Source organism: Lontra canadensis, unplaced genomic scaffold (genome assembly GCF_010015895.1).
Source record: "Lontra canadensis isolate GAN:19392208 unplaced genomic scaffold, GSC_riverotter_1.0 scaffold75, whole genome shotgun sequence".
Classification (NCBI taxonomy): Eukaryota; Metazoa; Chordata; class Mammalia; order Carnivora; family Mustelidae; genus Lontra; species Lontra canadensis.
This window is the reverse complement of record NW_022631069.1, coordinates 4179084-4323262: the sequence shown is the minus strand read 5'-3', so window position 1 is coordinate 4323262 and position 144179 is coordinate 4179084. Positions and strand designations below refer to the sequence as shown.

Genomic DNA, 144179 nt, shown 5'->3' with positions numbered 1-144179 from the left:
CATTGTGGTGGCTACTAGCCATAGGTGGCTATTTCGATTAAAATTAATTAAAAATAAAATTAAGACTTTAGTTCCACATTTCAGGGGCTCCATAGCCACAAGTGGCTAGCAGCTAACTGTATCAGAGACTGAGATCTACAGAACATTTTTGTCACTGCAGAAAGTTCTGTGAAGCAGAGCAGTTCTAAAGTGAAAGCTCAGAATTCACACGGACTACAGAGATCCATCCCATATCCAATCAATAAAGTTTCAGCCACAGTGACTTGCGGGACCAGGCTGCTGGAGCGTGGGCATCCAGGAGGGGGTGGCCAGCAGCCTTCTTTCCGAGTGTAAACTGGCCCTCTGTGTCATGGGAGAGGATGAGCCAAATCTCTGGAGAAAGGGCAGGTGCGGATGAGCCATTTCCATTTTCCACTCCTGCACTCCCAGAACCTCGAGTCCAGACCTGCCGCCAAGTCACGCTTGCACAGAAGCCCAAACCAAAGTGCGTTTTGGACTAATTTTCTGGCGGATATTTCTTTGCAAAATCTATCTTGGGCCTTTGATTAAAGACTTTGCTTTTTTTTTTTTTTTTTTGCCATGAATTTCAATGAATCTGAACCTAACAGTGTTTTCCACCAACCATGACTTTTAGCATAAGAAATAAGTCTTCGGACAAGCCAGAATTTTAACAGAGACTGAACTAAACAACCCAGAGCTCCTGGACTGACCATCTTTAGGCGACTGACATTCACTGGCTCATCATCATTGCCAGTCAGTGAGTAAACAGATCTATGGGCGGAAGAAAGGTCTCTTCCTAAGGTGGGGAAAGTGAGAACAATCTCTAGTGTTCACTGCATTAGCCACTTTAAACTTAAAACTACTAAATCACCAGTTGTATATCCTTGTCTCCCATGTATCTCACTATCTCTGTGATCTATATTCAGAAATTGAGTCATGGTGTTTCTATAAGATTGTTCAGTCATTTGCAGCAAGCACATGAGAAGTACAACGTTATTTTATCACATCATTCATCTGATTTGGGCTTACTAGGAACACGTTTTGTTTTCTTCAGACTATAAACCCCTTGAGGCTGCTGATCATACATATTTACATCCCACAAGCCCCTGATATGGTGGGAGGTGCTCAGCACCTAGGATCAACCCCATCAAGAAGTAAGTGTTGAACAAATTAATGAATGAAAGATTACTGATAACAAATGTGTCCAGCCCGTGACAGGGTAACCTTCAGCTGACAGTTACAGAAAAGGGGGCAGGGGTGCCTGGGTGGCTCAGTCAGTTAAGCGTCTGACTCTTGATATCAGCTCAGGGTCCTGAGTTCAAGCCCCATGTTGGGCTCCACCCTGGGTATGCAGCCTACTTAAGAAGGGTGGTGGGGTGAGCCTGGGTGGCTCAGTGGGTTAAGCCTCTGCCTTCGGCTCAGGTCATGATCTCAGGGTCCTGGGATGGAGCTCTGCATTGGGCTCTCTGCTCAGCGGGAAGCCTGCTTCCCTCTGGCTCTCTGGCTGCCTCTCTGCCTACCTGTGATTTCTCTCTCTGTCAAATAAATAAATAAAATCTTAAAAAAAAAAAAAAAAGGGAGGGTGGAGCAGGAAGCAGAGATGCAAAATTTGAGAAGAAACCCAGACTGAGCTGATTGAAAGTGGATCACTTCAAAGCTTCCTTTGAATCTCCGTAGAGATGCAGTGGGACAGAAAACATCTTTTTAAGGGCAACTGTGTGTTTCAGTTGTGCATTCGGTCTATCGTCTCCTTTATGGAATTTTTTTTCTGACATTCTGCCTGAAAGAAGGGAACTTAAAGGTATCCTGTTAACTTGTATGGAATTGTTTTGTATTAATGGCTGGATGGCACAATAATGGAGCTAGCAGATACTGAAAACATTGAAAACACAGTTGAGCCCAAACCCCTGCATTTCCAGATAAAACCAAAGGAAAATGAATCCTAAAACAAAAGTGACCATAGGAACATCTGGTAATCTACCCCATATTTCAAATCATCCCTGAAAACCAAGGTCCAACCCAATCTTCAACATTTCCAAGAAAAGAGAATCAGAGTAGTATGTGTAAGGCCATAAAGAGGAGTTTTATAAAAATGTGTGTTCAACCTCTTTTGGGTTTTAACAATGTTGGTCACTAACAAATTTTGCGATGTAGCTTTTTAGGTCATGCATCTTTAAATCACCACGACTCCTATTTGTCTCTCATTCCAACTGTTTTCTGGTGTCTCTCTTGCCGAAATGGTTTCAATTAGAGCCTGGAAAGGCTTGATATCGAACTCTTGCACAGTGCTTGCCAACATGGGAATTGGTTTTAAACATTGCTGTTTTTCATCCAAAAAAAAAAATCCCCCCTTCCTGCTTTTGAGTTAGAAGAGATTATTCTCAGACAGGCGTTTAGCTGATTTTTAATGTCAAAGAAACTTAATTTGCAAACTCGTTAGAAACTCTTTAGTAAAAGCTGCCTAGTAAAACAGATGATTAATATTGGTAAGCTCTTCATTTGCATATTAATTAGTCTCCATACTCAACTAATTAAAACTGCACTGCCTGTTGGAGGACTTTTCTCTAGACTGGTGGTCTTGTTTCAATGTATAAGCATGTCTCTTAACTAAAATAAGGGTACTAATTATGTCTGTCCTTTTCTAATCTACTCATTTACCCCTGTGTGACACTTAGGACTCCTTGAGAGGTCAGAACCTTCCAAAGCAGCCATTTCATTGGCCCGATCACTTTTGGGCTAGAATTTGTGTGTTCCTTCCGGTTTTGGTGAGAGGAAAACAGTTAGATTATCCGTGACTGGTAATAATTGAAGATAAGTTTAAAAGGCACCAAATTATGTTTCAATATTAGTTTTCTTAAATCCTGCTCTATAAAAGTAGCTTTCCAGTGTAACATTTTTTTTTTTGCCATTTAATCTTAGCTACTTAATAATTTATTCTACTTTTTAATTTTTAATAAAGAATTATTGGGCTGGGGGCCCCTGGGTGGCTCAGTGGGTCAAGGGTCTGCCTTCAGCTCAGGTCATGATCTCAGGGTCCTGGGATGGAGCCCTGCATTGGTTGGGCTCCCAGTTCAGAGGGGAGTTTGTTTGTCCCTCTTCTTCTGCTCCTCCCCTACTCGTGCTCTCTGTTTCCCTCTTTCCCTCTTTCTCTCTCTAAATAAATACATAGTCAAAAAAAAAAAAAAAAAGGAATTGTTGGGTGGGAAAGTAGGCTAATCTTAGAAAATTATGCCCGCAGAAAGCTCAGTTATTGGAACCACAAGACTCTCGTTCTTATTGGTGAGAATATACTTCCATTGTAGGCAACACAAAACCAACAAAACAAAACAAAACAAAAATACCTATGTAAATAAGCAACCTTTAAGTAGAGTGCCCTCAAATGAGAGTCAGGAGAAATTACATTAGTCCCAATAATCAAGTGACATTAGTCAAATAGCTGAACTTCTCTGTGATCTATAACAACCAAAAAATAAATATGCACAGAGTGTCTATATCAGGCATTTTCCTACGATGCCTTTTCCCCGGACTGATTTATGTGTCACTGCTAGGATCTTCCACAGCACCCAGAGTTTACCCTTCAGATAGTCCATAAGTCGTAGTACTATAATCACATCTTTATTTTTCCGTATCCCTTACTGAATGCTTCTCTGTGGCAGGCCTTTTGTCTTGTTCATTTATATCTCCCCGTGCTATCACAGAGTCTGTGCTGTATAGCATATGCTAATTAAATCATTGCTGGATTAATGAGTAAATAAGTAATACATAGATACAATAATAAATGAGTTATGTTTCAATATCTATTACAACACACAAACAGCCCCAAGGCTTAGAGACTAAAAACAATAATTTATTATTTCTTATGACTCTCTGAGCTGACTAGACAGTTCTTCTGCTCTTTGTGTGGGCCCATTCATGGTACGGCACTCAGTTGGGGGTCTGTACATGTTGGGCTCAGCTGGGATGGCAGAGGGTCTGGAATTCTCTCTCCCCCTCAAGATGGCACCTTAGACTTCCTAACATGGTTGTTCCAGTGTTCCCATGCACAAAGCCTTACTGAGCTTACATCAAGTATGCTGACATCTCATTGGCCAAAGAAAATAATGTGATCAAGCCCAGAGTTGGTGTGGGAAGGGATTGAACAAGGGCATGAATATTTGGGAGGCCCTGAATGTAATAATCAATCACAACATGTCTCTACCTTAAGGGAGCTCTGAACCAAGGGAAGTGAGTGAGTATATAACTTACCCAATGTGGTAAAAGATGTACCAGAGATACCAACATACTGCTAAGGATATAAGCACAGACAGCATTAGAGCCAGAAGGTATTAATTTGAATATCTTGCCTTTTATGAACTGGTACGCAACCTTCCTTGGGTAAGCTCTCAAAATATTGGCTTTACAAAAATGAGTATCAGCCTGCTTGACATTTGTTGCAACTCCCTTCCAATATGGCTTCCTGATTTGCAAAACCTTTTTTATAAGCTAAAAACTATATTCATTAGACTCCTTGCAGCTAAAGATCTTGATGTGACTTGGCTGCAACCAGTCCGATGTACAACCTTCAAGCCAACTTTGGGAATCATGGACAAACAGGCTTGAAGGGCTCCAACTCTTACTGCTGGGATCTAGCAGCTACAGCACAGCCCTGGAGCCAACTGTCCTTGGAGTCCTGTCCCAGATGCCTGGCGTGGATGGAAGGCTCTGAGAGTCTGCAGTAGAGGGGCAGCTTCCAGACTACTACTGCGGTCGAGAGAACAGTTCCCATGGCAAGTTAGTTCAATGGTGGTGTTGGGGAGCCATTATTCCTGGTGGTCTTGTCTGATGCTTGCTCACTGAGGCCTTCCAGTACTTTTGTAGGTACTACAGATTCCCTTTCTATTTAAAATAGCCAAAGAAGTTTCTGTTCTCTGCACTGAACCCTGATGGGTATATCTTCTTCAAGGATTATTATGGAGTTCATGTGATATGTTTTTATATAAAAGTGACTGGCACTTAGTGGGTACTTAGTAAATACTAATTTTCCTTCTCTTATAATCTGTATACTAAAAAGTGCAGATGAAACATCTGGATGCTTCAAAGATTCTGATAATTCTTCCTCTCTCAGTTTTCAGTTGATGGGTCAGTGCAATCTTTAATCAAGTCTAAAGTCAGGGCACCTGTGTGGCTCAGTTGGTTGGGCATCTGACTCTTGATTTCTGCTCAGGTGATGATCTTGGGGTGGGATGGAGCCCTGAGCATCAGAGTCTTCTGAGATTCTCTCTCCCTCTCTCCTTCTCCTTCCCCCTAACTCGTGCCTCCCTCAAATAAATACTAAAAAAAAAAAAAAACCACCTAGAGTTGTGCCAATATGGAGATAAAGAGGCAAACTAGATCCCTCTCTTACATATTCTTCTAACCAAGTCTGATTGACTATGTACTAAAATTAAGTACCTGATCTTAACCTTGGCCAAATCATTTTATCTCCCTTGGCCTCAGTTTCCTCACTTAAAAAATTAAAGATTTGGACTACATAATTTCTAATGTTTCTTCTTTCCTTTCTTCAGTATCAAGTGTTCTTTATATCATTAAGCAATCAACTCCCATTTCTGAGCTATACATAGGCATGTTTGGAATTGTGTGAGAAGAGTTGTTACATCTTTATATACTCATTATGTCTCAAACCAGTTAAGATAGCCATGCCCTTATCAATAATAATACGTTTTCTTAATCAAATGGATTGTGGATCTGACTTTCCTAAACACAGTTCCTCTCTCCCTTCCACTTTAAAGAAAGCACTACCATTATCATCACTGATAACATCTATTGAACAATTACTATTCATCACTTTATATTTTCTTATACCCGTGATTTATTGCTCATGTAACATCCACAGTGCTCCATGTACTTTTTTGATATCATGAAACCGAGGCTAATAGCAGTTAAGCAAGTTACCTGGAGTTGCAGAACTAGTAAGTGGCAGACCTGGATCTTGACCAGGTTTATTTGAACTGAAACATTCTTTCTTAATGACTGCATTAAATGGTCTGTCAATAATAATAATAATAGTAATAATTAACAGTAGTAGTAGTTTTGAAAATAGTGTTATTTTAGCTCCACTTTATTGAATATTTACTATATGTTCTTTTTATATTTACTATCTACTCTTTTAATCATGTTCTGAATTAATTCTCATAATTTACAGCTGAAATTTTTTATGATCTAAATAATTTACAATCCTATTATGACCCCCATTTTATAGATGAAGAATGGAGGCTTATTAATTTCAATTGTCTTGACTAGAGTTGTTCAGCTTGTCTTTGGTGTAACTTGGCTGAGAGCTTAGGGAGTATAGAACCAGAGTATTCTTACGTGTCGTGCCTTACTGCTTCCTGTTTCCTCCAGCGATGGCATTGCAAAATACCTCAAGCTACCTTAATTTATGGAAAGAGAAAATTATCTACATACTTGAGAGCCATATAAATAACAAGTACACTTGATGCTCCCCACAGCCGACTCTGCCCAAGAGTGTGCCATGACTGACGCCATAACACCACAGCTGGGAAGCACCAGCGGGGAGACTTGTGAGCACAGATGGAGGGAATGAATCAGTGATCTGTGTACTTGAGAAGGGCTGTGGTCTGGATACATTCTCCTTTTTCTCACATTGGTAGGGAAGAACCATAACAACCCTTTTCATTAACCTCCCAGAGCTGGAGTTTCTAACCCTGTTTCTATCAGGGTGGTGGTGACTATGGGACACCACTTTATATTTCTTTTTTTTTTCTTTTTTCTTTTTTTTGTAAACCAGATTTTTTTTTAATTTTATTTTTTATAAACATATAATATATTTTTTCCCCAGGGGTACAGGTCTGTGAATCGCCAGGTTTACACACTTCACCGCACTCACCATAGCACATACCCTACCCAATGTCCATAACCCCACCCCCCCTCCCAACCCCCCTCCCCCCAGCAACCCTCAGTTTGTTTTGTGAGATTAAGAGTCACTTATGGTTTATCTCTCTCCCAATCCCATCTTCCTTCATTTACTCTTCTCCTACCCCCTTAACCCCCCATGTTGCATCTCCTCTCCCTCATATCAGGGAGATCATATGATAGTTGTCTTTCTCTGATTGACTTATTTCACTAAGCATGATACCCTCTAGTTCCATCCACGTCGTCGCAAATGGCAAGATTTCATTTCTTTTGATGGCTGCATAGTATTCCATTGTGTATATATACCACATCTTCTTTATCCATTCGTCTGTTGATGGACATCTAGGTTCTTTCCATAGTTTGGCTATTGTAGACATTGCTGCTATAAACATTCGGGTGCACGTGCCCCTTCGGATCACTACGTTTGTATCTTTAGGGTAAATACCCAGCAGTGCAATTGCTGGGTCATAGGGTAGTTCTATTTTCAACATTTTGAGGAACCTCCATGCTGTTTTCCAGAGTGGTTGCACCAGCTTGCATTCCCACCAACAGTGTAGGAGGGTTCCCCTTTCTCCGCATCCTCGCCAGCATCTGTCATTTCCGGACTTGTTAATTTTAGCCATTCTGACTGGTGTGAGGTGGTATCTCATTGTGGTTTTGATTTGTATTTCCCTGATGCCGAGTGATATGGAGCACTTTTTCATGTGTCTGTTGGCCATCTGGATGTCTTCTTTGCAGAAATGTCTGTTCATGTCTTCTGCCCATTTCTTGATTGGATTATTTGTTCTTTGGGTGTTGAGTTTGCTAAGTTCTTTATAGATTCTGGACACTGGCCCTTTATCTGATATGTCGTTTGCAAATATCTTCTCCCATTCTGTCAGTTGTCTTTTGGTTTTGTTAACTGTTTCCTTTGCTGTGCAAAAGCTTTTGATCTTGATAAAATCCCAATAGTTCATTTTTGCCCTTGCTTCCCTTGCCTTTGGCGATGTTCCTAGGAAGATGTTGCTGTGGCTGAGGTCAAAGAGGTTGCTGCCTGTGTTCTCCTCAAGGATTTCGATGGATTCCTTTCTCACATTGAGGTCCTTCATCCATTTTGAGTCTATTTTCGTGTGTGGTGTAAGGAAATGATCCAATTTCATTTTTCTGCATGTGGCTATCCAATTTTCCCAACACCATTTATTGAAGAGGCTGTCTTTTTTTCCATTGGACATTCTTTCCTGCTTTGTCGAAGATTAGTTGACCAAGGAGTTGAGGGTCTATTTCTGGGCTCTCTATTCTGTTCCATTGATCTATGTCTGTTTTTGTGCCAGTACCATGCTGTCTTGATGATGACAGCTTTGTAATAGAGCTTGAAGTCCGGAATTGTGATGCCACCAACTTTGGCTTTCTTTTCAATATTCCTTTGGCTATTTGAGTTCTTTTCTGGTTCCATATAAATTTTAGGATTATTTGTTCCATTTCTTTGAAAAAAATGGATGGTACTTTGATAGGAATTGCATTAAATGTGTAGATTGCTTTAGGTAGCATAGACATTTTCACAATATTTATTCTTCCAATCCAGGAGCATGGAACATTTTTCCATTTCTTTGTGTCTTCCTCAATTTCTTTCATGAGTACTTTATAGTTTTCTGTGTATAGATTCTTAGTCTCTTTGGTTAGGTTTATTCCTAGGTATCTTACAGTTTTGGGTGCAATTGTAAATGGGATGGACTCCTTAATTTCTCTTTCTTCTGTCTTGTTGTTGGTGTAGAGAAATGCGACTGATTTCTGTGCATTGATTTTATATCCTGACACTTTACTGAATTCCTGTACCAGTTCTAGCAGTTTTGGGGTGGAGTCTTTTGGGTTTTCCACATAGAGTATCATATCATCTGTGAAGAGTGATAATTTGACTTCTTCTTTGCCGATTTGGATGCCTTTAATTTCCTTTTGTTGTCTGATTGCTGAGGCTAGGACTTCTAGTACTATGTTGAATAGCAGTGGTGATAACAGACATCCCTGCCGTGTTCCTGACCTTAGCGGAAAAGCTTTCAGTTTTTCTCCATTGAGAATGATATTTGCGATGGGTTTTTCATAGATGGCTTTGATAATATTGAGGTATGTGCCCTCTATCCCTACACTTTGAAGAGTTTTGATCAGGAAGGGATGCTGTACTTTGTCAAATGCTTTTTCAGCATCTATGGAGAGTATCATATGGTTCCTGTTCTTTCTTTTATTAATGTGTTTTATCACATTGATTGATTTGCGGATGTTGAACCAACCTTGCAGCCCTGGAATAAATCCCACTTGGTCATGGTGAATAATCCTTTTAATGTACTATTGAATCCTATTGGCTAGTATTTTGGTGAGAATTTTCGCATCTGTGTTCATCAAGGATATTGGTCTGTAGTTCTCTTTTTTGATGGGATCCTTGTCTGGTTTTGGGATCAAGGTGATGCTGGCCTCATAAAATGAGTTTGGAAGTTTTCCTTCCATTTCTATTTTTTGGAACAGTCTCAGGAGAATAGGAATTAGTTCTTCTTTAAATGTTTGGTAGAATTCCCCCGGGAAGCCGTCTGGCCCTGGGCTTTTGTTTGTTTGGAGATTTTTGATGACTGTTTCAATCTCCTTACTGGTTATGGGTCTGTTCAGGCTTTCTATTTCTTCCTGGTTCAGTTGTGGTAGTTTATATGTCTCTAGGAATGCATCCATTTCTTCCAGATTGTCAAATTTGTTGGCATAGAGTTGCTCATAATATGTTCTTATAATTGTCTGTATTTCTTTGGTGTTGTGATCTCTCCTCTTTCATTCATGATTTTATTTATTTGGGTCCTTTCTCTTTTCTTTTTGATAAGTCTGGCCAGGGGTTTATCGATATTATTAATTCTTTCAAAGAACCAGCTCCTAGTTTCGTTGATTTGTTCTATTGTTTTTTTGGTTTCTATTTCATTGATTTCTGCTCTGATCTTTATGATTTCTCTTCTCCTGCTGGGTTTAGGGTTTCTTTCTTGTTCTTTCTCCAGCTCCTTTAGGTGTAGGGTTAGGTTTTGTACCTGAGACCTTTCTTGTTTCTTGAGAAAGGCTTGTACCGCTATATATTTTCCTCTCAGGACTGCCTTTGTTGTGTCCCACAGATTTTGAACCATTGTATTTTCATTATCATTTGTTTCCATGAATTTTTTCAATTCTTCTTTAATTTCCTGGTTGACCCATTCATTCTTTAGAAGGATGCTGTTTAGTCTCCATGTATTTGGGTTCTTTCCAAATTTCCTCTTGTGATTGAGTTCTAGCTTCAGAGCATTGTGGTCTGAAAATACGCAGGGAATGATCCCAATTTTTTGATACCGGTTGAGACCTGATTTAGGACCAAGGATGTGATCTATTCTGGAGAATGTTCCATGTGCACTAGAGAAGAATGTGTATTCTCTTGCTTTGGGATGAAATGTTCTGAATATATCTGTGATATCCATCTGGTCCAGTGTGTCATTTAAGGTCTTTATTTCCTTGTTGATCTTTTGCTTGGATGATCTGTCCATTTCAGTGAGGGGAGTGTTAAAGTCCCCTACTATTATTGTATTATTGTCCACGTGTTTCTTTGATTTTGTTATTAATTGGTTTATATAGTTGGCTGCTCCCACGTTAGGGGCATAGATATTTACAATTGTTAGATCTTCTTGTTGGACAGATCCTTTGAGTATGATATAGTGTCCTTCCTCATCTCTTATTATAGTCTTTGGCTTAAAATCGAATTGATCTGATATAAGGATTGCCACTCCTGCTTTCTTCTGATGTCCATTAGCATGGTAAATTCTTTTCCACCCCCTCACTTTAAATCTGAAGGTGTCTTCGGGTTTAAAATGAGTTTCTTGTAGGCAACATATAGATGGGGTTTTTTTTTTTTTTATCCATTCTGATACCCTGTGTCTTTTGATTGGGGCATTTAGCCCATTAACATTCAGGGTAACTATTGAGAGATATGAATTTAGTGCCATACCACTTTATATTTCTGTTTTAAACATAATTTCTAATGTAATATAGATTGTGTATTTAAAATTTATGTTGTTTGGGGAAAGAATATGGGTATTTTAAAATCTGAATCAATCCTTTTAAGTGCCTATGAGATTTAATAAGGAGAAAAATTGTAAATCCAAGTAATTAATTATTAAACCCCTAACAGCCAAATATAGTACCCATGGGCAGACAGGCCCTCTCCTTTGAGGAGGTAAAAACTAATTGCAAAAACAGAGTTGCTGAGAAGTCACACTGGGAAGCATGGGGTGCCCATAACAGTTGTTGCTTTCTGTGTGTTGAGCCACATTAGAAGAAAGGTAGAGATCTAAGACAAAATATTTAAAACCTCTTGGAGAACTTATTCAATAACTACACATGAAAAAGAATAGGCGATAATGAGAACCGATGAGAAAGGCAGTAAAAGGCTGTCTCCTCGGGTTGCAGTGAGCTCTGTGAGTCCTAAAGATTTCAATTCCTGAAAAATGGAAGACCTGGCACTTAGTTGGTGCACAAAAATAAAATTAAAATAACCACCTAATCAATGAATGGATGGATGACTCTTTCCCCCGAAGTTTGAGAGAAAAGGAACAATGTTTATATTCTTAAACTTTATTGAAAGTGGTGTCTGTTATGTTTATGTCCCTGTCCCCAGATTTATATGTTGAAGCCCTAAGCCCTATTGTGATGGTATTTGAAGATGTGGCCTTTGGGAGGTCATCAGGGTTAGAGGTCATGAGCATGGGGCCCTGGTGTTATGGGATTAGTGCCCTTGTAAGAAGAGACACCGAAGCACTCGGGTTCTCTCCCCATGAGGACACAGCCAGGAGCAGGTCATCTGCAAGCCAGGACAAGAGCTCTCACCAGGAGCCAGAAAGTCTACCCCCTTGACTTTGGATTTCTCAGCCTCCAGTACTGTTAGAAAGTGATATTTAAACATTCAGTCTGTGGTATTTTGTTATGGCAACCTTAACACCCAAGTCCTTATGCATTTAAATATTGCTCTACTTGGGGACACATATAATTATACCATACATAGACATACACACACACACACACACACACACACACACACATACGTGCATGCACACACACACACATACACACACAGTATATATACACTATATATTGTAGACTCTGTTTTTTGTATTAATGTTTTGGTTTTTTTTAATAAGTTGTTAACTTTGAATGTAAAATAATTTCTTAATTGAATGAAAATCACACTTTTCTCTGACTTGGAGGCCCACATCTGAGGAGAAATTGGTATTTTAATCATGGGCCCCAACATGTAGGCAGCATATCAAGTAAAAAATTCAGATTTCTATAGTGTGGGTGATACCCAAACCCACATGATGCAGTTCACCTTCTCTTGTTTTCTCTCTTTTCTTTTCTCTTTGTATTGGGGCTTTGGGATACATAATAGATAGAAAAAAGCAAAAAACACTGACCAGGTGGTCCCAAGATGGCATGTGCTGGGTGCACTATGGGGCTTTCAGAGGAGGTAACAAGAGCTTTCAGAGGAGGTTCAAAGCCCTTGGGGCCCTCTTCCTGAGGTCAAGTTTCTGGAGCTAGAGAGCAGCAGAAGATATATTTCTCTCTCTCTCTCTTTCTCTTTCACTCTCTCTCTGACCTTGCAGTGAATACAAACCACTTCTGAACGTCACATAGACAGAGTACTAACAAAGCCTCAGTTAGGAGAGCTCTCCCTGCACCCATGGGAGCAGCCCCTTCCTTGGGTGTACATCGCCAGGAGCTGATAGCTTTTCCAAAATTTGTTGTAAAGGTGAGTATCTATCTGGGAGTATGGAAAATAAAAGAGTAGCAGATTCTGGAGACTAAGGTCAGATCTAATCTGATTAACTGTGTTCCATAATACATTGCTTGGTCCTTCTGAGACTTTCTCCTTCTCTGCAAAATGGGGCAAATAATTTCTTCTCTACCTGCTTCAGTGGGTTGGTCTCAGAAACAAGTGAGATATGTTTGGGTATATGAAATCCTTTTGTGAAATCTAATATCCTACACCAGTGGGTGGCAACGTTTGGCCCACAGGACAAATCCCTCCCGCTGTATGTTTTGGTAGGACCTGCAAACTAAGAGTGGATTTTTTACATTTAAAAGGCTGAGAAAGAGAATAACATTTTATGATGTGAAAATTATATATGATTCAAATTTCAGTGTCCATACAAATGAGCGTAAGTGCATATTATCTACGGCAACTTTAACACTATCATGTCAAAGAGGAGTTTAGCCTACAAAGCCCAAAATCATTACTCTCTGGCTGTTTACAGAAGAAGTTTGCCAGCCTCTGCTGTATAATTCAAGGGATTATTATCTTTTTCTGAAATGTACGCACCTTCATTTACACGGTTTTCCCAGCAACCTGGCCTGCCCGTCTTTGATCAATGAGAGCTGACCCTCTCCTAGCCATAAACTGGACATGCCCAGCAGCTCCATATATCAGGAGAAGTAGTATCATGTAGAGGGCAGGCTGAAAGACCCTACAGATATGAGAGTCACAGGAGCAGAACCTTCTTCACAACAGGTCTTTTTCAATCCACTCCCATGGTCTTGGATGAGGAGGGGAGGGGGAAAGTCTTTTTGAGAGATGGCTCTGCATGTTACAGTGACATCAGTGGAAGTGGATGGCACTGCATAACAGCCCTATTTGGGGTGGTCCTAAAGGACAACTGGGAAAGAAAATCCGTAGATTTTCCAGAAGGCAGAATTTCAAGAGGGACACCAGTGCATTTTTTCTTAGAAGGAGATGTGGCCTGAGGTCAGGATCAGAATGGCCAGTGATATTATAAACTGTAAGTCAGTGATATAATTGGATGGTCAGGGACTAAGAAAGCACAAGATTGGAGGATTGATCACAAGAAGGTTTGGAGAAGTGGATGGTAGATCCCTGAGAAGTGTCCAGAAATGTGAGGCTATCAGTGTGCCATGTAAATATTTACCCAAAAGTCCCTTCCAAAGAGGAAAATTTTAATTAGGTGGCTGAAATTACTTGCTCTGTAAGTTAGTCACCTTCCTCCCCTCGGTACCCTAGGGCTTGTCCAACAGGCGCCTGAACAACCATCACTGGCTATGATGGTAGAACCAGAAATATTCCTAGGCTTAACATCATGAGCTCCCCTTCTCTCCTGCTGTTGACTTTAGCTATTTCTGAGGGCCCAGCTTGCTCACAGTATGCACCAACTTGGAATCCTAATATGGTACCATATCCTCAGGAGCCCAAATGACATGTCCCTCTTCCCTCTCTGGTAACACTGGACTCCAGCCTTCAAATGCAGAATCAGAAATCTGTCCTCCCTGGAGTAGATCTATGCTCTGAGTTCAGAATTATTTTCCCTGTCCACCAGACTCTGCCCTCCTTGTTAGATACAAAGGTGCCTGACATACTTCCATGGCATCCCACGGAGCGTTGGTTCTGACCAAAGACTTTGCTGTTCTCTGAAAGAAGTAAAGCAATGATACTCACAGGATTTATTTCCCATTACCCAGAAGCAGCTGGCCTTATAGAATAGTAATGACAACTAACATTTACAGATCTTCCTTGACTTACGATGGGGTTATGTACCAATAAACCCATCGTAAGTCGAAAATATCTTAAGTCAGAAGTGCATTTAATACACCTAACCTTGAAAACATCACAGCTTAGCCTTGCCTACCTTAAGCCTGCTCAGAACACTTGTATTAGTCTACGCTTGGGCGAAATCAGCTAACACACAGCCTATTTTATAATAAAGTCTTCCATATCTCATGTAATTGATTGACTACTCTACTGAAAATGCGAAATGGAAGTGCTGTGAGGGACAGGGTGGTCAGTGTATTGGCTGTTCACCCTCGTGATCACGTGGATGACTGCAACCGGCTGTTGCCCAGCATCACGAGAGGATAGTACCGCATGCCCTTAGCCCAGAAAAAGGTCAAAATTCAAATTTCAAAGTATGGTTTCTGCTGAATGTGTATCGCTTTTGTACCATTGTAAAGTTCGAAAAATTGTTAAGTCGATCCATCATAAATCAGGGACCATCTGTATATTCCAGGCACAGTTCTTAGAACCTCGCATGTGCCAACTCATTTAACCCTTATAACTAAGCCCTCCAAAGTAATTACATCATTACACCAATTTCTAAAGATGGTTACTAAATTGCTTCTGGTCACCTGGTTAGTAAAGGGGGACTGAGCTTTGAGTCCAGGCAGGGTAGCTGCAGAGCCTGTGCTCATAACCACTACCATATACAGTCAACAAGAGAGGAGTGGAACAGTATGGCAAAGGCTTGGTTATGGAGGGCAGTGGAAACTAAAACAGGTGAGATTAGAGTGTCCCCTTGCAGGGCAAAGTTTATTCTCTAAACCAGCTGCCAATATATGGTGCCATTTCAGCCATGGCGAGAATAAACCTATCTGGGAATCAGGAAGGTAGGAGCAGGAATTATGCCTCCCTACCACTTGTAAAATTCTGCTTATGCTCCCCATAACTTAGGGCCCCACTGATGTAGAGAATTGTAAATCCAAAGAAGGAACAGCCCTGGGGGAGAAAGCAGTAGTCCCACTGAATCAGAAGCTGAGACTGTCACCTGGCCATTTTAAGCTCCTCATGCCAATGGTGAACAGGCAAAAAAGGGAGCTCTGCTGTAGGTCAGTGTGCTTGAGCCCAACTATTTAAGGGGAATATATCAGGGTTCATCTGGTTCTAAATAGCAACGACAGTAGTACACTTAAAAATGATTTAAATCACGACAACCTAAATCATGGGAAGGTTGGTGGGAGGCCTCAAAGGATGGATTCAGCCACTCAGCCATGTCATCTGAGAGCCAGGCTCTCTCCAGCCTGCCACTCCTCCAACCTCAGCTGCTTGGCAGCGTCCCCGCGCATGACATCAAGATGGCTGCCACCCAGCCTGGAGGGAGGAAGTGAGGGAAGCAAAGCACCAGACACCAGGAGGCAGAACACAGGGGATTTTCAGGGCAGTGAAAATACTCTGTACGATTCTGTAATGGTGGATACATCTCATCCTATGTTTGTCCAAACCCATGGAATGTGCAACCCCAGGAGTGAGCCTTAGGGTAAACGAGGGACTCTGGGTGATAATGGTGTGTCCAGTGCAACAAATGCACCCCTCTGGTGGGGGTTGTTGATAACGGGGAGGCTGTGCAGGTGTGCAGGTACAGGGTTGATGGGAAATCCTTGTACCTTCCTCTCAATTTTTCTGTAAACTTGTAACTGTTCTAAAAAAGACAAAGTCTTGAAAAACAGCAACAACCCCAAACCACGGAATAGAGAATGTATTTTGCAGCTGGCCCTCGCAGTTTCCAGCCCAGCAGGACTTTGTGGCTGCATCAAGGTCCAGTGCTGGCGGAGTGCTGGCCCAGCCACCCCCACTGAGCTGTGTAGGTGGTCCCTCGGGTGGTGGCTTTCCCTTCCCACCTCCATTCATCCCCAGTCATGACCTGATTCTCCAGCTTTCCCAGTGAGTCAGTGAGCTCCCAGTACCTCTGCGGGGTACCTTCTTTCTGCTTCTACCTGCAAGAACTGCTTTCTGTTGTTTGTAGCTAAGATGTCTGACTGATAAGCTGGCTATTTAATCAGTAGGTTGAAAATGAAGAAAGGTTTTCTCTTTTGGTTGTCGTTCTTTTTGGTGTTCTCAAGGGTTTTAAAAGATGGCCAGAGAATAAATATGCTTTACCGAAGTATAGACCCTTCAGACTTTACCAAGTCTCTGTTGTCATGACCCCTCCGCAGTCAAGTTTAGGCCAAAAAGTTGTCCTCAGGAAAGGGGTATAGCTGCTGACAAACACCATTTACTGAGTATTGAATATGAGCCAGGTACTACAAAAAGTACGTTAGTACATAAAAGTACTTGTTGGGCACCTGGGTAACTCAGTCATTAAGCCTCTGCCTTCGGCTCAGGTCATGATCCCAGGGTCCTGGGATCGAGCCCCGCATGGGGCTCCCTGCTCAGTGGGGAACCTGCTTCTCTGCCTGTCCCCTGGCCTATGTGCATTCTCTCTCTCTAACTCACTCTCTTTATCTCTCAAATAAATAAAATCTTTTTTAAAGTACTTGTAAAAGGGGTGCCTGGGTGGGTCAGTGGGTTAAAGCCTCTGCCTTAGGCTCAGGTCATAATCCCAGGGTCCTGGGATTGAGCACCGCATCGGGCCCTCTGCTCAGAGGGGAGCCTGCTTCCCCATCTCTCTCTGCCTGCCTCTCTGCCTACTTGTGATCTCTGTCTGTCAAATAAAAAATAAAAAATAAAAAGATCTTTAAAAAAAAATCAAATCAGACTTTAAAAGAAAAAAAAAGTACTTGTAAAAAAGTACTTCTTAAGAAAATAACTCTTAACAGCCCCATGAAGAAGACTGTACTGTGCTACCTATGTTTGCAGATAAGAAAGCTTGTTTGGACACTGGTCACACTTGGTACACAAGGCAAATGACCCAGGTCTGCCTTAGGGAAAAGGCCCTGGGCTCTCTTCTGTGTACCAGACCATTATTTTCATCTCTTTATGCTCTCAGAGGGTAAAACAACAGATTTCCCCCTACCCATCTTCATAAGACTGCTCAGCCATAATACCAAAAGCATCTGTCTTGGAGTCCATCTAAAGGATTTTGTTCTGAAAGGACCATAAAGACACTGATCACCATTTAATGCAGAAGGAGGTCAGCGACATGGACACTGAAGTTACCATGAAAGTATGGCTGCAGGCAGTGTGCTCATTTTAACTCACTTCCCCTGCCTGTCCTGTACAGCTTTATGGGGCATGTCCACCCACACACTCTTTAAGAGAAACTTCCCACCACCATCCATCCCTGCAGCCCAGGCAGACACATTTAATACTAATTGCCACTGCTGATGGGTGATGGACAACTGGCCTATAGGCCACCAATTTTGAGACAGACTAGCCTGTGGCTTATACAGCCTGTCCTGAAAGGACGGGCGTCTCAGAGAGCTCTCCTAGGAATTAGGAATGGGAAGCGAGAAGAGGGAGTGAGTTAGCAGTGGAGCTGAAGTGAAGGGTGCTGGATGCCAAACAGATTAGAAAATTCACACAAAAGCTGATGTTATGAGGAGGTAAAGTCTATGCCCTGGGAAATAAAGGGCAGGGAAGTTGGTTGGCAGAGAGATGACTGAGCAGATAGGCAGAGCCATGCACAGAAGCTCTGAGAGAGGACAGGGAAGGGGAGAGAAGGTGGAAAGCAGAGATAACCAAAGAGAGACCTGGCCCCAGGCTTCTGGAATCTTCTGCATTTCCCAGGAAACTCTGGTGGAGATCTGTTGCTCACAATCACATGATCCTGTTCAAAACTTTCATTCTATCTACTTTTAAAAAGGAAGCATACAAACTAATTTGTCTTTCCTCATTTTGGTTTTACTCCATTCTTCCTGTGACTTGCCTCATGGTTCCAAAGGCCAGAACCTGGAGAGAAGCAAAATGGAAGCAAGCCGTGGGGATTCTCGACAGACCTCAAAGCAGACTCTGAAGGGAAGAGCCTGATTATGTGGGCTGAGACCGGGGCTTTGATAACTCCTCTGCTCCCCTCTGGGGATTAAGGTAGAACTGAGAGCATTTTTCATTCTATATATTCTAAAAGCAGAAGCAAAATGGAATTCTTTCTTTCTCTTTCCATTTCACGACTATCAACTCAACACACAGGTCATTTCCTTATAAAAGGTGTTTTTCTGATTCAGTATTACCTGCTGTACTCAGACTAAGGTGGTCCAGACACGCATCCCAGATCATACCTCTGCAAAACCAGGCAGGCGGTGGGTGAGGAAAGGCATAGCGGCCATTTGCTCTATTTGTTACCTGAAAGACTAACATGTTCCTCTTTCACATGAACTTGCTTCAGACCAGAGGCATCAGCTAACAAAGACTGGAAGCCTCTCTTGCTCTCTGAGCCCGCGATACTGATCCTCTCCCTGGAACAGCTCAGGAGTTGATGGAGACAGGGAGGGTGGTGCCATCTCGGGCTGTGGGGCTTCCAAAGCTTCTTCGCCGGTCCACAGAGACAGGTCTCCTGGCTCCTCTCTGTTTCTATTCCCTCTTATAGGCTGTTGTCTTCCTTTGCCTGTGAGAACACAGAATATGAGTTAGCAAAGAGGGAAATTGGTGCAGCACTTAAATCCCCAGACTCTGGACACAGACTTCTCACATTAAAGTCTTGCCTATGCCACTTAGAAATAGATCTCTCTGAACCTCAGTCACTTCATCTGGAAGATGTGGGCGATATTATTAGTTTCTGCTGTAAGAGAGAGTTCATATTTGTAAAGGGTCTGAATGGTGCCTAGTACATAGTACACCATACATTCTATGGTGTACATAGTACACCACAGAAGCGCTTGTTAAGTCAATCAACAAACCTGCTCCAAGGAAAGGAGACTCCTCCCCAAGCAGAATAGCCAGGCTGGTAGAAACAGAGCTTGGCTTCAGAAGAACTGAATTGTATCACTTCTCGGCCTTTTGGCTAAGATCAAGTGAAAAGAACTGAATTCTGTTTCTTATTATCAAGTGATTTTTTTTTTTTTCTGTGCAGGAAATTTCCATTTGCTAATTAATCTTTACTAGGCCAGTGAATATTCTAAAGTAAGACAGTGTTTCAAATGATAGGTAACTTGTTTTTAGAAAAAAGGAAATTAAATACAGAAACGCACCATTTAGGTTGAGGTTAATTAATTGGCTATTTAGAGCATGGAATTCAGCGATGCCACCAAAGAATGGAGGACTTGAGGGAGTTGTGCCAGAAGACCTGGGCTGAATCCCAGCTCTGCAACCTTTCAGGGGACCCTTGGCAAGCCTTTTCCCTCTCCGAGCTTCAGCGTCTACAAATTGGGACAATTTGACCCAACTCACAGGGTGGTCCCGAGGATGAACTAAGAAACGCAGAACAGGGCAGGCCACAGTGTATGGCACTTACCGACTTCCGTGTTTGGCTCAGGACCTGCGACTTCTTTAGACGCTCTCCTACCAAGCTGGGCCATCTCATTCCCTAGCCACAACCAACTCATGAAGGGGGCAGCTCATGAAGACCTCGGGGGAGGAAACACACTGACAAGTGATAAAGGAGACAAGGCCAAAACATACAGTCAATACACAAAGAAGGAGAAGAAGGAACATTTTATAAAAATAAGAAAACAATTCCAAAGGGGAGTAGTCAGTCTGGTTTTTAGTGTAGACAAAAATAGCTTTCCAGACTGAAGTCACCTCTGAGGAACTCAATGACACACAGCCCACTGGGATGATTGACAGTCACATTGTCTCAAGCCTGCCGGTGTGCACAAAGATACATAAAGGGTATCTCTGGAAGATCCTGCGAGAGCTGAATGTGACTTGCACCGCAGGGCAGAGGGAGCTGGAGGAGGCAATTGCCATATTGTCTTGGGTTATTTGAAAATGAACCTCGAGAAGACTAGGAAAGAGGCTGCTTGGAGTCCCAGCACCTCACCACAGGACCATAAGAATTTGAAAGGCCTAGGAGGATATGCTTTCCCTAATTAGGTAGGAGAAGAATCACTCGGAGCCTAGTTAAGTTGTGCTCCTATCTGCTAGACAGAAAACTGTTTCCCCTTGAAGAAGAAATGAAGTCCCACAGAAAAGATGAGCTGGAAAGCGGGGGGAATGATCAGACCACAAGGCAGGGCTCTGGGAGAGAGACACAGTCCAGAAGGCAGGCAGCCCCTTGTCATCAGCTACTGGAGCCAGATGCCTGAGTTGAAACCCAGCCCTGACTCTTACTGCTTGCATGACCTCTGGCTTGATCCCACTCAACCTCTTTTGTGTACTATAAACACTTATAACATTGTTGTAAAGATAATTGTTTTAAGACACATGAGGTACTTAAAAGACTGCCTGGGACACTGCCACCATTTGGCCAGTGTTAGCTGTTGTCAAATACATCCCTCCCCTACTGTTTACTTTCCTGTGCTTCTAGAAAGAGGTGATTGGGTTGTCTTGACTCCACTTAACCAAAAACCATGTTGTGATGAACATGGTTTCAAACTTTCACTCAATATGCATTTACTGCTGAGCAGTATTTCCTCTCGGTCATGGGCAAGAGTTTCCCAGAGGCGTATACCCAGGAATTGGTTGCTTACCTGAATGTTGACCCCTGCACACACGAGGGCTTTTGTTTCCTCACAGTTATGTCAGCAGACCTTGCTGTACCTTTTCACCTCTGCATAAAGTAAGATTAAGCGTGTCTTCATCTATTTGTTAGCTATCCCAATGTCCTCTTCTGAGAATTGTCTAGACCTACATTTTGCCCATTTTTCTGTTGGGTTTCCTGTTTTTGTTGTTGTTGTTGACTGGAAGTTGTTTCTGATCTTTTTTTAGGTACAGTGGACATTGGAAATATCTTCTCCCAATTTATCACCTTTTAATTAACTTTGCTTAGATTTTCTTTATCGAACAGAAATCCTGTGATGTACTGAAGGCAACAAACTCAGCTCAACTCCTGGCTATACTGACTTAGGCCTCCATCTCTAGGGACAGTCAGAAAAAAAGCAGCATACCTATTTCTGGACATAAATACTATTTATCTCAGTCTTGACTGTGTTTTTACATATAATGACCAGCATTCAACCAAAAATTATAAGACATATAAATATCAAAGGGTAATAACATTTTCAGGACAAAGCAATCAAAGATCCTGACTCAGAGATGACGCAGATGGTCCAATGATCAGGCAAGGAGCCTAAAGAACTACAATTATTACCCTTAAGGATCTAATGGGAAGGGAGGACAAGAAGCAGGAGGGAATTTCAGCAGCGATAGAAACTATGATAAAGCGTCAAAAGTCACACACATTCTATTTTTATTCTTATGTTTATTCCCCCCCTTCCATATTTTTATTTGTTTTGTTTCTATCTTAATGTTTTGACAGTGTGGCCAAAACATCTCTCTCCCTTCTTTGGCTTCCATAGGGCTGAGGCTGAGAGATGAAACAAGGTTTACCCTCTCGTCAGGGATCAGAATCCTTCTCCCATGCCTCCGCTGTGATCTTTAAGCTCTGAGAAAAGTGGTTTCAGTGAAAATATCAAGAAATCAACCCAGAGCTTAAATGGAGGACCTATATGATTTTATGAAAAGTGTTAATTTTTTCTGTTGTTCCAGTGGAATATCTTATTCTCTGATAAGGCCACAAAAAGGAACATTGCCTACATTTAGTATACTATTACTAATAGTATAGAAGAACAAAAATAGTATACTAGTATACTAATAGTATTCTAGTATACTAGAAATAGTATAGAAGAACAAAACAATATAAAAGCAGCTTATCAGCCAATGATTATTTGTCCTATAATTAGGTCCATTTTTTTCTCTTAGTAATATCAAGGTCAGACACTTTTATGTCCACAGCCATGTAGACATACTATGTGAACATAAATATAAAACATAAAAACATAAATGTGAAATATTCAGGTTTGGATCAGATATTTTAATGTTTACTGAGATTTCATTCTATTGCAATTTTTATATAGCTCATATTTCCATTCATTCATTTGCTGGTGGTTTATATCCTAGATTAACTCTTTTTATATTCTAACTACAAGGTAGGAATTCTTTGAGGCTAAAGAAAGGTTGCCAGAGGAAATGGAAGGTTGGACACATTGGCCAGTTCTGCTCCATCTTGTTTCATCACCAGAAATCAAGAAAATTGGATCCTTGGAGACAGGACACTTAGACACCTCCCCCTAGGCCATTTATCCATCAGGCACTGAAGGCACGGTGCCATTAGCCTCTGAGTTTTTAAGGACTTTCAGAAATGTTTGAGATCTGAAAAAATATGTATATCTCCAATACCAAGAGAAACTTACATGTTTGATATGCTGTAGGATGGGGGTAATGGGACTCCATAGGAAAAGTGCTTAGACCTTTTGTGAGTCCCAAGGCAGCTTTGAACCTGCATAGGAATGATCTTCCATCTACCTTGTTGTTGTCTGCTTTGTTCTTTTTCTTGTTGGTTGAGAGCATTGGCGGATAGAGTACAGTGGAGGATAATAGAGGATTCAAATGTTAATGCTGAAAGCTACAGTGAAGACCTTGTAGCCAGAGTTTCAAACTGTGCTTCAGGTGCAAAGGGATGGTTGAGGCAGGGGGCTTTGGTCCACCCTGCTCCTTTTGTACCCCCATCTCCTTCCATTCCCTGTTCTTCCTGCCATCAGAGTAGCTTCCCTTAGATATATTTAATGTATTGACATTCTCTGTAGAGTTTCCAAAACTCTGTTTTGGAAACAGAGCTCATGGGTGCCTAAGTGGCTCGGTTGGTTAAGCATCTGACCGTTGATTTCAGCTCAGGTCTTGACCTCAGGATTGTGATCAAACCCCATGTTGGGCCCCACCCAGGGTGTGGAACCTACTAAAAAAAAGAAAAAAAAAAAGATTTCTGGAAACAGAATTCACTGCTTAGTATGAAAATACCACTGACCTATATGACTTCATTATTTTACTGATGAGTGCCCTGAGGCTCAGAGAATTACCCAAGATCTCCCAACCAGCTCTTAACGCCAGGTTTCCTGATTCCCAATTCAAGACTATTTCTTTAGGCAGAGAAAGTTTGTTCCAGAGCCTGACCTGTTTCAAAAAGGTGTGACTGCTGCCTTGGGAGGAATGTTGGTTTTGCTAGAGTCATGGTGAGGTAGTTCTGTCACCCTCCCAGCACCCATGTGCTGTCTTTCAGGGCCTAGATCACATTCTGGACATCTTGTCTCTTTTTTAGTGCATGGCTTATTCTCCAGCTTCTATCCCTTAGGGGAAAATTCCCATTTCCCCATTGAAGAAAATAAAAACCAAGATTTACAGCTAACAAGAAATCCAATAAGCAAAAATACAGCAAAACCAGAAAGTATAAAAAAGAGTCAAGAAGTGCATCTAGGGGCGCCTGGGTGGCTCAGTGGGTTAAAGCCTCTGCTTTCGGCTCAGGTCATGATCTTAGGGTCCTGGGATCAAGCCCCGCATCGGGCTCTCTGCTCAGCGGGGAGCCTGCTTCCTCCTCTCTCTCTGCCTTTCTGCCTACTTGTGATCTCTCTGTCTGTCAAATAAATAAGAAAGATCTTAAAAAAAAAGTGCATCTAACTGTGAAGTGTCACTACTGACCAAGTAGTTTTCTTAGTCACCCCAAAAGGCCAACATTGTAGCCGCTAGCTACATGTGGCTTACCAAACCCTCAACATGTCGCTGGGTCAAACTGACATGCACTGGAGGTAAAAATAACACACCAGAATCACGATTTACTGTGAAAACATTTTTAAAGATTGTACAAATCCCTCAATAATTATTTTATTGATTCATGTTGAAATAATGTCTTGGATATATTTGATTGAACTATCGTTATATTTAATTTTGTTTGTTCTTTTTTGCCCCTTTTTAAAAAAAGATTTTATTTATTTATCAGAGAGAGAGCACAAGCACCAGCAGGGAGGAGAAGCAGGCTCTCTGTCAAGCAGGAGCCTAATGCGGGGCTCGATCTCAGGACCCTGGGATCATGACCTGAGCTGAAGGCAGATGCTTAACTGATGGAGCCACCCAGGCATCCCTGTTTTTGCTTTTTTTAAATGTGGTTACAGGAGAAATTTAAATTCCGTATTTGAATACACCGCTTAGGTCGTATTCCTGTCGCAGGTCACTGCACTGAATGTCAGAAACACCTGTCTGTTGCAACCAGGCCGAGAAGATTGGGGTTCCTTCTAGAAGCAGCTTCCTCGATGCTGGCCTGAGACTAGGGTCTCCTTCAAAGAGCAGCTGCAGGCTTCCTAACTCAGGCTGTCTCAAATTATGTGCCCTTGGGGAGTGATCATTTAAGTTAAGGATGATTTGCCTTTTACCTGGGGATATGTAGTTTAGCAGGTTTTCAGGAGTTGGAGATAATGGCCTGGAGCGACAACTCATTTCAGTTGATTTTCAAGCACCAGTTCAGTCAAGTCAACAAGAAAAGCGCAAGATCCTCAGCAGTGAATTTTTCCCTCACCTAGGAGGAAGGGGGGTACGGGGCCTGCTAAGATCAGAAACATGAAAACGTGTTGCTCAGCACTTTGCTGACCAGAAATCTCTGGGTATATTTTTTTCTGACATCTCTAAAACAGATCTTTAATCAGACAAATATTTTTTAAGTTTACTTTCACTCGCCTTTCCAAAGAGATGCCTGATGCAAAACAAGACTGTTGTTGGTTTATGAAATATTTGCTCTTGCTTATAAAAATAAAGTTTTGGTCAATAAGAAATGAGAGGAACTACCACTTAGAACCAAAGTTTGTTCAGCATTGAAAATCGCTGGAGCTCTGAAGAATAAAACAAGTATAAAGAACCTGTTGAGTTCTAAAAATAAACCCTGGGGTGCCTGGGTGGCTCAGTGGGTTAAGCCTTTGTCTTCGGCTCAGGTCATGATCTCAGGGTCCTGAGATCGAGCCCCACATCAGGCTCTCTGCTCAGCCGGGAGCCTGCTTCTCAGCGGGGAGCCTGCTCTGCCCCCCACCTGCCTGCCTCTCTGCCTACTTGTGATCTCTCTCTGTCAAATAAATAAATAAAATCTTTGACCAAAAAATCTAAAAATAAACCCCACACCAAGTGAATAGAGCACCTGCTTTTTAACCCAATGAGCCACCCAAGTGCCCCTAGAGCACCTGCTTTTTAATAGATGCCGTAGGCTAGAAATTCAAATTTGAGATGGACCCGCGGTAGGCTAAATTAAGGATCTTGAGAGAGAAAGATTATCCGTGGTGTAGGAAGAGGATCCCGGGTTATCCAGGTAGACCCTAAATAGAACCACACATATCCTTGCAAGAGGGAGGCTGATGGAGACTTGGCCACAGAAGGGAAGGCCGTATGAACAGGAAGCGGAGACTGGAGGGGTGTATCACAAGCCAAGTCTGTGGCAGCCCCTGGGAGCCTGAAGGGGCTGGGAACAGATTCTCCCCTGGAGCCTCCAAGAAGGAGGCTGCTGACACCTGGAGTTTAGCCCCATTAGACTCTCCCAGACTTTCCAGCCTCTAGGACTGTAAGAGAATAAATTGCTGTGGTTATTCAGGCACTACCTGGGTAGCAGTTTGTTATTTGTTACATGCAGCAATAGGAAAGTAAAATAGGACTCCAGTGACTTCACAAAATTAACCAGGGCTGAATAATTTTTCCCTTCATTCACATTCATTTTTGCAGGCTTAAAGCATGGAAAATAGAAATCTCGAAGGGAAAGGTCTTGGGAGAATACAAATCTAAGGCTAAATGCTCCAAACGGCATTTGCTCCCTCAGCTTTCCTGTCATCCCCATTCTCCAGCTCTGGGTTCTCCAGCCCCTGCCCTCCGCCTCCCAGTACCTTCCACCCCTAGTTCCAGGGAACCACCGAGGTACAACTTCGGGGTGACTTTTACGTCTGACTTGCCAAACCTCCGCAGTTTAACAAAAACATCCTGATTCTCCTTGTGAAGCTCTGTATGGTATGAGAGTTAAGAGCCGTCTAACTGTCAGCTTGTGGTTTATTACACATATCAGTTTTTTCATTCAACAAGTACTTACTGAGTATTTGCCCAAATACTATGCCGGAGGACCTGGGCTAGATCCTGGCAGAACATAGGGAGCAAGGTCCACGCCTTCACTCACAGCGTAGTAAAGAACACGGGTCGAGGGGCGCCTGGGTGGCTCAGTGGGTTAAAGCCTCTGCCTTCGGCTCAGGTCATGATCCCAGGGTCCTGGGATCGAGCCCCACATCGGGCTCTCTGCTCAGCAGGGAGCCTGCTTCCCTTCCTCTCTCTCTGGCTGCCTCTCTACCTACCTGTGATCTCTGTCTGTCAAATAAATAAATAAAATCTTTAAAAAAAAAAAAAAGAACACGGGTCGAAGGAATTAAATATACAAATGCGTAAAATCACCACCTGGAGTCAAATGCCCCTGCGGAGACAGAGCGCTGAGGAGACTACGCACAGCGACAGGCACCGGCAGAGACGTCTCTCTTAGGAAACCGCACTGGTGCTGTCAAGGAGCTCACTTCCTGATGACCAAGGTGGGGGAGAAGGGAGCATCCCGCAGAGAGCACTCGAGGTCCTGGGTGTGGCGAGAGCTTAGTGGGTTTCAGGAACAGAAACAAAACCCCTGTGGGCTGAGCACCGTGGGAGGGGAGGCAGGTTAGAGAAGCAGGTGGCCAAGGACCTAGGGATTGATGAGGTAATAGCAGAAGGTCGGCTGCCTTTCCCCCTAGTGAACAGCAGCCTGGAAGTGTCAGGGGCTCAGAAATGTCTCCCTAAGCAATATGCCAAGAGTCCAAGCTTTTCCAGGACAGACAGGCTCCTTTAAATTTATCAGAATATGCTCTAGGCCAGCACCTGAACACTTTGTTAATGCCTTGGTGCGAATTAGCTTTCTGGACTCCTTTCCTTCACCCAACATTTCTTGGAATCCTTTTTGTGCCAGACTGCCCCATTTGGGGCATAGCAAGTGCCCTGGGTATGGAGGGTAAAAGAACCTGGCCCTGCCCTTGTGGAGAACAGTGAGGGTCAAGCACAATGAGGTAAAGGGACAGGGAGCAAATGTGAGAGGCTCAAGGAGCCCCCGGACTGACTGGGGCGAAGGAAGAAGGGGGGAGGAGTGGCCTTGGAGCCAGGAACTGAAGGATAGAGTATGTGTGCAGGGGACCCGGGAGGCACATTCCAGGCAGAGGGAGGCCTGTAAATTAGCACCCCAGAGGAGCCGGGAGAGGTCCAGTGCAGGAGAATGAAGCCGAGGTGCCCCAGGGGTAACTGGCAAGACAGTGCAGGGCCTCAAAGACCCCGGTAAATGGATAAGGACTTCATTCTAAAAATGAAGAGAAGCTATTAGGGTTCTAAGCAGAAGAGTGATAGGATCAGGTTTGCATACCAAAAAGATCACTCCTATTTGGGTGTGGAAAGTGAGATTGGAGGAAAGCAAGAATTTAGGTGAGAGAATACTAAGGAGGTGATTATTGGTGTTCAGGCAAGGGATGACCGTGGCTTTGTTGAGGATGGTGGCAATGAAAATTGCCTGACTGCAGAGCCTACTTCCTCTTTGCATTTACACTTGTTCACAATGTAGGGCAAACTGAAAGTCTTTATCAGTGATGTTGTTCATGTACTGGGTATGATTTTTATTCCTTTGCAAAGAAGGAGAATATTATTTGGCATATACGTGAAGTTCATTTCGTCATCAAGATCTCATTCTTCTTGAAGTTAGAAATCTGATTTCAGTCAATTTAAGGGTCTTCCCACCTCCTTGGTATTGATCTGAATTTGGGGAGGAATGTATGCTGTGATCTTGCATAAGGCGAGTGTAGGGTGTAGGGGGAACAATCTGGTCTCCTTGATCCTGTCATACTGGGAAGCCCTTGGTCCCATTTGACCTATGGTCAGAGGTTCATCTGGCCTTCTGCTGCACCCTCTTTGTCCCATCTTGAAAACTCCTAGGGTCCCCTCTTCCCTATACCATGTCTAATCTGTTCTCCACGGATATAGAAAATGTTCTGCTTCTTCCCAAACAATCTGGCTGTGGACAACACTCTGAGATTGTTTCAACCCTGCCATATTAACACTCCTGTGTCTCCCTTCTGCTCTAGAACCACTCTTGGTGAGCAGGCCAACAGATTCTTGTGGGGTCTTGGAGACAGATTCAACAGATATCTAGAAGGAAAAAAAAATGATTGTATTTAGTATTCATATACATCAAGGGCAAGGCTATAAGGATGACTCAGGTGGTTTTTTGTTTGTTTGTGTTTTTTTGCATGAGAAACTAGGTAATGCTTTTTCACAAGTGAGAATGTTGGAAGAGAAGCAGGTGTGGGGCAGTGGGCTGGAATCATGAGGTCACTATAGTACGTGATGTGTTTGAAATGTCCCAAAAGAGATACTGAAGGGGAGGTTGGTAATGGGGAGTCTGAAGGGTGGAAGAAGTCAAGGATTGAGAACACACACCTACACACACACGCATGCACACAATTTTTTCCCCTGTAAGCTAGATGGAAGTGGAGGCCATGGGGCAGCATGAGATCCTCCAGAGAAAGAGAGAATGTAGAGTGAAATGGGAGGGGGGCTTCAGGGAAACACTGAGGAATATTGAAAGATTAGGTAGAAAGAGCGCCAGCAAAACTGTTGCTGGTAAGAGCAGAACAAGTAAGGTATGGAAACAAAGTCTCAAGAAAAGAGAGTTTTAAGACGGTGGGAGTGGCTAAGAGCGTTCAGGGCCACTACCAAGAGATCAAGTAAGACAGAAACAGAAAAGTCTCCTTTGGATGTCAGAGTTATTGGCGTTCCCATAAAGTGCAATTCCAGGATATAGAAAAGGCAAAAGCCCAACTGGTGTGAAGCGACTACAATGAACACCTGGGATAGGACCAGACACTTCAGAGGAGTCATGATTTTGTTGGAGGACTAAATTAGCCCTTCGGTAAAGGCTACTCCAAACCCGCTCCAACAAAGCTTAAGAAAAAGCTTCAAAAGGTCAAGCTGATGCACAAATAGATTAACTGCCTGCTAGAATAAAACCTAATATGCTTTAACTAAGACAAACTCCAGGGCTCAATGACCAAAATTCACAATTTCCAGCATTCAATAGAAAAAAATATCTACGAGAAGCAGGAAATCAGGACCTACAATCTGGAGAAGAACCAGTCAATACAAACACCCCACAGAGGAAGAGATAACAGAATTGGCAGATTGGCAAAAAAGGACTTCAAAAGTTATTACAAATACGCCCTTGTATTTAAAGAAAAGCATACATATAATGAGAAGTGGAAGCTATAAAAAATGAAAATATAAGCAATCACATCAAGATTTGTTTTTCAGTTAACCTCTGTCTCCCGCACCGTCCTCCCAACAGCTATAACTAGTCGGGCAGCTTCTTTGGAGGAAAGATATTATTTCATGTAAGTTTCTCCTTTTGTTTCCCTGTATGGAAGAATTTTCAAGTGGTCTTGGGGAACGTATCATATATAATCCTGAAGGAATAAAGTGACCTTGCAGGTGCTGGAAAGCCGGGAGGTGGTATAACTGCCATAGAGTTCCAGTGCACTCTGGCCCAGAAAGGACATTGTTTGCAGCAAATACAGGACATCCCGGTCTCTGAGCACAGAGCAGCTGGCTAGGGCAGAGGGGCCCAGCAGGTTGCTTGCGTCTCAGGTGCACCTGCCTTGTGGTTCATATGAACCTGAGGTCTAACAGTCCTGAGCCTATTACAGCAGATCTCTCTCTCTCGTTTTCTTAAAGATTTATTTATTTATTTGAGAGAGAGAGGGGAGGGGCCAAGGAACAGAGAGAAGAAGAGAAACAGACTGCTGAACATGGAGCCTGACCCAGGGCTCAGGACCCTGAGAACATGACCTGAGTTGAAATCAGGAGTCCTTTTCTTCTTCTTTCTTTCTTTTTTTTAAGATTTTATTTATTTATTTGACAGATATCACAATTAGGTGGAGAGATAGAGAGAGAGAGTAGGTAGCAGGCTCCCTGCTGAGCAGAGAGCCCGATGTGGGACTCAATCCCAGGGCCCTGGGATCATGACCTGAGCTGAAGGCAGAGGCTTTAACCCACTGAGCCACCCAGGCGCCTCCAGAGTTCTCTTTAATTGCTGGCTATATTATCTTCTTTTCCTTTTTTGTTTTCCCTCCTTTTAACCACTCTTTGAGAGCTTTAAGGGTATTTTACCCTTAAAATTAAAAAGGAACTATTAATGAAAAGGAAAGCATTAACATTGAAGAGCTCATTTGAAATATTTGTGAGTCTTCAGCATGGCTGTGCTGATTCTAGGTCAAATCAGGCAATTTAGGGTCAATGGAGAAGGGCTGAATCTTCTCGCTTAGCTCTGTATCCCCATCAAGATGGTGTAGGTCTCCCAGAAAGATATTCATCCAATAAACACTGCGCTCAAGGCTGAATTTTCAAATGTGAAATCTCTCGTATCATCAGCCTTTTTAAGTATGTTCCTAGGGTGGAGAATGCATGGGCCCCACAAGACTTTGGTTCATAGATCACTCAGTTCTTAAAACACTACTACCAAGTGTCAGCTTGAAAATTCTGTTTGGACATATTTTTGTTTAGAATCTTTAACTCAAAGCTCATTTATTTCTGCACTGCCCCATGCCAGTAAGGGAATTAGAGATCATGTTTTTAGCTATTCCCTGGATGAAGGAAAATAGAAACGTGGGTCTCAGTTGAGTGCACCAAGCTGTCATGCTTGTCTCTGGTGCCAGCTGGTCACCTCTTGGCAGGGCCAGAAGAGAGCCCCAGCACGACATCCATCCTTGCCTTCTGCATCCAGCTTCCAATAGGACATCTCCATCAGAATGCCTACTCCCTGTGCAAGCCACGCCACAGAAGAGGAAACCTCTCTCCTTAAGTGATGTCTGGTTATCAGCTTGTATTTTAATATCCCACAAAGTAAAAACTAAATGAACTCTGGAAATATCTTTCTATTGTATGTTGTTCGAAGGGACACCCATCTCCTTGCAACCGAGCACATTTTAATCTCACAGATACACAGTTGGGAAAAAGCAGGGATAAAAATAAAGACATAGTCTTCAAAGGACTCAGGGATCTTTATTCAAGTATCTCTCTTATCGCTTGGGTTGGTTTATTTTATGACATAGCCATTGCACTCCTAAAATCCCGCCTTCTTTCACCTATCTTAGTTCTTCCTTTGACCCTCCATGTACGGGCGTGGGAGGAAGATGGAGAGGAAAGGAAAGCTGGTCACCAGGATACTGTCATGACAAGGACACATCATTAGCAACACAGCCATTTAACAGACAGACTGAGAAGGCATCACTGACCACTGGGACGGAAGATCATCATCTCCTGGCAACATCCAAAAGAACCAGTTGCTGTTTTGTCTGCAAAAGGTGCTTGGACAGTGCACCAAAGAGACAAAACAGCCTTTCGTGGATTGGTAGAGGACTTACGGAGGTGTGAATTGGAATCAGCTAAATGCTAGACATTCACAGCCCAACAGGAAATATGCCTGATGGTGCAGGATCTCTGTGGCCCAGTGTTCCCAGGTTAAAAGCAGAATGGCTGTTGAGTGAGGAGTAATGCAAAAAGGAAAGCTGTAACACGATGCCATTCTTCGGCTGCAAACACAACAGACGAGAACTCGTTCTGCCTGTGTTTGTGATTGCAGTCACGTTGCTGAGTTATTACACATGCCCAACTCGAGTCTCCGGCTTGGGAGACAGGCAGGGAGGGTCCTGTTCAGTCCCCAACCTCAACATCACTGTGGATCCGGGGGCATATTTACTGTTTACAAAGGAATCAGAGCTCAGATGTGTTACAAAGATAACATTGTGCTATATTCATATTTCCACGTGAGAAAAAAACTGCTCAGAGATGGGGCCTGTAACCTGAGAGCAGCCTCCGGTAGTTTTAAAAAGCAAAAAAGCCCAAACTTTTGAGAATTGGGGTTTTCATGTACCTTTCTACCAAGCATGTGACTTTCTCGACCTTCCTTAATCATTCTGAACATATTATCTAACATCCAATAGCCTTAAATTCATGATTTCTATCATGTTGGGGTTGGACTCGGTGATTTTTTTAAAAAATCGTATTCAAAATACGTGTGTGAGTGTGCCCTCTCCTGCATCCTCCTTTTCCTAAGAAAAACCATTCACTTTTGCATTAGATTTGCGGGAGACCACGTGACTAAAAAAAAAGGTGACAGAAGCGTCTCAGCCCTGGTAAGAGCAGAAAATGAAGCCGCGAATATTCAAAATCTTGCGCTGGAAAAGACAACTGACAGAAGGATTTGATTGGTTCTGGTCGACTGTCCGGAAGACACTCTTCTCACACAAATGAGGACGATCAAGAGGAGTTTATATTGTTGAAAATGCATTATGATCTTTTGGCTCAAATAGCTGTATGCCAGTAAACGAGGGATTCAGGGATTCCTTTGGTTCTGAAGATCAGGCAGATTCTTTTGTGAATTTGTGCATTATTGTAATTTTCTACTGAGTGACTTTCATTACTGGGGATGACGTTGGGCTCCATTCTTCCTAAGGCAGATAAATACAGGACTGAAGAAGACTGACTAGATTGCAAAGTGCTTTCTGATTTAGTTTGTCCACATTGTAACGCTTGGATTTGGGGTTGGTTTCATGATCAGATAGTAGAGCAAGCATGCAATTTACAGAGTCTCCAGCTCCTCCTCCTCCACCCCGGCCATCCAGAATTGCAGCCAAGAAGGAAGTCTTCCCTGGAATGCAAGTGTCCAGGCAGAAGAAGAGGGAGAGGCGCTGCTGGCTTAATGCCGTATTCCTCACACCCAGAACGTCCCCCAGGACAGAGGAGTTGCTCAGCAAGTGTTTGTCGAATGAATCTAATACTTACATTTTTGGAATGCTTTAGGATTGGCGACCTCTCCTATCTGAGATTGAGTAGATCACACTTGATTCTCTGAAATCTACTTTGGTTGCCTATTTTCTGAAAGCAATGTCAGTTGTTGGTTTTAACTGAGAGAACCAGTTGTGGTTAAAACTCTCCATGTGCAGGTTATCATCAGCTTTGAGCAACACTCAACAACTGAGGTGGTGAACACAGTTCCAAGAACATCCAGATTTTAGTCTGGGGCAACATGGAAACACTTGTCCTTGTACAGGGTAAATGTTCACCCGTCCTACTGCATTGTAGTCCCAGTTAATCGACCCCATGAGTAAAGGAAACTCATCATTTCGGGCTGTATTCCCTTGTTGGGTGACTCCCATGTAAGAAATAGTAGCAGCAGCCCCAGGAACAACAACATGAACATTTTCATTCAAGCTGAGAACTCAGGAATGAGTTTGTTGAATTAAATGAATGTCCTATTATCTTAGCTCAGTGCCTCTTGGGACAGCATGTAAAATTGGACTCAGCAAGCAAAACACCCTACTATCTAACTTCACACACAATTAATGGCTGATTTCCCTCATACTCCATGTCCCTTTACCATAACCTCTTGAATTTTAGACCTAACTCTACTTATCCTCATTTGCTTTTGTTTTTAATTTAAATTCAATTAGCCAACATATAGTACCTCATTAATTTCAGATGTGGAGTTCAATAATTCGTCAGTTGCATAGAACTTCAAGTGCTCATCACATCATATGCTCTCTTTAATGCCCGTCCTCTTTTCCTGTATTGCTAAGGTTTAAGACATGGGAATGGCCAATTTCTCTCCACTAATTTATTTTAGTATATACTTGTCACCCACTAGAGAATGGTTCTGAATTATAGTTGTTGGTTTGGGGAGCTGGTTGATGGAGACACGTTCGTCTCCCTGCCAATTCCATCTGCTTTTTGCTTCTCCTCCCTCAGTCTTCTTGCTCCTTCCTCCCAGGAGGGAGGCTTCCTTGTGATCTGGTTATTCCCATCATATTTGTGGTGTTTATATCAACTTAATGTTGATAGAGGTATTTGTACTTCGGTTACCTTTATGAAGGTATGTTGCCGTGAAGTACTAACAATGAAGGGTTATCACAGTATGAAGGTTTATGCAGAAGGGAAAATATTCTTTGGATTTTTAAGGAAGAAAGTAATTCTCGGTATATTTAGGCGGATCTACGACACTGATTTCCCAGGACTTGAAACAACACTTGACATGCATGAAGTCCTATCTTGCACACCAAATTACCAATAGAGCAGAAGACATGATACAGTGGGTAGGTGTGCAGCTTTTAGAATAATTTAGAAAGATTATAAAGATTGAGTCTTTTTGCTCAAAGCGTTATATAATTTACCAGATAAAGTTTACCGCGTTTCTCCTCAAATCCCCCAAAGTGTGTATTGACAGACACCCTATTCTAAACATTATTTTAATTTTTTATTATTAAAAAAAAACCCACAATGCTCATCACTCCTGATAAAGGAAAAATTCAGGTACTATAAAATTATGGTAGGAAAGGGCTTAAGAAAAATAAGAAAAGAATAGTCAGATGGGGAAAATACACTCTCAAAATGGAACTCTTTGCTGAGAGCCACAGATGCAATACCTTGAGCCTCAGGAGAGCTTTAATTAGTCCAGCTCTTTCTTCAGCGCATGCTCAGAAGCTTTGGTGCTGACTGTAAATTAGGGCAAGGAAATCCGGCAGGGGCCTGGGTGGGCTAAGGGGGAAGGGCAGGATCTTAAAGGGGCAACGACCATTTAAAAGAGCAACGTCAGTCGGGGCCACCATTCCTGTCCTAGGCTCTGCAACCCACCACTACCAATCTACTCCAACCTCTGTGTTCCTTACCTCAGTTAAGAGTACCTCCATCTTCCGAGTCATCAAGGTCAGAAACACAGGAGTCGCTTCTGATTTCTCTCTCTTTTGCCTGTGCAAAATGCAGTCACTATCAATTTTTGAAATTTTACTTTAAATTTGACCTCACTTCTCCATCTTTATTATTATTGTTCTGGTTTAAGCCCTCAGGTCCTCATTTGGTTCTTGCTTGGGTCATTACAGCAGTGTTTCAACTGGTGTTACATGCTTTTAACACTGCTGTCAAGTCATCTTTAAAAATCATACCACTCTAGCTTCAAACACTTCGGTGGCTCCCTATAACCTGTAAGAGAAAGTTCAAGCTCCTTAGCAGTGCATACTTGGCCTCCATCAAGCCATCAGATCTTATTTCTGACAATCCACAGGTTATACTTTCTGTTCTCATGCTTCCCAACTGCTTTTAGCATATATGTCCATATACATCTAATATAAGATGAATTAATATATAAACTTTTAAGAAGATAAACTAAACTAACCCAATTTCTACTTAACAATTTAAGTTAGCTATATATCATATGAGTATTAATTTATAATTTTTCATTCCCCGTACATCATAATGTCAAAGAAAAATTTTCAAAAGTTAAACTGTGACTCCCTTACCAATAGAGAATGAACCCATGTCAAAGATTTTATTTTAACTAATGAAAGAACCAGTACTCTGGAAAAGCTGGTGCTAAGAACACCTTTGAGGCACAGGTAATTTGAGGCACTGGTAATTTCTAGAAAAAAATAAGTATGTTAAAATGGGATTTCTAGATTTGTACAAAACAAGTGAATGTTTTATAGGGTAATGAAATAATAGGTTGTCTTTTCTATTGAACATAATCTTTACATCTCTACCAAACAAAAATTTACATGGAACTGCAGAGTATCTGGACTCTAATTTGTAGTAAACACAAAGTTAACCACAGGTAAATTCTCTTAGAGTATTAAATAACTGTGGGGTTGGCCGTTAAATAATGCTTCATTACTACATTAGAAGCACACATAGTCTTCTTCTTACTTTCTTATTATTTCCAAGTGCAGGCTAATTTTTCTTAACAATAGAAGTTTTTAAATAAAACACTTCAAATTTTCTCCATCAACGGTTTAACACCACAACAGTAACTTCTTGAGTCACCTAACAAAGTTTTCCAGAATATAACATCTTTATGTCCTCTTATGTTTTCTCAGATAAAGCTTTCTTGGAATTTTTGGGGAGAAAACATTTTCCTTTAACCATTCTAAGTTCTTTGGCTTGTCTAATAACATAAGGTAGATTAACAGGAGAAAAACATTTAATTTTTTTCATACAGGGAATATGAACATGATATCCAAGGACAAGCTGAGCATTTGGAGCTTATATGCTATCCTGAACTGAAGAATGGGATAGGGGCCTGGGATTTCAAAGGGGTAAAGGGTAATTCATAGGACAGTAAGAAGAGCAAATGTTTGGTAATTAGGTGTTTATCCTGCCATACAGATAAGTCTTTCAGATTAAAAAGTTATCTTTAGTAATCATTCTCTTTCTGGGATAGGCCTCCAATCTAGATTCTTTTAGGTAGTTTAAAGGAGAGGAATCTTGAGTCTGCTGTGCCTCTACTGCCTTCTGCTAAAAAGAGTGAACATGCGGAAGGGACATATTTTGGGGAGACTTGTTCTGCATCCCTTCAGAATCTTTTGTAGTTTCCTATGAGTTTGAAAAGAGAATAGAGGTAATTTTAAATAACAATGAACGTTGTAGAAGAGTGTACGGTCATGTAGATGTTAAAAATATAGGTGTAACTACCGAAATAATAATGATGATGATGATGATGATGGTACAATCATCATCATGATGATGGTGTAGGTCCCCAAAATAGCAAAACGAGAAAAGGGCAGGATGAAAATGGCTTTCGGACTCCAACAGATTGCCAAGAAGGGGGAAAAAAAGATGATGGAAAACAGAAAACAGAAAATGAAATGGTAGAAATAATTCCACATATATCACTCACAATAAGTATAAATGGATTTAACTCACATGTTAAAAGACAAAGACTATCAAATTGGATGGACAAAGAGACCCTCCTTCCATAAACATGCCTAGACCATAATGAACAAAAAAGGATGAAAATAAAAATTACAAGAAAAATAATACCAAAAAACCTTGGATGCAGCAATATTAACATTAGACAAAATAAAAATCAAGACAAAAAGCATTAAAAAAAGAGCTATTTTATCATGATAAAAGGAACGATTCAACTGGTACTTTTATGAACCCACAGAAATAAAAAGACCTTGATAAAAACTCAAAAATGATAAACACTTCAGAAGATTTTGACACATTTATTAAAAATTGATATATCCAGTGGTAATACACATTATTTGAATACTACCAACGAGCTTGATCTAATTTATAGAGAACCTTACACCCAAACACATGGAGAATATTTTCAATACTCAGTCCATTTTTCTAAAATGACTGCATACTTGGTCACAAGAAACCTCAAACAATTTGCAAGATTTAATATCATCTCTGTTCAAAAAGCATTTAAATACTTAAATTAGTAATCAGCAATAAAAGGATTGTTAAAAAATAGCAATAACATTTACTTGGAAACAAAAGAAAGAGAAAGAAAGGGAGGGGGGAAGGGAGGGAGGGAAAGAGAGAGAAACAGAAAAACTTAACAAATAGTTCATTGGTTTAAAGAGGACAGTGCATGGAATGGAATATTCCAAACTAAAAGCAACAAAACCACATGACAACACTTGTAGATCAGAACAAAGAGAAATGCATAACCTGAAATACAATTATTCTTTTAAAAAAGTAAAAATAAAAGCAAATAAGCTAAACTTTCAAGTAATGTAGCTAATAAAGGAATTATACAGTAACAAAAGTAAGGAGAAAAAGAATTCACATAATCCACAAAATAGAAAACAAATACAAGAAGAAAAACCGCAAAATAAAAATTGGGTCTTTTTTTTTTTTTTTTTAAAGATAAATCTGTAGCATGACTGATAAGAGTGAAAAATAAACAATAAACGATGTTAACAATGAAAAATAGGGCATAAATAGAGCCAGAGCATGATTTTATAAAACCTTAAGAGAACAAGCTGAACAAGTTTATTACAGAACAGGAGTAACAGTCGATAGAGTAGAAACATTTTTAGAAAAAAAAAACTGATTTAAAGAAAGAAAGAAAGCCATAAAAATTTAGGTAGTATCTCCTTCTACCTCTGTAAAAAAAGGGATCACCGTGCAAAACTAGCCAATCCAGATGGCTTCAAGGAGAGGTTTATCAGACACTTCCACCCGGTTTCGGGAAACCACTGTGAGCTTCCTGCCAAATATAGACGAGGACAGTAGGAAGAAAAGAAAACCGCAGGCCTATCTCACTCTCTGAGATGTGAAAGCCTAAATAAAACATTAGTTGGTCACCTCTTCAGTCCACAGTGTGTTGGGGGTCATGGCTCCGACTAGGGAATAGTAAGCAGCTGTTAAAACCAAGCTCAGGAGGTGCGGGAATGAGGGGACTTAAGGCAGGCGACCGGTCACTCTGCCCTGCCTCGCCAATGCTGCTCATCCTTCAAACACCTTGGCATCCATCGCCTCCTGTCCGACACCTTCACCTTCGCTCTTTTGTACTTCCTTTTTCCCTCCTGCCTATTTCTGTTTGCAAATGAATCTCGCGGCTTTGCAAGAATTTGTTTACCGGTGACCTCTACAAAGCTAGCACAGAGTAGGACTGCAAACAAAGCCTGACCAGCACTCTTCCCTGAAGGCTCCAGAACGCCCCCAAACCCCCCGATGTGGGCAACAGGACAAACAATGCAGGGCCGCCCCCAGGTCGCCCAGTTATCGCGCCCCCGCCCCAAGAGGGCTTGGGTGCCAACTGGCGCTGTTTCCGTGTTTCTCCATCCACGAGGATGCCTCACCCCGAGCCCACTTCCTCTTCCCTCGCCCCGAGAGCGGCGCGCCCAGCCAGCCCACTCGGACCCGGATCCCCACCAGAGAGCCCCGCGGCCCTGTACAGCTAGGGCCGCGCCCCGCCCGCGCAGACGCGCTGCCCCGCCCCGCCCCGCCCGCCCGAACGCTCCCGCCCCCGCCCCCGCCCCTTTCCGGCTCTGACCCCTCTCCCGCTCGCGCTCGGCTCGGCCGGGCCGAGCCGGGGCCGCCGGGCTAGGCCCGCTATGGAGGTGGAAGAGGCGTTCCAGGCGGTGGGGGAGATGGGCATCTACCAGATGTACTTGTGCTTCCTGCTGGCAGTGCTGCTGCAGGTGAGTCCCCCGCCGCTCCCCACCTCCAGCGCCCCGCTTCCCCGCCTCCCGCAGACCATCCTCCCCGCCCCCCCGCCGCGTCCCCGCAAACCCCGAGGGGCCGCGAGTCCCATCCGCCCCGCTCGAGGGCTGGCCTGGGCCGCCGCCCGCCAAGGTCGCGGGCGGGCCTGGCCTGCGGTGCCCGCCCAAGCCTCAGAGCCTGCCCCCTTGGGCGGTTCCGCCAGGCCCACCCATCCCGCCGCCTCGAGTGGGAGAAGAAGAGGGAGAAGGATGAGGGGGTGTACTTCAGCACTTGAGCTGGGGAAGAGATGATGCCCAGTTCCGCCGTCATCTGGACTGCACCGTGAATGCGCGAGGGAGTTGTTTCTCACCTGTGGCTACGTCACCTTGGAATCTGGAGCACAGAGAGAGCTCTGATCACAGGCTCGCGAAGGTCTGGTCTGGAGCGGCCTCCTTCAGGTCTGGGTATCTGGATTCGAGGGGGGCTTCATGGCCGGATGCTTTCCGTGCAGAGCCTTGCTTCCTCTCCGCTTTAAGTTCTGATGGGTCATTCTGCCCAGAGGCCAACCTCGGGCGGAGACTTTTCTAAGTTGAATAATGCCATTTTACACCGTTCTTCATTGTACAGAAGTCTTGGACTGCTTTCCCACCCAGCCTAAAAATGCGGGTTTCGTATGCTCAAGGTCACTATAGATACACTTTGCCAGGCAAGAGTTACTCCTTCTTTGCCCATCTAAATGGCCCATTTAACATCAATTACTGCTCCCAATATTCTAAAAGCAGTTCATTCACAAATTCTTTATTACAGTCTGCTGGGAGTCAGTCATTGTACTACTCCTTTAGTCAACACATATTTAGTGAGTGCCTACCTACTATGTGCTTAGCAGGGACTACAGTGATGGACGAATGGAAGCCCCTTTCCGGTGAAGCTTGCCTTCTAGGCGCTGAGGGAGGTGGACAGGTAAATAAGTACAATGACCCTGTGATGATAATTATTCTAGGGAAAGTACCAGGAAGTCCTGAGTCTAACCACCACTCCGCCAGCCAGTTGCTTAAACCTGGCATAAGGCAACGCTCAACAGGCAGATAGGGGTGTGGGGGAAGGTACAGATTGTCTTACTGATTCTGTTTCCTGTTAAAATGTTTACAAGTTTAGTTGGTTCTATCACCAGCCAGAAGAGCTGTTCCAATGATGGACAGATAGATGGTATGTGTCCTTTTTCTAGCAAAGCAAGTTCTCAGTTCACAAATATGCAATATTCTGAAGTTCCTTTAAGTTCATTCTTTCAGCTTTAAAAGTAATTTTCCTGCAGGAGAAAAACTATTTTCCTGAATCACAAAAGAATATTCAATACCTAGAAAATAGAATTGTATCAGAGATGCCTGTTGTTCATTTATAATACTTTTTCTTTGAGAAAATTCTTTTTCTTTCCTCTTCTAAGCAAGAATTCCCAGCACAGGACTCCTTTTCCGAACAGTGCCATCCCTGCCCCTATCCCTACACTCTGACTGCTGTCATTAATAGGCCTACAGAAAATAAGTTTACCTTGAGGGTGTGCAGCACTAAAAAGGCTACTGATCTGGGCTCAGGACCCGTTGTTTCCCTCACTTTGTTTCTTTATGGCTGACCCAGTTGGTTAGTGTTGTACCAAAGAACTCGAAACCTGGAAACATGACTGTTCACTGATGCCTGTCTGACATGTGGTCAGTATTTGCCATCAAAGAACCAGGTCTTAAGAGTGTTGGGAATGAGTGGCTTTATCTTTACGTGTGAGCTGGAAGGTGCCCTGTCGTTGTCTGTCCCAACAGAATAGGTGCGTCTCTCTCGGCAGAAGTGAGTCCTTCCCAGCGGTACCTGTTTCTGAGGACTTAACCACCCTTTAAGATATGTAATCCACATGGTCCTGGGGTCACCTAGAGCTATCCTGGATGTGAGAGTGAATGGTCACCAAAGATCTCTCTACCAAGTCTGTTGTTGGAGATGGTTTTGGTGAGGGTTGGCCTGTGGAGTAGGAGTCTGGGAGCCCCATTACACAGTTGTAACATGATGCTTTCACCATCTTGTGGAGGTTGCTTCTTCCAACAGAGAAAAAAGTTAAGAAGCCCTTTTCAGAGTAGGCTTAGATGGGAGGTTGATGTTTGCTTCAAAACCCAAAAACCCTGGGATGCCTGATTGGTTCAGTTGGTGGAACGTTGATCTTGGTGTTGTGCGTTCGAGCCCCATGTTGGGTGTCAAGGACTTTAAAAAATAAAGTCTTAAAAAAATAAAAAATAAAACCCAAAACCCTGGTCTCCTGTTGCCCAAGGAACGTAGAGACCACCTGTGCAGCAGCCCTGCCAGGGAGAGGGAGCCCTGCCTGAGAGCGCTGCACGTTGTGGATCAGACTGCCAGACAGAGAGTTTCTGCTACGGCAGGAGCCTTTCCTGCATCTGTGGTTTGGTAATGACCATCCCCAGCTGAGAAACACAGAACCAGAGGAACAGAGATAGCAAGTTTATATCCTCTTGAGTTTTCTTCCTTCTGGGGCCATTAGTATTATTTTTAATGGTTTAACTCCCTTTCCTTCGAACATATCCAAGTGCAAACTAAAAGGACAAAACCACGTTACAAACTCTTTAAGGTCTTTAGGTTAGCTCTTAAAGGTCTTTAGGTTAGCTTTTTTCTTGAATTATTGATAGCATCATGTGGCCCATCAAAAGTTATGTCAATATCCAGTTTCCTTTAGCTAGGAGACTCATCTTCACACTCCTTGCAAACCACAATCTTTGGAATCTCTGTAATGGTCAGCTTTCAGATATGAAAAGAACAGAGGCAGATTTTGTAGATTTCTCTTCGTATGATAAGATGCAAATGCCCCTCATAATAGTGCTGTGCAGTTTAAAAATACAGGAGTTAAAAGCTTAAAGGAAAAAATAATTGCCTTATGTAAAAACAGTTGTCTTATGAACAAGCAGTAATAGTTTGTTTTGCAGTTAGAGAAATTCTTACTCTCCAGATATATGTGCCTTCCCTTGGGTAAGAGCTATTTGTGGTACATAAATATGAATAATTCTATGTACTTTATTTCTGTTTCTATTTTCTGATAGTGATTCAGACTTGACGCCATCATCATTATTTGGTGTTTGCATCTGTGTATATTCCTTTGCCAGGCTGTCTGGAGGAGGAGTGTTGGAATACAATTTTTTGTTTTTGGATCCTTTTAGACACAAAGTGAAAAGGGATCCTACTTCTTTGTTCTTAGCCATAGACTCAGCTCATTCATCTTCCTAGGGATCACGAATCACAGATTGTAGTTTGATTTGCACAGAATTTAAAACATCCATTAGCCAACATGTAACCTGTAACAAGCATTAGTTTCACCAGCAAAATTATGATGACACTGTGGACCTGAGCTTGAGGTACAGGCATCTGGTATTCTGGAACGCATTATTTTAATGTAAGTGCTTAATAACCCCAACCTTATTTATTAGATCCTGGAGCTATCAGCGCATTTAAATCATTCATGCAATAAATGTCTTTTTCCGTGGTGTCTTAGAAAGCGGACTGATTGACCAGGTAGTGTTGCCGAAGAGGAAAGTACGTCAGTCAACACGTGAAAAGATGTTTACCTTCACTGGCCATTTGAAACAGGCATATTCAAATGACTATGAAATATCATTTCGCACTTACTAGATTAGCAAACATTAAATAGTCTTACAGTCCAGGTGTGATGAAAATGAGACATGGGAACTACCGGTTTAGAGAACTAGTTGGCATTGCCTAGTACGAATAAAACCGAGCGTTGGACTCCTAGGTGTGTGTCCTCCCAGTGTCTCTTGAACCTGGCACAAGGAGATCTGTCTAGGATGTTTATTGCAGCACCGTTTGTAATAACAAAAATGAGTAACCACCTAAATGACTCTCGCAAGGGGACCAGATATTTAAAGTGTGGTATAAATTTGTTAGAATGTGAGAGTTAAAGTGAATGAACCAGATCTATAAATAGCTACAGGAATGGATTTCTAAAACCCAATGTTAAAGGAAAAAAATAGCCATCAGGATGTATACAATGTGACACATAACTTCATAAAACTTTGTAAAAACATAGGAGACAATACCATATTTGGTTTATGAATGTATATGGACAATGAAGGAGTATAACCTATAGAGTAGAAGGCTCTACACCCAATTCTGAGATTGGTTACCTCCAGGGAGGAAGGGATGGGTGGGAACGGGTGGGCTGCAAAGGAGATTTTCTCTGTGTTCATAATAATTGTATTTTAAAAATCTGAAGCATATATAATAAAGTGAAACTAGTTAGTTGTGATGGCGGGTTCATGAATTTTATTTTGTTTTGCTTCTCTGTGTTAAATTTTGGAAAAAATGGTATAGAAAAGAAGATGTGCTTACTTAGAAGAAAATGCTACGTTCACGGTATGAGATTAACCGTCCACTCTCCTTTTGCTATTCCTTTAACCAGTTAGCGCTGGGAATTGTGGTCTGTGAGTTTAACATTTAGGAGCGTGAGGTAGAGGGAGTTTTGTTCAGGGTGCTTTATTAAACTCTGTGTAGAACTGCTGTCACAATAAATGTGTCCCACCTGCTTGCCTTTGCCCCTCCGTGTCTGAGTGTCCCCGGGAGATTCATGGAAAGGCTTCTCTCCGTGAGGGGTCTCTGAGGTGGTTTCAGACTCTCAACCACAAGCAGGTAATGAAGTTCCTACCCTCCATATTAGTGAAGACCTCACCGGGTTAGTCATTAGGGCCAGCCCTTGTGCTTCAGGGGCTTCTCACCAGCACCAGGGGGTCAGCCGTGATGAGAACGTAGGCCATTAGTAGGAGCTGCTGTGTCATGACTCCAGAACAAGGGAACCTCTACCAGGGTTCTCTGCTAGTCTGAGCAAGTGTTACGCTGCCCTCACCCTCAGATTTAGTTCTGTCTGCCCTCAGAGAGTGGCCGTGAGTTTGGGTGATAATCTGGGGAACCTTTGCTGGTGTTCTTCCATCCCTTTAGATGAGTGGGGTACCATAGTTCAGAGAGACCAGAGCTATGCTTGCCCCCCAAGTCTGGCCTCAGGAAAGCTGTTGTCTATAGACAGACACTGCCCCCTGGCGTAAAGCAGATGAAGTTGCAAACTGATCAGACCAGATTTCCATCCAGGGAGTTGTTGGACATACGGGGAGCCCCAGAGAGGTTTGGCAAGCTCCTCTGAGTCTCGGGCATCTCAAGAATTGGGATGTGCCTTGGAAAGCAACCAGCTCGACACCTCTCCAGCACCCAGATCCCCAGCAGCGTGCCTGCCATGGCCTCCCACAGCACAGCTGCTTAGCCTGGGCCCTGACAGAGAAGATATTCCCTTAATAAGACAGTACACACACACACACACACACACACGTCATTGGAAGTGTGAAAACAGGCAGTGTGTGACAGAAAGAACACTAGGCTGCAATGCTGTGACCCTGTGCTGTGAGATGGCCAAGTGAGTTCGTGTAGGTGAGCCCTCACTAGCCCATAGCGCAACTGTGCTCGGGGAAATGGCTGGATCATGAAGGTTTAATTCATTTGTTCTACAAGTTCAGGATTTCTTAAAGTTGCCCAGTGCCTGGCATTTGGTTGGCGTTGTGTCCATGTCACCTTGAGGTCTGCAGAATAGGAGCTTGGCTCATTGCCACGGTCAGAGGCTGCCTTAGGAGGGGGAGCCAGCAAACCCCAAGACACATGCAGCTCAGGAGTCTCCTCTCTGGTTTCCTTAACCAAATGCTCAGACTTCTGACATCTGCACTCAGGAATCTTATGATGCTCATCAAGTAGTATATGGTGATTGTACCGAAAGGAAAATATAGAAAAGAGAAAAGAAGAAAAATAAAACACACCAGAACTTCGCCCATCCAGACACGAAACGTGCTCACATTTCGGTAGATTTCCTTCCAGACTTTTCATTATACAAATGCATACGTTTGCCTTTGGGGCATAAATTTGGATCTTAACCTGATATTTGTCTCTCAACAGTATTATGAATGCCTTGCTCTGCTCATAAATGAGCAATCACATATTTTCTAAAGGCTAGGGCGCAGTGTTCCAACATAGGGCTGTACTGGAATTTGCTTATTTCATTCTCTCTTGTTGCAAACATAGGCCGGTTGGTTCCTCTTTTCCACAGTCCTGAAACCCATGCTTTTAGGCCACTGTTTGGCTGTTGTATGCACTTTTCCTACTTGGCTGTTGACCATGCTTCCCAAGCTCAAGTTTCTCCTGACTGCTTTGCTCACTTTCTCCCCAGATGTTCTTTGTTCCAACTTCATGGGTGGAATAGAAGTGTAAACTTCCTAAACATACCTTCCTTTTACTTCAAAATTAATTTTGATCCTCACTTATCATTATATTTCTCCTCAGTGTCCAAGAGGAAGACTTCTCTTCCCTCCTTCCAGGGATATCCTCTCACCTTTGTTCTGGAGTCTCTATTACCCCATCAGTCATTTTTAATCTTTCCTTTTTAATTTAATTTTTTTTTAATTTAAATTTTGTTAGTGAGCATACAGCGCAGTATTGGTTTCTGGAGTAGAATTCAGCGATTCATCACTTATATTTAGTATCCGGTGCTTGTCATTACAAGTGTCCTCTCGTCATTGTTAACCTTCTGTCTTTCTGCATTCTCTGGTGTCCCAAAGAATGGCTGGCATGGTGGATTTAGGTGGTATATGAATGTAGGATTAACTATAGCATTAGCTTATAAAGTGAGAGGGTTATTCCTTCCCTTCTTATTTAATCTGTTTTTTTTCTAAGAAGAAAGTCTCATTTGGTGCTAACACCTCCCAAAACATTTGCCAGTATTTCTGTTTTAACAAAGGGAATGAACTACAAGTAAGAACTATAGAAGGGGTCAGTCCTTGGCAGAAGACATTGCCTGGTTGGAATGTAATAACGTTTTTCTGTTTTCATTTTATTTATTACTCATTTTCTTTTAAAACTTCTTTTTAAATTATGAAACATTTCCAATGAAATATAGGAAATAATGTCACAAACACACATGTACCTACTTCCAGATTTGGTAAGTGCTAATATTGGGCCATATTTGTTCAAGATGGTGTCAGTCACAGTTCAACCAGAGAGGCAGGAAGCAGAACTCCTGGGATGGGGACCCACGTCTGTGTGTGTATGTGTGTGTGTAGCATATATATTTATAGGTATAGGATTATACATGAAGTCAGTGAATAATTTATTCTAGAAATTTGACAATATGCAACTGTGGGAGCTGGCTAAGTAGTCCCTGTAAGGCTGCTGTCTTTGTGTCTGCTGTTGGAGCTTGAAGTCTGCAGGGAAGGCAGTCTGGAAGGGAAACTGATCTGGAATCTACTGGAAATGACCAGAATCTGTGTCATTCTCACTGCCTCCAGCCTTGAAGAAGCAACTGCCTTCCATCATGGAACTAAACAGACACCTGGCCCAGGAGTCAGAGATGCTGAGGGGACGTTCAGGGGAGCGTGGCTCAGTCGCAGGCCCAGCTGCCCTGCTGCACCAACAAAGTGAGCCAACAAAGAAGTAGCAATGTATGTGAGGCGCAGAAGCACCTGCCCCAGGCTTCTGAACAAGAAAACAAGATGGCTGCTCCTTTGCTTCCCCCGCCACCTGCCAAATCTTGCTTGAAAATCTCTCTTGTGGCCCACCTTAAATAAAAACACACTAGCCAACACTTGGCATTATGACATGGTGTTTATTTTTATAGTTCTATCTAGCTGATCATATCTCTATTGATATAAAATTATATTTCTCTGCAAATTTACTTAAGTTAAAAATTTTGAATCGTATTTGTAAATGACATATCTGATAAAGGGCTAATATCCAAACTATAGAAAGAACTTATAAAACTCAACACCCCAAAAATGAATAATCCAATTAAAAAATGGGCAGAAGACATGAACAGATATTTTTCCAAAGAAAACATCCAGGTGGCCAACAGACACATCAAAAGATGCATCACTCATCATCAGGGAAATGCAAATCAAAACCACAATGAGATACCACCTCACACCTGTGAGAATGGCTAAAATCAACAACACAGGTGTTGGCCAGGGTATGGAGAAAGGGGAACCCTCTTGCATTGTTGGTGGGAATGCAGACTGGTGCAGCCACTCTGGAAAACTGTATGAAGCTTCCTCAAAAAGTTAAAAATAGAGCTACCCTATAACCCACCAATTGTACTAATAGGTATTTACCTGAAGAATACAAAAATGCTAATTCAAAGAGATACATGCATCTTAATGTTTATAGTAGCATTATCTATATTAGTCAAAACGGCCCAAGTGTCCATTGGTTGATGAATGGATAAAGAAGATGTAATGTAATACACACACACACACACACACACACACACGCACACACACACACTATGGAATATTGCTCAGCTGTAAAAAGGATGAAATCTTGCCATTTGCAATGACATGGATGAAGCTAGAGAGTATTAACTTAAAATAAATCAGAGAAAGACAGATACCATATAATTTAACTCATATGTGAAATTTAAGAAACAAAACCAATGAGCAAAGGGAAAAAAATGAGGCAAACCAAGAAACAGACTTTTAACTCTGAGGAACACACTGATGGTCACCAGAGGAGAGGAGGGTGGGGAATGGGTGAGATAGGAGTTGGGGATTAAGAAAGGCACTTGTCATGATGAGCACTGGGTGATGTACAGAAGTGTTGAATCACTCTATTGTAGACCTGAAACTAATATTACCCTGTTAACTGGAATTTAAGTAAAAACTTGAAAAAAATTGAATCGATTTATAAGGCTATCACCTAAATAATAGAAAATGAACACATAAAACCCTTTTGGGAAAAGGTGAGCTAATCCTGTAATACTTCTTCAGAGAACATTAAACATAGGTTCTTTGCTTTCCTGACTCTGATTGGCTTTTTTTTTTTTTTTTTCCTAAAAATTCCTTCCCCTGAGTTTGGTTTCGATTAACCCACTACCAGCCTTTTACTACTGCACTCAGGTGTCACATTTGAAACCTTTTCTTTATTCTCCCATTTGGAATTCCCATCCACTTTCTTTATGTTCTCATTAACCTCATTTCTACTATGGCTAATACCGCATTTGTCAAAAATCGGCCTTATGTTTGTAGCTTTGTGTGTATTTGTTGTCCTGACGTCAATGTATTTGCCTAGAAGGAAGTAATTATTTCTTATCCATCCTTGTTATTGCCTGAGGCTCATAATATAGTGTGTTGCAAAGTGTTGTTACTTGCTCAAATTTTTTAAGAATGAAGCTGAAGTAACAGAAGGACGTGGTCAGGTGGTGGTATTCCCATTTTGTTTGGGGTAAAGATTGAGAGAGAGAGGGAAAGAGATGCAGGTTAAATCACTGTTTACCCAAATGCTTAATTTGTCCAAAGTCTTAATTAATGGTTGGAACCAGGATTAGATCCTGAAATTACTGGGTTGTCATCCATCATCATTTTTTTTTCTCCCACACCATTCTGCAAGGAATTGGTTAACAAAATACATCATAGGTATTATATATATGCAGCGATGTGTTGGGTTTACTTGGAAGGATATAGAAATGTAAATTAGGGTTTCTTTCCTTCAGGAGAACATCATTAACAAATTAGAATTTCACTATATCTACCCTGTTAGATAATTTTATATAATAACATTTCCCCAGTAACAGTGTGGCCACTAAATGGATGCTTTGGAAATGAAGAAGGGAGCCATCAGTGTGGTCTGGAGTGGTTTGTTGAAGACTTCAGAAAGACTGAGCTTGAGCTGAACTTGGGAGCTTGGGTTTAAAGAGAAGTGGGAAAGTCATTTCAGATGGCAAACCATAAAATTAGGAAAAAATGTGTAAAAGAGAGAATGCCTGTATCCTTGCTGCAGAAATTGTGACCCAGACCTGCAGCCTTGTGCTCATGAGAGCTTGCAAGAGATGTGGAACCAGGTCTCCCTCAGGCTATAGGATCAGACCCCACCCAGTAATGTTTAGGGTACGCCGATAGATACCATTTGTATGGGGCTGTACAGTTTATGGTTGGCTAAAGAAGCATCCCATTTGAACCTCAGAACAGGTTGATTAGATATGAATGAATGAGATAAAGAGATGGACTACTAGTGTTCAATTTCAATGAAAGAAAAGTTGAAGTTTGGAGAGCTTTCGATTTGCTCAAAGTTTACTACAGAGTCTATGCGTTTCACACTATGTGATGAGAAGTCACATTTGCGGGGATGCCTGGGCGGCTCAGTCTGTTGGCTGTCTGCCTTCAGCTCAGGTCATGATCTCAGGGTTCTGGGTCCCGAGTCCAGCTCCCTGCTCAGCGGGGAGTCTACTTCTCCCTCTGCCTGCTGTTCCCTCTGCTTGTGCTCTCTCTCTCTCTCTCTCTGACATATAAATAAAAAAAAAGAAATCTTTAAAAAAAAAAAGTCACTTTTGGGAATTTAAGTAGGCTAGTACAGAAAGCTGGGATATGGATTAGGTAGCAGCTCGGCCATACAGTGGAGATCTGGAATGCCAGGACATTTATCACTAGGATAGTTATGCGAGGACGTATCCATCAGTGTGTTTTGACAGAGGAGCCTCATGAGGAGTGTCTTAGGGAGCCCTATCTGATGGCACTGCACGAATGGATTAGAGTTGGGAAGAAATAGGACTCGAGATACCAGTGATTCAGGGCATAGGAACTAAATATTTTAAATTAAAAAAAAAAAAGTGGTATCAGTAGTCACCCCACAGATAATTATTGAATACCCAATTGGTGCTGGGCACTGGGCATTTGGTCCTGTTGTCCATGATATACTTGCTCAGGTCATGCTACTGGCTTAGTCAATTACATAACTGAGTCTAAGTGCAGAAAAGACTAACAGTAATGACAACAATAAAGTCATCTTTGATTTTTCCTGGTTTGTTTGTTTTTTCATCTGAGGAGCTCTGGCCTCAAAGTTAGATGACTCTCAGTCTCATCCTGGTTTTGCTATTAGTGTCATACGTGACCTCGAATGATTCACTTAATTGCTCTGTTGTCCATTTTTCCTGCTTAAAACATCAACGTCATACTTACCATGACTTCACAGCACAAGATGTTGTGATGAGATCATTGATGGGGGATGTTTTTGGTTTCCGGAGTATTATAAAAGCTTATAACACTGTCAATATAAAATCATTTTTAAAACCTTCACTTTTTTTGCGACTTCAAAAATTTCAGTCCCCTGGTGCATGTTAGTCACTTTTCTAAGTATGATGACGTTGAAAGGGGGGAAAAGTGCAGCCATCTGGGCACTCATTCTTCCCTGGAGGTAGCGTTGGAGAAGATAATGGTCTATTTGTGATGGGGTGGGCTCCACTCTGAAGGCATGTGGGTGGTGGTTTCTGATTGTGGCTTTCAGGCCCATCTGCCGATGGGTGCCATCATTAGGTAGGAATATGTGGATGAACGTGTGCACCGTTGTCGTAGAGTAACATAAGAGACACGACCAAGAGACTATCTGGACTTGGGGAGGGGAGAAGCAGGTAGCTCCATGGTGGAGTTTCGAGCTGCATATGCCTGACTCTTCTGGTGCCAGAAGGCCATGGCCCTCCGTGTGCGGTGGAGGTCACGTGTGCGTGCAGGGGAGGGGCGGGCACTGGCAACGTTGTGAGGGGTGGGAGGAGGGCAGAGAAGATGAGAAGGTGAAAGTGCTTATTGAGGCAACAGGTTGCTGGGGAGGATACTGATGAACTAAGTATCACTGCTCCCTTCTGTGAATCGGGCTACATATCAGCACCACCTCTTTGTATCTGAACTGCTTTCTTTTTTTAATTTTTAAATTTGAAATTTTAATTCCACTATAGTTCACATAAAGTGTAATGTTAGTTTCAGGAGTGACTCAGCACTTCCATACATCACCTGGTGCTCCTCACAAGGGCCCGCCTGAATCCCCATCCCCTGTTTCACCCATCCCCCATCCACTGGCCCTCTGGTGACCATCAGTGTGTTCTCTATAGTTAAGAATCTGTTTCTTGGTTTGTCTCCCCTTTTTTTTTTCCCCTTTACTTGTTTGCTTTCTTTTTTAAATTCCACGTATGAGCCACGTATGGTATTTGTCTTTTTCTGACTTATTTTGCTTAGCATTATACTCTCTAGTTCCACCCATATTGTTGCAACTGGCCAGATTTCATTCTTTTTTATGGCTGAGTAGTAGTCCTATGTGTGTGTGTGTGTGTGTGTGTGTGTGCGCGCGCACGCGCACATATCACATCTTCTTCATTCATTCATCTGCAGTGGACACTTGAGCTGCTTCCACCATCTGGCCAATGTGGATAATGCTGCTATGAACATCAGGGTGCATGTAGTTTCTGAACTACTTTCTACACACTGTAGCTATTACTGAGAGTGATGGTTTCCATGAGAAAACACACCTCAGGTTATAGGATCCTTTGAGCATTTCCTCTCTTACCTAGACTGTGGCTCATCTTAGAACAATCTGGATAAAAATATGATGTGTGAACAGTTCCTGGCACGTAGTTAGCATCAGAGAAGTGTTAGCTGTTGTTCCTAGTGTTCTATCCTGCTCATTTGTTCATTCAGTCAGTCACTTGAGTGTGCGCTACCACATATCAAGGCCCTGAAGTGTTTGCTTTGGAAGCTCAGGGCTGGATCATACAAAGATCCTGTCCTCAGGGACGGAATGTTCTGGTAGGAAAAATAAGATGAGCAGACACATCAATATCATGGAGTGAAGAAAGGGTTACGTCTCTAACAAAGATCGAGCATGGAGCTTTTGTGGGGGGGTGGGGAGGGGGGTAGGCAGAAGCTGGAGAGGGCTTCCGGAGAGTTGGAGAGGAAGGCAAGATGGGAAGAGCTGGTACGTGAGGTGCCTCTGGGAGGATGGGGAAGGTTTAAAGACTCTGCTGAACCTCGTGAAGTGCTTTCCAGGTTAAGCAAATGGTAAGACCAAAAGCAGAAAATAGCACATTTAGAGAGAAAATATAACTAGTTTGCTTTGCCCGACTGAAGGCTGTGTTCTGAACATGGGTTTTGCCTCATCTCCAGAGTTCCCTTGCCCCATATTTTTTCATTTCTTTACCCACCAATTAAGTCCAGCAGATTGTAATAAGGAGGGGCAGTTACTAAAACGATGCAACCACTCTGTACTTAGAGTGGCTGCTAAATGTGTAATCTCTCTGTTCTTGTAATTATTCAGGTTTTTATTTTTACAAACTGATGGCTGCTTCTCCCGAAACTTCCTTAATAGTATGCAGATAGGGGCCAGGAAGCAATAGAAATCCAGAAACGTGATTTCCTTTGCATTCCACAATAAATCACCCATGCAGACTGACCCGTGGTGGCTTGGTACATCTCGGGAGGCCCACTGTCACTCGCCTCCAAAATAGATTGGGGCTGCCTTCCGTCCTTGCAGGCTTTCCCAGAGTGCAAAAATCACACCTTGGGTTTTACATTAGCTTTCCACTATGACACGCCATGTCATGACTTCTTTTCTCTTTCCTTGACAGTAATTCCATCATCTGCTTATGATAATTCATTCCGCCTTTAGCATTTTGGCTTATCCACTTAGCAGCTGAATATGCCTCTCCAGAGTGGTGTGGAAGAAGCTCGGGGTTCCCTGGTGGGTGGAGCTGAAGCTGTTGGCAAGTCTTCTCTTTGTGCCTCAGTCAACACATCCATCCAGTGGGGCTGTTACTGTAGGCTGTGGAGAAATCACAGCCTTGTATTTCATAAACACTTGTTCTGCTTAAAGGTATTTTAAGATGCAAGGTTCTAAGTTAATAGGGGTAGTTTCTTAAAATAAGAGTGCCTCACTTAGGGAGATAGTTCTCACTGCAACAGACGAATTCTGTGTTTTCCTAATTCATTTGAAGCTTGAAATAATCATCCAACAACGAGAACTAATATAAATGGAAATTCGTAGCATAAAAAGGCTGCATAGGGCTCAACAGCTTATAAACCCGAGTGTGAATAGCTATAAGGCCCAGAACAATCAAAGACAAATGGCATATGTGCTCTATAAAGATTTCTTGAATGAATTTTTTCCCCCTTGGGAGAACAACTATGTTTAGATTAAACAATGATTAAGTAGGGCTAAGGGTTATAAAGTGAGTATCTCTTTCTGGAATTTGGATTTCTTTACATCTTACAAGTTGTGTACTGTGTTTTAAAGTAGTACCTACTCAAGTACATACTATGATTACCTGCTCTAATAAAGTGTTTTCGTTGGTGTTTACCCTCTGTATTATCTAGATATATATATTCTGTCTATATACTTTTTCTCTGTAGAGATACTCTCTGTACTGTATGTTCTCTCCATATATACACATTGTATGTACTCTATATGATAATGTATATACTCTTTGGATATACTGTGTATATTCTTTTACTATGTATATAACTATATTCTCTCTCTATATGCTGTTTTCTGAGACATTTGACTACGCTACAAAAGACATAGTTTAGATTGTGAATCCAAGGCCATGATACTCAGGGCCCTGGTGCCTGCTTATCTGAACAGAGGGTGTAGTGTTGCGGGGAAGTAGCTGGAATGTCAGTGTTATAAATCACAGCTAGTAATATCCACCCCCCCAGCCCTGCCACCTTTGCCAATGACATTGAACCATCAGTGTGCCGTTTCTTGAGCATTGGAAGTACCTCAAATGCAGGAGATCCCCCTGGAAAAAACCTTGGGTGCTTTACAAGGGGGATCGCTGATGACTCTGTCAGTGGTAGATCAGGAGGAAGCTTCCTTCTCACGTTTCTCTCCTTTGCTTTGATGTGCCCCATTGTCTGTAGCTCAGAGAAACCCAAAAAGCAGGACATAGATCTCATGAGGCTTGTAAGCCTGCTGATCGCGATTCCAACACAGCTGGGTTTGTGTGTTTGCTCCTTCAGCTCTATGTGGCCACCGAGGCCATCCTGATCGCCCTGGTGGGGGCCACGCCCTCGTACCACTGGGACCTGGCGGAGCTCCTGCCCAATCAGAGCCACAGCAACCGGTCAGCAGGGGACGACCGTGCGCTGGGGGACTGGCTGCTCACGGCCAACGGCAGCGAGGTCCGGAAGCACGTGCACTTCAGCGGCAGCTTCACCTCCATCGCCTCTGAGGTAAGTGAGGAGGGGCCACAGGGGAAACAGAGGCAGGCCCATTCCCGTGTGAGATGCACCTTTCTCCTGGGCCATGTGGAACCACTCATCTGTCTGGTTGATTTCATGTCAGCCCCATCTTCAAGTAGCTGCCTGGTAAATTTGAGAGTTAAAGGAGACTATCCTAGGAAAACACATTCTTTTTCCTTCTTGCTGCTAATGGGAAAAGCATGAGCCTTACCAAACTGGTTAGGTGAAATAAGACATGAACTCCAGAACAGAGAGTGTCCTCTGAAAAAGTGAATTAAAACTTTCGTTTTTTTTTTTTCTTACCTACCCCCACGTTAACAAAGTCAAGAGAGAGAAGTGTGATGGCCATCCACAACACCCACAGTTCATGTGGTATAGACCCCACAGGGCCCCTTCCTCGTACAACACAGAAGCCAGCGGGTACCACTGCATGGGGGCAGGAAGTTTACTTTGAAGGGGGCTCTGTGGTCAAGATGGTTCTGGTAGGGACAGTGCCTTCTAAGCCATCCTGAGGGAAATAAGCTGAGGCTGGATAGTCAGTGAAGGGAAACCCTGGGGTCAGAGGGGCAGGGCTCATCCTCAGGAGGCTAGCATGTGTATTGGGTGTTAAGAAGTGGGAATACTCGGTCCTTTGTGCTCCCCACAAGCTATCCATTTGCCACTGCAACCCTGGCCCAGCCCTTGGACCCAGTGATCCAGTAACTATAGGATTAAAGCCTGGTGTGCACAGGGTCTCCAGAACCCTTTCCAGCTCTCAGTGCTGACTGCCATGCTGGGTAGCTCTCCCACATCCATTTGGCTGCTCCCCTGCACTGCTCCCGGGTTGCTTGCCAGAAGGCCTGCCTGCATCCCATGTCCACCCTCCTTTCTGCGTGTCTGCACATAGGTCTCCCGTGTGTGCATGTGTGTGTGTGCATGTGTCTGTGTGTCGTGTGTGTGTGTGTGTGTGTGTGTGTCTGCACCATGGTATCAGCTAGTCTTACCCACTGTTGACTGTTTTAATTACCACCATTTGAATGGGACATGTTAAAAAACAGAAGAGCCACAAAGGCATTATTTGCCTGGCCTTTCCTTCAGAGTTTCCATTTGAAGGAATAATTACTGGATTAATTTTTCAAACTACCACCTCGGCAGTCTTTTTCTATGACAACAGTCCAGTCCTGTCACCCCTGACTCAGGACCTCCAGTGATTCTCCCAGAGCACGCAGGAAGCAGTGAGACTCATTCCATTGCAGTGGCAGGTTCAAGGCCCCCCCCCCCTCCACAGCTTGGCCCAGGCCCCATCTGCATTTCCCTCTTCCTCCCCCGTTTCTCACGCAGGCCCTGAGTGCTTGGCCCACCTGTGTCCTCGGTAGGTAACTCACCTTGGAACGTCCTTGCTCACCCTTGCATCCACTACATGAAATCCTTACCTGCCCTCTAACCGCTTACCTTCACTGTCACCTCCCCTCTGCAGTCCTTCCCAACCCACGTCCCAGAAGAAGTAAAATATGCTTGTTTTCTCTCCAGTGCCATTTTGTTCGCTCTTACGTTACACACTGTAGTTTGTGGATCAACTCTATTTTTAAAGTCCCTTGAGGTCAGAGACCATGGTCTGGTCATCTTTGTGTCTCGTGGCCTAGAGCAATAGCTGCCCTCACCGCAGGTGCTAACCAGGTACCACCACCGCTAACCTACTGGCACAGCAAGTAGCCATGCGGAATGGTGACCACATGTGGGCGTCGGGATATTTTATAGCCCTGAGCCCATTTCATGTTCAAGATAATTTTATGAGATAACATTATTTTCCCCATTTTACAGATGATGAAATTGAGACTTCTTGAGGTCAGATCGCTAATAGGGGCAAAGCCAGACTTGAACCCAGATTTGTCTGAACTCAGAGGCCTATGCTCTTAATTACTGTACTTTTCCAGAACCTATCCAATCCAAATGGGTATACGCATTTCTTGGTTCCTTTCGATAGGTAACAGTAGTCAAAGAACTTAATTTCTTTTTTAATTTGGAAATAATTTCCAACCGACAGACATTTCAACACTCATGCAGAGAATACCCTTATATCCTATAATTTCATGAATCAGTACCACCTCAATTTTCTCTAAGCCTTGTGAAAGTTCCATATACAATACTGTTGTTCTTTTATGCCCAAATACTTTAGCATGTATATCCTAAAAAAAGGGCATTTTCTTATGTAACCATACTATAGCTACCAACTTCAAGACATTTAATATAGATTGATTCTTTTTTTTTTTAAGATTTTTATTTATTTATTTGATAGAGATCACAAGCAGGCAGAGAGGGAGGCAGAGACAGAAGGAGGGGAAGCAGGCTCCCTGCTGAGCAGAGAGCCTGATGCGGGGCTCTATCCCAGGACCCTGGGATCGTGACCTGAGCCAAAGGCAGAGGCTTTAACCTACTGAGCCACCCAAGGCGCCCCCATTGATTGATTCTGTAATTAAATAGACCACCCATACCCAGTTTTGTCACTTGACCCTATACGGTTCTTGATGCAGAGGTTCCCCCCATCTTATACTCATTTCCGTTTTAGGGTCACAGGTGACAGTTGTCATGGCTCTTAGGGTCTTGTCACCTTCAGCCTTTTCCTTTTATCAGATTGATGCCTTTGAAGAAGACATACTCCCTCTGTTTTAAAAAATGAGAACGTTCTTCATTTTGGTTCTGATGATTTCTCATTAAGGTTGTGTATCCAAAGTCAGAATAGTAATAAGTAATGTTGTATCCTTCTGGATCACGTCTGGGCGCACACTATCCATCTGCCCCTTTTTGGTGATAATTTTGACCATCCACTCCAGGGATTGCCGATTTCTCCCCTGTACAGTTAATAGTCATTTCATTTCAAGGGACAATCTATGGAAAATTACTTTAAGAATATGCAAATTTACTATTTCTTTTCAGAACACCCCACCCCAAATTTAGCATCTTTGGATGATCCTTTTGTAAGCCAAGCGAGACTGTGGTGGTTTCTTTACTGTAGCTCTTCCTCCATATTTACCAGTTGGCATTCTGCCTTTTTTTTTTTTTTTTTAAGTGTAATTGACAGATAACATTGTATCACTTTGGGGTGTACGACATGCTCCATATTTGTATGCATTGTGAAATAATCAGTGGTTAACATCCATCATTGTACATAGTTACAAAATCTAGTTAATATCCATCTGTAACTATATATAGTTACACTATTTTTTCTTATGAACTTTGAGGATATAGTCTCTTAGCCTCTTAGCATCTTTCAGATCTGCAATCACAATATTATTAACTGTAGACCTCATGCATCCCCAGAACTTGTTTATTTTATACCGGGAAGTTTGTACCTTTTGAACTCCTTCACCTATTTTATCCACTCCCAGCCCCCACCTCTGGCAACCAATCTGTTCTCTGTATCTATAAGCTTGTTTTTTGTTTGTTTGTTTGTTTGTTTGTTTTTAAGGTTTCCATGGCATTCTGCTTTCAGCTGTAAGCAAAAGCCCTTGTCTGTCTGTATGCCTGCCTGTGTGTATCTGTCTACCTACTTATGTATTTACATATCTATCATTAGTATGTATTCATGGATTCCTGTTCTTTTCAATTATTTATAATTGTTTATAGTCTTTAATTATTTCAATGCTCAAATTTTCCCCAGGTTATCAGTGGGAACATCTTCAAGCTGGCTTTTGTGTCCTTTTTTTTTAAATAAGAGTTTTTATTTTGAGATAATTGTAGATTTACATGCAGTTGCAGGAAATATTACAGAGAAATTTTGTGGACCTTTACCCAGTTTCTCCCAATGGCATTTTGCAAAACCATAGTATAATATCACAGCCAGAGTAATGACACTGATATGGCTAAGGCACAGAACATTTCCATCACCAAAAGGGTCCCCCGTGGTGTGTGTGTATGTGTGTGTGTGTCTAGCCACAACCACTTCCTTGCCAGCCTGTCCCAAATCCCTGGTAACCACTAATCTGTTCTCCTATACCTGTGTCACTTCAAGAATGTTATAAAAATGGAATTGTATTGTATATAGCCTTTTGGGATTGGCTTTTCTCACTCAGCATAATTCTCTGCAGATTCTCAGTTGAGTTATATTATTTTAGCTATATAATAAGTTCTGGAATTGGGTAGATTGATTCCTTTTTATTCTTTCAAAATTGTTTTAGCTATTTTAGTTCTTTGAACATTCCATATAAATTTTAGAATAATTTTTTCTATACCTACAAAAAATCTTTTTGGGATTTTTGATAGGAGTTTCAGTAAACCTATATACATCAATTTGGGGAGAACTGACATCTTTACTATGTTTTGTCTTCCAATATATGAACACTATATGTGTTAGAGATTCTTTGATTTCAGTGTTTTGTAGTCTTTAGCATATAAGTCCTGTATGTATTTTGTTAGATTTACACCTAAATATGTTCTTTTTGGGAGTGTCTGTAAATGGTATTATATTTTAAGTTTTGGTGTGCACATGTTCATTGCTAGTAAAGAGAAATATAGTTGATTTTTACATGTTCTTCTTGTAGCTTGTGATCTTGCTGAACTCACATATTAATTCTGGGAGGCCCTTTGGGATTTTTTACATAATCATGTCAAAAATGTCCCTTTCCAATCTGTATGCCTTTTATTTCATTCTGTTGCCATATTGCTCCCCCTAGAACCTCCAGCACTATGTTGAATGGAGGGTGAGAATGGACATCCCTGCGTGTTTCCAGACATAGGAGGGAAGCTCTGGTCTTCTAGCGTACAGTGTTGCCTGTAGGTTTTGTAGAAGTTCTTTATTAAGTTCAGGAAGGCCCCCCATTCCAATTTTTTTTTTTAAATTTTGAACATGTATTGAGTTTTGTCAAATAAATCAACTTGCAACTTTCTGCATCAGTTGCAATGATCATGTGGGGTTTTTTTTCCACCTTCTACTATGGTGGATTGTCGGAATTAACTTCGACATATTGAACTGGCTTTGCATCTCTGGATGGTATATCCTCTTTATATATTGCTGAATTCTATTTGCCAATATTTTGTTAAGGAGTTTTGCTTCTGTATACATGAGGGATATTGATCTGTTGTTTTCTGTTTTTTGTACCTTTGTCTGGTTTTGATGTCAGGGTGGAATTGGTGTTCTTTAAATATTTGGTAGAACTCCTAGTAAAATCATCTGGGCCTTTTTTTTTTTTTTTTAGATTTCTTTTTTTGGAGTTTTAAAATTATGAATTCAGTTTTCTGACAGGTTATAGGGATATTTAAATGGTTTGTCTTGAATTGTGAATTGTGACAGTTTGTGCTTTTCAAGGAATTAGTCCATTTCATGTAAGTTGTCAGATTTATGTGTGTTGAGTCGTTAACTATATTTATTATCCTTTTGATGTCTGCAGAGTCTGAATCAAATCTCCTCTCTTATGCCCTGATACCGGTAATTTGTGTCTTCTCTTTCTGATTTAATTACTTGTCTGTCATATAGGTTTGCCAATTTTGCTGATCTTTTTAAAGAACCAGGATTTTGTTCATTGATTTTTTTTTTCCCTATTATTTTTCTATTTTTAATTGTATTGATTTCTGCTCTTACCTTTAATCATTTCCTTTCTTCTGCTTGCTTTGGGTTTCTTTTTCTTTTTTAGGTTATAAACTTGGTAGCCTAGATTTTTAATGAGTCTTCTTTAAGTGTTTAGTGCTATAAATTTTCCCCTCAGGACTGCTTTAGCTGTGTCCCACAAATTTTGAGATGTTGTATTTTTATTTTCATTTAGCTCAATGTATATTTTTTCTCCTTATGACTTCCTCTTTGACCCAGTGATTATTTAGAGGCCTCTTGTTTAATTATCTAGTATTGAGGGATTTTCCTCTTAACTTTCTGGTTTTGCTTTCTAGTTTGATTTCATTATGGTCAGAGGACACTCTTTATGATTTCAATTCTTTTAAATTTGTTGAGGTTTCTTTTATGACTCAGGATGTGGTCTCTCTTGGTATATGTTCCATTGATGCTTGAAGCAGTTGCTGCTGTTGGATGGAGTGTTTGATAAATATTACTTAGATCCTGGTTGGTTGATAGTATTGTTGATTTCTTCTGTATACTTCCTGATTTTCTGCCTAGTTATTCTAGAGATTGTTGAGAGAGGAGTGTGTATGTCTTCTATTATTACTGTAGATTTGCCGGATTTTCCCTTATACTGCTCCCAATTTTTCCTTTATATATTTTATAGCTCTGTTGTTTAGTCTATACATTTTGGTGATTGCTATATCATCTTGGTGGATTTACTTTTTAAAAAATAATTTTGTAATATACCTCTATGTCTCTGGTAATTTTCTATGTTTCTATGTTCTATATTTTGTAATATACCTCTATGTCCCTGGTAATTTTCTATATTCTATGAAATGTGGTTTGATACTAATCTAGCCACTCCTGCTTTCTTCCATTAATGTCATTAGCATGATATGTATTTTTGCCCTTTTTACTTTCAACTTGCCTATATCATTATGTGTGAAGTTAGTTTCCTGTAGGCAGCATAGAATTAGGTCATTTTTTAAAAAGATTTTATTTATTTGAGAGAGAGAGAGAGGGAGAGAGAGAGAGACCACACAAAGGGAAGAGTGGGAGGGAGAAGCAGACTCCCTGCTGAGCAGAGAGCGCACCGTAGGACTCAATTCCCAGACCCTAAGATCATGACCTGAGCCGAAGGCAGATGCTCAACTGACTGAGCCACCCAGGTGCCCAAATGGGGTCAAATTTTTAAATCCATACCATCACTGTCTGTCTTTATTTGTGTTTTTAGATAATTTACATTTAATGTAATTATTTATATGCTAGAACTTACCTCTTCTGGTTTATTTCTTGTTGTTTTCTATTCTCTGTTTTTTCTTTAATTTTTCCTTTTTGTATAAGTTACTTGAACATTTTTTAGTATCTTATTTTCACTTATTTGTAGTATTTTTGAGTGTATCTCTTTGTATAGCCTTCTTAGTGATTGCTCTTGGCATTGAATTATATATACATAACTTACCACAGTCTACTGATGTTGTCAGATCTCCAGTTTGAGTGACATACAGAAATTCTACCTCACTTTACATCCATTTGCCCTCTTCTGTTTATAATTGTCCCAGATATTTTCCCACATACTTTTAGAGTCACATTACACAGTGTTATAATGTTTGCTTTAGCCATCAAACATCATTTAGAAAACTAAAGAGAAGCAAAGTCTGTTGTATTTACCTCAACTTTTTCTTCCTGATGTTCCAAGATCTTAGAGAACCTTTATTAGCCACTGTTTGAGAGTAATTGTGATGGTGACACATTCTCCTAGTTTTCCTTTATCTGAGAATATCTTGATTTCTCCCTATCTCTTGTTTTCATTGGTAATAAAATTCTTGTTTGACAGTTCATTTCATTCAGCATTTAAAAACTCTGGTGCCACTTTCTTCTGGCCTCTATGATTTCTGATGAGAAATATGTTCTTATTTGAATTGTGTTTTTCCTATAGGGAAAGTGTCACTTCCCTCTTGCTACTTTCAAGATTTTTAAGTGTTTTAGTCACTAATGTTTAGAAGTTAGATTATGATGTTTCTTGGTGTGGATTTCTACAAGTTTATCCTCTTTGGGATTTACTGAGCTGCTTAGAGCTAAGGTTTATGGTTCTTGACAAATTGAGACATTTTCAGCTATTATTTTTTCAAGTACCCTTTTTTTAGCCCATCTCTGTTTCTCCTTTCCTTCCAGAACTCCAATGACAGAAATATTAGTTCTTTTGTTATAGCCCCAAAGAACTCTGAAGCTTTGTTCATTTTCTTCTGTCTGGTTTATCTTTGTATTCATATCGGATATTTTCTGTTGCTTCATTTCCAAGTTTACTGATTCTTTCATCTGTCCCTTTCATTCTGCTGTTGAACTACTCATTTTTTTTTTTTTTGTTCTAAACTTTTCATTTTGTTCTTTTAAAAATATATTCTCTTTATTTGGTGAGACTTTCTGTATTTTCACTGAGTCTATTTTGTTATATGTTTCGAGCCTGTTCATAGGTGCTCCTCGATGCATTATTGTGATGGCAGCTTTAACATCTTTCTCAGATAGTTCTAACATTTCCAGCATCTCAGCAGTCTTTTTTCATTCTACTTTAAGATTTTCCCAGTTGTTGGCATCACGAATTACTTTTGTTTGAAACCCAGAGTTACAGGGATTATGTTAAGAGGTTCTGGGTCTTAGTTAAGTGTTCTGTTCTCGGACACAGCTCTGGCACAGGAAGAGGGGAGAGGTGCCTTGTTACTACCTTGTGGTGGTGGAGATCCAGTCTCCCAGGTGCTCACACTGAACAGTGTGGTGGTGGTGATGGTATGGAGGGTTCCTCGCTGTAGGCAGCAGGAATGAAAGTGCCGGCTCCCTGCTTGTCTTTTTCTGACACATACAAATGGAGTGAAGTGGGGTGACTGGTTACTGCCCAGCCAGGGAGGGGGGGATATTTAGGTTCTCCACTTAGCCTTTGTTCCTGTGAATGGGGTTGAAGCCATAGCTCTTTTTGGGTTTGTTTTTGTTTTGCGGTGATGAATGGCTGGCATAAAGCAGTTTATCTAAAGAATGCTCTGTCCTGTTGGGCTGCCACTTTCCTGGGCCTTTGGAAAGGCCCTACCAAGCGTGCTCTTGGTAGGGGCTTCTTTTGTCATTCCTCTTGGCATTTCTGAGTTGTTGTCTTCTCCAGCACCAAGTCTGGATCGGGTATGTGAGGCAGAGAGAAGCACAGGGACTCACCACTGGGTCATTCCTTGGGTCCCGGGGTCCTCGCTGATCTCTCCATCTTTCAGAGTTGTCTTATGTTTGTTTTGTATGTGATGTCCAGGGTTTTTAGTAGTATGTAGTGGGAGAAATAGGGAAAAGTACATTTATTCCATTTTCCTGGAGCTGAAAGTCCTCCTGTGTCCTTTTGATGTTCCTATCACTTTTGGGTTTTTTTGAGCACTTAAAAAATTTTTGGCATAAAAGATATTCCAGATTCATCTTTCATCTCCCCTATTCCAACTGTGGAATTAGCCATTTCTCCAAAAGGCCTTTGTTCTGTTTATTGCCTTCATAGGATTTTGCAGTGGGTGAGAGCAGTAAGTCTGCACCTCCAACAAACCCATTACCATATTACAATGAAAGATCAAATTCTGCCACATGTAGAAACATTTATTAACTCAATTCTTATTATCAGAGAAGCACAGAATAAAATATCTTGCATGCTTTAGAAGTCCTAGCTCTGTGGTTTTATTGGTGTTCTGAATACTGTTTACACAACAGGTCACTACAGAAAAACTCCCAATTTTCCATAGGGAGGTACTGACACTTCCTCTCCCGACAAGATGCAAGCAGACAGATTCTTCCAGAATCCATACTGTCTCAGGACCAAGGAGGGAATTTAGTCTAGTGCATCACTCCTGTATAAAGAATACAGAGCACCGTGGATCATCTCACAAATTCACAGAAGGGCAGTGAATGTCTCTAAAATATATTGAGCTAATTCATGTATGTTGGGTGTCTTTAATTTTACCAGAGATGGCCCATTTTTTTTTACAGTCATCATTGCTAGTCAGCAGGCCACTATTTTAATCGGATAGAAGCAAACAAGCTTGGCTGCTAGAGACTGGGATGATGGAAGTCCTTGCAGGAGCTCTCTGTGGAGAAGGGGCTTTCTAAGAGAAGGCCAGCTGACCAGCAGTGGACAGCGCAGCCTCAACTAGAATGCTCCTACACCAGCATGGGAGCTAAGTGAGGTTTATGCAGAATATCCCACAGTTTGTGCTTCGTACTGGGAGGTAAATCGGATCCCATAGCAACGCTGTGCTTCAGCACAGCAGGCCTCAGTACATTTCAATGGCATTGAATTAAATTAATACTACTGAAATCTATAATTGGGAGCCCTTTTACCTATTATCAGAGGGACACCATTATTAGTAAATATTCTTTGAGTACCTACTGCTTGCCTGATGCTAGAGAAAACCTTTGTGCCAGCCAAGGAGGGAGAGTGCCATCAGACCCAATACTCCAGAACAGCGGGAAAGGGCACCCTGGTCCCCAGGCCACGTCCTGTGCCGGCACCCAGGGGCTCAGCCATTACAGCGCTCGACTGGAGACTGAATATGGAGACAAGGGAGCCCAGAGACCTACTGCTCCCCAGATAAAGATTGGTAGATGCAGGAGAAATAGGATGGAATAGCTTTCCCAGCAAGGGCTGATGTTTAAAGCAGCTGTGAGAAAAAAAGGGCTATGGGCTAAAATGGCCTCAGCTTACCCTCCTGTCATGTCTCCCTGATCACAGCTGGGGTGCATTTGTGAGTCACTGTCCTTCTTGCCATCTGGCTTCTTTGTCACACTGGCACTGTGTATCTGTCTCCTCCCCTCCCTCCTCTCCTCTCCCTTGCTCTCTCTTTTCTCTCCTTTTTTCTCCCGGTCCCTGTCATTTTGTCTTTTGGCACCTGGGTCTCTCTTCCCACACCTCTCTCAGTCTGAGTCTCTCTGGCTCGTCTGCCCCCCATTTGTTTCCCTCTGCCTTTCTCTGTGTTTCTGTCTCACTCGCTCTCTCTGTCCTGCCTTTCTCTCTGTCTCTTTCTCCCACGTTATTGCCTCATTCTCGGTGTGTGTCTCTGCCTCATTTTCTCTTTGTCTCTCACTCTTTCTTCCCTACCCCCTCACCCTCCTCCTGTTACTCACCTGCACTTTCTCATTCCCGAGATGCACAAATACTTGGATGTATATGCCGCTATCCATCTGGATCATACGTCTGTCATTACAGATTGATCGGGGCCCGCTATGTTCCTCCCAGGGTGGAGAGGCACACTTCAGGCCCCCATCCCATCTGGAGGTCAGGCACTTATCCACCTTGGGTGGATCTCAAGGCACAGATACTCTCTGTGCAGACAAGGATCCTCAGTCTCCAGCAGGTGCCCCAAGACGTGTCCAGAACGGCGGGTGCAGGTGGGGGTGGGGTGGTCCAGCTACACAGCTGGGGATGTCTGCACACCACTGCTCTGTGGGATCTCCAGGGGGTGCTCCATGGGGATGCTGGTGTCATGATTTGGGGTGAGTTATGTTTGGAGCATCCCGGATGCTAAACCAGCTGCTCCCGGCCTGCGTGGGTTCATGATGTTTTGCGAGGGTGGTTGTGGCCTGCTGCCCACTCTGTGGTTGGAGGGGTACGGACAGAAGCCCACGGTCCCCTTGGGATCCTTAGCGGCAGTGAGACCATTCCATACCGAGAGCTTGGGGCTGCAGATGAGCTTCATGAGGCTTGGGTGGGAGAGAACAGGGAGGAGGCAGATAACCGTAACTACCTTTTCATTTGGTCTCTTGTGAGAGGCTTCTCCCAGAGACCTTCCCCGCTTGTTGCTTAGCATGTCCTGCCAATAGCCCTGAGCTGTAAATGAAACAACAGGCATGAAGAGAATTTAAAGAATTTGCCCTAAATCACATATTTAATAAGTCGCTGGTCTGGGTTCAGTGAGCTCATATTTTTTCTACTACCTCAGTGATTTTCAGACTTTCCCCCCCACCCCATGACAGAAGCCTTTAGGTTTAATGATATCTCAGCTGGGATTTCAGGATTTAAAAGAGCTAGGTGTGGGCGCCTGGGTGGCTCAGTGGTTTGAAGCCTCTGCCTTCGGCTCAGGTCATGATCCAGCAGGGAGCCTGCTTACCCCCTCTCTCTCTGCCTGCCTCTCTGCCTACTTGTGATCTCTGTCTGTCAAATGGATAAATAAAATCTTAAAAAAAAAAAAAAAAAGAGCTAGGTGCTTCACTGCTGTCAGTGAAGAGGAGCGGGGTCCGGGGCTCCAGGGTCCCCCAGCAGCTGCCAGCCATCCTGGGCAGCCCGGAAGCACCTCCGTGCAGAACAGGGGGAGGAGCTTGGCTCCTCCTGGGAGGAGTGGGTGCAAGCGTGGGTCAGTGGATTGATGGGAACGAAGGTTGGCCAAGTGACTGTAGGACAATGGCACATGAGCGAATAAATACCTACCCTGGGCTGCCCATCACCTGTTTGGATTTGCCTCTAACACAGTGAATTCTAAGGAGGAAGGGTAATAGTCATGATGTTTGTTGCAAATGGAAACATACCAGAATGTGTGGGCTCAGAGTAGCTGGAGATTTCCTCAGTGTCACACAGTAAATGGAGGAGCCTGGCCACAGATTCCTAGGGCATGTGACTGAAGCAGAAGGAAAGAGGGAATGAGCCTACCTGTGAATCTGTCACTCCACAGCTAGCTTGCCTTCCCCAAGGTGATCATGCAACTCACAGGATGTTTGTTTCCATCAGGTGAGGATCCTGGCTAGCAATTCCCCTCAGCTCTCCAAAAAAAAACCCCCAAAAAGCAAAAACACACAAATACTACCGGAGTAGTAATGATCCCATTAAGCTTTAGTAATTGTCAAGCCCAAAGAAACTTGGCAGTTTACTGATAGAACCAAAAATAGCCAGGGAGAATGAGGTCTGACAAGCTGCAGCCCATGAGCTCCATGGAGGTTTGCCTGCATCGGGCTCAGCAGCCCACTGCCCTGCAGGGGCCGGTGCCACCCACGTCTCTCCTCAGGCAGACCCAAGAGGATGCTTGTCTGCTTTACATTTTTAGTGCAGAGCTCATCTTTTCCTTAAAGTCATTGCATTTTATTTCAAGGTACAAGTAAAGTGTCCGGCTCACATACCCTTATGCCCAGCACGCAGGGTGTGTGAGCCCTGTGCGAGTTCCCGCACTCTCCTTCTGCCGTGGACATCGGAGCCCTGTGTGAGCACTGTTCCAAGTCCTGGAGTGGTTTAAAGTAGGTGGTATGGGTAGCTTCCAAGTTTCCTGCTGCCACTACCAAACTGACAGGAGCAGCAGCGGTGGGAGAAAGAATAAAGAGAAGGAGGCTCAAGGAGCTGCTGGGTCCAGCCGTGCCAGGTGGGTTGTTCCTTAGCCCCCACCTTTTTAAGGGCTGCTTGTCTCTGCACCCACCGTTGAGCTCATCTTTGTTTCGGTGGATGTGGTCCCCAACCAAACCCTTCATGAATTTCTAGCATTAATTCAGTTTTCATGACCTCTGTAGTTCCTCGGGATCTTCTTCAAATTTCCGAAGCGGTGGCATTGAAACTGGCCCTGGAGCCATTGGTAGCTTATCCATTAGTTGGTAAATATCCTTAATATACAGATGCGTGGTCTATAGACACTATATGGTTTTTATGGAAATTATTTTGTATAAAATCAGAGTTACAAAGAAAGCAAGTGTAAAGCTCATTGACCTCTCACATAAGACCCCTGAAAATAAGTATCAAGATAGAGCCTATAGAACCCTATAGTTGAAGGAGATTGTGTTAAAAACACGTTTATTAAAACTACCTCCCCATAAGCTCCCCCCCACCTGCCCCTTATTACATTCAGGTCAGGGCTTGCAGAAGTTATTCATGGAGGGTTTGGGGAAGGGTGAATAAAAGGTTATGTAGATGTGATTAACTTGGTATTAATGCAAAAAAGAACCCCTCTGATCTAGAAGTCTTGACTATTTTAAAATGAGCTAATAGCCATTGGGGTGAATTTATGTAGCAAATTGCTGTCTGCTGTATTCAAATTATTCCCCGAGCTCTGACTCATTCAGAAAGTACCAAATATCACAGAGGCACACAATTATCATGCTTAATTAATGTTTGCAACCAAAAAGAGTAAGGTTGGAATCTTTAATATCATCATCGATATTGAAGAACTGAAATTGACTGATTATTATCTTGAGATTAATATATTTTCCCCAAGCCATACCCTGGGGTCAAAAGACCGAGTATTAAAACTATTTGAAAAATTCACTGCAATAATGGCTTTAGGGGCTAATTTTTTTTTAATGTCTTGCTTCCTTATGCCAGTACCACTGATTGTTATAGCCTGCACACTTCACCCATTAAGTGGTAATTCAGAGTGACAACTACATTGAAATGAAGCAAGTTAGTTAATCACCGTGAAACCATCCCTGAAATGCCCCGTCCAAGCACTCCCGAGTCACTGGACGCCTCTGATTACCTGATTTTCTCCTGAAGCGAGATCTTCCCGTATGAAGAGGTGAATATGTTTATGGGGCGACAGGACGGGGAAGGGCTGCAGCTTGGTTGGGCTTGTTATCGAGCCCCGAGAATCTTCCAGAGAGCCGTAAGCGGCCTGCTGCTTGCATGCAGATTCCCTGAGGAATGGCCTGCAGGCGCGCGTGGGGGACGCCGTTACTTGCTTGTTCCAGCCCTGCAGCCTCGAGACACGGACACGCTGAGGGTCTGGGTCAGGCTCTGGCCCTTGTCCTCCGACTTGGTTTTCACCAAAGCAGGACTGGGGTGTGGCAAAGAGCTCCGTGCATTGTCTGCCCATTTTGGTTGGGCTGTCTGGACTGCTGGGGGGAGCTTCCTTTGTCTTCCTTCTTCTTTAGGATCAAGTGGGCTCTGCCATGCGGTCTGTCCCCCACCGCAGGGAGGTCTGAGTTGGGGCTAGTGGTGGGCCGCTGGCTCATGAACAAGTTCTCCTTTAGGAGACACCCAGCAGCCATGCCAGGGGCTTCGGTGCCCCTCAGACACCTGCCATGGCTCCCACCTGGCGTGCGGGCTCCATGATGCTCCATGGGTTGTTGACGACACTGTTCTTCCTGCTCCCTGCTTCTCTCAGTGGGGTATCTCTGGGCCCGTGAAAGGGCTTGCAGGGGCCACACTGCTTCTGTCCCACAGGCTTTGGGAAGTATGTTTCAGGGGCACAGATGCTGCCTTTCTAACCAGAAAACTGCCATAGTTCTGTGGGGGCTCTTTTTCTCTGTAGCTTTCTTTCTCATTAATGTAGAGGCGAAAGATAAAGCCAGAGGATTCTAGATGTCAGACAGAAAAAGGAAACCCCTCTAATTCCAGATCTCCCTCATTCTTCCTGTCACGAGAACAGCCCTCAGTGGCTCCCAGGGGACGCGGGAGGCAGTTCTTGCCCTGCCTGTCCACAAGCTCACGACTTGATCCACGAAGTCATGACATTGAGCCTTTGGATGTGAAGATGCCTGTAAACCAGAGCCCTCACTCTTGTTACAGAAAGAGTTCAGCAAACATTTCATGAGTGCTGGCCCCGTCTCGTAAGCATTCAGACGCCAGCATGTCCGAAAGAAGGTCACGCCATTGTACGTGAGAGACAAGTCAATGTGTAGCTCACTGAACACCGTATTTGAAGCAAAAATAGGGAGCTGGCAGGATGGAGGACGTGGTCAGCTCCAGTGGGTCAGGTAGGGCCGGGGAGGGTGAATAGGAGCTCAATGGGGACAAGGTGGGGCTGGGGGCACAGCCTGAACCGAGGGTAGCCAGTTCCTAGAAGTGTCACAGAAAAGTGGGGTGATGGATGTTTGCCTTCCCGTGGGGAGCTGTGCCCTCCCTGGGGCTCTGCATGCCAGTGGCCTCCATTATTCACTTGTGAGTGAGGCGTCATTCGCATTCACCTGCTGTGGGCCCAAACAAGGACAGGCACGCACAGCCTCCTCAGGAAGGGAGAGGACCACTGCTTGGATTGCTTAGGGTGCACAGTTTTTATTTACCATGCACTCTCTCTTCCGTTAGAGTGGTCTGTGGCTACTGCTTGTTTCTCAACTCTTGGTCCGTGAAATGTCACCATACATTGGCGGGATGCGGCAGGGGAAGAACACACAGCTCAGGTCACAGGAAAAAACTGAAGCAGAGCCAGACAGCTCTGTGACATTGACAGAGCTGTTGAGAAGTTGCTCAGGCAGAGGTTGGATATGTGTCTGATTCTCAAGAATTCGTTTAAGGGGGGGTTCCTGTTGCTTTTTCATCTCTTTCATGACCCATTTAAAGAGCATCTCATAATCTGTATTCCGGTGCCTTAGGGAAGGGATAGCATCATGCTGTTCAGCAGAGGGAAAAAAAGCAAACAAGCTGGGGGGTGCATTTTTGTGCCATGTGGGTGTATGAGGATGTCAAATAGTAATAGTAGTTCAATTAAAAATATGGAAGTTTGAGGGGGGCACCTCGGTGGCTCAGTCAGTTGAATGTCTGACTCTTGGTTTCGGCTCAGGTCATGATCTTATGGGTCCTGGGATCGAGCCTGCCATCTGGCTCTGTGCTCAATGGGGAGTCTGCTTGAGATTCTCTCCCTCTGCCCCACCTCTCAGCTTGTGCATATAAAAAAAAAATGCAAATAATAATGTGCAAATAATAAAATAAGATAATAAAAATTTTTAAATGTGCAAATAATAAAAAACAAGATTTATTTTAATTAATTTCAAATAAATAAGACTTGTTTTAATTAATTAAATTAATTAATCTTTTAAAAATATAGAAATGGTAGGTATTTGTGTTTAAAACCTATACTGTGGAATGTGATAAATCCCTCCTCTCCCCCCAAATAAAACACTTTGGAAGCTAATTTTTAAGTGCATTATTCGGTTCTCTGCACTCCTAGCCTTCTCGTGTTCCCAAGCACAAGGCCCACGTGGTTTAGCTAATTCAAGCATATGGTACTCAGAGAAGGTGGTTTTGAGACCAGTGTTCGCATCGGGCACAGGCTCCCTGGTTTACTCTGGGTTATTGTGGCTGAGCTACGGCTGTGTCATATATAAAATGAGAAGAATAATAATACCTTTTATAAAGGTGGTTGTTGGGATTAGGGGAGAATATTATGTGAAAGTTGGTTGTTGTTGTTTTTTATACTGTATTTATTTTTTGGGGTGGGGGAATTTGGGGTAGAACATTTTATTTTTATTATTTTATTTTATTTTTTCATAGATTCATTGTTTATGCACCACATCCATTGCTCCAGGCAGTACGTTCCCTCCTCAATATCCATCCACCACCAGCTCACCTAAGCCCCTACTTCCCTCCCCTCCAAAACCCTCAGTTTGTTTCTCAGAGTCCACGGTCTCTCGTGGTTCATCTCCCCGTCCAGTGGTTAGTTTTTAATTATCTGGTTGTAAGGTGCTGAGCCTTCCCATTTGATATATCTCTGATACATAGTTTTCATCACTTGGATGTTAATTTTGTTTTTAGGATTGTATAAGCACACAGTCTACTTTAAAGCATTAATTAATTTTTTTTAGATCTCCCTATTTCTGCCATTTCAGAAAAGCTACTGCTTTGACTTCTGACATTTCCTTAAAGCTGAAGGTTTGATGATTTCAAGGTAGATGCTAAAAGACATTTTGTTACTTTTTTTAGAACTTATCTTCAAGCTTCACTCAGTCTGTGATTGATCTATTTGGTGTCAAATAAGAGCTATTCTGGACAGCTCAACCCATGTCTCGATTTCCAGCTTGAATCCATTCTCTTCTCTGAAGCCCCCACCCCATCCAGGCTGGTTTGGATCACCGTAATGACCTTTGACGTGTCTGTTCCACTCCCCGTGTTGCAGCTGGAGCACCTTTTCTTGACATCCAGCTACTTTACAGAGGTGCTGTCTTATTCTTTGCGTCTGAGCAGTAAGAGTCCAAATATTAAAAAACCTGGATGCTCCCCTCCTACCCAGTCAGTAGTCAACACTCTTCACTTCTGCTTTCATGCCTTTTTTTTCTTCCTTAAGAGCTGGATGGTTCTGCACGGCACCTGGCTCTGTACTCAATACCAGCATTTGCCATATTTTTCCTTTCCTTTCATCTTTTATTTTTAAGACACCTGCTGCAGGTACCTGATTTTCCCTCTGGTCTGCTTTCTTTTGATGAGTGAATGATTGTGCCGATGCCTTTAGTTCTAGCCGCCTCAAATCCTTTTTGAGAATACAGTATAATACATGCCCGGCTTATGAACTTAATGATTCTGATAATCTTATGATCAAAAATACAGATGCTGGTTACAAGATGAAAATAGATTTAGCTAGGTCATCCTGAAAGTATTTTGTTTTTCTGTTCTTCCTCTTCTGTTAATGTATGGGGAAAGAAGATTTCCAGCTTTTTCAATTTGCAAGTGATTTTTCAATTTGATATGAATTCCTATAAAAAGGACATTCTAGCTTTAGAATTTGGCTTGTCATTTAAAAAAATAATAGGAAAGTCATCCCTTTAATAATCTCTAGCCACTTAAGGGTTCAAATGACTTATGAATTTATGAATTTTACAATTTAAAGCCTCATAAAAAGTACATTTTTCAAGGTTGTAACAGTCATCACATTTAGTTTTATTATAGTTTAGTTTTCAATGTCCTGGTGATATCCTGGTTTGGATTTTACCTTGGTACTAAGTATCGACCAAAGGGACAAGAACATGTGCTAGCAATTGAATCTAGTCTGGCGGGTGACCTCTTTCCAAAAGTTTAAAAGTAAGTCATTCCAGTACATCTTTTGAAATACTACAGGGATCACTGTCCTAGTGTATCTTGTCTGAGCCTTGACAAAATAAAACTCTTTAGATCACGTAATAGGTATGTGATAAATACATAAAGTATATTTGAAAGGTTTTAGAAGTTGGAAACAAAACTGTAAACTGAAATCTCACATGTTGGGGGATGGTGTACATGGAAAGCTGTTTGTAAACATACTGTCCTAAGTCCTTGACTTGACATTTCTGAATCCACCATGCCCAGTTTACCTGGATTAGTCAACGAGTTATGCATTAGTCAGGGAGTTCTTTGCATGCTTTAATTTGCCTTTTTTAAAATTTAACAATGGCTTTAGATTTTTTTTGCCCATTCCTGAATGTATTCCAGGAGAAATAGGAAGTGCATTACCCCAGTCAGCATTGGCATGAAGAACAATTACTAGAAATTACTTTGACACATGAAACTGGCAGCCCAAGAACCAGAATTTGGAATTTGCCAGTCAAACATCCCATAGGCTACTTTTTCCTAAAACTGCCATCCAAGTTGACAGCTTTCCGGTTGTTGGAAGGATGATTATTATGGCCTTTTTCATGGATTTGAGAAGTTCTGCAGATGTGGTCAACAGAACAGTTGATTATTGACAAGACACATTAGCCATTTTTTATTAAATAAGCAGAAGACAGATCAGTATGAGCTTAAACATCTTGGCCATATAAACAGACTAGCAAAAATTGAGGTGCAGGATAATAAAAGCTAAAGGTGCTGGCTACATTTGAAAGGCATGCAAACACCAAAGCAGACACTAACACCATGAAAAACATAAAAAGAAGTTGTTTGAGCTTCAAGGTATTAAAAATGAGTACAGTGAGGCCTTGTTTATTCACCATTGTAGGAGAAGGAATACCCCTGTGACAGACACATCCTCCATTTTCTAGGCCAACCATATATCTAAGATTTGATTATTTTTCAACCAGAAAAATGTCATCAGACGTTTTTCACGAGTTGAAAATTCCACCACAGAACTGTCTATAATCCAAAATAATTAATTTTTCACAAAATAGAATTTCTCCTTCAAATTTCAGAACTCTTCTAATCTCTTTTATGTGAAAATTTACAATGTACTTTACCCTTTTCTATACAGATCCGTAAGAAGATCTATACAGATCTTCTTACCATGATTTAATCTTTTTTGCTGACTCAGGCCATACTTACTGTAGAGTGTGGTGACCAGGGGTCTTGAAGAGGTTCAAGCATGTTTGGAGTAGGGTACTGGGGGAAGTGAGTTGGAAGAGTAGGGGGTGGGAGGACAGCTAGTAGGATGTTCAAAATCGGGATTTTAGAGATGATAACAGCTGTTGAGGATGACCAGGTCTAGGACAGGGGTTCTTAACCTGATTACCTATGAAAATCATCTGGAGAACTTAAAAAATATGCCAATGCCCTGGCACTACCCCATTGTTCTCAGGTTCCCAGGCTCCTTAAACTTTTAACTTTACCATCCCTAATATGTGGCACTCTTCATCATGGCCCCAGGTAAAGCTCCAGCTTTTATATAGACATTCGAAGTGGTAGGAGAGAAAGGAAGAAGGGGCAAAGGGTAAATCAGCTGTCTTAAGAGACGAAGTCTTAAGACAAAGTACCTGCCACACGGTGCTTCTGTTGGCATTCATTGTGCAGAACTTGGTAACGTGTCATACCTAATTGTGAGAGAGATTGGGACATTAGTCTTCAATCTGGATAGCCATATGCCGGCAACATATTATTACTATGGAAGAGAGGAAGAGTAGTTACTTTAAAACAAGCTAGCATCTCTGTCAGCTCTAGAAGGGTAGTGGATTATACCATCTAGTAATGTGATCTTCAGGTGATTTGATGATTTTGAAATTTTGGTTGTCTTCTCCCATCCCAGGCTCTCAGGTCCATGGGTGTAGAAGGGAAAGCAGCCTCCAGTTGAGAGGGATCTGGTTCACTGAATGATTTCTGTAGGGGATCACCAAGTTTCAGTTTAGGGCAAGAATGGGAAGTCCAGGAAAGTTAATGGTGTAGGGGATTTTTCTGATGGTGACATTTCTCTACCCACCATTCCCCTATGTCTACCCTTTCTCCTTAAATAGCACATATTCCATTATAATAATCACTCCTTTGCAAATCCCCACAAAGCCCTGGTGCGTCTCTCTCTCTGTAGTACTTCTTGGAAGTCTCCAGCTCCATGTAAGCTTAACTCCCAACAACCTCTTCACAAAATTAGTAGCCACAGAGCTTAAATGTCTATTCACCATGGCTTGGCAATCCCACTGCGTTTCCCTTGAATGGGTCATGTCCCACTCCTGAGAGGAGTTAGTCCTATTCTTCCCGAAACCTGAAATCCTCCCCTCCACTTCTGCTCTCCTTCAGCCAGTGACCTCACTTGATAATTTCAATGAAAAAGAAATGAAGCAACCAGGTGGAAGTTTCTTCACTCCCTGCTTCTGAGCCCGCCTTCTGCTTTCCTCTCTTGCTTGCTTTACTTGGCAGTGACATCTCCCAGCTTCTGTGAAAGGCTAAGCTCTCTACGCCGTACCCTCAAACCTATCTCTTCTTGCTTTTTCAGATACTTTTCTCCTGCAATAATATCTTCTGTACTGGCTTGTTCTCATCAACATGTACACATGTTTAAAAAAAGCCAATCAGGGGCTCCTGGGTGGCTCAGTGGGTTAAAAGCCTCCGCCTTCGGCTCAGGTCATGATCCCACGGTCCTGGGATCGAGCCCCTCATCAGGCTTGCTGCTCAGCAGGGACCCTGCTTCCCTTCCTCTCTCTCTGCCTGCCTCTCTGCCTACTTGTGATCTCTGTCAAATAAATAAATAAAATCTTTAAAAAAAAAAAATAAATAAATAAAAATAAAAACAAAAAAAGCCAATCATCTTTGCCCCAGATAACCTATCCCTACACTGTCCCATTTCTTGGCTCCTCTTCACAGCAAAACTTATGGAAACCATTTTGTAAACAACGGCTGCCAGCAGTTCCCCAATTCCTCCAATTCCTCACCTGTCTCCAATCTGGCTTCCCTTCACACTTCACTGAAATTGCTATTTTTAAGTGTCCATTTGTTTCTAAATATAACTGCTCATCTCTGTCCTTATCTTACCTGACCTCTAAAGCAGCATTCCACATGCTTGATCACCCCTTTCTCCCTGAATCAGATTTCTTCTTAGAGTGTTTGTGACACCACACTCCTCCGCATTTTCTGGCTATCTCCCTGAGTCCTACTTACGAGTTTTCTATAATGGGTTTTTCCTACTCAGCCTCTGAACATGGAAGCGTCCTGGTCCCCAGTCTTGACTCTCATCCCTCTCTATAGGTACAAACCTCATAACCTCTCCCTGGAGCTCAAGACTCATGTCCAGATATCTGCTTGGCATCATCTCTTGGCTGTTTCATAGACATCCTAACCTCTGTAAGTCCAAACAAAGCTCTTTCTTTCCCACCACATATGTGATCTCCTCTTGCCACCTTCCTCATCTCAGTAAAGGTCATCCACCAAGTGGCCACAGTTAACTTTGGTGAAACCCTTGATTCTCCGTCCCTCACCATCTGCTATTCGTCAGCAAGTCCTGCCAGTTCTGCCCTCAAAATCCATCCTAAGTGCTTGTAATTCTCCATCCCCTTTGCTCCCACCCTCATCCAAGCCGCCATGGTCTCCTGAGCTAGTGCACTGGCCTCCCTGCTCCCTCTTTTGTCTCTTGTAATGCATTCCCTAAGAGTGGCCGTAGTGATCTTTAGCATCTTACATCCAGTAATCCAGGACTTTCCCTTTGCACTGGAATAACACCTCAGCTCCTCACTGTGGCCCAGGCCCTGTGTGATCTGACACCGGTGCACCTGTCTGGCCTCATGATACTGCCCCCACTGGGGGTGCACTGGGGGCGCTTTACCTTAGGGTAGGGCACTTATTCTCATGTTCTCTGGACAGCTTTCTGGAGGAGAGGGTCGCTCCTTATCATTTAGGAGCAAACGTCACCTCCCCAGAGAAGCCCTCCCTGAATACCTTATTTGAAGAGGTGCCCTCCCAGTCTCTCCCCCTGTGTTTGTTCTCCTGGCACTTACCCTCCCTGAGGGAAGGGACCATGTCCAGCTTCTTCACATCTGTATTGCCCGTGCTTAGTGTAGTCATCAACCTTCAATAGAAACGAATCAATTTATTGAATATCTGAATGAAAAACTGTCTGGAACATTTCTCAGATTTTTGTCACACTGCTTCCGTCCCTCTTATTTGTACCATGACTGCCACCGGGAGCCGTAACAACGTGATTACTATTTCTAAAAGCAGTGACACCACAGTTTATGATTTCTCAGCCACGAGGCGCTGGGAAAAGCAGTTAACTAACCTCGTTAAGAACTGCGTGTGAGGGGCGCCTGGGTGGCTCAGTGGGTTAAGCCTCTGCCTTCGGCTCAGGTCATGGTCTCAGGGTCCTGGGGTCGAGCCCCGCATCGGGCTCTCTGCTCAGCAGGGCGCCTGCTTCCCTTCCTCTCTCTCTGCCTGCTTCTCTGCCTGCTTGTGATCTCTGTCTGTCAAATAAATAAATAAAATCTTAAAAAAAAAAAAAAAGAACTGCGTGTGAAGGGCGCCTGGGTGGCTCAGTTGGTTGGGTGACTGCCTTTGACTCAGGTCATGATCCCGGAGTTCTGGGCTCGAGTCTCTCATTGGACTTCTGTTCAGGGGAGAGTCTGCTACTCCCTCAGACCTTCCCCCTTTCGTGCTCCCTCTCTCTCTCTCATTCTCTCTCTCAAATAAATAAATAAAATCTGAAAAAAAAAAAAAAAACTGTGTGTGAAGAATGGGGGAATTTAGAAGTCGAGTCCAGCATTAGTGAGGGGGCATCATCCTCATTTATTTTCCAGTGAATATTATTGTCCTAGTTTCATGAATTTTGTTATTGGTACTGCCTCCCAGAGATGTCCAGAAGCTTGTCTGGTCAGAATCTTCAGCGTCACGGTCTGACAGGAAATAAAAGAGAAGTCAGATGTGCTCTGAGTCTTAATGACTGCTTGTTGGAGCCTGGGAAGGGAGGTCCGAGAGGTGAAGGGACAGCCAAGGCGGGCACCATTTTGCGTGTTGGGACTCTCTCTGAGCCTGTCTTTACGGACTCCAGGAGAGGGGGATGTGAAGGGGGATTGGTTTTATTTATTGTGGTAAAATATACATAACATAAAACGTCATATTTTAGCTATTTTAAAGGTACAGCGGCATTCAATATAATCATGTCATGCAACCATCACTGCTGTCCATCTCTAGAACTTTCCAAACTGAAAATCTGTACCCATGAAACAATTAACTCCCCATTCCCCCAACCCCTGGGAGCCTTTATTTGACTTTCAGTCTCTGGATTTGACAACTCCTGTTGAAGGAACCGCCTTCCTCCCGTGCCGCCTTCACTGTCAGCTCTCTCACTGAGGTAGGGTTTGTGGGGGCAGGTGTGGCCGGTTCCCATGTCACACAGCTGTGACACACCAGCTGGGTGTCCTACAGTTTGACTCCATTCTGACACCTTCTACCTGGAGTAGCATTAGATCCCACCGATTTCCGGGCTCAGTCCCATGAGGCTGACTCTGTGGGTGCCTTCAGATGACAGTTTCAAGTCCACATTGTTTCCTGTACTTTTGAGCGACCAGAGATCAGAGGTTCCTACAGTCTCCTCCTCGGGATAGATTAATTTGCCAGAGCAGCTCACAGAATTCAGGAAAACCTCTTACTACATCACTGGTTTATCATGAAGGATAACTCAGGAATGGCCAGATGGAAGAGACGCCCAAGACAAGGCATGTGGGAAGGGGAGCAGGCTTCCAGTCCCTTCCTGGGCCCCACTCTACCAGCACCTCCACTATGTTCACCAGCTGGGAAGCTTCTCAAACCCCTATCCCTTTGTGGTTTTAGGGAGGCTTCATTACATAGGCATCATTGATTAAATAATTAAATAATTAGCCATTGACAATTAGTTCAACTTCCGGTCCCTCTTCCCCTCCCCCAAGGGCGGGGCAGGGATCCTCCCTCCCGCATGGGTCTGAATGTTCCAACCCTAGTCTAATCATGGAGTTGGTTCCCCGGCAACCAGCCCCCATCTAAGGGGCTTTCCAAAAGTCACCTCATTAAATAAACTCAAGTGTGGTTGAAAGAGGCTTGTTATAAATAACAAAGGACACCCATTTCTCCTTTAATACTCTGAAGTTATTTCAGGAACCGGGATCAAAACTTAAATATCATAACCAAAGATGCCCCTATGACTCTTCTGTAGGAGATTACGGGGGTTTCAGGAACATCAAATACAGATTTCTTACTATAAATCACAATATCCCATCACAAGCAGAATCATACCATATTTGTCTTTTTTTGTCTGCTTATTTCTCTTAGCATAAGGTTAAGGTTCATCATGACCTCACTTGCCAAAAATCTCATTCCTTTTCAAGGCTGCATAATATTCTAGTGTGTGTATCTACCACATTTTCGTTCACCTTCATTTGACATCTGTGAGTAGTGCTGCCGTGAACGCTAGGGTGCAAATATCTGTTTGAATCTCTGCTTTCACTTCTTTTATGCATATACCCAGAAGTGGAATTACTGGATCAAATGGTAATTCTATGACCAATTTTTTAAGAAAAATGCTAAAGGGGCTTAAAACCCGTTAACTTATTGGTGAAAAGGACTATTCATTGATTGCCTCATATATGTCCTATAGTATATTAGGGCAGCAGAGAAATGGGAATGGATGGGTCACAGCTCCTTCTCTCAAGATCTATAAGGAGGGACGTGCCTAAATAAAAGTAGCTATTATATACCATATTTAGTGCTGTATTAAGATGTGTATTATGGGAGCATTTTATAATAATAGTGATTTCTAGTGTTTCTGAAGACAAAACCTCCTTGGATATTGTCCAGGATAGATGTTCTACCACACTGTGGTTAGTAGTGGGGGATGTGGTAGAGAGTTTCCAGTGTACAAGTTTTGGTTGTGCATTTGTATTTTTTTAATAGCTAAGAGTCCATCCACTTTTTCTGTGATCTAAATGTCTTTTCTGTTTTCTCTTCCTTTAGTGGTTTTTAATTGCCAACAGATCTTACAAAGTCAGTGCAGCGAGCTCTTTCTTCTTCAGTGGTGTGTTTGTGGGAGTCATCTCCTTTGGTCAGCTTTCAGATCGCTTTGGAAGGAAAAAAGTCTATCTCACAGGTAATCAGTTAAGAGTGTTCATGCACTGAATAGGAGGACTTAGTTCCTTAACGTTCTCCGGAAATTGCCATGTGGATACAGAACTGATTTTTAATACACTAGCAAGAGGCCGCACTGCAGCCAGAATTGATTCTGGCCACAGAATGTGGCCTGGGGAAGGCCACATATTTGCGTCTAAGCTTTTCAGAGATGATGGTCCTTTTGGCAACTCTGGAATTCTAACTTATGCCACATTTCTAAAGAGAACAGAGACTGAGCCAGTGTACGAGATCTGTTTCCTTGTATCTTGTCTGTTGGTTCATTTCAAATATGCTCTATAAGAACCAGCATAGTTCTTTTGACAAGCTGAGCATGAGCTGGGATTTTTCCATTTCCCACACTGTTGTGAATAATTGAAAAGTGTGCATGATTGACAGATTATCAACTTGCAACAAACAAAGATAAACCTTAGTTTTTCTTTATAGTTTTTAAGAGAAAATGTTTTTTTAAAAAGCATAGCTTAGAAAAATTTAAGTTTACAGAGATTTATCTTTACAGGTGTAAAGTCAGTATAATTTATTACTTTGATCAAATGTTGTTTTATGTCCGGGTTATTGACTGCTATTCCTCTAATTCTAGGTTTTGCTCTTGACATCTTATTTGCTATTGCAAATGGGTTTTCCCCCTCCTATGCCATCTTTGCAATAACTCGCTTCCTGGTGGGCGTGATGAACGGAGGAATGTCGCTGGTGGCTTTCGTCCTGCTGAACGAATGTGTGGGCACCGCCTACTGGGCACTTGCAGGTACTGCTTCACTCCGTGCGCATGACAGAGATGGCGAGCTGTCCCGGAAAACCTCGGCAGGGAGCCAGTTGAACCCCAGAGGCTAAAATGCACTTGGACTTGAGGTGCTCCGTCTCACCATTAGATCTGCTTTCCAAAGTTTGTTCTCTATGACCTTGAACAAGTCATTTTATTCATATCCCTCTGTAGACAGTCTCCCCTGAGGCCTGCCTCATAGATGGTGAGCTTGCCTCCAGATTGTTCCAGGAGTGTCATTTTCTTCAGAAGGATATTAACTGTTTACACCTTAAACTGAAAAGTGGCACAGACGTAAAAAAGCCTTGACGTTCCTTTCCCAGTGCCTTCTTACTGTATTTTATTAAATATTTATCTCCTGGGCAGGGGAGGGACAAGTTGGGAGGACCAGTTGATATAGGGCCAGTGCTAGGCCAAATAAGAAACTCATTTTTATTTGAAATGCAGTAAGAAGCCAGTGGGTGAATTAAATAGTGGAGCTATAGGATCAGATAGGATACAGATGGACAGCTGTGGCAAAGGTGTGGAGAATAGACCATCGGAGGAGGAAAAATTGAAGAGTCATAGAGGAGGTGGTTGTGGTTGGCCTGTGAAACACAATGGGGGCATGCTCAGACAGAGTGCGGGGAGAGGAGCAGGGAAGAGGGCCATGTGAGCTGGATTCTGGTGGGGCAGCGACTTGCTGAAGGGTCAGAGTGGGGAGAGAAAGAGGAATCAGCTGGACCTCATGGCTTTGCTTGCAACTGGGTGGATTGCTAGTACAATTTACGAAAATGAAGTCCAAGCTACCGAAATTTAGTTTTTACTAGTGTGAACGAAGCAAACATAGCAGACTTGAAAATGAAAGTGATCTAAAAGAAACAGGAAATCTGAAAAATAGGATCAATATCTAATAGCCTGTAAACAGAAGACCACCAGTGACACTCCAGAATTGTAACATGCAAAATGTGGTGATTTGAAATGTTCACTTAGTTAATTTTTTGACTAAATAACCTAGAGCCTTCCCACATCTGCATCTCCACACCACCTCTGTTGTCATTTCTAGGCAAACATGTGCAGCTTCTTGTTGGACATAAGATCTGAATATCGCTTGGACCCTCAAATAAAAAGTATTGCTTTCTTTCTCCTAACACCTTCACCTTCCGGGACCTTTGTCTGTGGTAATGTCATCACGGCATTTACGGTCATTAAAGGAGACGCCTTCTGCTCCTGTCCTCTTGTCTACCATACCCAGTCGATACCAACTCATACTGATTATAGGGGACAGAGCCTCAACTCTGATGAGCCTCTGTATATAAAGGGAAATTATGTGGTTAATATAACCAAACCCCTGAAGGTCCAGGCCTCAAAGATGCCCAGAACCAGGAAGTCCGATGCTTCTTGTCTCTGCCCCCGAGTCCTCCCTGAGAAGCTTTCTCTGCGCAGTCACGGATGGGCCCCTGTAGCCCTCAGCCCTTACTACCAAGTGTAGTATTTAAAATCCGGGCTCAGAGCTCGGACTAGCCCAGCCGAGGCCCTGCAGTGAGTGGAACTGTGATGGGCAGCCCCGTCTTGAACCACAGGGATAAAGGAAGGGGAGGTCCACTCTCTAGAAGAGGGAAAGGATATTCTTGGAATTAGATAGGGTGCTAGGTAGACAGTATCTTATAGTAGGTACTCACCCTGGGAGGCTTCCCAGTGGCTTTTTGGAGGGAGGGTAATAGATGGGTATAGACAGCTATACCCATATCACAGTAGGACAGTATAGCTAGTATTTGTATATTTGTATAGCAGGCATTATTTCATCCTAAACTAACAACTACCCTCTAGAAAACTGAGGCTCAGAGACATTTAGTGATTTGCCTGAGGTCACACAGCAGCAGGTGGCAGAACTAGGGTCTGAACTGATTCCTCTGGAACAGTCCCATTCTGTGGGCTATCTTCTTTTTGACTACGTTGTTGTCAGTGGATACCAAGTGCTCGGAGCTGTTCTGAGCAATGGCAGAAACTGTTATTCTTGGAAGCCAGGTGCTGTCTGATGCCCTGTAATGAAGCTGTAATAGCTATTGATTATCTTAAATTTCCAGGGAAATCATAGTATCCCCACTTCCTTCCTTATTGGACCACATGTTTGGATTTGGTGTGCTGAACATGCTGCCACTTCAGTCTCCCCTCTGCTCCCCCCTTCCCCTCACTAGGGCACAAAGTAGACATGTCATTATGGCTAGAGAATTGGTCATCCCTGGGCAAGAAACAAGAACACGTTTCTTTTATAGAATTCTTGTAGAAAGTTCTTGTAGCAAGATCAACAAGGTCCTATTGCTGTGCGTTCCCCACAGAAGCCTGCCGCTCCGTAGGAGGATGGAGAAGGAGGACGAGGACAGCTCGCAGGCTTGCCCCACCCTGCGCACAGCTCCGTGTCCTAGACAGCACCCCTGACCTCTCTGTGCTGTTTCCTCTTTGTGTATGGCTCTAACGGCACCTGTTTGTAGGACGACATATGTCAAAAGTGGAATGCACGATAAATGGTAGCGGGTACTGCTGCACACCGTGGTAGTAGCAGTTATAGAAAGTGAGTCAGAGGTATAAATTCACACATATATTGGGCAAGCCAGGGGGACTTAATACCCATCTCAGCATTTATTTAAAAAAAAAAAAAATTTCACAATCCCATGGGTGATTTTTTTTTTTTCCTCTAAGCCTGCTGGCAAAAATTCATGCTTTGTGGAGACAGACAAGAATCAGAGAGCTATAAAATGTCATGTATCTGGTGCTGATACACCCAATGGGGAAGGGCAGGAGGGAGAGCTGAGGAGGAGCCTGTGATTTAAGAGGATTTGATAAGATGAAGTCCCAGCATTTTGATAATCTCATGACCTAAAAACGGTCCGGCCAGCCAGCAAAGCATCTCTCCGAGCTTCAGCGCATGCGCGGGTGAACGTCAGCACAGCCTTTGGTGCGGAAAGCACTTGGGCAAACCCTTAAAATTCATCTTGACCATGTGTGGTTTGTGTTTTTCGCCTGTCCTTCCTCCTTTTCCCCTAACTCACTGGCCTCTCTGCCACTTTTCTCATCTGACAGTCGCTATGTGTGTAGGTTCTTTTCTGCTGACGCCCTTCCAGGAAGGCGTTGCCTCTGTGCCTCGGGTCGTCGGGAAGGGTGGTGTGGAAGGTGCTTTCCCCAGTAACAGGCGTCTTTTCCCGGACTTAGGGTCCATCGGTGGCCTCTTCTTCGCGGTCGGCATTGCCCAGTATGCCCTGTTGGGGTACTTCATCCGCTCCTGGAGGACCCTCGCCATTCTGGTGAACCTGCAGGGAACGGTGGTCTTCCTTCTGTCTTTGTGAGTAGTTTTTCCTCTTAGAGGTTTAATTTAAGACACGGAAGGAATGTCTTAAGAGGACGTGGGTCAATGAGCGGCGTTATTCCCTTTCCGGAGTTTGCCTGAACTGACCTTGGTGAAGAGCTGTCCCACAAGCGCCCCAGTGCCGGACAGCTGCTGGGAAGAGCTGCACCTTGATTAAATCAGGGCGCAGGTGTCCCTTGTGTCAAGTAACCTCTCCATAGCCTGCATTTTAACCTTCAAGTTATTGACTTGGTAAGCCTAAGGCCTCGAGCCTGAAGATCTTCAGGCTGGATCAGGTCAAGGGCTAGGCGTCTGGCTCAGCTGTGATGCTGTGGATATCGCAGTCCATTCGTGGCCTGTGTGTAGCTGTAACTGTCCATCCTTCAGGTGACTCTTACTTCAGGGCCTCTACTGTGGACACAGGAAGACTCTCAGATATGGGAGAAATCCTTTGGGTGGACGGGCTTAAAGCAGTAAAAGGGTGATTCCCTGGTCAGGGCAGGATGCTGCAAACAGCTCAGAGGTTACACCGTGGGGCTCTGAACACTATAAGGCAAGCCACCAACTTGGAACCCTTTTACCAGTTCTTTCTTCCCATAGCAAATACTTGATTAATAAGGTTATTAATAATGTTTGTTATATGATATGTATTACATAATATATAATAGAATGGTATTATTTATTAATATTCTTCCCTAAATAGCCTCAGGCTATTTAACAAATATAAAACAAATACTTAAGAGACATTTACAGAGTTCTTCATAAAATTAACATTAAATACTGACCATCTTGTTGGGGCCTAGAAGCCCAGTTTCAATCATAAATACTATACTACATTCTGATCTTTAGTCACAAAGAAGTAATACTATTCCATTTCTTATTTCATTATTTTAATGATGTTTTTAAGAAGTTTGACGTTTTAGGGGTGCCTGGGTGGCTCAGTAGGTTAAAGCCTCTGTCTTCGGCTCAGGTCATGATCCCAGGGTCCTGGGATCGAGCCCCACATCAGGCTCTCTGCGCAGCAGGGAGCCTGCTTCCTTTCCTCTCTCTCTGCCTGTCTCTCTGCCTACTTGTGATCTCTGTCTGTCAAATAAATAAATAAAATATTAAAAAAAAAAAAAAGAAGTTTGACGTTTTAGGAGCACCTGGGTGGCTCAGTCAGTTAAGCATCTGCCTTCAGCTCAGGTCATGGTCTCAGGGTCCTGGGATCGAGTTCCTCATCAGGCTCCCTGCTCCCCGCTTGTGTGCTCTCTCTCTCGCTCTCTCTCTCTTTTTCTCTCTAATAAATAAAATATTTAAAAGAAAAAGAAGTTTGAATTTTTAGTTTTATTTCACCAGAAGTTTTAATGTGCTTAAGAAGGGCTTTCTCCTGATGTATCAGACCTCTAATTTTAATCATTAAAATCTTGGGAATAAATAAAATCTTCAGAAGCTGGTACCAGCTTCTGTGCCATAAAGTGAGGGATATCTGTGGTAGAATTTTCCTTCAGATGCATCTTTAATGTAGTCATTCTTTATTTAAGTTCTACTAATTGAGATTTGGCAGATTGAAGATTGAACTGAAATTTGTTTTTGTATTCTCTTTGAAATAAGATAATTAAGTGCAAAAATGAGTATAATAGTAGGGTACCTGACTGGCTCAGTTGGAAGAGCATGAGACTCTTGATCTTGGGGTTGTGAGTTTGAGCCCCACGCTGGTTATAGAAATTACTTAAATAAATAAACTTTAAAGAATAAGTATAATAGAAATAGTTTACCTGTACTTAAAAAGCAAAATGTATTAAATGCATTTAGTTATATGAATTGGAATGAGATAATTCTACCATAAAGGGAAACTGACAACATTTTATTAGTTTGTGTATTACAAATTTTTGGAATAAATGGGTGCCTAGTATCATCCTTGAATTAATAAGCTGTCATGTAAACGTGGGTTAACAAATGAATTTTCTTTTTAAATAGCTCATAAGTCTCCTTTAGAGCAACTCTGATGGATGGCATGAGCTTTTCTGCCTGTCTTTTCTTTTCTTTTTTTTTTTTTTTAAGATTTTATTTATTTATTTGACAGAGAGAGAGATCATAAGAAGGCAGAGAGAGAGGAGGAAGCAAGCTCCCTGCCGAGCAGAGAGCCCGACTCGGGCCTCGATCCCAGGACCCTGAGACCATAACCCAACCCGAAGACAGAGGCTTAACCCACTGAGCCACCCAGGCACCCCTGCCTGTTTTTCTGAATGTGGTCTGACTTTGTTATGGCCCCAGTGCTGGGGGGGATATCCACACCCTGGGAAATGAATTCGGGTCAGGAAAAAATAGGAAATAGAGAAAAAAGAGCATGTGAACCTGAAATATATATATTTATTCCATTAGGCCTTCCAGTGGTCAGCCTGCAGTTTATTTCCTCTGATCGTGTCTCAGCCCATTTCCCATATCCTGTGTCCTGAGCACAGTGAGCTGCTTACGTTTTCTGGCATCAGCTTGTCCTGTCCTGCTTGCCTGCCTTGCCCTTCTCACTGCTGCCCCTGCCCTTCCCAGTTAACTCCTGGCCTTCCGGGTTTGCTCAAATGCCACCCCCTCCAAACTTCTCCCCATCGCCCCTCCAGCTGCCCGTCATTTGTTTTGGCTTCTGAATTCTCCAGCACTTACCCCACGCTCTTTGAGGGCTCTCTTTCCACCTCATGCTGGAGCCTGGCTCCCTCTGCACTAGGAGCTCCCTCCCTGGAGGCTGCTCAGCTCCGTCAACATGTCCCCCAGCACCGATGCCCAGGGCCTTCCACACGATGATCCTTCAGGTCCACTGGACAGGTGTGGGCACAAAAACAGCTGCAGTTAGCCTTCAGAAATAGCTTTCAGTAACATAAGAAAAAGTCATTATTTTAGGGTCCTACCTTTTTTTTTTTTATTTTACTAGAAACATTAGTGCGTAGTTTAAAAAATCCTCATTTTCACAATATATGGATTTAAACAGTTTTACTCTACTAATCAGAGCCCCATAATTTACAAAGATTTTCCACCTTCTGAGAAATTCACAGGACATGTTTTGAGTAGAGACAACATTGTTAAATTAGCCGTGTAGCTTCCGGAGATGGCCCTAGCACCATAAGTGGTCAGCATGTTCAAAGATTGCTCTTTCTTTTAAAAGCACGTCTTGCTGTTTGATATGCAGGATCAGCACGCGTTGGAATTTATACTCCCAAGTCCATCCGTGGGCAGCTGGGTGAGCCTTTGTGTAAGGGAGCTTCCTGGCTTCTCCAAGTGTGGGGATGTGTCAGGTCCTCCGTTCGTGTGCAAGACAGACCCTTTCCATGCAGAAATGGTTTAGTAACTCACATTTCCAAAGTGTGACTATCTCTCAAGTACAAAAGTGATTTATAAACATTTAACAGTAATGTAAACATTTATGTAACAGCAGTTTCTGAAAAGCAGAAAAGTTTCTGAAAGTTTCTGAAAGCAGGGAAGTTGGAGGGAAAGGGGGCAGTGAGCTAAATGACCCGAAGATCGTGACTGTTAGTATTTTGGCGGTTCCCTTGTCTCCTTTCTCTCACCTCCCCATCCCCCTTGGTTTTAATTTTTATTACGACAGACTTCTGGTGTCCCACTTCCTTTTCCCTCCCAGGGCTACTCTCTGTGCTCATCACAGTAGGCTTCTTTTATGTTCTTTATTCGCACTTAGAGTCCAGCACATGGTTTACATGGTGGCTGGTCAGCTGCCTGGTGAATAGGGCCAGTGGTTCCACTGGTTGATCGGCCGACCTGACTTCCAGCTGAACACTATTTTGCTTGATTATCTGCTTGTGTATTAGTAACAATAATCGAATGGTAATGAAGCCGTAAATCAAGGGATTTTTTTAGGCTGTCGTAGAAGGTCTGTGGCCCTGCTTTTGTTGACGACCAGATGTGCACGAATGTTCTCTCCCCAGCAGCAAAGCTCTGGGAGGATTCCTGCCTTCTTGTTTCCTCTGAGCACCCACTACATTGCTGGATACAGAATGAAAGTGCTCAGTAAGTGGTTCTTGATGGACTGGCTGTCCACGAAGTTCCAAATTCCATGGTATTTGTCGCCACGTCACTATGCCTATGGGAAGGCATGGAGAATTCTAGAAGGCATCTTCAGTGGCCAGTGGTACTCATAGATAGAAGCTTCATGTTAAGCAAATAATGTCACATTAGATCAAAAGGTACTCGAAGCTATATTTAATAAACGAGGTGTCGCTGTTCCTGTCCCCGTTTGTCTTTGACAAGTCCTCTAGCCATGTACAGAGAAGTGTGCAGAGGAAAAGGGCATATCAGAGAGCCAAGTGTTAAAACTACTGGAAAATATTAGTGGCAATATAACTGTTCAATACTTCGTAGTTGTAGCAGAAAATGATTATTTGGTACCTGGAGGTTAACCAGAAGATGACTTTAATTCTTTAAGGCCTTAGGGGCAGGAAATACCCTGAGGACATTTTTTTTTTAAAGACCCATTTATTCAGCGTCATGATCAGACTATTACATTTAGCAATCAACAGCATGGGTGCAAAAAATATATATACATTAAAACCCTTTGTTGGAATGCTTTACACTTTCCACAGAACAGAAACTAAAATAACCTGTTATACAATTAGTCACAAATACAGTCCTTGAGTTTTTTTGCCCATACACATGAGTATTGTCTAAAACATGTCTTCTTTGTAGCAGCTAGTCCCTGCCACCACTGTGCTTGGCTGAGTTCACAAATCTGTTGTAACCTGTAGCTTCCCTGTCACTTCTCTGGCTCTCCTCTCCTGCTAAGCTTTGTTTCCTGGCAGTAATTAAAACCTTCTGCCACTGCCATAGCTGCTGCTGCTGCTGGAACCACCATAGCCATCTTGGTTTCGTGGTTTGGCGAAGTATTGGCCTCCACCACCATAAGGGCCAGAGCTTCTGCCTCCAAAATTGCCTCCTTTCATGGGTCCAAAATTTGAGGATTGATTATTGTAATTGCCAAAATCATTATAGCTTCTGCCACCTCCAAAGCTGCTTCCATCATTACCAAATCCGTTATAGCCATCCCCACTGCCACCATATCCACCACCACCTCGACTGCCACCAAAGCCACCTCGACCACTGAAGTTTCCCTCCACGACCAAAGTTGTCATTCCCACCAAAACCACCTCCATGACCACCACCAAAGTTTCCAGAACCACTTTGACCTCTTTGGCTGGATGAAGCACTAGCCATCTCTTGCTTAGAGAGCGCTTTCCTTACTTCACAGTTGTGGCCATTCACAGTATGGTATTTTTGAATGACAATCTTGTCTACAGAATCATGGTCATCCAATGTTACAAAAGCAAAACCCCTCTTTTTGCCACTGCCTCGGTCAGTCATGATCTCAATCACTTCGATTTTCCCATACTGTTCGAAATAATCTCTTAGATGATGTTCTTCAGTGTCTTCTTTAATGCCACCAACAAAAATCTTTTTCACAGTTAAGTGGGCACCAGGTCTTTGAGAATCTTCTCTTGAGACAGCCCTCTTTGGTTCCACAACTCTTCCATCCACCTTGTGTGGCCTTGCATTCATGGCTGCATCCACCTCCTCCACAGTGGCATATGTGACAAACCCAAAGCCTCTGGAGCGCTTGGTGTTTGGGTCTCTCATTACCACACAGTCCGTAAGTGTTCCCCATTGCTCAAAATGGCTCCTCAGACTCTCATCGGTTGTTTCAAAGCTCAGACCTCTGATGAAGAGCTTCCGCAGCTGTTCAGGCTCTTTGGGAGACTCTGACTTAGACATGACGGTGGCGGGAGGGGAGACTTTAATGATGCTTACTCGGCGGCATCCACGGGCAGAAAAGCACCCTGAGGACATATTAAAGTGAGATGTCAACCGATTCGAGCATTCTGAAGCAGGAAATGCTTGAAAGTAGTTGAGATGTGATGAACCCTGTTTGATTTTATTAGAGTCTTAAAATAATCTCTGCTTTCTTAATAACATATTGCTACGTTAAAATCATGTTTTAAAAATAATTTTTTCTGACGAGACAATAAAAATTATCTTCTTTATGAGGCTTTGTCAGAACTTAAACACCTGCCATCTCTGTAGTAGTATTCTTACACTTGGCTAGGGCTCAAGGACCCTCTCTCTGACCCGTGCTTTGTGAAAAATTTGTGTCACTCAGTATTTGAGCCTTAACTTGCCATTCATCTATTTAAATTTGTTTAAAAGGAAACGCATACTGCTTACTTGATTTGTTTATTTGTTTTTTGTTTTGTTTTTTACTGTTTTCGAAGTATGTTCTTGGTTTCCTTTCATAAAGCCGCTGCCTTTTAGCCCCGGCATGCTGTTGAAAGTGGCCCCTCTGTCTTTCACCTGTCACTGGGAGAGGTAGTTTTAACGCTCACAAGGAATCCGGTTGTGGTGAGGGAGTCCGCATACTCCTAGGCGAATTGTCTCCTTCCTGTATGAATATACAGCTTTTACTGACGTCTCTTTCAGATTCATTCCTGAATCACCTCGTTGGTTATACTCCCAGGGTCGACTGAGTGAGGCTGAAGCTGCTCTGTACCTCATTGCCAGGAGGAACCGCAAGCTCAAGTGTACGTTCTCACTAACCTACCCGGCCAGCAAGAGCCACAGAGAGACCGGAAGCTTCCTGGATCTGTTCCGTTACCGCATCCTCTTGGGGCACACGCTGACCCTGATGTTCATCTGGTAATTATTCCCGAGGGGTATTGTCCCAATCTTCAACTCAGGTTGCTAAAGAGCTGTTGATGATGTGTTCCTTCTCCAGGCTCACAGAAAATTTTACCTGATTTGTCAGCTTGAAGTGGTTTTCTCAAGAACAGGTCCTCTGCCTCTTGACGCCCGTGTCGCACTCCACTCCACTTTCATGGTACCCTCTTGGTCGAGGAGGGACCCACGGTTTACAGATGGCAGGTTTACTGAACTTGAGTAAATAGATAGCAGAAACACATCTTTGCTCCTGAGCTCTTTCATGTAAATATTTAAGTACCCACACAACCAGCCTCCCCGTCCCCCAGCCAAAAAGAGGAAAGCAAGCCTATTAGAAGAATTTCTTTTTTTTTTTAAACTTTTTTTTTTAATTTTTTTTTAAAGATTTTTTTAATTTTTATTGATTTGACAGAGAGAGATCACAAGTAGACATAGAGGCAGGCAGAGAGAGAGAGAGAGGGGGGGAAGCAGGCTCCCTGCTGAGCAGAGAGCCCGATGTGGGACTCGATCCCAGGACCCTGAGATCATGACCTGAGCCGAAGGCAGCAGCTTAACCCACTGAGCCACCCAGGCGCCCCATATTAGAAGAATTTCTAAGTAGGAATTTACAGTACCTACCTTTGGTTTTAGCATCAAGCTGGTGGGCTAGCACGCTCCAGTTGTCATGCCCCGTCCTGTACTCTGTGTGGCATTTTCACTCGCTCGCTCACTCCCCGGGGGGTGGGCAGTATAGTTGCTTGTACAAATGGAGTCCCGGGAGTGTGAAATGATGGACTGCAAGCCACCTGTGCAAATCAGGGCGTGAACAGATAGTCTCTGAATCTGATTTTCTCGCTTAGCTTATTCCTACCCGCCTCTCAACATGCTCTCATCATTCGCGTGAATCGCACCGACGGGTTCAAGGTGACTCTGCTTAAAGAATGAAGTGGAAAGGGAAGAAAGTGGATGGGCGATTCATACGGGGCATGACGTGCCCGTGTGTGGTCGTACCGTGTAGGCGCTCTGCGTTTTACTGCGCTTCTCTGATACTCTGTGTTTCATGGTTGAAGGTTTGCGGCAACCCTGCATCGAGCGAGTCTGCTGGCACCATTTTCCAACAGTATTTGCTCCCTTCGTGACTCTGTGTCACATTTTGTTAATCCTCGCAATATTTCAAACTTTTTCATTAGTATTCTGTTTGTCATGGTGATCTGTGATCAGTCATCCTTGGGGTTACTATTATAATTGTTCGGGGATACCACGAAGCACATCTGTATATGACAGTGAACTTAATAAATGTTGTGTGGGTTCTGACTGTTCCACTGACTGCCCATTTCCCTAGCTCTGTCCCTCTTTGGGGCCTCTCCATTCCTGGAGACACAACAATATCAGAATTAGGCCAGTTAAATTAGGCCTACCATGGTCTTTCTGTGTTCAAGTGAGAAGAACAGTCACATGTCTCTCACTGCAAATCAAAAACTAGAAATGGCCCAGCTTATCAAGGAAGACATGTTAAAAGCCAAAGATAGGCCAAAAGCTAGGCTTCTTGCACCAAACAATTGGCCAAGTTATGCATCAAAGAAAAGTTCTTAAAGGCAATGAAAAGCATTACTCTAGTGAACACATGGATGATTAAAAACTAAACAGCCTTATTGCTGATATATTAGGAGACAGTTCTCCTAATGTTTGGTTAAAACATCAAACCAGCCACAACATTCCCCTAAGCCAGAGTCTGATCCAGAGCCAGGACCTAACTCTCTTCGATTCTGTGAAGGCTGAGGTGGGGAGGGAGGCTGCAGAAAGAGAGACTGAAGTTCACAGAGTTTGGTCCACGAAGTTGAAGGAAATAAGCCGTATCTGTAACAGAGAAGCGCAAGGTGAAGCAGCAAGTACTGATGTGGCAGCTGCAGCGGGTTCTCCAGAAGATCCAGCTCAGAGAACCCATGAAGCTGGTTCCACTGAACAGCTTTCCGTGTCGGTGAAACAGCCTTCTTTTGGAAGAAGATGCCATGTAGGACTTCTATAGTCAGAGAAGAGGAGTCAGTACATGGACAGTCCGACACTCTCCACAGGGGCTGATGCCGCTGGTGACTTAAAGTGGAAGCCAGCGCTCACCGACCGTGAGCACGCTAGGGCCTGTGCTCTCTACGGGGAACAACAAAGCCTGGATGGCAGCACATCTGTTTACAAATATTTGAAGCCCACTATTGAGACTGACTGCTCAGAAAAAAAAACGATTCCTTTCAAAATATTACTGCTCACTGAAAATACACGTGGGTGCCCAGGAGCCCTGAGGGAGATGGCCAATGAGATGAATACGGTTTTCATGCCCCCCCAACACGTCTGTTCTGCAGCCTGTGGATGAAGGAGTCATTTCAACTTTCTAAACTTATGATTTAAGACATACACTCTGTAAGGGTTTGGGTGCCAGAGATAGTGATTCCTTCGATGGACCTGGTCAGAGTTCATTGGAAACCTTCTGGAAAAGATTCATCATTCTAGATGCCATTGAGAACATTCGTGTTTCATAGGAAGAGGTCAGAATATCCACATTAACAGGAGTTTGGAAGAAGTTGATTCCAGCTCTCGTGGCTGACTTGGAGGGGTTCGAGACTTCAGTGGAGGGAGTAACTGAAGATGTGATGGAAGCAGCAAGAGAACGAGAATGACAAGTGGACCCTGAAGACAGGACTGAACTGCTGTGATCTCATGATCGAACTTGCACGGATGAAGAGTCACCTTCTTACGGATGAGCAAAGAAAGTGGTTTCTGGAGACGGAATCTACTCCTGCTGTGAAGACTGTTGCAATGGCAGCATCGCGTTTAGAGTATTACTTTGTTGACAAAGCAGCAGCAGGGTTTGAGAGGACTGACTCCAATTCTCAGAGAAGTCCTTACCGAACAGCATCACATGCTACAGAGAAATCGCTCATGAAAGGAAGAATCCGTCAACGCGGCAAACTTCAGTCTTGTCTCATTTTAAGGAATTGCCTCAGCCACCGCAACCTTCAGCAACCAGCACCCTGCTCAGCCAGCAGACGGCAGCGAGGCCAGACCGTCCACCAGCAAAAAGATGATGACTCGCTGAAAGCCCACATGGTGGGTAGCATTTTTTAGCAATAATATATTTTGAATTAAAGTATCTACGTTGTTTTTTAAGACACAATGCTTTTACACACTTAACAGACTACAATATAGTATATGCATAACTTCCCTATGCACTGGGAAACCAAAATATTCACCTGACTTGCTCTACTGTAATACTCACTTGATTGCAGTGGTCTAGAACCCACAGTATCTCCTAGGTATGCCCGTCCATTGTGCTCGGTTGCCGTAGATTGGGCCCAGGATTGGGTGTGAACAGCATATTTACCAGCTCGAAGGACTGTCTTGCTGTGGTTGGCATGTATTTGCCATGCAGGCTGCGTAGAAACCTACATTTTCATGTGGGGATTAAGGAGAATCATTTTATATGAAAGTGATCTTCAATGTAAACCTGTTGAAAACAGCAGATGGACAGGATGAAGCTGTGAATATATTTTGCTGTATCGTGATTCTCCTTTTCCACCCAGCCAGGCATGGCTGCCACCTCTAGTGATTAGGGGCCAGGGCATTCCCTCTGCCGCCTTCCCCACAGACCCAGCACCGTGCTGGAATATCCGAGATGCAGAAGAAATGTGGAACAGAGGACTCACGGTTGGAGACATGGAGATTAGGGGAACTTTGAAAAGCCAGACCTGAAAACCCAGTGTAGGAGCTTCTCCTCTGGGTTCGGCTTATTCCAGACATTTACATAATATATTCAGGTGCTTTGGGCTCCATAAAACTCTGCATTTGCATGTCATATAGACAGTCAAACCCTCTGCCTACTTCTTGAGGATAATTTACTTCTTGTGTTTAGGTTTTTGGGGGTTTTTTGTTTTTTGTTTTTTTGACGCAGATTAACTTTTGGATTCTGGCCTCCAGGGGATAAAAAACAGACAAACAAAGTAGACTGGGAACCAGGGAGAACATCCGTTTATTTTCTTTCTTACACAGCCAAAGGAGTTCTTCTCAAATGAACCTCTTCCCCCTGGGCTCCAAATGCTAAAATACACAATTATAGAGACAGTGTCATTCCACATAACGGCTGTTGTTTTTGAAGATGCTATAAAATTCTGAAGTCTTTTCTGTGGGTCTACCCTTGAAGGCAGCCCTTACCTGGGAGTAAAATGGTACCTCTGCAGCTCACATCTGTTCCTTTGGTTATTTCCCATACTAGTTCCTTTTTAAATAGTTCTTTGATGCCTTAACTATACTGTTAAATATTATGGAGGCATTCTAAATTTTGCTTGGGGCCCGTAAGAAGGATTGAAATGATTTTAATAGCTGTAATTACGCATCCCAATGACCAACTTGCCATTAAGGAACCTCGCGAGCGGAGTCCCTGCCTTGGGACCATCGGCCCATGCTCCCCCCGTGCTCACCCACTACTAGCAGCTTCTGCTCACCTCTCGTGTCCTAAACTGGTTTTATTTGTGCCTGAGTTGCTACCATCCCAGCTGTGTTTAAATATGTGTGTTTCCACGGCTGGAACTACTTCACTGGGATTTCTCTTTGATTGATTGATTGATTGATGATTGATTGAGCATGTGCGAGAGTGAGCTTGGAGAGGGTGGATAGAGGGGCAGAGAGAAAGAGAGAGAGAGAATCCCAGGATGCAGGGCTCGATCTCAAGAGCCTGAGATCAAGACCTGAGCTAAAATCAAGAGTTGGATGCTTAACCCACTGAGCCCCCCACCCCCACCCCCGGTGCTTTCTATCTTAAGTGCAGAGTAGACACACACTGCTGCATACAATGCACAGCAGAGGAGGATGTCTACTGCGGGAAGATAGGATTTTTAAAATACTTTAGAAAGCTGCATGGATTTATATTTGTTTAGCTTGCTGCTTGCAGACAAGGTAGATGCTACAGGCAAAACAGCTCAGTGTCACCTTGCATCCTTACACATGATGTCATGGCTCCGACACCGCTCATCATCCTTAGTACACGAGTGACAGCTCCACGCAGTGAGCTATAATGGGACGTAGCTGCTACAGCCAGCTGTTTGCCAGGGAGGGATGCCCCTCTAAGCAGTCCAGCTCCAGAGGTCCCTCTCCTCTCCTCCCATCCCTCTCCTGCTCACTGCAGCGCCTTCTTAATAGCCCAGGGCACCTGGCCCATTTGGCCGTTTTGGCAAGATGGAGAGAAAGCTTTCCCCTCTCCTGTTTGATCTCGTCGTAGCAACAGCTCATCCAATATTTTCTAAAGAAAACAAAAGGGAAGCCGATGGAAACTTCTCTGTAATAAACACCCATCAGGTGAATTGCAAAAATGTGAAAACTGATGGACTTCCAAAGCCTGTAGTACGTTGTATAAGAATGTGTGGTTTGGGGGACGCCTGGGTGGCTCAGTGGGTTAAGCCGCTGCCTTCAGCTCAGGTCATGATTCTGGGGTCCTGGGATCGAGTCCCGCATTGGGCTCCTTGCTTGGCAGGGAGCCTGCTTCCTCCTCTCTCTCGCCTGCCTCTCTGCCTGCTTGTGTGTACTCTCTCTGACAAATAAATAAATAAAATCTTTAAAAAAAAAAAAAAAAGAATGTGTGGTTTCCAGAATACATCTATAGAACAGCAAAGCCTACTTTTGGTGGTTTGTTTCTGTTTGTTATGTTCTGTTTCATTTTGTTTTTAATAATTCAGTTTTCTAGGCACAGGTGTTTGTCTTCTTCTCTTCCCTCTGCTTGAGAAAGCCGGGGCCTGGAGCTTCAGGGTGGCATTTTGGTCGGCTTACAACCCCTTCCCCCAGCTGCTTTGTTCCTGGCCCAGTGCCTGCGACCTGGGAGCCTATCCCCAAGTGTTGCAGAAACAGCATGCAGAAATAAACGGATGGTTTCTCCGAAGGTCCTTTCTCAGCCAACCCTCCTGGAGGATCCTGCCTCCGCTGGGCTCCCGGTCTTCTCTTTCCTGTCTGGGTGGGTCGAGAACCTGGTCAGGGGGTTGGAGGGCCAGTCATCTCTGGCCTGCAGGTGACCATCTGGTCACTTCTCAGCGCATGCTCTCAACACCACGCCCTGCTGGCTTTCCCCTCGGGAGCTCTTTCCTAGAGTCTTTTGGTCACCTGTGGCCAGTATTTATAAACTGCTGGATTAAATGAAGCGAGAAAAGTCATTGTCTTCTGCTAAATGCAGCTGTGCTTGATGGAAGGACAGTTGATGTCTGCACTCTTCCAGGAGTAGCCACTCATCTGCTTTAGAGAGTGTCTAGGCGTCACTCAACCACTTCCAAGGTCCCTAGAATACATTTAGATTGGGATGGAAAGGTCAGTGGGAACGTCAAGCAGATTGCTTAAGACAGATGACATTATACTGAACCAGTGACTGGACCTTCTCCGGCAGATTCTCACATGCTTTTCCTGTTGGCCTTCTTGTCTTTCACCCCAACTGCAGGTTCGTGTGCAGCTTGGTGTATTACGGCCTCACTCTGAGTGCAGGGGATCTCGGCGGAAATATTTATGCCAACCTGGCCCTGTCTGGCCTCATAGAGATTCCGTCTTACCCTATCTGCATCTACTTGATTAACCAGAAATGGTGAGTAGAATTGAGTATGGAGGGCCCCACATAGGATCACACTCTCATATCCATAAATACCTAAGTATCATTGTCTTTGTCCACAGGCAGTATCCGCTCAGCACTCCAGGGTGATTAGAATTCTTTTCAGACCAAATGCAGTTGGAATTCACTTTTTAGTGTGGTATCGCTTGGGTTTCATATTTATGCAGGTTTTCAATCCAGTATTAAAAGGCACTACCACCGGGTTTTGGATAGTCTGCGGGTAGTCAGTTATCCCCAAGAGAAAGGATTATTGGCTCTGTATAGATGGAGCTCGGTTGACCCAGCCCCTATCATGTAGAGGTTCTTACACAAGCACAGAATTGGAGGACCTGAAAAGTCTTTTCTTACCTCTTAAGACCCACTCGACTTCAATGAGGGGAGGAATTCACCCTGCTTTTGCTACTTATTCGTGGGGTAGCTTACAATACTTTTTAAAAGAATTCTCTTTTATAGAGAACTCCATTTCCTCAGTTTCCCTATTAGGTCGCTTCTGTTACTGAGCCCTGACCACGGCAACTGAAAATCCCATTCAGTGTGAATCAGCTGGATTGTGCTGTTCCCCGTTCCCCAGAAATCATCATTTTCAGCCAAACAGCATTCCTTTTGCACTACCCCTGGGGCTGTTGTCATGGGTGGTGGGCTCAGGGCATTATGAAGGGCGGGTGTAGAATCTGTTCAGCTTTCCTCTGGGGGCAGTCCCGGTCGTCTGTGCTGCTCCTCTGTTAAGGATTGAGCTTGCTGTCACCACGGTCCAAGAGCCGAGTCAGGCTGCATATTCAGAAATCTGTCCCCATCACCTCCAGTGAGCCAGACGCCCCTCCCTTGTGTTGTCACAGCTTCCTTGCCCACCTCTGAGGACCCCTTACAAAGGATTTAGAAGGGTGTCGTCCTGGGGAGCAGCCTCTCTGGCTTTGCATCCCCCATGCCCACCTGGCGTGGCACCTGTCCACTGGAAGGTTCTCAGTACTGATGTTAGATGAGGCACAATGACCCGGAGACCCACGTGTTGTCCTGTCTCCCAGCCGCTACCACTGAATTCAGATCTAGTCTCAGCCACGTGTTACTTTGATGACTTTGACAGATGATGGCTTCGACAGGTAAGCTTCTGCGCACTTATCCCTAAACTTGGGCTTCTAAAATTCCCTGGCAGAATTATTATACAGGTTACAAGTACTGTGGCAGTTCCTAAAGGGGACCTGGCAAGTCACAGGCCCCTATTGAAGGGAGGCTCGTTAATGCCGGTGCTTTTCATCCAAGCCTCCAGCAATTCTTTGAAAATTAGTTCCCTTGATGAAGTATGCAGTACATGTCATTTAATTCTGACATACTCACAAGAAATTTTTTTTTTCAGTTTGTATTTTTAAGAGAGAGAGCCTTGTTTTACAGTGTTTAAAATTTGCAATGACATGGATAGCACTAGAGGTTATTATGCTAAGGGAAGTAAGTCAGTCAGAGAAAGACAATTGTATGATTTCACTCATATGTGGAATTTAAGACACGAAACAGATGAACATAGCGGAAGGGAAGGAAAAATGAAACAAGATGAAATCAAAGACTCTTAATCATAGGAAACAAACTGAGAGTTGCTGGAGGGGAGCGGGTGGGGAGGGAGGGATGGGATAATCGGCGGATGGACATTCAAGAGGGCACTTGAGAGAATGAGCACTGGGTGTTGTATGCAGCTGACGAATCACTGACCTCTGCCTCTGAAACTATTAATACGCTATATGTTAATTTATTGATTTTAAATAAAATTTTAAAAATGAACTGCCAGAGATTCAGGTCACGAGAAGAAGTGAGCTAAAGACCCAGTTCTCCATGGTTCATTTTCATTCTCTGGAAGATGGAGAGCACAGCGCATGCCTTACAGGTTTATTGTGAGGACTAAGTAAGATGGAAAGCATTCAGCACCGCCTGGCACATGGTGAACCCTCACAGAAGTTGGTAGAATGATTTCTGTGTTTTTTTCCCCGCACACATCATTCGATCCTGCCATCCGGCCAGTTTTCCCCGGTTTTGTGATGGCTCCGTATTTGATGTCCTGGTCAGTCACATCTGCCACCCATTCCTTAAGCAATGATAAGCATATATAATGAAAGCAGGGACATTTCAGGAAGAAGGTTCAGGAGACAAAGCAGATGAATTTATAAGATCCTCAAGAGAAATGTGTAACGTCTTTCTGTTGTTTAGGTTTGGTCGGAAGCGGACATTAGCGGCGTTTCTGTGCCTAGGAGGACTGGCTTGTCTTATTATAATGTTTCTTCCAGAAAAGAAAGGTATGCCTTCCAGATTTCTACAGAAGGGTTTTGAACAGCACTTTTATTACAATGAATCTCAATATAGTAGAGAGATTACCATATGCCATGCTTCATTTCTGTGATTGCATATTATTTAGCGATTGTGTGGGCTATAATGGGCCAGATTCTTCCCATTGCCTGAACTATTCTCTGGGTGAATAATGTGCTTAGAGGTGCACTATTAATTCTTTCAGGCGATTAAGCTACCATCTGGGGTGTCTGGACTGCAGCACTGGTGATGCTAGAGTTGTTTATTTGATGATGAGGAGGACCATTTAGCTCTGCAGAGGGAGAAGCTCCGTCCAGAGCTACAGATTTGCACACTCTATTTTAGCCAATCATAGATCAGAGGTCAGAGTCCCTGGTTCTCAGAGGCAGCTTTGGCACCCTGGGCATATCCAGCTATACCCCTGGGACCCCCCCCCCCCATCATAACAGCAGCCACAGTAAGAGTGCTGTTCTCTGTTGGTGACAACAGACATGTTCCCAGTCTTTTTTAAACTGTGAACAAAACATCTTTAGAAAACTCTGGTATTTTTATATATTTGTAGCTTTGCTGTGCATTCTTATCTAACTTGACTTCTGCCCCTCTGTAGAAATTATGTTAGAGAAGGATGGTTCTCAACCTTTTTTTATTTTATTTTATTTATTTATTTGACAGAGAGAGAGAGAGATCACAAGTAGGCAGAGAGGCAGGCAGAGAGAAAGGGGGAAGCAGGCTCCCTGCTGAGCAGAGAGCCTGATGCGGGGCTCTATCCCAGGACCCTGAGATCCTGACCTGAGCTGAAGGCAGAGGCTTAACCCACTGAGCCACCCAGGCACCCCTCAGCCTTTTTTTTTTCCCCCTTTTTTTGCACTAGCACACCTGACACATACAAGCTGTCTTGTCAAAACCTGAGTTGACCAGTGATTTCCAACAGTGTGGAATGGGTCATAACGAACACATTGCTCCTGGGGCTCTGTGGGAGGGGGGGCTTAGGGATCTTAAGAAGTCTCCATCCCGGAGCTTTTACTTCAGGTGGGAATCACTGTGAGGTATTTTCATGGAAGGTTTGACAGCTGCTCAGAACAGAGCTGGAGAACTTACATCCCGACCCATCATATCACATAGGAAACTCTCCCTTGGTCGTTGCTTCTCACCAAAGACCCCAAGGCTATGTGTTCTGGTTCTGTAGCTCCTGGTACACTGTGCTGCCAGTCGCCACCTCAAGTTCTATGCCTTGAGCCCAGAGGGAGGTTTGTTCACTACCATGGATGTGACCCGTATGTAGCACAGCCTTGTGTGATGTTCATGGAATCACACACACTAGAGGATATAAGTTTGCCCATTTGTGATTCTCTAAAGAAATTGTTACATCTGCTAATGCCAGAAAAGGGAGAGTCCTCTGCTCTTGCCTTGGTGTGGGCTTGTAGAAGCAAGGGCCTGGTTCTCTTTGTCTGACAGACCACAGCAGGCTTCAAATCATCATAGCTTTATTTTTTTAATACATTTATTTATTTATTTGGTACAGGGAGTGTGTGTGTGTGTGAGAGAGAGAGAGAGAGAGAAAGAGAAAGCACGAGTGGGGGGCAGAGGGAAAAGGAGAAGCAGACTCCCCACTGAGCAGAGAGCCCAACACGGGGCTCAAACCCACGACCCTGGGATCATGACCTGAGCCAAAGGCAGATGCTCAACCCAGGCACCCCAAAATCATCATAGCTTTAGATTCAGATTTTGTTTTTCACAGACAACCTGGAAATCCCATTGTTTTTATCTGTCATAGGCCAGTTCTAGTTGTCACCTTGTAGACAAAACTTTCTTCTTGTTGCCATAAGCATCCCTGGAACCTGTCACCCCTCTGCCAGCAGGGCCAGTTCATGTCTCTCCCCCTCCCACATAGCTGTGCACTGCGGGGAACCAGCCCACCGCCCAACACTCTGCACATGGTGCTTTCTGCAAAAGCCCACAGTGGAAGCAGGGGTATGGTCTCAGCCAGTCCTGGCCTCACTCTGCTCATGTGTGGTTGGTTGGGGTTTGTTTTTGTTTTGTTTTTTTTTAAGATTTTATTTATTTATTTGATAGACAGAGATCACAAGTAGGCAGAGAGACAGGCAGAGAGGGAGAGAGAGAGAGAGAGAGAGGAGGAAGCAGGCTCCCTGCCGAGCAGAGAGCCGGATGTGGGGCTCGATCCAGGACCCTGAGACCATGACCTGAGCCGAAGGCAGAGGCTTTAACCCACTGAGCCACCCAGGCCTCCCTACGTATGGTTGGTTTTAAGAGAGAAATTCGAGTGAGCCCTTTGTTGATGGTGCCCCCTAGGTGGACATGGAGTGAGGAGGGCTCCAGGAGGATGCCTCCACGGCATGTACCTCTGTTATACTTAGAAAAGTGGATGTCGAGTCTATTTTTAAAGATTTCCAGGAAAAGAAATCGCACTATATCCTTAGAAAATTGTTTCTGTTTTTAATAGCCATGAGAACGGGCCTCTTCCGCCACAACTGAGCTTCGTCACTAGAGACAGAGATGACCACCACCATCCCCCGCCTTTTTTTTGCATAATCCTTTCTATATTTTCTGAGAGTCAACTATTCCTGAATCTTCTCTTCTTTGAGCTGAAAAATTTGTTCCTTAAACTTTCTTTGAAGCTTTCATATTTACTCCTTAAAGCATGTCAGTGGCTCTCTTTTAAATCTCAGTGTGTTCAAAGTTCTGAGCCTTAAGCTACTTCTTACAAAAGTTCTGATAAATATATATTAGGAAAGAGACCTAGTAGTTTGAAAAATTCTATTAGCATCATCTTCTCAGTGCTTTTTGTACCTGTTTTCCCTCACTTTTCCCCACCAAACACACCTTCACTCTCTTTCTGCCAACATAGGTGTCCCAGTCCCTGCCAGCTTTTTTTTTGGTACCTGTGTTTGATTGTGGTTCTCTGTGTCTGAGGCGCAGACAGACATACAGGTACACCTCTAGAAGAAACCACAAGTCAGCTAGTAAACACATTGTTTGGCATTCCTCAGGCTGTGGTTTATAATTATTAGGCAAAGCATCCTGCCCAGTACATATTCGCACATTGGTTGGCCTCCAAGTGAATGTTCTCCCTGGGGGTAGTATTACCAGGTGGCCACTAATATTTTTGTAGAGATTTCTCATCATTCATTTTGATTTCTATCCTTGCTTAAAGGATCCTGATTAAACCTCCAATACTATCATTTCTGAAGAGTTGACTATATACTGGGTTCTCCTCATATACAGAAGATACTACATATTACCCGCATTTGATGAGAAAACTAAAGTTCACATAGGTCAAGCAACTTGTCTATGTTGGCACAGCAAGGAGGCAGCACACTTAGGATTCAGATTTCAGGTCTGTCTGACTTTACAATCTGTGCTGTTTGGGGAATGCTATTTTTGCCCTCTTAGAGTTTTATAGCCAAAGTATTCACTGCACATGGTGAGGCTGTTGTCTTAGAAAATTAATGCTGCCTAATTAGAGCCACTTCTGAACTCTTCAGTAGACAGGTCTGTTGGGAATTGTCCAGGGTTCAAGGACTTGGGCTGTCAGAGTGATGCTGGGCTCTTGTCGGCAAGGAGGTTCGTGGCAGCGGTGATCCTGCCAGAGACTGACTACTGGGGAGTCACAGCACACGACCAGATCAGCAAGTTTCACAGTGGAAAGAGTGTCCTCAGACTCTACTCCCAGCACCTTTATATCTCATTTCTTTTATCAACCTTGGTCTGCCCATTCTTGAGTCACTTGATTTCTCTGGTGCCCCTGTAGGAAGGACCCTATTCATAAACAAGACCTAGTTCCTGGACTCAAAGAGCTTGCAATCTGGTGAAGAAAATGAGTGATCAGAGAAAAACAACAACAACAATAAAAGTCAGGAGATACTGTATGAGAATTGACCACAAAATGCCATGGGGACTTTAACTTCAGACCATGATCATAATGGAGACCGGCTATCCTCCTGCCTTAAGTATAAAACCAGAGAAAATAAAAAGAAGTACTGATTTTCATACACGGGACAATAGGCTGCCCAGGACAGACAGTGATCCCCGAGTGCTCCCTGTGACCTCGCTCAGTGTCTCTGAATCACAGTGCAAGGACGGGGAGCCCAGCAAATCCTGGTGCTTTCCTAATTTCAGAAGACAGTAATATTAAAACTTGAAGAGACCAAGGTTTCTAGAATTTCCTAGAAAATATACTGGAGAGGAATAAGATACACAGAGGAAGAACTGCAGAGATTTGCAGAAGGGGCCTCCGAGTCTTCTGGCTGCTTCCTGATCTGTGCATGCGTTTGAGGAAGCTACAGAGGCTACTGAGGCCAGAGTGAGAGGACCGCCAGGAAGCAGCATTCAGGACAAATCATGGAACCCAAGGCCATGCCTACATTGCGTTCTTTTCAGCCAGATGTGCTCCTCTGGGTAGAGACCTCCTGGGTCAAAGAAGCCCCACACCAAAGACTGTTCTCTGCTTGCGCTCAAAGTGTTTTAAAAAGCTCAGAAGGATAAAGTGATCCCAAGTAACTTAACTGCATCCCAGAATAAGGAGCAACAGTATTTAAAGAAATATGATAAAATCCAGCACCTAGCAGTGTAACATCCACAGTGTATGGCATCCTGCCAGTATTACCAGGCAGGAAAATACCACGTATGATCAGGAGACATGGTAATAGAAACAAAACCAGAAATGACCCAGACGATAGAAGGAGGAGATAAGAACTTTAATAAAACAGCTATTATCAATATATTCCGTGTTTAAGAAGAGAGAGGAAAGCATGATCATGAACAGAGTAACAGAGGCTATAAAAGACACATGTGTGACATCTAGAGATGAAACATACATTGCATGAAAAACAATTCAGTGGATGAGATTAGTTACAGAAGATCAGTGAAAGCCATAACAAAAGAAAGTACACAAGGGGCACCTGGGTGGCTCAGAAGACACCCCTGCCTTCAGCTCAGCTCATGATCTCCCAGTCCTGGGATCTGGAGCCCCACATCCGGCTCCCAGCCCAGCGGAGAGTCAAATCTCCCTCTGCCTCTGCCTCTCCCTTTGCTTGTACTCTCTCTATCTCTTTCTCTCTCTCTCTCAAATGAATAAATAAAGTCTTGGGACGCCTGGGTGGCTCGGTTGGTTAAGCGGCTGCCTTCGGCTCAGGTCATGATCCCAGCCTCCTGGGATCGGGTCCCGAATCGGGCTCCTTGCTCGGCAGGGAGCCTGCTTCTCCTTCTGCCTCTGCTACCACTCTGCCTGCCTGTGCGCTCTCTCTCTCTCTGATAAATAAATAAATAAATAAAATATTTTATAAATAAATATATAAATAAAGTCTTTAAGAAAGGAAAGAACGTATTCAAAATAAAGCAGAAAAAAAGAATTGAGTGAAAAGTTAACAAAGCATCAATGAGTCGTAGGACAACACTAAGCCTAATGTATTTGTAACTGGAATCAAAGAAGGAGGAAGTAAAGTAAAAATTATTTGCAGGAAAGATGGTCAGATCCTTCCCATGTTTGATGAAAGCTAGAAACACCTAACAAGAAAGTCTGTTCATCAAGAGGCTGTAATGTACTGATTGTGTAGCATCTAGTAACAAGTTCAAAATACATGAAAATCGGATAGAACTGAAAAAACAAATAGACAAATCCAACTTAGAGTTGGATATTTCAGGATCCCTCAACAATTCATAGAAAAATCAGACAGCAAGTAACTATAGATATGGAGACTCGAACATAACCTAACTGCCATTTTTCAGACGCTCTCCCCTGACACAGGAGAATGTGCATTCCCTCTGGGACACACATGAAATACTCACCAAGAATGACCACGTTTGGGCCATAAAACAAGTTGCAATAAATTGAAGAGGATTGAAATCTTCCAAAAATAGTTGTTTTATGAGAGTGGAATTAAGCTAGAAATCAGTAACTGAAAAATATCAGGGAAAACCTCAGATATTTGGATTTTAAAAACTGCTCTTCTAAAAACCCATGGGTCAAAGAAGAAAGGAAATTAGAAAGTATACACATATTTTTTAAAGATTTTATTTATGTATTTGATAGAGAGAGAGCACAAGCAGGGGGAATAGCAGACGGAGAGGAAGAAACAGACTCCTTGCTGAACAGAAAGCCCCATGGGGGTTTCAATCCCCGGCCCGTGGGATCATGACCTGAGCTGAGGGCAGATGCTTAACAGACTGAGCCACCCAGTGCCCTGGAAACATTTTTTTTTAAATAGTTTTTGGTGTTTGTGGGTTTTGTTTTTTTTTTTTTTTTTAGATTTTACTTGTTTATTTATTTATTTGAGAGAGATAGAGCATGAGAGGGGGGAGGGTCAGAGGGACCCTCTGTCAGAGGGTCAAAGGGAGAAGCAGACTCCCCGCCAAGCCGGAAGTCCAATACAGGACTCCATCCTGGGATTCCAGGATCATGACCTGAGCCAAAGGCAGTTGCCTAACCAACTGAGCCACCCAGGTTCCCCCCCAAACCCAGAAACGTTTTTAATTAAACAGTAATTAAAACATAACCTATCTCAGTTTGTGGGATGCAATAAAGTAGTGCTTAAAGAAAATTCAATTAGAAATATGTCAGAATAAAGGTGTTTTCAGATGAACGATCAAACTTCTTCTCTAAGAAAATAGAAGAAAAACTTTAAAAAAATGACAAATTAAGCACAAAGCAGGACAAGGAAGCAAATAATAAGAGCAAAAAATCAGTGAAATAAAAACAGGAAAATACTAGGGAAAAACCAATGAAACCAAAAGCTGGTTGTTGAGTTCAATTAAATTCATGCCAAACTAATATAAGAAAAAGAGAGAAGACACGCATTGCCAATATCAGGAATGAAGGAGGGGAACCTGTAGAACCTGTCGGCATTGGTAAGGGAACACTGTGAACATTTTTATGCCAGTAAATTCAACTTAGGCAAAATGGGTCAACTCCTTGAAAGATACAAGCTGCCAAAGTATACTCAAAAACCCAGATAAGCTGAATAGACCTCTATATTCAAGAAATTGAATCTGCAGGGACAAACATTCCTACAAGAGAATTCCTGGCCCAGATGGCTTCGCTGGTGAATTCTCTGAAACACTTAAGGAAAAGGTAACAACAATTCTATACGTTCTTCCAGAAGACACAAGAGGAAGGAATACTCCCCCAGCCTCATTTGTGAGGCCAGCAATTACCCTGATACGAAAACCAAACAAAGACTTTACAAGAAAACCACAGACCCGTATAGATGCAAATCCTGAACTAAATATTAGCAAATTGAATCCAGCAGTGCACAGCACAGGCGATAGATACATCATGACCAAGCAAGAGATATGCTCCCAATGCAGGGCTGATTTGACATTCAAAAGCTAAGCAGTGTTATTCACCATTTTAAAAAGGCAAAAGAAAAAAAGATGATCATTTCAATACAAGTCAAAAAAGCACTTATGAGAATTCAACATCCATTCATTACACAAACCAGTAGCAACTAGTAGTAGTTGACAAAGTGTATCAAGAGGGAACCTACAGCTAACATCATTTCATGGTTAAAAAGCAAATACTTGCTCTCAAAGATCAGGACAAAGGGAAGGATGTCCATTGTTATCACTTCTGTGGAACAGTGTACTGGAATTACTAGTGAATACGATAAGGTAATACAAAGAAATTAAAGGGATCCAAATTGGAAAGGAAGAAGTAAAACTGTCTTTATTCACAAGACTTCTGGAGAGTGTCCATAGAAAATCCTAGAGAATATACAAAAAAATCTTAAATTAATAAATGAGTTTCACAGAGTCATGTGACACAATTTTATTTCTATATATTAGCAACAATTTAAAATTGAAAAATATCATTTTTAATAAAATAAAAATGTGATATATTTAGATAAATTTTACAAAATAATGTTTAAGACCTGTACAAAGCTATAAAATGCAAAACTGATGAGAGAAAATCAAAGAGGAGACTAAATAAATGAATTGGTGGTATTAATAATAAAATAAATGAAGAGATTACCATTCAGGGTTGGAAGATCTTCTTTAAGTCATCAGCTCTCCCCAGATCAGTCTATCTTCAGCACAATCAAACCCAGTAAAATTTCCAACAGACCTTTTTTTTGTGGACAGATATTGACAACTTAATACCAAAATTTTTATAGAGATGTAAAGCACCTAGAATATCCAAAAATAACTTTTATCAAGAAAAGTAAAGTTGAAGGACTTATCCTACCTGATTTTAGAACTTACTACAAAGTTACATTAATCATGATGGTATGATATTGTCAGGTAGGAATGGACATATAAATAATAGGATAGAATTTAGTATGAAATAAACCCACGCATATGGTCAGTTGATTTTTATTTTACTTTTTGAGGGGGGCTGAAATTTTGATCACCTTTTAAAAATGTTTTATCCAATTATAACATACATAGAGAAAAATGCACACAGTCAACTGATTTTTAGCAAAGAAGACAAATCAGCTCAATGAGGAAAAAATAATTTTTCCAGCAGTTGGTGCTGGGATAATTGGATGTCTGTGTGCAAGCAGTTTAACTTCAACTTGCCTGTCGCATCATACGCAGTTATTAACTCCTTGGGAGACTCCGACGTAAAGCCTAAAACTACAGAAGTTCCATAAGAGAATGTAGGAGAAAAATCTTAGTGACTTTGGTTTAGGCAAAGATTTCTTATATAGGACACACAAAGCACAAAGCAAAAAAAATTCATTACTTAGGCTTCAAAATGAAAAATTTTTGCTTTTTGAAAGACATAACTAAAGAAAAGCAAAGTGCAGACTGGGAAAAGTAATTGCAAAACATATACCTGATAAAGAACGTGTACCCAGAATACAGAATGGACTCTTGCAGCTTAATAATGAGAAACAAACAAACAAACAAAACATGGACAGAAGATTTGAACAGACACTTCTCCAGAGGGATACTAAAATGGTCAATAAGCATGGGAAAAGATGTTTAATTATTTAACATCAGGGAAATGAAAATCAAAACCACAATGGAGAGGGGCGCCTGAGTGGCTCAGTGGGTTAAAGCCTCTGCCTTCGGCTCAGGTCATGATCCCAGGGTCCTGGGATCGAGCCCACATTGGGCTTTCTGCTCAGCGGGGAGCCTGCTTCCCTTCTTCTCTCTCTGCCTGCCTCTCTGCCTACTTCTGATCTCTGTCTGTCAAATAAATAAACAAAAATCTTAAAAAAAAAAACCACAATGGAGATATACCACTACGCACCTATTAGAATGGCTAAAATTAGGGTGCCTGTTTGGCTCAGTCAGTTAAGCATCTGCTTTTGGTGCAGGTCATGATCCCAGGGTCCTGGGATCAAGTCCCATGTCGAGCTCCCTGCTCAGCAGGAAGTGTGCTTCTCCCTCTGTCCTTTTTCCCTGCTCGTGGCTCTCTTTCTCTCAAATAAATAAAGTCTTAAAAAAATAAATCTAAAAGACCAACCATACCATCATTGGCAATGATAAGGAAGAATTGGAACTCTTATATCCCACTGATAGAAATGTAAACTGGAACAGACCCTTTGAAAAACATTAGCAGCTTATTTAAAAGGGAGACATACACGTGCCATATGACTCACCTTTACCCAGGGAGGCAGGAACACAGATGGACACAAAGACTTTGATGCAAATGTTCATAGTAGCTTTATTAATAATGGTCCCAAACTAGAAGGAACCCAAATACCCATCAGCTGAGGAATGGATAAACAAATTGTGACCTATTCATACAATGAAATATTGCTGAATAACAACAAAAGGATTGAACTGTGACCTACTGATTACATACAACAACATGGATAAATTTCAGAACCATTCATGCTAACTAAAAGAAGCCAGACACAAAAGTCTACAAACTGAATTATATCATTCATATGAAATTTTAGAAATGGTGAAACTATAATGACAGAACTTTATGCATATATGGTATTTTTCTTTAAAAGGGGGGAGGGGAGCAAATGAATTCTAGGTTCTTTTGCCCACCTGTGTATCGTAACAGAGGGCATACTGCTGTCTTAAAGATTTTTAACATATGCATAAGCAATCAAAAATTTGTCATAATCATCCAATGAATGAAGTAGATGATTAAGTTGAATTTTTACTATTTGGGATCAATGAAATGTGACTATAACATGCTGAGAATTTTTGTTCTGGCAACCTCAGATAGACTCTGAGAAAACTTCTAGATAGCTAGTTCCAAAAATGATGTCCCCTTATAGCTTCATCATTGGAATAAACTTACAACCTCTTGAATTCAGTGCTTTGAAGGATATAAGATACAAGTGTTTTGAGAATTATCTTTTTTCCCCTCAAAGATAATTGAGCTTAGTTTCCTTTTTTTTTTTTAAGATTTATTTATTTGACAGAGAACACAAGTAGGCAGAGCAGCTGGCAGAGGGAGAGAGAGCTCAAGTTGATAGGGAGAGGGCACACAGAGGGAGAGGGAGAAGTAGGCTCCCCACTGAGCAGAGAGCCTGAAACAGGGCTTGATCCCAGGGGATCATTACCTGACCTGAAGGCAGACACTCAGCCGCCTGAGCCACCCAGGCACCCCTAGTTTTCCTTTTTTTAAACAGTCACTTTGTACTTTTGCTGGTAGTAGCCAGTAATAATCTGATTCTATGTGCAGATAAAGAACCAAAGTCAGATGTCCAAGGAACCAGCCCAGGGGCTGCCAAGCACTCCTGAAAGAATAAGAAATAATTTTCTAATAAACAGAGCTACCGAAATTGACTCGGGCTACCTGGGGATAAGGGGAATTCCCTGAGGTTCGGGTGGTGACTGGACTCAGAGTGTCAGGAGCGCAGGAGAGAAGTTACAAGCATCTCATGAGCGAGAGGCCAATGGGAGAGCTCTGTGGGGACAGAGCTGGAGCCTCGCTCCCTAAATGGCTTCCAGCCAGAAGTGTCCTGAGCCTCACAGGAAAGGCTTCTTGCAGCTTTGGTGTCTGTGGGCGTTTGGATAAAAGTCTTCCGTGGTGTGCCATTTGAATTCAGTTTTCAGGACAGCAATCCCCTACCCTGCTGTTAAAGATGTTACAGAGCATCGCTCTACAGTTCTGAAAGATGCCATCCCGTACGGGTTGAAAACGGTCCCAGAGATCATCTGCAGTAAAGCAAATGTGCAGATTCCCATTTGCTTCAAGGCTACCGAATACCTTTTCATGACACACTAAGTTTTCTGGAAAATAACTGAAGAATTGCCCTTATTATTGGTTTAATGGAGGAGATCGTTAGATCTCTAGCGCAGACATGGATCTTGTGGTAAACGCCGAAAGGCAGCGTTCTTTTTCCAGAAGCACTCGTGGCTTCAAATAATATATTCAGTACTTAAAAGAGCTAGCATCTTCTTCCAAATTGCCTGGCAGAAGAGGAGAAAGCCCCAGATGGTCGGGTTTGGCAGTGCCTGGGCTGCTGTGCTCAGGACACCATCTTTAAAGTAGATGAAGATTTATTTCATAGTCAGGCAAGGAAGGGGAAGCATATTTTAGGATGGAGTATTTAAATGCCTCCCTCCTTAGAAGTTGAGAGAGCATGAACACAGATTCTTTGCACTAAATTAATCCCTACTGTAGTCCTTCTACTAATTTGCTCAGCAAATATTTAGCAAGCACCGCAGAGTATTGTCCTATGGGAGACGGCGTGAGAGGCACAGACGCGAGCCGGATACCAGCCTTAGCCTGAAGTAACTCGATGCAGACAAGATGGAAAAGGAAGCAGCTCCAGGAGTGTGTCTGAAACATGCCAGTTGAATGGGTCAGGGACTAGGGACAGTGGAGGTCAAAGGAAGGAAGGAATATAGCTTTTGAGTTATTTAAGGAAAGAGTGGTTTCTGTGGGCCATGCAAGCAGCCCAAAGGAAGGGGACAAGTGTATCCTATTTGGCAGAAATGTCAAGGAGAATGAGAGGCAATTACTTTGGTGATTAGGATCTTGCTGTTGACCTTCAAGAGTAGGACTTTGAGGAGAGCATGCTATCGGAAGCCAGATTGTAGTGAGCTACAGGGCAGGTTATTTGGGGAAATGGAGAATTGGTCACTCATTGAAGATGTCTGCTAGTCAAGGGGGTAAGTACAACACAGTCGATGAGATTTTATTCCTCAGAAGGATAAATTGTTATTTTGAGAGCAGAGTCTGCTCTCCGGGTTATTGAAGGGAGAGATTAAATATGTTTGAAAGGGAATGATTGCATTGCAAGATCCTGGGGAGAAAAATGTTAATAAAGGAAAGAACCACAGGATAATTGATAGTATTTTTGATAGGGAAATGAACTGCCATAATCTGTATTTTTGCATTTTATGTAAAGAGATAACATTAAGAAATATCTGTAACATTAAGAAACTATCTATTCAGAAACTGAAATATCATTAGTGATTAGTAATTCAAGTAAGAAGTTGGGCAGGAAGAAAAATTAAAAGTAGTTCCATATTTAGAGTCTTGTTCTTTAAAGAACATTAATGATTTATACCCTCTGGTAGTCATTTAACGGGGTTATTCCTTATCTTCCAATGGAACACCAAGAAATGCACACTGAAGAGAGTGGTTTTCCTGGACCTCCCCTCTGCCTCTTATATCCGTCAGACTTAGTCCCCGCACGCACCAGAGCTTGTCAGGCTAACCACCATTTCATGTCACTGGTTGGTGAGCCACGTTGGAAAGGAGAGGCAAGTAGCCTCTGTGCTGGGTGAGACTTACCATCCCCATGAAGCTTGCTTTACCACAGGATAGTTTTCCAAGAGCTCTGTCACTGAGGAGGAAGCAAGTTTAATCCCCACCATGACCTCCACTGTGGAAGATTTCAGGGGGTTGGGCAAGACACTGGGAGAATATTTGCATGCATGTGTTGTGTGTGCTCACTCAGCCTGAATGGGTAACCTGTCATACCACCTCCTCACTGTTCGACATCAGTACTTGCGTCTCTGGCTCCTTCAGAAGTCAGTGTGTCACTCAAAGGCATTTTTCTCCCTGAAGGACCTCACGGTGTTTTACCCTTGTCCTCCTCAGACACAGGTGTGTTTGCAGTGGTGAATAGCCATTCCTTGTCTCTGCTCGGGAAGCTGACGATCAGCGCGGCCTTTAACGTGGTGTACATCTACACCTCTGAGCTGTACCCCACGGTCATCAGGTGCGCCTCACACACCCTGCATGTTTTGTGGTAGACGCTTGCCACAGCGGAGGTATGGTTCTCGTTCCACCGGGACCATAGTTAGGGTGGGCCAGCAACAGTTCAGCAAGCTGGCTTAAGCCCAGAAACTGCCTGTGTGGACTGCACTCGGCCCACTTGGCTGAGGAAAACGTAGCTATATTTTGAGCTAAGTTCCCTCATGTAAATCGTGAGAGAAGTCCTCTACACTAAACACATCCCATCACCCAAAGACTGCTCGGATGCCATCTTGATTTCAGCAGACTGGATTTATTCAGTCACCCATCCTGTCTCAGGCACCTGTCAGGCAAGGGGACTTGGTCCCTGTTGTCACGGAACCTACATCTTCACCCAAAATATACACATTGTTAAAAAGGTAATTCCACTTAGAAGTGAAGATGAGGTTTCCATATTAGTTTATAAATGTGGTTTCTAATGAGTAGGACATGCTCCTATCAAAGGGAACATATTCTGTCTGAAGTTTCCCCTCATAAAATAAGTCTGAAAACCAAACGTGGAGGGCAGGGATGTGGCTCAGTCTTCTTAGAACTGCCTTTGTGGGCCAGGCAGGGGTTCCCTAGCTCAGCACTTCCCCAGGCTTTTCAGAGATCATTCCAAATGTTTCCCTCATCCCTGCAAACTTAATGATTCTTTCTGCCTATTAATTTTAAATCCCTTTCCCCCCGAGTTTTTCCCAGGCTGTCTGTGATGAGCCAGTCATTTCCTAATTATTCCTCTGACCTGTTTTCTTTGGCTGCCAGCTGTGATGCTAGGATGACCATTTTGTCCAAACTGGGACACTTTTGAGAGCAATCAGGCTGGGTCAAAAGGGTGATATCTGGCCACCCCACCTGTAACCACTCTCATTCCCACTCCCTCCCATCACTTGCATGGCTGTACTCCTCACAAAGGTAATGTTCGTGGTTTCCTGAGAATATGTGCTCAATTCGTATTCATATGCCTGACCCTTGAATCGTCAATTAGTTGAATTTAAATAAATGGGCAGACTTCTCAGATCATAAAACCCTGGCTCTCCATGGGTATATCAATTCATAGGAAACCTCACACACAAAAACCCATTAAGAACATTGGACAAGAAATATTCTCATGGTCATTTCTGCACCGTCCTCTGTGATAACTGCACTGTCCAGTGTGGTAGTTACTAGCCTCGTGTGGCTATTTAAATTTAAACTAATTAAAATGAAGTAAATGAAAAACCCAGTTCCTTGTTCTCACTAGCCCCATTTCCAGTGCTCGTAGCAGCAGGTGTCTAGCAACTTTCATATTGGACAGTGTGGTTACAGAACATTTCCAGAACCTCAGAATGTTCCAGAATGTTTCACTGCTCTAAAGGAGACCATGCTTCTTCCACCTTGGGATTTATTATTATAGGCCCATTACAGGGTTTTTACATTCCCCTGCCCCAGAACTTACTGATTTTCCATTTTTTTTTATGCCTTTCAGGAACGTTGGGCTTGGAACTTGTTCTATGTTCTCCCGAGTTGGTGGGATTATTGCTCCCTTCATCCCCTCACTGGTTGGTTTGTACCTCCTGGTTTTGTTTTTCTGGATTCTCTGCTTTGGAAATGTTTGTACCTTTGCTTACAACGTGGTAGCAAACAGTTGCCACTGAAGATCAGCCTGCCCCGAGTGGGAAGCTTGTCCTTTTAGATTACGTATCGCTCAGGACACAGGGGCTCTGACCCAGGATGCTCTCACCCTCGAGACTCTGAGTGTCTGCTTATCTGCATTCATTGGAGAGTTAGCTAATACCGGCATGCCTCTTCCTGTCTCCATTCATAAGTCAGTCAGTGAATATTTGTGAAGCTTCTGCAGTGTGCTGGGCTCTGTGCCGAGCGCTTCAACATTTGTCGCAAGCTTCACAAGAACCATGTGAGGCAGGGATAGTTATTATCCTCTATTAAAGAGGAGAAATTCAGCAGAAACGGGCTATATAACTTGCCCAAAGTCATACCACTTAGACAAGAAAATTAGAAGAGAAACATGCCTAGTCGTGGGTCTATTAAGAGCTTTTTAGCGTTTTCTAAATTTCACAGTCAAGAGAAAGAGGGTAGACTTAAGAGCTGCCCTGAAAATCCTTCCAGTCTTGAAATGTTCTGGTTCGGTGATGGATTAATCCACAGAGCCCCTGCACATGTCTCTGCTGGGTCCAACCTGTGGCCCTCCCAGCCAGTACTCAACAAAGGGTGACTGGATGTGCTTTGTAGACAGCTGTTCTCCCCACCTCCTAGCCATGCCGGCAGGCCAGGTCCAAGCACCCAGGGGGTTCCTGCAGGACCAGCCAAGAGAGTCCTTGGCTTCACGCAGCATGGCAGTCAAGTGAGCCGGCAGGAGGTGAAACAGTTCATTGAAGATCCAGAGAGACCAGATACAGACGGAGTGACTGGGAGGCTCAGAAAGGAAAGGAGGGAGTCTCGTCTTTGTCCAGGGGGCTGCGAGTGGTCTGGTGTATGTGTCCTCTCAGGCATTCAGGCATCCAGGAACCGGTTAGAACAAAGACAAGGGCACCAGTGTTATTTCTTGGAGCCAAGGGGTCTTGGCATGAAGATGTCTAGAAGTCTCCTGTGGTCTGGAATGTGCATACAGTAGCTTCACCTGGTCGCTCTCCCCTGGTCCTTCCGGAGATGTTATCTGCTCTAGAGAAATCATTAAGTCTTGGCCCCTGCAAGAAGGACCTGTGTGATTTGCATTATAAGCCTGTGTAAAGTCAAGTGGGGGTGCAGGTCTGAGCAACCGGAGAAGCAGGAAAAGCAGCAAAGGGAAAACCAGCCTTTTCTCTCACAGCATCTCTTTGGTTTCCTGGTCTCACTAGTATAGGAGGGTGTCTCTGAAATCCCACCGTGACCTTTTCATTCTCTTTCTTTCTTCCTTTCAATCTTTCTGGTCTTTCTGTCTTTCTATCTTTGACTTGCAGTACACTTCCTTTTCATGAGTATCTCTTTCCATGTCTCCTGCTTAATTTCACCCGGTCAGAGCCTTCCTCTAATATATATTTGTCCCATTCTGTAAAGCGTGTGGGACATTAGGGGCTTATCTCTAAAGATCTCTGGACTCTGTCTGGCTCTCCTAGAACATTTGACTACCTAGCCCTGGGTCTCTGTTCCTGCTCAGTTGAGAAGAGGTGAGAGCGTTGTGTCCCCCGTGACTCAGCAGCACACCCACAGTGTTGGACCTGTGTGTGAATGTGGGATCCAGAAGTGAGATTCTGCCTGGCTACCTCCGTCCCCTGCACTGCCTTGTCCATCATCTCTTTACTTCTGAAAAATCAGGCAGAGGATATCCTAACTAGGAGTGGTCCTATCCCCACAATTTGGAAGCCCAAATAAGATAAAGCTAAACAACTCCTAACAAGAACTCAGGAATGTTAATGAGCTCAGAAAGGCCCCCAAAGCAACATGCCAGTGGCTGGAGAGCAGCACACAGTTTTCTGTGCTGTTATCTTTGAACCTGTTTGTGTTTGGAGAAACTCTACATTTTCCCGAGAATGTCTGTTGGATCTCTGAAGCAAAGCTGTATCTCCCTGTTCGGTTCGGGTAGTTTCCGAACCGCACGGACATGCCAGGGTTCTTTAGGTTTTTCTTTTTCTTTTCAGGATGTTCATACCTTTAACCCTTGTCCTCCCAGGTATGTTGCTGAAGTGGGAGAGCGGGGTTCTTGTCTCCTGGAGTTGAAGAATGAATCTTGTGGACAAAGGAGAGAGGAAAGGGATAGATTTTTTATTAACCAGGGATACAGAGGAAAAAAAAAAAAAAAAAAAGCTCTCAGGAGAGAGAGGGGCCCCAACAGGGTTGCTGCCCCTGAGGGCTTTTAGGGTAGGTCTTTTATTGAATACTAACCAGGGAACTTAAATCTTTTTAATTTCTCTACTGATAGCACCTTTGTGTAAGGACCAGTGATAACATCTTTAACAGCTTACTTTTTTTTTTTAAGGATCGGGTTATTCTCTGTTAGATCCCAGGTGACTGTCATAAAAAAGACCCCCTCCAGGGACACCTAGGGCAAGGCAATCTGGTGTTTTCCTTTATCTCTGGTTTCCTCACACCTCCACATTTGGGGGATTGCTGTGAACCTGATCACAGAGCCCCCTCCCTATCTCTCCCTACGAGCCCCTCCCGTCCCTTACTCAGTGCTAAGTGAATCAGCGAGCTTGGTGGGTGGGGGGATGGTTTGGCTGATACGAGTGTGGAGAACTTTAAAGTTTATGGTGATCAAGTCTTTGGGGTACCTCCCAAGCAACGTGTATGTGGAGATCCCTGTGATCTAAGGGAGTTGCCTGCAGTGAAAGCAGTACCCACCCCCCACTTCCATTCTGATCCTCATACCTCTGAGGCTTTTCTGTGTACTCACCCCCACTTCTCCATGCCTGAGCAACCACTCCATGATTTTCCAGGGTAACTCTCCATGGGGGAAGAAGTGGCTTCTAGTGTATTCTAGTGGGAAGGCATGACCTGGATAGTAAGCATGGCCATGCCTCGGGCACAGACTACTGATGTCACATGCTGGGAACCAGATACCGAGTTTTCATGTTTTTGTTTTACTCCCTGCCCCCACAGAGATATGTGCAGTGGTCTTTACCCTTCATTATCTTTGGAGCCACCGGCCTGACTTCGGGCCTCCTGAGTTTGTTATTGCCGGAAACCCTTAACAGCCCACTGCTAGAGACATTTTCTGATCTTCAGGTGTATTCATATCGGAGACTGGGGGAGGAAGCGTTGTCCTTACAGACCTTGGATCCCCCACAGGTATGGTGTGGTTTTCTTAATCATTCACAAGTATCACTTGGGAGGATGACAGTTTGGGGAGCAGGAGGAGAGAATGTTCTGGTTACATTTAATAGAACCAAGCAAAGCTGTTGGAAAACAAAGGTATGGGATTAATAGCAGCTGGTTTTTTAGAGAAATGAAGATGGCCGGTGAGTCATTCACTTTTGTAGAACACTTTAGGGTGAAATCTTAGGGGAGAAGATGTCATAAAGATTCATTTGTCGGTTGAGTGCTAGTTAGTAATTTTCATTTTAGAAATGTCATGGTGTCATGTGACCATTCTGGTTCTCTTTTCCCGTTTCAGTCTGAGGACAAGGATGACACTGTAGGCAGTGAGAGTGAGGAAGAGGAAGAGTTCTTCGATGCGGACGAAGAAACCCAGATGATTAAGTGAAGTGGCCCCGGATCCCACGTCACAAGCAGACAATCTCCTCGCCTCTTGCGAAGGCAGGCTTTCCTGGGAAGCGTCGAGAGTTGTGGAAGTACAGGCTTGCACACACACAGAAGATCCTCAGCGCGGCTCGTTTTTTTCAGGTGCAAAGGAAGATGGAGAAGAGATTTCATGAGTGAGGATATCACTGTACTGAGCGAGTAGTCGTTCATTAGTCGGCAGTTCAGGTTTATTTCTGAACCATGACTTCTGGCCAGAGAGCTCCAATCCACATGCCAGAGTGGAAAGCTAATTTGTTTCTGGAAGTCTGATCGTGTTGCTTATCCTTGATCATGCCTAAAGGCAGACATGTAAAATTCCTTCTGCCCTCTTAGTGGGCTAAGATAAACCATCCTTAAGATTTCATCCTAATACCATATTTGACATCTACCCCTTATCATTTGTGCCTCACCAGGAATCTCTCCAGGCCGACTGGTGTTCGCATTCCAGTTTCATGCCAGAGGAAAAGCACTGAGAGGACATTGTGTGTGGCCCAAGGCCTCCAGCTTTCCCCTAACTGATGAGAGGTGGGTCCACCCCACTCGCTTCCCAGGCTCAGGGTTGGCTTGAGTACCCTGTGTCTTGAGCCCCACAGACAATCCCCTGAAAAAGCCAACTGTACTTAAGCAATTTTTCTCAAAGCCAGAGGTGTGCTGCAGCTCCCGGTCCACTCCCTTTGACAGGCAGCTTGTGTCACTTCCTCAGTCCTGACTTGGGCACATCTCCAGACACCGGTCCATCTCAGATTCCAGTACCAGCAATCACTTCAGAACTGGGCTCACTAAGGGATGAAGCTTCGTGAAGGTGGAGGGCAGCCACAGCGTGACAGACATGTCAAGCATTTGAAAAGGGGCAGCTTTTATAAGGAAGAAAAGAAAATGATCTGTCACGGGTTTTCGTTCTGTTTTCTGCGTTGTGCAATGAGGTACTTAGGCAACCGCTAAGAACTTGAACACTTCTAATTCCAGGTCAGTCCCTGCCTCTGTGTCAGAGTGGAAAGCAAGTAATTTCATAGGAAGTGTGGTTTTTTTCATGAAGTACTGCCAACTTTCAAATAAGTCTGTCACACATAGTTTTCTAAAATCATATGCTGAAAGGACCTGTTTCCCTCGAAACTTGAATGCTATCTCAAGTAGGAGTGTTAACCTGGAGTCAGGAAGTTTGTGCAATATGGCTTTAGGCCACTTTCCCAACCAGGAACTTTACTGTGTCTTCAGAATTTCTCATTTTATTAACTCTCGGAGAAAGAAGTTGCACTGAAGTTAAAGAGAAGACGTCTTGGGGCCTGCTTCTGGAAATCTCGGAGGCATCACCCCCAGCTGGCTCTGACACTTCCCCAACTGCTTCCACATTAACCTCTTGGTTTATACCCTATCAGTCTGTACCTTTGTATTGGTTAAAGTATTGTTATGTCCTTTATGCCTTTGATGATATTTTGAGCTCTTCATACATAGGGGCCATCTTTCCTGCTGTTTGTTTCTCTCTGCTGTGTCCAGAAGAATATGGGCCTAGACACAGTAAGGACCTAATAAATATTGCTATTTCTAACCAAGAAAACTGTGGATGTGAATGATGCTTGCAATATCATTTTTATAAATCCCAGGCAAATATGACCCCCACCCCCAAACTGTGGAATCCTGCTTGTCTATCTCTGGCAGATGGAGACCCTGCCCACCACCAGGAGAAGAAGAGAGGAGGAACTTACAAGGACACTTAGAAGATCTTCTTAGTGGCTGGGCATTAAAAATAAAACAACTGACATATGTGTGCCCTTTGGTCAATTAGTGCGTTCTTTGCCTTATGAGGATAACATGTCCCATTAGAGAAAATTTGGAAACTAGAAGTTAAAAAAAAAAAAAAAAAAAAAACATAGGCCCAACACCCAAAGGCAACCAGTGTTATGGCTTTGTTCTAACTGAAGACCAGTTGGGAAACCATCTCTCTGCTGGCACCGGGATTCCCTCTGCTTCCGGCTAAATAAGCGAGGATTCCATTAGTTCTATCCCTGGGTCTCCTGCTTTCCCAGCGGTGGGCTGGAAAAAGGGAGGGGGCGATACACATGTCACTTAAAAAGGCCAGGCAGGCTATCAGCTGCTTGAGTCAATTGTCACTAGTAAGGTCAATGGTTCTTTCTAGGTGGTCTTTTGGTGAAGTTTAATAATCATAATTATTAAACTTTTCATTCTACCACCTTTTATAAAAAGATTTTTTTTTCCTTTTGATATTAACTGTTGAAGAACAGTGATTGTGGAGAATGTGTACCTGTGTATATTTGCCCTGATTAAATGATTGGAAAGCTTTTAATTTACAGGGAACATGATTTGTGCAGATGATTTGTAAAAAAGCATCTTTTAAAATTTTTCTTATTGTATTCCAAATTAAATTTCTTTTCTTCTCAAAAGCAGCAAGAAAAATGTAAATGCATAGGAAACCCCCAGTTTCTAGGGTCAAAACTTATTCAGAATCTTGGTACTGATATATTAAAAGAAACAGCGTTGTAGTTTCTTGATCTGGGGAGTTAAAATCAGTGCCCATTGAAAATACAGTATTTGTCATTTGGCTGCTTTCAAGCAGTATAGACATTCTTTAGTATTTAAAAATTAACAATAAAATACAACAAAGTAAAATACAACAAATAAGAAGCAAATGAAAGTTTCTGAGGCACTGTTTAAGAATATAATCTGGGCAGGTATTTTTGTGGAGGTCAAGTTGATGAAGAAACCATTAGTATCTTTAATTTCTAATATCTAGATTTATATTCTTAACAAAAACATTGAAATAATTGTCACTAACATACCAGAATTATTTTTTTAAAAAGGTTTTATGAATTTACTTGAGAGAAAGAGCACACACGAGTTGGGGGGTGGGGGCAAGGGAGAAGGAGGGACAGAGGGAGAAGGAGATGCAGACTCCCATGCTGAGCATGGACTCCACCTTGGGGCTCAATCCCCTGAGATCATGACCTGAGCCAAAGGCAAATGCTTAACCCACTGAGCCACCAGTTGCCTGAATACCAGAATTAAAATACAGTTTTCCAAAAGACTTATTCTTCCATTACAAATTCTTACTAGATCATCGTTCTAAAATTAGAAAAGTATCTATAAAAGGCTCTTGCAAAGGCTTCTAGGTGTTATTTAGTGTCCATCAGTCCGGTACAGCTGGAATTTGAAAGGTGGGAGTGACATGGAGGTCATGCTTGTGATGTGTCGGTTTTTCCAGTTGGGGTCCAAGGTCATAGAGGCATACGGTTTTGCTGAGGCCGTTTTAGCAGCAACACTGACAGGGGCAGCATCGATTAAAATCTTAACAAGATTTTAGGTAGAACACAGATTGAAAAATACAGAATCTAGATAGAGCAATACAGAATCTAGATAGAGCAAGATGTTAACATAGAACCTGGCAAAATAATTCTAGTATTCATATGGAAAAGTAAAGATCCAAATCAAGACAATCCTGGAAATTAAGAGCAAGCAGAGGGACTTGACTTTCCAGATATCAAAACTTGTAAAGAATCTATAGTACTGGTGTGGCAGTAGACAAGTACAACAAATTGAACATAATAGAGATCCCAGAACAAGACCAAGCATGTAAAAGATTTGGCATTTTTCAAAGATGGCATCACAAATCAGTGAGAAAAGGATGAACTATTCAAATGTTGTTGTGAGAACTACTGGGTTTCCATATCAAAGAAAATAAAATTAGGTCCTTTCTTTTCACCATAAAAAAATAAATTCCAAGTGAATTAAAGATCTAAATAGAAAAGGGCGAAACTTTAAAACAATTAGAAAGTGATATAGGAGAGGGGTGCCTGGGTGCAAGGTTGACAGGATGTAGTCCATATATAAAAATTAAAAATCAATTGTATTTCTATGGCCTGGCAACAAATAATTGGAAATTAAGATGAAATTTTAAATTTAAAATTTAAAATAAAATTAAAATGAAAATGTACCTCATTTCAGTGGATTACAAGCAAAACAGTTTTATAATTAGATTGCCTGGGTGTAAATTAGAACCCTGTCATTTATTAGACGTTTGATCTTTAATAACATTTAAGATTTTTCTTAAAAAATGCAAATCAGAAAGAAAAGTAATAGGAAGTTCACAAAAATATTGTTAGGCAATTAAAAGATGAAAAGATGCTCCACTTCATCAGCAGGTCAGAGAAATGTAAATTGAAACAACATTAAGATATTTAAAATCCATTAGATTGAGGGGGAAGTTATAAAATTGAATTTTAAAGATACGAAGAAAAAGGAATTTGCTTACATCCTCATAGAAGCTAAATTTATTCATCAACTGGATGTTAATAGTGAGGTTGAAAATGTGCATATTCTGTGATACAGAAACTGTGCTACTAGGTATTTATCACAGAATAGTTTTTAGATATTTTGTCTCTAACCCATTATAAGGAAAATGTTTTACACTATGACACACATAGTACCCACATCTGCATACATATCCATATATATAAAAACAAAGTTTCGCCAGATAATCCTTACCCTTTGTACATACATTGCTTTGTATTTTCTATCTTATTTTACTTTAAAATGAAAAGAATACTGGTAAAGACCCAGAAAAGTGATTTCACAATTCATAGGCAGGTCAAAATGTGGAGCTGGTAAAGGTGAAACTTGGTAAGCTTAATATTGGCCTTAATCCTTGTCTAGTGCATGTGTGCAAGAAGATGTGTATAAAAATGTCCATTGTAGTAGTAGTAAAACAATGAAATTAAATACCTTAGTAGGGAAATGCGTAGTACAATTTTATACTCAGAGAACATAATGAAACGGGAGTTTTATGTATGGAGGTGGGCAGATCTCCATTTTCTTGAACAAAATAGTGTGGGCAGGTTTTTGCTAGATCAGAGTCATTTCATCGTTAAGTTCTTTAGTGAGCGACTGGAGGACTTGCTAATTATGAAGATTTGAGTGTGTTTTATGCCATATTTACAGTCAAGACTATTGATACTCTGTGGCAAAAAGAAAATAAAGAAATTTCATTGTTACTCTCATTTATCCCTCCTCTCTATAGGGTGAAATTTCTTTTGAAAAAGAGCTTTGCCTCTGTGGAAACATTTAAACAACTTCTCAGCTGAGACCCCAGAGCTCTGTGGTATAAAGCTTAGAAGAGATTACTTATTTATTGAAACTGTCAAAGGCAGATGTAGCCAAATCAGTATTAAAATAACTTCAGTCTAAGCCCTACAGAACATTTGATTTTAAAGAGAATAGATTCTGACAGAATTGCTTTGCTTCAAAATATAACTTCAAGAAATTGAATGAAATGATTATGTAAGATGGGCCAAAAATACACACTCAGCTCAGAGGAGAGTTTAGTAAATGAATGATTTACCAGGATGTGGGCAGAGCTTTCAGAAACCAGGGAAGAGGAGCCCTTTTGCGCAAGAAAGCTCCTCGATAACAGTGGACGCAGGTCAGCCTTCTGGGGCTCAGCACAGGGGAGGAGTGGATCCCGAGACTCGGACTGGAGTTACTCGGCCCCAGGAGGCACTGGAGAGTTGGTGAAATGCCCATCACGTCATATCATTAGCGTTTTAAAATCATGGAAGCTTTAAGCTGTTCTTGCAGGTGATGGTACAGCAGATCCATTGGCTTCCTAGAGCCCCTTAATGATTATAGATGCATTTCATATCACAGGATGTTTGCTTTCCTGTTTGCCGTCAAAGGCAGTATGCATCCATCTAATTGTGCTGCACAATCGAGTTACCTGTTCATGGATATAAATGTTCATGGATTCATTTATGTAAAAGAAGAAACTGGAATGTGTCTTTCTGTCTACACCTGGAGTGTGATCTGCCTCTCTTACCTCCCTTCCCCATGCTAATTCTTTCAGTGGGCACTGAAGAAATACCGGTAACATCAAGGTGGGCATCTCACCGCGTTGCTCATCCTTTTTGAGGTGATAAAGATTGATTGTCATCAGCAAATAATTTAAAGCCTCCTGTCTCCCCCCCCCACACACACTAATCTCAATAATAACAAATAGAAAAACAGTAATCTGAAATGAGCCATTACGTCTCCAATATGCCTGCCTCTAACACAGCCTAGATTGGAAAGCAGAATTCTCAAGTTTATCAGGAAGGAGACTGACAGAGAGCAGCAGTTCACTTTTGAGTAGTCTTCCCATATTATTTATTATAATTAATCTTTCCATTAGAGTTTCCTCTGAATGGGCACTATAATGAAGAGAGAGGAGGAGAACGAAGAGTATTTTGCTTTTACAGGAGGAATAGAAACAGAAAAGACCAGTGGTAAGGAAATGCCAGTCACACTCACTTTTCCGTAAAGACTCCCAAAGTCCTTTTGTGTTGATGTAAGTAATAGGGTATCGTATTAGTTTCCTGTTGCTCTAACAAGTTACCACAAACTTAGTCGTTTTAGACAACACAAGTTTGTTCTATTATAGTTCTAGAAGTCAGACTCCAAAATGAGTCTTCAGGGGCTAAAGTGAAGATGTCGGCAGTGCTGGTTTCTTCTGAATTCTCCAGGGACAACTCCATGCTTTGTCTCTTACAGCTTGCAGAGCTCATGGCATGCTTGGCTCAGCACTACAGTGTCTGCTTCTATGGCCAGGTAGCCGCCTACTTCTGATCTTCTGCTTCTGTCTTAAATAAGGACCCGGGGCCTAGATAATCCAGGCTTATCTCTCCGTGTCTAGATCCTTACCTTAATCACATCTGTAGAGTCTCTTTGGCCATAAAGGGTAACATTCACAGGTTCTGGGGGTTGGAATGTGGGTGTCTGGGGGCAATTACGTAGCTTATCACAGGTGTTTTAAGTATACATTGTCAAGGGCTCCCAAGTAGACAGACGGGACCTACTGGCTCATTAGTGTATAATTTTAAATTTTATGGAATAACCTCATCATCGTTAAAGAAGCCAGACCCAGACCATGGGTAAGAACTTCAAATGTATATTTATTGTTCATCTTATTGACCCTGTTGGCTAAGCCAGGAGTCTTTAAATTACAGTTTGAAAGAATGAACTGCTAACAAAAGAATTTAAATCTACTAGAATTCATTTCTGAGTTTTATTTGTGGCTGTGTCTTCACAGTTTCCAGCAGTCTCTTATCAAAATCAGTTCTGTTATTACTTCCACCTTTGTTATGTGCTCATAGGCATCCTATGCTTTTCCATTATAGTACTTATTGTGTAATTCAATAAATGATGTCTTCCCTCAGCCGCTCATAGGCCGTAAGCTCTATGAAAACCAGGTACATGGCTTTCTTCAGTTTTTACTAAAGCTGGCTCATTACAACGGACCCCCTGTGTCCGAGGCATTCAAATATTTTTGAAGGAATGCATAAATATCTCGCCACTCCTCCACATCAGCTCTGTTGCTACACTGCATTCAAAAGCAAACAAGGTTGGTATCTTACTCATCTCAGAACTAGCACTGTATTTGTGACACAGTAGGAATTTAACATTTTAAGTGAATGCCCAGGCACAAAACAGTCAAGATTAGTGTAACTGGTCTGTCAAGTAAGGTACTCCAAATGGATAGTTCTTCCCCAGAATTAACTTGAGAAGGGGATCTAGGGATTGCTTAACTGTGAAAGCTACTTGTAGATAACCAGAAAGACCTTCATTCCACTTTAATCTTCTTGCTACCTAATCTCACCATTTTGTATAAAATTAGAATTAGGAATAGAACACATTCCAGAGAGAAATGATCCCCTTTAACAAGAGATGTCTGTTTGGAAAATGGAAGTAAGCAAAGAAGGGTTGACTGTTAAATAATCTTGTCCACAAAATAACAAATGTTGGAGAGGCTGTGGAGAAAAAGGAACCATCATGCACTGTTGGGAATGCAAATGGGTGCAGCCATGGTGGAAAACTGTATTGAGATTCCTCAAAAAATTAAAAATAGAAATAGAAAATAGAAATACCAATAGAATATTGGTCCAATAATTCCACTACTGAGAATTTACCTAAAGAAAATGAAAACACTAACTCAAAAAGATATGTGCACCCCTATTTTTTTTGGAACATTACTTTTTTAAAGAGTCATTTATTTAATTTAGAGAGTGGGAGGGGCAGAGGGAGAGAGAGAATTCTGAAGCAGACTCCCCACTAAGCGAAGAGCCAGACACAGGGCTCAATCCCAGGACACTGAAATCATGACCTGAGTGGAGTTGGCTGTTTAACTGACTGAACCACCCAAGCACCCGGAGCATTATTTACAATAGCCAAAATATGGGAAGAAGTGGTATATATGTGTGTGTGTGTGTATATATACATACACACACACATCCCATTTTTATGTGTGTATATATATTTACACACACACAAAATGAGATATTACTGAGCCATAAAAAAAGAATGAAATATTCTTGTTTGCAACAACATGGATGGACCTAGAGGGTATTTTGATAAGTGAGATAAGTCAGAGAAACAAATACTATATGATTTTACTTATATGTGAAATCTAGGAAATGAACAGAAATCAAAAACAGACCCTATAATGCAGAGAACAGATTGATGGTTGACAGAGGGGAAGGAGTAGAGGGATGGGTAAAATGGGGGAAGGAGAGTGGGAGATACAGGTTTCTAGTTATGGAATGAAGAAGTCATGGGGATGTAAAGTACAGCATAAAGAATATAGTCAGTGGTGTTGTAAAAATAATAAAAAACTAGTGATAATAATCTTGTCCATGTATTTATAGACTTATTACCAAATACCATTCATCCTGTTACAGAATAAATGAAGGGTTTTTTTAAGATTTTATTTATTTATTTGAGAGAGAGAGAACATGAGAGCATACAAGCGGTGGAGAGGGAGAAGCGGGCTGTCCATCGAGCAGGACCCTGGGATCATGATCTGAGCTGAAGGCAGATCTTAACTGACTGAGCCACCCAGGCACCCCAGAATAAGAGTCTGGTGATTTTTTTTTTTTAATGGAGACATTTCCCTGCCCCCATAGAGAGTATTATCTTAATTCCTAAATTAAGGAATTTTTGGTGTAACCATCAATGTTGTAACATCCAGGTCTCCTAAAATAGTTCATCTAATGGAAACATGTAAAAGGTTTAGAAAAGGTCTCAGTTTGATTCCTGTCAGTTTGATTCCTGGCATTAGTACATTCAGGGAAAAAAAAATCATTAGGAGTTGGATCAATGTCTAGGTTTTTCTGTTTGCTAGGTAACTGAAAGACTGGCTCTTGTATGTTGACTAATATGTAGGTCACCTTTGATTTATTAGAGGAATGTTTTGTCAGAGGGATGAAGACATACCTGAAAACAACTGGGAATAAAGCCTTAGGGGGGAAGTTGGACAATAAATAGTTGTCTTTATTTCTCCAGTCTGCAACATCCCAGAAGGCACTATTCATTAATTTGTAAATAACCTCCCAAACATCTTCACACAGAGACAAATTTCCCACACTGAAAGAATTTATAATCTTCCCAATCCAGTCCATCTGGAGAGGGATGAGGCTGGGAGTGGGCTGATGAGAAGAGGGACAGGCCTAGGGAGGCAGCTGAGAATTTGGGGTAAAGTTTTTTCAAGGAGTAAAGTTTATGTTGGTTTGGTCTTGTGGAACAAGGTACTTGAGGTAAGTATATCAAGAATCAAGTTTAATTGAAAAGGTGTCATAAAATGGCATCCAGTAAGAAATGGGGTGGCCACCCAAGCTTTGTGTGTCTCAGTTTCTTTTCAAGCACTTCATACCACCCCAGATAGCTTCAAGTTTATCCTGGGAAGATGTGCACAAAACATCAAAAGATTTCCTTAACTAGCTTCTAGTATTCTAGGGATTATTTCAGGAAGGGAAAAAAAAATCACATTTATTCATCAAATATTTTGAGTATCTACTAGGTACTGTATTCTAATCTAGGTTCTAAGTTAAAAGAAATAACACATATTGAGCATTGTTCTAAAAATTTATATTCCTTGGCAAATCTAATCCTCAGAAGAAAACTTTGGAATGTATGTTATTGATTCCATTTTATGGATGAGAAAACTGAGGCTCCAGTTAAGCAACTTTCCCAAGTCATGCAAATAATAATTGGCAAAGCCTGGATCATCTGACTTCACTTCTTAAGGGATTGCTATACTACTCTGATTCTTGCAGGGTTCTTGATCTTAGCCAGGCCTTATGTTTCCATGGGCTCCTGGCTGATAATGTTGGCAGTGGGGATGGCAACCTTTGTGCATCAAATGCCGTCCGCCATCTCACCATGTTAAATACATTCTATGGTGATGTCATACTTCTCAGGACAACACTCTTAAGGAGGTTTATAATCCCTCCTCGGTTGATGAAGATAATAGACTTGGAGTCATTCAGTAACTTTCTCAAGGGCACAGCTAGTAGGTGACTGTGCTAGGTCTAGATCCCCCTTTGTCTCTTGCCAACGCCCATGCACTTAATTATCCCTTTGGGCCTGCCTCCTGTGAAAGAGTTAATTCAAGGGAAAGGGGACACTTCTTTTTCAAAGACTTTGAGGACAAGCTTCAGGGCAAGAACAGTTAAGCGGAGAACAGACATGGGTCTTGAAACCAAGACTCAGACTTTGTGCTTGCGCCCGCGCACACGCGCATGTGTGTTTGTGTGTGTGTGAATGTAGTGGACATACAACGTGACATTAGTTTCAGGTATAAAACTTTGTGATTTGACAAGTTTATACATTATGCTGGGTTCACCACAAATATAGCAACCATCTGTTCTATTATATTGTAATTATAATATCACTGACTATATTCCTTAGACTCTGCTTTTTATTCTGAGACTTGCTCGTTCCATAACTGGAGGCCAATATCTCCTCTTCCTCTCCCCCATTTGGCACAACCCTCTAGCAATCAACAGTTTGTTCTGTGTACTTACAGTTCTGATTCTGCTTTTTGTTAGTTTAATTTTATTTACTTTTTATTTTTTATTTTTTTGAGAAAGAGAGAGAGAGGCAGACAGAGCACGAGTAGAGCAGGACAGAGAGAGGGAGAGAGAGAATCCCAAGCAGGCGTCATGCTCACCTCAGAGCTAGAGGAGGGGCTCAGTCTCATGACCCCAAGATCATGACCTGAGCTAAAAATAAGAGTCGGATGTTTAACCAACTGAGCCACCCAGGCACCCCATTTGTTATTTTTTTAGATTACATTTATGAGTGAATCATATGGTATTTGTCTTTCTAGTCTGATTTATTCCATGTAACATACCCTCTAGGTCCATCCATGTCTCAAATGGCATGACCTCATCTTTTTATGGCTGTATAATATTCTATCATATATATACAACACATTTTCTTTATCTACTTGTCTATTGGTGGACACTTAGGTTGCTTCCATGTCTTAGCTATTGTAAATAATGCTGCAGTGAACATAGAGATGCATGTATCTTTTTGAATTAGTGTTTTGTTTTTCCCTGGGTAAATACCTAATAGTGAAGTTATTGGATCATATAGTATTTCTATTTTTTGTTTTTTGAGGAATCTCCTTACTGTTTTCCACAGTGGCTGCACAAATATACATTTCCACCAACAGTGCACAAGTGTTCCCTTTTCTCCACATCCTTGCCGACACTTGCTGTTTCTTGTCTTCTTGATTTTAGACAAAGGCTCAGACATTTTGATTGGGCTCCTTTTGTAGGCAGACCATTTTAAGAAAGATTCTAGTTATTGTATTTTAGAACCATTGAGATTTTTTTTTCTCCAGAATTAAATGAATGGAGGAATACATCTGTCAGTCAATAATATGGATTGAGAAAAAAAGTAATAAAATGGATTGATAAGCTTGTCAAGATTCAGATTCTTCATTAATGGGCCAAATCCAGTTATGATCTCATAGAGGAGATGGAAAAGTTCTTGTATCTTGGGTTGCCCTTTGGCATTACTTTTGATACTCACTCTAGGGCTGCTGTTAACCTGCCATTCCACCAACTTCATTCAGGAAAGATTTATTGTGGCCTACTGTGTGCCTATTATAGGCTTGGCATTATCAAAAATCAGTGAGGGGTCACCTGGGTGGCTCAGTTGGTTAAGCGTCTGCTTTTGACTCAGGTCATGATCCCAGGGTCCTGGGATCGAGCCCCACATCGTGCTCCTTGCTCACTGGGGAGCCTGCTTCTCCCTCTCCTTCTGCCTGCCTTCAGCTTGTGCTCTGTCAAATAAATAAAATCCTAAAAAAAAAAAAAAAAAATTTAGGGAGGGTTGCCAAACCAGTGAGCCTTCCCAGAGTCTTTGACCTACAATGGGATGTGGGAGGGGTCGAAGTACAGCAAAGGTGAAAAGGCCTGGGGGAGGGATTAAAAAATCTCTCGGATCCAAGTTTGGGAAACTGGCTAGTAACAGAAAGGGCTTCCTTTTCAAGGAGGAATTTCTTGAGAAGTGAGATCTGAGGCTGAGATTTCTGCTAGTGATTTCAAGAGAAGTGTAAGTCGTATAGCTTCTAAGCTCTCAGTGTATGCCTTTAATTATGCCAATAATTAAAATTAATTAATGAGCTAAAACCTGTCATCTGGGGAGAAACAGCTTGCTGCTAACAGCAAAGGGAAATGTAAACATTTTCTCTTACAAATACTCTCTCCTCTTATCAGATTAGCCACAATTCAAACCCCAGAGCAAACCAACTAGGCCTTCCCAACTGCCACCACTACCCCCCCACAATTTGTCATTAAACATCTTTATCTGATGTTTAATAAATTTTAGCTTTGGAATAGATCAAAATATTCCTCAAAGATATTTCAAGTACATTTTACAGTCTTCATAATACCACATGAATATGGTTTTGAATCAGGTAGACTTACTCTCATTTTCTTCTTCTTTACACGCAATGTTAATAATACCATCTTTATTATAAGTCTGTTGTGCTGATTACCACACAATATGTATGTTCAATTCCAACTGCCAAGTAGGAGGGCTTCAGTAAATGGTACCACTTAGGAACTGCCAAAGGCAGTCCTTTAAAACAAGGACTTAGTACACACATTTTTAAAAAGTGATGAAAAAAAGAAGTAAACGCTCATGGTACCTTTTTTTTCCCAAAAATGTAGCTGATCTAGAATGTTTCAAGAAAACATTATCTTCATCTGAACCACTTTATTTGGCAACTAATCAAGTAGCTCAGGAGGTAAGACTTTGTAAAACTACTCCCCTCTCCTTTATTGTACTTGAAGATCTGCATTTCCCAATGAGGAATGCCTAGAAACTGTCTCCCTCCCCCCACTCCACTTTTCTGAGGCATCCGGGGTCCGGAGGAGGTTGTACCCTCCGGCTGGAGTTGGGGGAGAAGGATTATAAAAAATCACTTACTCTAACCCTGTTCAACCCACCTCGTTTCTTCCCAAGTTGGAACCTGCTTGGAGAGATAAGTGTGAGAGAGGTCATTGGGAAGGGTGTGTGTGTGTGTTCTGTTTCATCTAGACCTCTCTACAAGGGAACTGCAAAGAGGAAGCCAGGTGCCCTGGTTTCACCAAGGTCTGGGCCACAAGGGAGAAAGAATGATCCTTGAGGATTCTTTGGATGTCCTCAGGAAAAGAGTTTGCTCTGCCCTGGGTATATTCTGCATTTAAATCATACAAACCTAAGGAAGGCTTAGATAATTGACCAGGAAAACAAATTCAGTTACATATTCTATGCACCACCCTTGGGATTAATGGACAGGTCTCCTTGTAAGGACCAAGCTTTACCACCAGACTCACTCTTACTCAGTTGTTTGCCTGGGTCCCAGCCTTTACCCTTTCACTTCATACACTCTCCCTGAGCTTTCTCAACATCATCTGCTCTGAATATTGAGTTTGATTATATGCATAATGTATCTTTTTTCTGATTATAAAAAGAAATATATTATCTTTTAAAAGTTTATATAATGAAAAAACAGCTAATATGAGAATAAAAATTAGATATAATCCCATCATCCAGAGAAAATGACTCCTAACCTCCACATAGGGATAGGGTTTCATGACCTGCTTCTTCCCCATTTGTCAATACATTCCTAACCTTTTTATGTTACTAAATGTTCTTTTACTATGTAATTTTTAAAGGTTGGATAGTCTTCCATCAGACTTATTATTAACTTACAGCCAATGTCCAATTACTAGATACGTAGTTTATGTTCATTTTTCCTATTATAAATGAGGCATAGAGAGAGTTAACATACCTCTCATGTTTCCTTCAGATAAATTGTAAGATGTAGACTCATTGGGTTAGTGGCCGTGACTTTTAAATTTGAATGAAAATTGCCATATCAGTTTGATGTGGTTTTGGAATATAGGTGAGGTTCGGTGGGGTGTGGTCCGAAGACAACAATCAAGAAAGAATTCTTGAGATACCTTTAGAGCAAACCCGTGGTTTTATTAAAGCTCGGGGACAGAACCTGTGGGCAGAAAGAGGTGCTGCCCCAGGGTTGTAAGGTGTGGCTGATTATATAGTCTGAGAAGGTCAGGAGAAAGGGGAGGTTTCAAAAGAACTTTCATAAGCTAAAGAAGATCTACAAGATAATGGAGGCCTTGCCATTGTCAAGTTAAGGTCGCTGGGCACTTCCTGGAGGAAGTTCCCTCTGCCCTGCTTCTATTATCTGTCAAGTCATAAGGACATTTAACTGTATCTACATTTCCTTCTGGAAGCTAGGTTATTGATAGAAATGCTTTATTCTTGTAAATTGCTAAAACATTTGTAAACTGAGGGAGATTCATGGCTTACAGAATTGTGATCTCTCCAAGTTAACTGATTTTTTTTCCCTTTCCTTAGCTTTTGGGCGGCCAGGAGTGCCTGAGGAATGTCACTTAAATCCTGTGGGGGATGGGTGTTGTGGGGTGTCAGCTTCTGCTCTGTCCTCAGCTCTGCTTCTGTTCCCTCATCAAGCTTATACTGCAATTGTTAATATCTGAAGGCAGACTCCTCACAGCCTCCAAAACACTATTATCTTTTTCTGATTTTTGCCAAATTATTAAATTGGTGGGGAGATGAAGGGTGTATCTCATTGTTAGAATTTAATTTGCATGTTTTGAGTAACTGGAGATGCGGTCGTTTTCGTGTTTGTTAATCATTTCTTTTGTGAATTGACTATGTAGGTTCTCTGCTTGTTCTATACCATGAAATTATGTTTTCTAATTTTGAAGTTTTGAATCTTCAGTTGAAATGTTCTACACCTTCAGCATGTATTCCTCACACACACAAGCTTAGATAAACGTTCATCTCTCTTTTTTTTTTCTTCTGGTTCCTTCCATGATTTGTTTTTAATATTTAACTCCTTAATTTACTTGGAATTTATTTTGGTATATGGAGGAATGTAGGGACCTGGTTTTATTTTCCTCTGAAGAAGTGAGCATGTTCCTTTCCATCATTTGCTCAGTTGTTAATCTTGTCCTTACTGATTGAAAATGCCACCTTGATCTCAGAGCCTGTAAGCATCCAGAGCTCAGGAGGGGACAAGGTTGTTTGGGTAGAAGAAGGGAAGTGGGTAGGAGGGAATGGTGTAGGGAAAGGCATTAAGGAAGGAGATTTCAATCTTATGAGTAGCATTTTGTCAGTTAGATCAGCAGCAAAAATGATAAATGCTTTCATTTGTAAAGTCTGGATGTATGCCAAGGAGTATTTTCTGTTTTTCTGAGGCTCTGTTAAAAAATGTATGGGAACTATATATTCCCTGGAAGTTTAAAAGAATTACCAGTAAATTGAGCCCTGGACCTTCTTAACAATGTTATCGTCTCTTCTATAGTGGTTTCCCTTGAAATGTTACTTCTTTTGAGTCAATTTTTCTAATTAATTTTTTTCTAAAATGTCATCCACTTTATTCATATTTTAAATTGATTTAGCATATGGTTTAGCAGAGTAATCTCTCCATATTTTGTGCCTGTGTCTGATTCTTATTTTGTATATTGTAATTATCTTTTTACTTGGTGAGATAAGCTCAAGTATCCTATAAGTGTCTCTATTGTTTTAATTATTTAAAAAATATTTCCAAGTGGTTGGAATTGTTTTGTATATGATCACTATTTTTTTTTTTCATTGTTTTTCACTGGTCAAAAGATGTAGCCAGGACGATTTCTTTTCAGAATATTTAAGATTCTCTTCACCATGATTTTACACAATTTTTTAAAATTTTACACAATTTTATTTTTAAGTCCTCTCTTCACCCAATGTGGGGCTCGAACTCACATCCCCGAGATCAAGAGTTGCATGCTCTATGAACTGAGCCCACCAGGTGCCCTTTACACAATTTTTACGAGCACTTAATAAGATTGCCCATTTTATTTTTGCCCCGTTGATCTGCCAAAGTCTGAAAGAAGCATGTTAAAACTTCTACCACCATTGTGTTTTTGCCAACATTTTTTTTTTACTTCTTAGTAATATATGTTTCATATGATTGTTCTTAATGTTAGTACTGGTACAAAAGATTCTTGTTTGACTATTACATCATCATAGTGTTTACTAAAAAGAGAAGAAAATTGAAATCATTGCGTTCTAAGTGGGAGTCAGGAGTTTAACCTGCTAACATTTATGTCATAATTGATATTTTGAGCTTCTGCCGTCTTATTTTTCCGGCTTGTATATTTCCTTACTATGTTATGCATAGTCTATGTTTTTCTATACAGATTATGTTTTTTATGTGATAAAATATATATAACATAAAATTCAGCATTTTATCCATTTTTAGATGTATAGTTGTGTGACATTACGCACATTGACATCGTTATACAACATCACCACCCATTCATCTCAAGAACTGTTTTATCTTCCCCAACTGAAACTCTATTCATTAAACACTAAATGCCCATTCTTTCTCTCCCTAGCCTCTGGGAGCTACTATTCTACTTTGTATGAATTTGCCTACTTTAGGTATCTCATATAGGTGGAATCATACAGTATTTGTGCTTTTGTGATTGACTTATTTCACACAACATGTACTCAAGATTCATCCCTGTCATAGCACGGTGTCAGAATTTTCTTCCTTTTCAGATTACATTCTGTTCCATTGTATTGTACACCCTATTTTATTTTATAAACACTTGTATTGCTTCTACTTTTTGGGAATTGTGAATCATGCTTCCATGAATATAAGTTTACATTATCTGTTTGAGTTTCTGCTTTGATTTCTTTGGAGTATTCAGAATTTCTATTTCATGGTAATTATATGTGTAATTTTTTGAGGAATTGCTATACCATTTTTCACATTGGCTGCACTATTTTACATTTCTAGCAGCAATGCACAAAGTTCTAATTTCTCCACACACTCACCAACATCACCGTTATTTTCGTTTCTTAAATTATAGCCATTCTAATGGATGTGCAGTGGTATCTCATTGTGGGTTTTGATTTGCCTTTGTAATGATTAGCAATGCTGAATATCTTTTTCATGTGCTTTTTGGCTACTTGAAGATCTTTGGTTAAATAATTATTCAAGTCCTTTGCCCATTTTTAAACTGAGTTGCTTTTTTGTTGAGTCCTAAGAGTTCTTCATATATTCTGTATATCAATCTCCTATCAAATTGATTTGCAAATATTTTCTCCCACTCTGTATGTTTTCTTTCACTCTTTTGATGATGTCCTTTCTTGCACAAGGTTTGAGTTTTGATATAGTCTAATTTGTTTTTACTTTTGTCACTTATGCTTTTGGTGTCCTATCCAAGAAGTCACTACCAAATCCAATGTCATGAAGATTTTCCCCTGTTTTCTGCTAAGAGCATTATGGTTTCAGTGTTTACCCATTTAGGTCATTGATCCATGTTGAGTTAATTTTTCTATATGTATAAGGTAGAGATCCAACTTCATTCTTCTGTCTGTGAAATTCAGTTGTCCTCATGAATTTGAGTAAATTTTTCAGGATGGCTTTGTAGTTGCATGCTTTCTAAATTCTTAGTTATCTAAGAATATTTTTGCTGTCTTCATGATGAATAAGAACATTTTCTTTCAAAACTTTGTCAACTTGTTTGTAGTCTATCACTTATTGCTATAGAGAAGTCTGAGGCCATCTCATTTTTTGGTCTTTTTAAGGTTGTTTTTCTCCATCCTAGATGCTGGTAGAATTCTTTGCTTATCATTTAAATTAGAGATTTGCTTGGGCATGCCTAAATAATCTTGACTCTTCATTTATGTTGTAGGGAACACGAGTCCTTTATTCCCTGGAGGAAAGTTGTTATGCCTTCGGGTTTTATTTTTTGATTGAGATATTCATGTACCATAAAAATCCACTCTTTTTTAAAATGTACAATTCAGTGTTTTGTTTGTTGGTTTGTTTGTTTGCTTTTTAAGATTTTATTTATTTGTCAGAGAAAGAGAGAGAGAAAGAACATGTGCAAGCACAAGCAGGGGGAGTGGCAGGCAGAGGGAGAAGCAGACTTCCTGCCAAGCAGGGAGCCCAGAGCAGGGTTTGATCCCAGGACCCTGGATCATGACCTGAGCTGAAGGTAGATGCTTAACCAACTGAGCCACCAGGCGTCACAAGTCAGTGGTTTTTTAAAAAAGCATATTCATAAAGGGTGTGAACATCATGAACATATGGGGTGAATATTTTCATCACCCCAAAAGAAACCTTGTACCCATTAGCAGTCACTCCCCATTTCAACCTGCCCCAGCCACTGCCAATTACTAATTTACTTTCTGTCTGTATGGATTTACTTAATTATAGATACTTCATTGTGACTTCTTTTGGTTCTGGCTTCTTTTGCTTAGTGTGTTTTCAAGGTTCATTCATATTGGAGCATGTATGTAACAGCATTTCATCCTTTTTTATTGCCAAATAATATTTCACTTTGCCATTGCCAATCAATATCCATTACAAATAATATACCACATTTTATTTATTCATTCATCACACAGCAGATAACTGGGTTGTTTGTACTTTTTGGCTACTATGAATAATGCTGCTATGAACATTTATGTACAGATTTTTGTGAGAATGTAAGTTTTCACTTATCTTGGGTATATACCTAGGAGTAGAGCTGCTGGGTCATATGATAACTCTAAATTTTTGAAGTATTGCCTGGGTAGCTCAGTCAGGAGAACATTTGACTCTTGATCTCAGGATTGTGAGTTCAAGCCCCATGTTGGGTATAGACATTACTAAAAAATAAACTTTAGGAATAAATAAATAAATAAATTTTTAGGTACTGCAAAAGTGTTTTGCAGTGTGGCTATACCACGTCACACTTCCACTAGCAATATATGAGATTTCTATCTTCACATCCCCCCAATATTTGTTACTGTCTGTCTTTTTTTATTATAGCCATCCTAGTGGATGTGAAGGGGCATCTCATTGTGTTCTTGATTTGCATTTTCCTATTGACTAATAATATTGAGCATCTTTTCATGTGCTTATTTGCCTTCTTTATTGAGGTGTATATTCATATCCTTTGCCCCTTTCTTAATTGAGTTAATTGTCTTTTACTGTTGAATTTTTTTTTTTTTTAAGATTTCATTCATTCACTTGATAGAAGATACAGTGAAAAAGGGAATACAAGCAGGAGGAGTGGGAGAGGGAGAAGCAGGCTTCCCGCTGAGCAGGAAGCCTGATGCAGGACTCGATCCCAGGACCCTGGGATCATGACCTGAGTCGAAGCCGGATGCTTAATGACTGAGCCACGCAAGCACCCCTACCGTTGAATTTTAAGAGTGCTTTATATACTCTGGATACCAGACCCTATCAGAAATATAATTTGCAATTATCCTCTCCCATTCTGTGGGTTGTCTTGATAGTGATCTTTAAAGCACAATCATTTTTAATTTTTGTGAAGTCTAATTTATTTATTTTTCTTTAGTTCCTTGTGTTTTGAAGTTTCATATCTAAGAAATCAGTGCTATTCTTAGGTCATGAAGATTTACACCTAGACATTCTTCTAGGAGGTTTATAGTTTTAGCTCTTATGTTTAGGTCAGTGTTCCATTTTTAGTTCATTTGTACATGGTATGAGGTAGGGATCCAAATGCTTTCTTTTGAGTATGACCATCCATTGTCCCAGCACCATTTTTGAAAGACTATTCTTTTTCATCTAATTGTCTTGACATTCTTGACCAAAATTAATTGGCCATAAATGTATGGAAATTTTTCCCCCTGAGCTCCGAATTTTATTCTATTGTTCTATATGTTCATACATATACCATTATCACACAGTCACGATTATAGTTGCTTTGTAGTAAGTTTTGATTAGGAAGCATGAATTCTTCAATTTTGTTTTTCTTTCTCAAGATTTCTTTTACTATTCTTTGTCCCTTGCATTTGCATATAGATTTTTGAATTAGCTGGTCAGTTTTTGCCGCAAATGGTAGCTGGAATTTTTATAGAGATTGTGTTGAATTTGTAGATAAATTGGGGAGTATTGCCATCTTAATAGTGGTAAGTCTGCCATTCAATGAAAGTGAAATATCTTCTCACTTACTTAAATCATATTTAATTTCTGTCAGTGTTTTACAAGTTTCAGTGTATGAGTCTTACACTTCTTATGTTAAATTTAGTCCAAAATATTTTTAAAATTCTTGTTGCTACTATACATGGAATTGTTTTCTTAATTTCATTTTCAGGTTGTTCATTGCTAGTGTATAGTAATGAAAATGACTTTACTGATTTTTGTGAATTTATCTTTATCTTGTATATACCAACTTTGCTGAACTTGTTTATTAGCACTATTATGTTTTTGTTGATTCCTTATGATTTTCTATATATAAAATCATATCATCTGCAAATAGAGATCATTCCTTTCCAGCCTGGATGCCTTTTATGTTTTTTTCTTGCCTAATTACCCTGACTAGGACCTCCAAAACATTGTTAAATAGAAATGGTGAGAATAAACATCCTTGTCTTGTTCTAATCCTAGGGAGAAAGCTTTCAGTCTTCACCATCAGGTATAATGTTAGCTGTGGGTTTTTAGTAGATGGCCATTTACATAGATGGTCTAACAAACTTCAGAATTTGTTGATTATTTTCTTTTCTTATCATGAAAGGTGTTGGATTTTTGTCAAATGCTTTTTCTGCCTCTACTGAGCTTATCATGTGGGCTTTGTTCTTTATACTGTTAATGTGATGTGTTACATTATTTGGTTTTTATATGTTAAAACCACCTTGCATTCTTGCAGTAAATGAGTACCATTTATTCATCGTATGTGTATGGTCCTTATATATGTTGCTGAATTTGGTTTGCTTGTATTTTGAGGATTTTTCAGTCTATACTCATAAGGGCTATTGGTCTCTAATTTTCTTTGCTTATGATGTCTTTGTCACGTTTTTGTATTAGATTAATAATGACCTCATAAAATAAGTTGTAAAGTATTTCCTCCTCTTCGATTTTTTCAAAGAATTTATAAAGAATTGGTGTAAATTCTTTTTTAATTATTTGGTAGAATTCACCTGTGAAGCCATCTGGTCTGAGGTGATTTCTTTTCTGGGAAGTTTTTTGATTATTAATTAAAACTCTTCGTTTTAGGTCTGTTCAAATGTTCTAGTTCTTCTGGGATCAGTTTTGGCAGCTTGTGCCTTTTACAGAAATTTGTTCATTTAGGTTATCTAATTATTAGCTACAAATGGACATAGTGTTCTCTTATTATTTCCTTTGTACTTCTGTAGGATCACTGTCCCTTCTTTCATTCTTGATTTTGGTATTTAGAGACTTCTCCCTTTTTTTCTTAATTATTCTAACTAAAAGTTTGTCAATTTCATTGATCTTTTCAAACAACCAAATTTTGGTTTCATTGATTTTTCTCTGTTACTTTTCTATTTTCTGTTTCATTTAATTCCATTCTCACCTTCATTACTATTTATAGCTTTTCTTGAGTTTAGTTTGCTCTTCTATTTTTAGTTTCTTCATGTAGAAGTTCATGTTATTGACTTGAAATTTTTCTTTGTTTTTAATGTAGGCATTTACAGACATAAATTTCCTGCTAATCAATGTTTTTACCTGCAGCCTGTAAGTGTTTGTATGTTATGTTTTCATTTCTATTCATTTCAAAGTATTTTAAATTTTTCCTTGTGATTTCATTTTTGGCCTGTTTGTTATTCAGGAGTATGTATCTTAATTTTTACTTCTACTTAAAAAAAAAAAATGTTATTCATTTATTTGAGAGAGAAAGCATGAGTCATGGGAGAGGGGCAAAGGGAGAGGGAAAAGCAGACTCCCCACCAATCAGGGAGCCTGACATGGACCTTGATCCCAGGACCCTGAGATCATGACTTGAGCCAAAGGCAGACACTTAACTAACTGACTGTGTCACCCAGGTGCCCTTTTACTATTTTTGAATTTCCCAAATTTCTTACTGTTACAGATCTATCTTTCTTTGTTCCTTTGTTTCTTCCTTCCTTCCTTTCATAGGCTCCACACCCAGCATGGATCCCAATGTGGGGCTTGAACTCACAACCCTGAGACCAACACCTGAGCTGAGATCAAGAGTTGGATGATCAACTGACTGAGACATCCAGGTACCCACTGTTATAGATTTCTAATTTAATTCTTTTTTGATTCAAGAACATACTTCATGTGATTTCTGTCCTTCAAAAAATATTGATATTTTCTTTATGGCCATACATATAGTCTCTTCTGGAGAATGTTCCATGTACACTTGTGATGAAAGTATATTTTGCTGTAGATAGGTGAGTGTTTTATAGATGTCTATCGGATCTAGTTGCTTTATAGTGTTGTCCAAGTGTTCGGTCTGCTTTTTGATCTTTTGTCTAGTTCTTCTATCCATTATCAAAAGTGGGGTATTGGAGTTTTCGACTATTATTGTTTAACTGTCTTTTTCTCTCTGTCAGTTTTTGTTTCATTTATATTAGGTCTTTGTTGTTAGGTTTATGAATATGTTTATAATTGTTATATCTTCTTGATGAATTGACCGCTTTATCACTTCAAACTATCCCTGTCTCTAGTAACAATTTAAAAAAAAATTTATAAACATATAATGTATTATTAGCCCTAGGGGTACAGGTCTGTGAATCGCCAGGTTTACACACTTCACAGCACTCACCATATCACATACCCTCCCCAATGTCCATTGATTGATATAACCACTCCAGCTCTATTTTTAGTTACTGTCTTTTGTTTTGTTTTGGTTTTGCATTCTTTTACTTTCAACCTATTTATGTCTTTGAATTAAAGGTATGTCTCTTATAAATGCTATGGAGTTGGATCATATTGGTTTTTATGAGTTGGTTTAAAAATGTATTTTGTCATTCTCTGCCTTTTCATTAGTGCTCTTAATCCATTTACATTTAATGTAATCATTGATAAGTTAGGATTTACATTTGCCATTTTTCTATCTGTTGCTGTATATTATGTCTTTTTTGTTCCTTTGTTCCTCCACTACTGCCTTCTTTGTGTTAGGTAGGTATTCTCTAGTATACCATTTTAAATTTTTTGTCATCTCATTTACTATATACTTTTGACTTATTTTCTCTGTGATTTCCTTGAGGGTTGCAATTAACATCTTAGCTCATAATAATCTAATACAGATTGATGCCCAATTAACTTGAGTAGTATACAAAAACTTTGCTTCTGTATAGTTCTATTCCTTACCTTCCCCCTTTGTGCTCTTATTGATGTATAAGTGACACCTTTATAGTTTATGTACCCATCAATACAGATTTATAATTATTGCTTTATGAAGTTATCTTCTAAATCAGATAGGAGAAAAAATAGTAAGAAACTAAAAACATATTTATATTTTAGTTTTCCTTACCTGTGTAGGTACATTTACCAATATTCCTTGTTTTTAATATGGATTCAACCTACTGTCTAGTGTCCTTTTATTTTAGCTTAGAGGGCTCTTTTTAGTATTTCTGTAGGGCCAGTCTGATAATGATAACTTCTATCACTTGTTGATTATCTGTCAATATCATTACTTTGGAAGGATAACATTATTTCATTTAGATTCTTTGTTCACAGGTTGGTTCTTTCTTTCTTTCTTTCTTTTTAAAGATTTTATTTATTCACTTGACAGAGAGAGAGATCACAAGCAGGCAGAGAGGCAGGCAGAGAGAGAGAGGGAAGCAGGCCCCCCGCTGAGTAGAGAGCCCAATGTGGGGCTCGATCCCAGGACGCTGAGACCATGAACTGAGCTGAAGGCAGAGGCTTTAACCCACTGAGCCACTGAGCCACCCAGGTGCCCTGGTTGGTTTTTTTCTTTTCCTTTTAACATCTCACATATGTCATTCCACTACTTACTGGCCTCCATGGCTTCTGATGAGGAGTCAGTAGTTAATCCTATTGAGAATCCTATGTACATGATTTATTACTTCTCTCTTGAGGTTTTCAAGATTCTTTGTCTTTCAGCATTCTGATATGTTTAGGTGTGAATCTCTGAGTTTTTCCTACTTGGAATTTATTGGGCTTCTTGGATATGTAGAATAAGGTTTTTCATTAAATTTAGGAATTCCTCAAATATTCTTTCTGCCTTCTTTTTTCTCCTCTTCTTCTGGGATTCCTGTAATGCATTTGTTGGTATATTTGATTTCCCCACAGGTCTCTGAGGCGCTTTTGATTTTTCATAACTGACCTATCTTCAACTTCGCTGATTCACTCTTCTTCCTATTCAAATCTAATATTGATCTTGTCTAGTGAATTTTTCATTTTAGTTATTATACATTTAAATTCCAGAATTTCCATTTGGTTTCTTTTCATAAATCATCTTTATTTATATTTTCTATTTGGTGAGACATTGTTTGCATACTTTCCTTTAGTTCTTTAGACATGGTTCCTTTAGTTCTCTGAACATATTTAAGATCATGGACTTAAAGTCTTCGTCTAATAAATCTAATGTCTGGGTTTCCTCAGGGACAGTTTCTATTAATTGCTTTTTTTTCTTGTGTATGTGCCATCATTTCTTTTTTCTTTGACTGTTTCATGTTTTTTTGTTGTTGTTGTTGTTGAAAACTAGACCTCTTAAATATATAACATGACAACTGTGGAAATCAGCTTCCTCCCTTCTCCGGTGTTTACTGTTGTTTCTACTTGTTATGATTATTATTGTTTATTTAGTGATTTTTCTGGACTAATTATGTAATCTGTGTTGTAGGTAGTATGTGGCCACTGAAGTCTTTACCCATTAACTGAGTGGTCAGCTGGTGATTGGACAGAGATTTTCTTAATCACCTGGAACCAATATAATTCCCATTCTATGCCAAGGGACTCTTGTGTGTTGGGGGTATGCCTTCAACAAACAGCCAGGCAGTTTACAACGTTGCCTTAGCAAGCATTTCTTGCTTATACAGAGCCTCAAGTCAGCCAGAGGTGAGGACATAGGGGCTTCACAGGTCTTTTCTGAGCATTTTTACAGTCATGGGAATGTGCACAACCCTGTGTATAGACATAGCCTTTTAGATTCCCAAAAATACACAGGAGCTTTCAAAGCTTCTATGAACATCTCATTCACCAGCTTTTCTTTTTAAGTTCTTGGTTAGTCCATTGTTTGCTCCAACTATTATTCACCTTTTCAGACAGCCATGAAGTTAAACAACTGATTATAATTATTTTGACAAAGGTGCTTAGGGAAAAGTCTTTTTGTACTGGAAGAATCTAGAGTCAGAGTCAGGTCAAATATAGACAGCAAATGAGGTCACATATCGACAGCAAGGACAGGAACTACTAGCCAGATGAAATAATGATAATTCTCTGGGAATGAGGCTTTGGAGGAACTCCAGCCCCGTTCTGTTTCCTCTGGTGGCTGCCAGCCTGCTAGTTTTCACCATGAATATAGATGTTAATTTTCAAGGCTACTATAGAGTTGGTAAGTGAAATACAGGAAAAGTTAAAACATCACAAAATTCTATCTTCTTACTAAAATTTAGCAGGTGTTCTTAAATAAATCCTGCCCAGTTTCTGCAAGGCTTTTGTTAATTTACTGATTCCCGAAAAAGTTGATTCTGTACAACGTTGCCAATTTTCTCATTATTTTTCTGGAGGAGAGAATTTTTGAAGGTCTTTACTCTGCCATTTTCACTGGCATCACTTGCTTCCATGCTTTTGAGGCTGTTGTTTTCCTTTCATGAACATCCTTCTCTTCCTAAACACCCTCATGAAAACTTTTCACCTTTAAGGCTCAGTCAAAATGTTTCTTCTTCAATGAAGTTTTCCCTAATCTGCCAGACAACATTGCTTTTATTTACTTTAACACCATCAGTTGTCTTGTGTGTATTTATCTCTGTTGTACTTATTATCATGCTGTGTTACAATTAAGTGTCTGTATTTCTCTCGTCATTAAAATAGGTCCCTTTCATCTCTCTTCAGTGAGTTTGCAACTTTTCAGTGTGATGCCATGTTTAATGTGAAGAAAAGTGTTATCAGTGTCCTATAGCGTAACTTAAATATACACAGCTATTCTACAGACTTTACTTAGGACTTT

At 42.0% G+C, this 144179-nt stretch overlaps 1 protein-coding gene across 7 annotated transcripts; it reads left to right on the top strand.

The window, feature by feature from the left end:
- The first annotated feature begins 39251 nt into the window (after window positions 1-39251).
- SLC22A15 (solute carrier family 22 member 15) lies at window positions 39252-117923 on the top strand. Of its 7 annotated transcripts, none has more exons than XM_032881351.1 (12): window positions 39252-39354; window positions 54208-54420; window positions 79734-79866; window positions 80485-80649; window positions 83854-83983; window positions 90440-90655; window positions 97119-97259; window positions 99474-99559; window positions 112555-112675; window positions 114158-114230; window positions 117394-117456; window positions 117782-117923. In XM_032881351.1, exons 1-12 carry the CDS (start codon window positions 39268-39270, stop codon window positions 117869-117871), a joined length of 1518 nt encoding a protein of 505 aa, XP_032737242.1. In that variant the 5' UTR covers window positions 39252-39267; the 3' UTR covers window positions 117872-117923. The 7 variants fall into 7 exon arrangements, with proteins under 7 accessions (XP_032737242.1, XP_032737240.1, XP_032737244.1 ...); XM_032881349.1 differs by having other exon boundaries at window positions 117268-117456; XM_032881353.1 differs by having other exon boundaries at window positions 114158-114234; window positions 117782-117890.
- Window positions 117924-144179: the final 26256 nt, after the last annotated feature.

Coding starts and splice junctions, on each gene's coding strand:
- SLC22A15 (XM_032881349.1), top strand. CDS start 39,268: ATGGAGGTGGAAGAGGCGTTCCAGGCGGTGGGGGAGATGGGCATCTAC. Junction 79,867..80,484: donor GAAAAAAGTCTATCTCACAG/GTAATCAGTTAA, acceptor CTCTAATTCTAG/GTTTTGCTCTTGACATCTTA. Junction 83,984..90,439: donor GTGGTCTTCCTTCTGTCTTT/GTGAGTAGTTTT, acceptor CGTCTCTTTCAG/ATTCATTCCTGAATCACCTC.